Below are 117,252 nucleotides of genomic sequence, written 5' to 3' on the forward strand. Positions count from 1 at the left end.
ATTGATATCTTTGCTGGCGACGGTGGCTGGTACCGCCAACATCTGTTTTTAAGCGTGTCCGAATCAAATTACAGTATTTATCACTTTAAAATTTTATCTTAATGTCTATTATCTTAATATTACACATAGTTTCGGGTCTATTCATATATTATTTGTTAGTTTGATTATAATATAAATACGGCTTACCTTATGATGGTAAAATAAAGAATTTGTATATAAGTTTTTAATTTTATAACAATAGAATCAAAGATATAATAAACAAATATCACATATGTATCGTACCCAGCAAATTATATGAATAATGAATGAAGGATCTCTGATATCAATTATATCGCATACAATCTAGATAATCATGATACGAACATGGAAAAAATATGGCAATTCGCAGACGTGATTCATTATAGTATAAAAGCGAGATATATTATTTTTAGAATTTATTTGTGCCAGTGTGCCCCGAAGGAATTATAGTAAATACATACATACATAAATACAGCTTTGTGGCATATACTTCTCCGTCTTAAACGGCCGGAAAAGTTAAATATTTAATTTAGAAGTAAAGCAATCTCCTTTAAAGTATTCGTTACAATTCCAAAGGAGTTCATCTTCTGTAGTTGATTTCAGGGGACATTCAAGACGATCGGATTATGAATTTGAATTGCATTGCAATTTAAAAACCGTACATTTGTATAAAGTATTTATCAGTAATTATGTTAAAAGTTTTTTTCAGTTTCATTAATAATTTAAAGAAACTTGCCAAACGTGACAGTCCATTTTTTTAATGAATAAAACATGATCTTTGGGACTTCAGTAGCAGTGTATGTTACTGAAGCATTAATAAGGGTAACAAAGTGAAAGAACATGTAATCCATTTTATTGAGACAGTACAGTAATTTACTCCATAGAGTGTGGAAGGACAACTGACTTGGTGGTAATGGTTATTGAATATATTAATTGAATAAAAAAAAATTTATACTTTTATTTACACCTAATAATAATTTATTTATTAAAATGATTACTGTCGAACTATAATAACGTACCTAATAGTATTGGCAACAACAAAAAGCACTGCGACCTTAAATCCCACCACGGTCGGCACGACCTCTAACAAATTATGGAAATATGGATGGATTTTTTTAAATATTTAATAAATTACGATGTTTTCTAGTTTGGAATAAAGACAACACAATATACATTTGATAAATATTACATATTTTATAAATAATTCTAATATAATAACTGACCTTAAAATATTACTAATTTGTATGTTTAAGATAAAAATAAATTTTCCATTATGGAAGGGTTAAAAAAAATTATAACATTCCAATAGTAATTACGGTATATCTTCCACTTATACGTAACTGCCGTATATGTACGTAACAAGCACAGCTCATAATAGCGATAACATTCGGAGGCTGGCAGTGCCAGCGTCTGGTGGGACCCGCTCTATTGTAATCATGTTTTTCCGATACATAAGTACTCATGGAAAATAACTTCGCGATTAGTGTTTACTTTGTATATTTCAATGTACAGTAATCAGTGCTCGGCACTTTTAATCCGTGTGGGATGTTTTGTAAAAATAAATTCATTTATTTATATGTGAAATCTACAAAGTTCTCGATATTTTACAAAATCTCTGTCAGCTATTATTAATTTACAGTCCCGAAAAAACCCCAAAGAATAATACAATTTCGATATATTAGTTTAACACACTTTAGACATAATTAAGCCTATATAAAATTACTAACCAAAGTTTTGGGATTTTATTTTAATTAAACAAGACAGTTTAGCTGTATTTCAAAGTACGTCTCAGAAAGTGAGGGCCTGCTTCTGTTTAATCGAATAAAATTATCATTTATTCATGTACTCCCTGTACACTTATCAGTAAAAATATAATTCTTCTCACATTTACTATCAGATCTCAGATCAACAAACGAGAAGTCATGGCCATAATCTTGGTCTCTACTTAAATCGTATTATTCATGAATTGTATTATTATAGCAAAAACCCGTAAAATTGGCTAATTACTCAAATAATCCGTGAATGCATGTAACAGTTGTGAATATCTTGTCGCATACGGTAAAGGGTTTCTTAAATAAATTATTGACATAATCCCTCCCCTTTGTAAGCAACTGCAACCACTGCTCCATGTTCAAGCAGTAGTGTCTGTAGAAGGTTTAAGGGGGCATACGTATCACACACGTTGTTTAATATCTACGAATAATTTTAGTCGCCGATGTTATTACAAATTATCATTTCCAAACACGCGTAATGAAATCCCAGGCCAAATTACGGAAACACCGAGATGATAGATAAATAGTGAGCTGTTTCAAATCTGTTCATGGGTTAGATAAGGAACTCATTACCATATGGTGTTATTAACAATTTGCATCGATTATGATAACGCTCTTTCCGTTATCCAACCATGGTGACTATTGATTGATACTAGCGTTAAATCTGACATAAGTAAACAAATTCCCTATTCACAGTGCATACTTGACAAAAAATACGTGAATTTTACCGCGTCCATGTGTCGGGTTGTCTCTCTCCCTAAAATATGGCGAGGAGGCCGATGGATGGCCATGCGTCATACTCGTGAACGGATGCTACTCGTGGTGACTGGTCGTACTTGAATTCGTGTATGCGGTGATATTGATTGTTTCTACTACGTATTTGCGTGTTGTTCCCACTAGTATGTAAGTGCGTGCTCCTATTTCACCATGCCTCCGGCTTATAGAGGACAAATCATTGTTTTTAATTTATTTTATTTATTACTCAAGATGTCTTATGAAACATGGTGTAACGGTTGCAGCTCCTTACAAACGTGTAAAAGAAAAAACTTGGCGATTAAAGAGTGGCGGAGCGATTATTGCCAGTTCTTCTCTTCCGGTCTACACCCTTGATTTGAGAACTGGCAGTAAATGTAAAATAAGAAGCATTTAATGTTACATATTTCTTTTTTTGACGTTCATAAGTGTACATTATGTTAACTACATGAATACACGATTTTTGATTTTCATTTAATTTAAAAAACGTTATCGTGTTGTATTTCGTTTCACAACGGTCCTCGTTTGGAAAAAAATTGCTTTAATTTATAATCAAAGGATTTGCCGTACGTTTTGTAGCAAGTACCCGATACTCATTAATGCGATATTTAAACTCCACACAAAAAGCGAAAATTTATAAAATATCGTATTGTAAAGCGAGATATAACTAGTTACTTGATTTACGTCATATTACACTAAAATATATAACATGAAAGGATTGTTTTGTCACGTCAATCCGTTTCCAATGTAACACAAGACTTTAGTGGTAATATTTCTTGGGTTAATGTTGAGCAGTGCCCGGGACGAGCTTGTCTGAAATCGGAACCCTATTACTCGGGGTCTAGGACTGGGGTCGACTTAATTTAGTCGAATTTAACCTTACTTACTTTAGTAAGACACAAGTTTGCGACAATTTTTTTTTGTCTAATTGAGTTCATTGCTCAACATTGGCGACGTAAATTGCAACTTTCACAATAGCTATAAAATAACATATATGTATTTATATAAAATTATTATTAGTTAACAAAATGCTTTGTTGAGTTGAGTCACTTTGAAATTAAATAAAACGGAACATTCTTTGACTATTTTATATTTATCGTTCGTTTATAAATAACTGAAGTATTATGTGTATAAATGAGCTTGTTGCACTCAAAGTTTTCTATTGGTTGTAATGCTCAATAAGGCTAGCATCTTTTTCTACTAAATTGAGAATTTCTTTTTCAAGTGTAGTAAATAAATAGCGGATCTACTAAACATGTAATGTATTACTTGATCACTTCGTCTTAGCTATATCTTATAGGGTGTACAAAATAAAAGATAAAATAATTTGCGCATATCTTTTTAATACGAGCATTTTACAACAATATTGAAACGAAATCATCATTTTGAGATCTGCTGCCAACATACACTACGGGCGCTCAACAAATAAACAAAAACCGCGCACACTAACACTATATAAACAAGTCGCATAAGTACATACAGGCTCCCAATTATACATATACTAAAGCTATATCACTTTTCACTCGTTCGCGGAACGTTCATTCACTCGTTGATCTGTTTTGTTCGTTTGTTTATTGTCTTTAATAGATCACTTCGTACACTGTCGCCTTTTTGTCGCCGGAACCCGTTACGATATATTTGTCGTCAGATGAAATGTCACAGCTTAGCACCGATGATGATTCTTTTGACTGTAACAACAAAATCATATTATTATTATGGTTATAGAATCTTTATAAACTAAAAAAATACGTAGAAACATTTGTGTATAGTTAATTTGTTTGCGCCGACTATTAACAAGATATAAGAATACAAAAACATCAATTATTCATAAATATAAGTAATTTAATACGCACAAATCTATAATTTATGGTCAGTCAGAAAGCAAGCCAACCGTCTCTTAATGGTGCCAACTGTGTTGACAGTTGTAAATGACGTAGGCATGCTATTAAATAGTTATTTAAGTTAAATTTTCTTCTATTTTTTCATAAAATCCTCCTAACTCAGAAAGAAAAGAGACAGCCATCTCTTTTTATCACCGCGTAAACACAATTTGGCAGTAAAAATTATTTTCGTTTATATATTAAAGTACTTGAATAATTAAAACTAAAGTTATCATGTAATCAATTAAGTAATAAAAAATAAGTTCAATAACCGTCTGTAATCGACCTTATTGTCAACATTGTTTTATACTTGACGCGTTTCACCCAGTTACAATGTAAAGGAATAAAAATGTGATAGTGAAATCTTATAGAGCTTGAGAATTTTTTTTAACTTTGAGAAAGTAATATCATCATTTAAAAAAAATTTTAAGTGATACATCTTTCGAATTTTTTATTTTTTTTTATTTTATTTAACTACATATTTGAATGGTTTTTGAATCGTATATTTGTTTGGAAACTAACTAAAAAATTAATCAACGATTATGTTATGTGATTATTTAATTCAGATGTAGTATATTTCACTATTAGTTTTATTATTTTAAAATAGCTGTAATAAGAATTGTATTACATACTATAATATTTCTTTTTTTTTTAAATAACAATATTAAGTAAAAACTATCGTTTCCATAAAGTGTGTACGCCACGCACTAAAATTATTGTACCTACTTATATTAGTTTAGCTAATGTTCAATAAGTTATTATGTCCTATTTTTAATATATAATTAAAATTACCTGGAAGATACTAGCGCCATATGGAGTACGCCACGCGTTGAGCAGATTGTCTTTGCCCGTAGAGACGAACCACTTCCCGCAAGACGCGAACCGCAGCGAAAGCACGCACGACTCGTGCAAGTGGAGCTGGTATTTGTCTGGCTTCACCGCGTGGAGGACCTCCACGTTGCTGTTCTCCATGCCCACGGCCAGCCATTCGCCTGAAGAGAATCCTTATTATGAAATTGTTACACTACGAGGCACCTATACCTTCATAAATATGTGGATATCTCAAAAAGTACCGATTGGATTTAAGTGAAACTTAGACTTTTATTAAATTTATTTAATTTTAATGTGTTTTTTAATTTGCAAGAAATTCACGGACAAACATACACTTGAAATTTAGCAAGCATACTTGCAAGGCTAAATAGCTCTCAAATAACCTATTTTTCTAAATTGGTCAGTAATATATCTATATATTCACGCTTTCACTATATTTTTTTAAACTATGTTCTTAACTCTGGTTAATATTTTATCAAAACAAATAAAAGCTAGAGAAAACTTTTTTTCTTTTAGGTAACAGTTTGAAATCCTAGAATGTCAAAAAAAACTCTTTGTGCTTAGAGGTGTCAAACTCTAGTTCATGAATTAAAAGAACTTACCGGTAGGACAGTATCCTAATGAGAATATCTGTGAACTGAAGTCGTGTTGTTGTAATTGCCGACCTTCTCTTAGGTCCCACGATCTGAAAATATTTGCGCTATTAACATTACGGTAATGTGCGTGTGTGTGTATGTGGGGGGGGGGGGTTTAGTTAATTTTATGATTAAATATACTGAACTTACATATATAATATTTTAGCATTGTCTGCTTGAACATTTAAATCACTGCTTTATGTTATGCGTTAAGTAAATATTTAACATTAAATAGCATATTAATAAAAAAAAAGCTGGCAAGGGCCGGCAACGCACTCCTGGGCCCATGGACATTAAGAGTATCACGTGAAGGCAGGCAGGTTAGTATATACCCCGTTCTATGTGCTATTATTATAGTGCTATTTATAATGAAATAATAAATAGTAGGTATTTACCTGACGGTGTTATCGAGTCCTCCAGTCCACAATTTAGTACCATCCGCAGATATATCTATACATGACGCGCCATCTGTGTGTCCTTGGAATTGCCGGACCAGAGTCTGATTGTGGAGGTCCCAAACCGCTATGTTACCGTCAGAACAACAACTGAAGCATACCTGAAATGGAGAAATATCTAATGAGATCTTGTCTTTAGCAGAACTCCGAAAAAGTTATGTGTCACACATTCTACCACTTGGTATAGTACACATACATATGTGTGCTAAATTTTGAGTCTTTGTATGCACATATCTGCGAAACTAAAAGTCTTATTTAGATGTTTTTGCTTTTTTATAATCCTATATAATTTATGAGGTATATTCCAACTTAGGACACAGTCTAAATAGTATTATTAATAATTATTTTTTGGGATATCCACGCAACACGTTTTCAGTGAAATTATATTTATTTTTACAAATTAGAGTCAATATATTATGTAGCTTATGAATTCGACTTTTCCCGATTAGTATTAACTAAAAAAATTTATAAAATTAAGACAAATTTAAAAAGTTTGGCAGCATTTACTCGCTGTGTTGCGATACATAATAGTTGAGCTAGAACTGGCTTTAGGGTCACTATCTACCAGGCGCCTACTTACTTTAATTAGCTTAGCACTTAAACCCTACGACCCAAGAGTCTCTACTTAAGAGAGAACAAAGTCAAAGTTGGAGGAAAGAATTATATATAATATAATACTAATTAAGCGAGCTGAAGTCATACTCAGAAGAACTACTAAATCTGTACTACATATATTAAATTCTTAACCGTAAATTGGGCAAATGTGTTGATAATATAAAGGATAATAAATAATGCTTACTTTAGAATCGGGACTGATGGCCAAAGCGTAACAGGCAGGGGCTGAAGAGGTCAGTTCAGCTTTAATCCGTGGCGTTGGAGACGCGAGGTCCCATATTGATAGGTTGGAGGCTTCGCCCCCCACTATTAAGGTTCGCCCATCTGGTAATAGCTTCACTGATCTTATGTAGTTATCCCGTTGCTGAAAAGAATTGCAAGAGTTAAAAAATATATAGTATAGAGATATTTTATAAATATTCTAATGAATTTTCGATTCTGAGTACGTTTTATTAAATATATAATATATCAATGGTGTATAATAATATACCAATTAGAGATTTTATTGATGTTCCGAGTTTGGACGAACGAAAAATAGTTTATTATTTGATGTTATACCTAATGCATTTTGTATTTATTTAAAAATATAATTTAGTGTACGTTGTTTAGTGCACGTACGTACGGGTTTCATGGAGGTGTTTTGATATTAATAAATGATACAGGTAACGGTCTAAACTGGCGACAGTTACCGACTCACCAAGCAATCCAGTTGGCTGACGGGGGCTTTACTGGGCTGGCTGATGTCCCACACTTTGACGCAGCCCTTGCCCCCCGTGTACACGTACTTTGTGGGGGAAGACACGGTTACAGCGCACACGACTTCACCGTGAGCTAAGGCCGACACTTGTCGTGCGTGGCGGGGGATCCCCGGGCCCATTAGGGCATCGGGGGGGAAAGGTACGGGCTGCATTTGACCCTCCGCTGATACGTGGAATGAGTATGCCCTGAAAATAATAGTTGATATTTAGGGTAAATTAAATTACTGCCAACAAAGCATTATGTTGAGTTGAAAGTTAATTTTTTTGTAGTTTATAGTTAATTGTAAAAGATTTTATAGTTTGTATAAAGAAATCAAACAGAAAACTCTTCAAAACTCTTTACAGATCTTTACAAAGTACTTACGGTTTTCCTCCAGGTATTGGGGCGAGCGCGGCGGGTCCTATTGGCGGTCGTAGGGGCTCATAGGCCAACGCCGCTCGTGCTGAATACCCCGCCAGGCCGTATGCGTCATGGGCCCCGTTCCCCAAATAGGGATATTGCAGCGCTGGCGGCTTCACCGCCGCTTTTAAGGGTGCTGCGACCCCGCTAGCCCCAGACGTCGGCGTCACAGGCTTCGATATGGGCGTACTTGGTTTTTCATCTAACTTTTTTGCTGACGGTGTTGATGCGTTGCTAGACGTTCCGGATCTGAAAAGAAGAAAGAAGAATTTGATAATTGTTGCTTATTCGACTTAAAATGAGAATTTTAAAGGAATCTTTATTCATTTGCCTTAAGGTGTGTAAAACCCACTTGAACGCTTTGGTTTCAGGAGAAAAATCAGCAATCATATCGGACTCTGTGTCCCATACTAGTTTTTTGTATGCAATTCTGATGTTGTTATCTCAATATCAATAACACTTTAAACTCGGCTCGCTATTCGGATTCCCAGACTGGCGCTGGAGTCATACTCGTATATTTTTTATCTATGCTTATTTTTCGCACTTCAGAAACATCTACATTTAATGATTTTGTAAATACAGGTCACTAAATATATATTATTATTTATATTCGATTTCACAAAGCCTCAATCTTCAATTAATGTAAGAGGTGTAAAACAGACGGGCCGATTATATTGAGATTACATTAACTTTGGGGCGCGTAATGCCATGTAATGTATGTATGCAAAGTGTCGTCAATTATTCAATATACTTCGTGCGGCAATTCTTTTCGCAATAATTATTTATAACTAATTATATTTATTATTAACATTTGAAGAATATATACGATTGTTTTAGCAAAACCAAATAATAATGTATATGTTTTAATGATATTTTCTAAAAGCAAGTAGGTGATCATCCGATCTTCTGAACTTTAGGCGATTATAATGAAATTTTTTTTGTATGTATATTTCAGTTGTCTTATTAACCTTATTAAAGTTGACTAAAAAACAGTTTTAAAGTGGTTATAAAATTAAAAAAACAAACTCTAATTCACAAAAAATTAATCCGTCAGTCAACCATTTTAACTAAATATCATGTTTCTTTTTACAACAACGTTAACACAATTTGACAGAAAGAGACGAAAGATCTGTGCAATTATAAAATGGGCAAGTGATAGTCATAACGTGAAATACAATGAATATTCTATACCTTAAATTTACATACATCTAAAGGTCTGATCAGATTAATCACAGGTAATTGGGGTGAATCTAAACTGTGTTCACTGAGCGTAACCAGTTTGAGAAAGGATATTATCATTGCTTACCGAACCGTATATATTTGAATGTATGTCGCTTAATATTTCGTCTTGAAACCCCAGAGGCATATAGATATGTAAATACTAGGCGTAATTGTTACGAGTCGTGTATAGAAAAATGTCAAGCTTCTTGCTAAGCATGCCGAGAAAATAGTTTCATAGCTCTTGAAATTACGCAGTTATAATGACAGGCCTAAATGGCACAGATATCTGATACAAAAAGAAATATCAAAAATAAAAAACAATGATTACCGAAGCAACAATCGCCATAACCGAAAATTCCTTTTTCAAAATTTAGTTTCATCAATCAATCAATCTGTGAAAAATTCCCGCCAAAAATGACATTTGAAACAAGCAGTTCTGTTTAAACGAATTATTTTTATTAACTTTCGTTTTCTACAAATCCACCAGGCGTTAAATGGTTTAAATATTACAATCTAATCTCTCTACTTATTAGTATGGTTTCTTAAATCGCCTTAACCGTGCAAAAGCTCGACAATTAGTGACCATAATACGTACATGGAATCATTTACCTTGTAAGGCTTCCTTTAAACGGATAAAGTCATTAGGAATTTATCGTGCCAGGCATAAGTTAAGCGACCCCAATTCCAGCTAACCGAATGTGAGATACATGCTTGATATATTTTACTGCTAGCCTGGCTAACATAATATTGTCGCTATACTTAACTCCCGGTTTTGATATCCAAACCGTCAGCTACTAGTCGTTTTTAAAGAAATTTGCGCTTTCAAAGAAAAATTGCAAAAATTACGACATATAGCAATTTCAAAGTAATTGTTAAGAGAAAGCATTTACTTGTCCAAACATCAAATAGACGCAACAATATATGGCTTAGGGCGATTACGGGAATTCAAACAAATTACTATCTTAATTATAAAGAGAAAAGTTTTGTTACATTATTCTTAAGTAGGTATCATATGTATTTCTAAGATGTTTTAACTTTTAATTCTAGCGAAGTCAGCGCTGGTTGTTTGAAATATGAGGCAATTATGATTAGATTGGCTATACTTATAATGCTACTGTACTGGATACAAAGGATGAAAACTGGATACAAGAAATGAAATGATGATTCTCGATTGTTCTTCTCTGTGACGAGTTTATGTGGTTCAGAAGCGATATACTTAAAAACAATAAGTAGTAAAAACTAAAATTATAAAAAACACATAATTTATGATGTGGTGTACTTAAATAAAAAAATATTCTTACCTAGGGCTGTGAGGTGGATGTTCCTTTTTTGGTTGCAATTTGTCCAGGCCGTTTTCTCTTGGTGATGGCGCACCGTTATGCGGTGATGTTGGCTCTTCACTAGCGTCGTCTACTACTAATTCCTGGAATTAGAGAAACGTGGATATTTACTCTAATATTTTCGCAATACTTTTAAAATGGTTATACTTTTAAAAACGACAAGGGTTTATTTTGGATAACCCAAGGTTTGAGACCCGAGCTAACTAACATGCTTAATTGACATAGATTATATGAAAATACCAGAAACTTATTCTGGATTACGTCAATCATGTCAATGACCTATGTACACTTGTGGTCCCTTTCTAAAATTCGGATATTAATTACAGTAATATCAACTTACATGCCCCATGTCCTTCTCTTCCTTCTTCGGCTTTTTGTGGTCAGGCTCCATTGGACTTCGCGTTCTATATTTTTCCCTCTCGCCAGGCGATATTGAATTTCTCTGTAACAAAATATATTACGTTATATTTTTATTAAATATTTTAAACAAATGAGGAGTAACTATAGTAGTTAATGATGCGTTCAAACCTAGCATCTCCTTCCTATGTATGCAATTAACGCTTGTTTGTTTAAAAAATCAAACCAGTATGTGCTAAACACGGTAAAAAAAACCCTTTTGAAATTGTTTGAAATTGAACAGCTCATAAATGAATATTTATTTTAATTAAAAAAACATGGCGTACAGTGCGTAAACATAATACTGCTTATAGCAATCAATCGATCATTGTTCGCAAATAAATCGGTGTGCAGCGAGGCAGAGTACAGTCAATATCAATATCAAAACACGCTGAGGCAGAACAAACTCACCGCATGATTAGCTTCGAGTGGTCAGTCCCCCCTAGTGGGGGGCATTTTGGACGAGCGCGCAAATGCGAACTAATGAAATAATCATATACGTGTCAAACTACCTATTTCGCATAATGAATATTAATTGGCTTTAAGAGTATCTTTGAAATAGTGAACGTTGAATTAATTTACTTTGTTTTAACCATAAGAATATAATAAAAATATATATGGTTTAGGGTTAGGAACGGTTTTGTTTTTGAATGTTGGTAATACAACGAATACTCAAAAACTTCACATATAAATGCTACATTATCCTTGAGTAACATTGGCTAAATTTCGAAAATGTAATAAAAATATTAAATTTGTAAAAAAAATAAATTAAACATGATATAATTTATTCAAAAATGAATCAAAGACTGTAACAGCGGCTAGTTTACGATTATATGACTGTTCACTTATTAGACTAACTTAAATCTATTTATCGTTTGTCTTCACTGATTTAACGTGAAAGCTAATAAAATAGAAAATTTGCTAATTAGTTTTTCCGTTTCAATAGTCTGCATGCGTCGATTACAACACAGTTGGCGCCTTCAAGTGACTTTTGGCTTACTTTATGGGTGACAATAAATTATAGATTTGTGTATTATCTGTTAAATTACATTTACCTTTTTTTGTATTGTAATTAATAGTCTTTACAAATAAAGTAATTATATATAAATGTTTCTGCGTAATAAAATTTTGCAAAAAAGAAAAAGAGATTCTATATTTAATAACATAGAATTACAGAGGTGTAATGCCCACTTTGTATAATATAAGTTCTAATACCCGTCATAAATATTCAAATCCCACGCGGATTTATCAATATACAGTTGAGTGCTTTCCGTGATTTGCAGATGCTATTTCAATGTGAAACCGTGTATGCAACACTGTTCGTAATATTGCCTTTATGTAAATAATCAATAGCGGAACATTGATTACATGTATATACACATACGGAAAAACATTCAAAAGCGATTTAAATATAAATCAACTGCCTGTATTTGGTAGTCAAAGCCTCTATTTGCATATTATATTTTAAGTTTGAATTGATTAGTCATTTAATTACTTATTTTCCAACACAACCTTTTAGCTCTGGGCCTCAGATATCTGTTTTGAATTATTTTTCTAATAAGCGTGGCGTCACACGTACATACACGGCGTCTTTTTTTGGTTTAAGACATGCTCGGTTTCAGCCCGGAGTATTGTCTACGCACGTAGACAGCACATTGGTGCACGCCGGTGATCGAGAGGCGCACGTTGAAAGCACTAGGCCAACAGTGTTGTATGTTTTGTTCAGTAATTTAAAAATACGTGCTCGATAAGCGCAATTAATGTAAATTGAAGTTACGGTAATAAGGTAACAAGAATGCTAGCAGCTGTAAGTAAAATTACAGGCTTTAAACCAATCGCAATACCAAATTGCTTGTAACTGATCTTGAATGAATAATGGACCGGGTTTAATCTGACATCGTCTGGGGTTCGCCTGGAGGGGTAACGGGGCCTAATTTTACGAGGCACTAAGTTAGAGGCTAGTGGCAACCGGCTGTTAATTTGCCACGCCGACCTGTCGCCGCCCGCTGTGACTTACAGCACTGAGGCGTAAACTTTATGTCCGAAATGTCTCGTTTTATTGTGATAGCATTCGAATTAGTATAGGCTGTAGAAGACACTGGATGTGTCGCAAATTTAATATAATTATATATTTCTGATGGGACATACTTGCTACTAGTGTTAAATTACTTTTATAGATTAAAGGGGCAGGAGGCTCACCTAATGTTAAGTGATACCCCAAGAATACTCAATGCCAGTGAGCTCACGAGTGCGTTGCCGGCCTTTTAAGATTTGGTAAGCTATTTTAATATTGCAATGTGATTAGTCTTCGCACCGACCGAGTAGACATCTTTGTAAATAAAGAGCAATTTATTATTTCAAACCTATAAGTATTTTTTACAGACAACATGACATATATGAGTCTGAGTGAGCAAAAGGTATGTAGGAGCCAAGGATGTGCAATTTGCTTACTTAGGGTTTCTTTATATTAACCAAATCATGGGAGTTAGGCTTCGAGAGTAGGTATAGCCAGACGCAGGCACTCTATTCAACTATTACAATGCATTCGTTCGTTACACAGCAATTAACATTTCAATATTTCGCTTATATTCCATTGTTGTAAGAAAAAATAAAATTATTTAAAACACCCAGAAGACTCAGGAACCGTACAGAATGTTTGATTGCAGTTGACAACATTGTTTAGATAAAAGCTTTTACGATTCAAATCAATTGATCAGATAAGCTTTAAATTGGAGGATCATTAATGTCGATACTTGATACTTGACCATAAAGATTTGTAGTGACAAAAGACGAATAAAGGTAGGCGTTGGATGTTGTGTAGACGGAACCTAATTTTACGACCACCCAATCCACATTGCTATCGAATTTCAAGAGCTATTTCGAGAGACCTACGGAACGAGCTATAACGTGACGTGTCCAATTCGATTGGTTGGATTTTATGTTGCTCGTTTGAGCTGCTCGCGTGAGAGCAGGCCATTTGTGGTTAGTCATTAATAAATTGAATTTGCGGTCCGCAGTTTGAATTAGTCAGGAATGATATATGTACGTATTAGTCCCAATATTTTCCGTAATTATTTAACGCATTATCGGTCACGCTATTAACGTCATTATCGAGTGCTTAACCTATTTGATGAAGGTTTTCCAAGAAAACGAATCAAGAACAATAATGTGTACCAAATCTCTATACAGAACGATATGGATGAAGCTCTCATATTGGAACGGAAAAGTAAATAGAGCTAATCTGTACTTTATCCCATTACGTGGGTCGACCACAAGAAAAAGGCAATTGAGTTGGGTTCGAGAGGATCGGGAGGACGGGAGGGGCGGACGCTAAACAAGTATGAGACTGTACAAGATCCGACAAGAGGACTTATCGGCTACCGTTTGCAGAGGTCGCGCACATGTGTCGGCGCGCGGGTGGCGGGGCGGGCGAGGGGGGCTCCCTGACGTAACGTATAAAGTGGCAACACACAGGCACGCTGTTAACGCCGCCCGGGCTTATTGTCTGCGGTCACGCGACGAGCCGTTTAGCCGCGCGCCCCGGCGCTGCCGCCGCCCGGTTAACCGGAAGGGGGGCGGTTAACCGGACGCTCGGGGGCGGAAACGGGGGAAATAGATAAATAGACCGCCCGCCGCTCGGAAATGTACGGATTGAGTTCTGACTATATTTCAGGGATAATAGTTTTGAAAAGTTGTGTGATTTACACGCGACATTTTCAACTTTTATCGCGGCCACCGGTTTTATATAAATACGGCCTTTTTATGACACTTTGGTAATCTTATCCGTGTATTCGAAAGTTTCTCTACTTTTTTCGTTTGATGTACATGAACCATGAATAGCATTGATATTAAAAATTACTTACGCGTGTAAAAAGGAGGCTTTTATGAAAATTCATTCATGCATAAAGACTTGCGTTATTAAACCGGTTGCTACCTTAACGTTTGTAAAATAATTAAACGATGGGCAATCACTCGAAAACGGGCACCCGCGTTAATCGGAAACATGGCCCAGGCTACAAAAAATTAATCGGCACCGATCGCGTAAACCACGGGGAGCATCGCGACTTTAAAATTAACTTCGGCGGTTCATCGTATACATAAATAATGGAGGTATTTCTGAATACGCATTAAACTCCTATAAAGAATACATTAGCATAAATTTATGGTAGCGAGTCGAGGTATCGAGCGCGTTTTTACGTGACTCGTAAAGTTTATAGTCGCGAGTGGTGGATTGCGTTTACTGCGCTATCGCTTTATGGCCGACCCCAAATAACTAAATTGTTATAATTACTCTTAATTCATTTCCGACACACAAATACACAGTATTTACGATATTCTTAACCTTAATTGATAATGATCTTTAAGCATTGATAAATAGAAAACTAAGACATTGAAAAAGTTTGATCCAGACCCAGTGTACCTTTAACACTGGCAGCACCGAGACAATCTACCAGGCGCCAACTTTAATCTTTAATTAGCTTAGCACTGCCAAAGGGAACAAAAAAGCCAAAGGTTTTTAGGCCTGGGCCACAGATTTGTATCTGTTTCAAGATCATTTGTCAATCTAATAAGCAAGTAGGTACGTGATCAGCCTTCTATGCCTGACGCACTCCGTCAACTTTTTGGGTCTGAAGCCAGCCGGTTTCCTTTACCAAGCGAATGTTAAGAAGAAATAAAGTCCATTGGTGCACAGCAACTGAACCTACGATCTCAGATATGAGAGTCGCTAAAGCCACAAGGCCAACAAACACAAATTGTTGTTTATTTGTTATGTTTAATAGTGCAAGGATAACCGCTAAAACTCCGAACATTTTGCAACCTTGACTCAATAAATATTTACAAAACGTTGGCAATATTTAAAGACACGCAATGACACACACGAAACTAGGTAATTTAGGTGTGAAAGTTGTTTCAATAAAGTATGTAAATGTCGATAAGCAATCTCATCTTACCCTTTGCTCAATTACAGGAGTAATTAGCACGATTAACACGAGCGAGGGTGGCGGAAGGGGCAGAGGGACGGAGGGACGATCGCTTTCACGCACGCAAACAAATGTCACGTGGCAGGCTGCGCCTTAATTAAAACGATAATTGAGTTGACTTGTGAAACTCATCCGCCATTTCGGAATTCCAAGAGAAATTTCATACTCTCGAAACTAAAGCCCTTGAGTGTCAACGACTTTAATTTTGTGTTAGCAACTTTGCGGTCGCGGGGCAAATTTTAATATGCTCTTTGTGGAATTACTTAAATAAATTAACTCGAGTTGCGTTGGGTGACAACTCGCTTGGAAAATTGTTATAAATCATGTTGGAGCCATTCGTTTAACGGAATGGTGATTTCTTGGCTAATAGCTGACTTCACGTACATTAACGACCGACAAATAGTGTTTTGTTGTACCAATTGCAATCCCGGGTTAATATATTTCAAATATGTGTTTAATTTACCTCTGCCAATACTTCTTACTAACAGCCAGCTTCGGAAGGCTGGACCTTTCGAAGCCTGAACATTTTAAGTTAATTTTTATATTTGTAACTCAGTGATAATAAATACAAAATAGTATAAATAGCAAACGCGTATTTATAATATTAGTACAAATATGGGAACGTTCCATATTCAAACCTGAAACCATCATAGAAAATTTTGTAAAGAAACTTTCGTACTAAAAATACAGTCTAAATATAAGTGCGGAGTGTTGACAAATTCAAGCGTCTTAAATAGTGATCTCAGACGAGGGGAGGCTAAATCCCTCCGAGAGTGCAATATGTGAGGCTCCGAACTTAATACCGGGGATAAGCAATTCGTTACACCTCTGCAAGTGATTCACCGCTAGCTAGAATTAATTTGTTGGTAACGGTGTATGGTATTACACTTTTTGCCCTATAGAAGGGAACTTTCTTACCGCAATCAGGTTTTATATTTTCCGTAAGTTTAAGAAACTAATCTAAAAACTTTATGATTTTAAACAAAGTAACCTAACATTCTTATTGTACATATTATAATCTTTTAATAAAATATGCATTACCATCAACGTGCAATTAAAAGATAAATACATAAGGTACCTTATAAAGGTATTATACCAAAAATAGCTCCAACGAAAGGTCGGATTGAGGGCTTGAAGAGCGATTATTTGAAACGAGCCGTGCCCGGCAATAAAACATTAAACACGTAACACGTTTATGCGCAACGACAACCCTAGCGAGTTCCACCACTTCGTTAATCCGGGGCGAGGGCAGCCCTAAATTAGGGTCGAGACAAGCCTTAAGCCCCCGGTCGCGACGGGGGATTTATATTGTTATTGCTCCGCGTCCGGAATTATACGAGGGTTGAGGGACTAATGAAAGGGGAAATTTAATTCCTAATGATTCTCGTCTTAGCCCGTAACGAGAAAACTCGGAAAACTGACTTTTTTTCATCAAATCTTTTTAATTGAAAGCGAAAATTTATTCATGAAACATTCTCAATGCTCGAACACGTAGCATATGTAAATTTGAGATAAGCGCGGAGGGCGTAGTGCAAGGTGTACTGGCGTCGTATGGGAACAGGCCACGACCGCATTGTTAAACACACCGACTACAGCTATATCCAACGCATACATGCACCGCTTAACAGACACCTCACGACGCCAACTTCATACTGTTTATGTTCATAGATAAAATACGCATAATTACAGACGTAACATCTGCAAATGTTTGAGTAAGAATAAGAAAAACGAAGCCTTCTCTGTGGATAGAAATAAAGTATTTTCGGTCGTCACACATCCATCATGTATGGATAGTTAACTGTTGGAATTTCGTACTGTTAAATGATATTTAACAAAATATTAATGTATTTATTATGTATCCTGAGCGGTGCCTAATTATTACTATTTCCAAAACGCATTAATTCGTTCTCTACAACATAGCATATATATTTGACTGTAAACTTTATATATGTAAGAAACATACAGACATTGACAGATATAACGTTTCGTTTACGTTCGTTTTTAAGTCTTTTCTTCATATCAGTTGTCAATCTAAAGTAGACGATGAGCATCCTGTGCCGTGTGCTGTGACACACATCGACTCCTAGGGTCTAAGGCAAGCTAATTCCCTCACGATGTTTTTAAATGCTCAAATCGAAAAAGAAGAATGGCGCACGGACACGACAAGAATCAAACCGACAACCTCAGATATTAGAGTCGCAGGTTAAATCCACTAAGCCAACTTTACTCACCTGCTCACTGTTTAATATCTCAACAAAAACTCAGTACAAATGTCAAGTGAAGCAGTAAACAGTGGATAATTAGAGGATATAACCTCCATATAAGCTCCCGTGTTCCGTGCAAGTTGCAAGACCCTCCCATTACGGCGACTAATTGTGATAAATTATGAAGACGCCCGCCCGTCTAACTGCTAATTATATGCACCGATTTCAATTATCTTGATGTGCTCTGCTGAATTCAACTCCATTTTCAATTATGTTTTTCGTCTGCATAGTCGAATATATTCGAAGCATAATGTGACGAATACCAAATAAGATGTTAAACATATATTTAAAATGTTATAATGGTCTGTAATAAAATGTTTTCAATAGGAATATGATATGATTCAGCTATATCAGTTTGACATTACTCACTTTGTGTTTTTCTGGGAATGTCCATGATTGTGGTCTGTTGACGAATTTATAGATAGAGTAGCTGTACTCTGCGGTTCCAACCGCATTAATTTGGTCGTAGCACGATCCTATAGCTTTTCTTGGTAAATAGACTTTATATATTTTATAAACTTTATATATCTTTGTTCTTTTTCAATAGTTACCGCAGCGTACGCGATCTAGTTTTCACACATTGGGTTACACAATCCTAATTTAATTAAGAACCCAATATTTTTTGAAAATTATATAGTCTATGTATATCGGCGACGAAATTCTTTATACCGTTAAAATTGTAGAAGAATTTATCAAATCAGTTCTGCCGTTTTGAGCCTATTCAATGCAAACAAACAATCATCTTTATTTATTAGTATAGAATACGTTTTATATCTTATGAAATCACACACAAAGATGATATCTCAAAACCACGTTTAGTAATGGCCGACAGCATTAACAATTCAAATTTCGAATAGTACAGGTATATTGTAGAATTCGCTCAAAGGGTAATATTAACAGTGCATAGTGCATATGGTTTGCGGTATGCGGGAGGGCCACACGCGTCGCAGACCTACGGCATTAAGCGTGTTCCTGCACGTCACTCTTGCGGTTGCTCGCCACTCTACTGTATTAATCAATATATCGTATAGCGTCGAATGTTATTGGAAAAATATATGTAACCACAAAAGATTTCTTAAGCACTTGCAGTCGCTGTAAAGAGACTGATAATTAAATGAAGCATTTAGCTTTATTGGAAAATAGCTAAGATTTAAAAAGTGGTAACCATGGTTACCATACTTTAATGGTTTTAGAATAAATAACAGACTAGAGAGTCGTTCACTTAAATAAAATTACTTATTCTAAAAATATATTATGATTTTTTACTTTAAATAAACCGAGCCGATCTCAACAATTACATTTCATTTAAAATATTCGAATTTAATTCCTGTGCGCTTTTAATATTGATACTCACTTCCATTTATGAAATTACCAAACTCGTAGCAAATATAAATTTAAATATATCCGATATCTCATACATAGCGCGTATTATGTATTTTAATAGCGGGATTTCTATTATCGATATCAACAGCAAAACAATGAATTTACAATCTATACAAAATATTGTTCTGCTTTGATTATGAGCACAACGTTTTATTGTATTGCAAAACTAGAGCTTGCTCGCGGCGTTCCACGCTTCAAAGGGTTCCTTGTTTGCATTTCAAAGTATCGATATTATTGGTACTAATATAAAATATATTTATCATGGTCTAACTAATTGTATTTTTGTAACTCTTTAGTTTATAAGGAATTTAAAGTTTGTACGGTGGCTTAGCCCCAAGCCCCCTTAGTGTTTTTTTTCTTGTTTTCTAACTTTTATTTATGAATTTACAAAAACATTATTCTAACATTACTGAGCCAATACTATAATGTCGTAATTATAATAATTTAAAATACATAATATACGCAAATATAGCAATTTTAGTGTTCAGTTTAGTTTTAGTTTAAGGCAAACGCATGTATAAAAGATCTACTATATAAACAGAAATAACATGTATACCTCCAGTTTTATACTGTACCTTTGTGTATCAGACCCTGTTAAGTAAAGCCCAGGTGAACTTTTATAATAAACTTTGCTTATCAAAAAGTCTTAACTCCGTCTGATGCACGTATAAGCCGTATATTATAGCCGAGCAAGAACTTCCTGCATAAGAATGTAATATTCAATATTCTCACGTAGCTAGAACAGGGGGGCATTGTTATAATGCGGCGGTGGAGGATTCGATCAAGCCTGCATAAATCGATGCGATACGCCAAGATTCGAACAAAGCCGCAAGTTGAGAATACGTACCTGCCCCATTGTACATGCAATATTGCAGTGCGGTGCTCAACAGAGTGCTCTCAGAACATTCTTGAGATTTGAATAAGAAACGATTGCAAATTGTAACTTGGAATGCTATGAAACGTGACAGAATTCCTTATGACTTACGTAGTACTTTCAGTTGTTAAAGTTTAGTGTTATATTAGTAATGTAACCTAAACCTAACCGTCGGTACAAAATAAAAGTCGTGCAATCTGTTTCACTTAAGGGTATCTTAATAATTACAAGTGGCCATTCCTTCCAATTAAGGAAAGTCTCGGGCGATAAATTGCGAGGGGTTGTCGCGAGCACTTTGAATGCTACCGAGCTACGAGTGTACGGAGCGTAAACATGTCGACCTCGCGCCTCTCGAAAAACTTTTTATAAAATCTCGTTTTAACGCCTTAATAAAGTGCTCGGTCCATGCTACTAAAAAGTAAAAACACCCGCCACCGCCGTTAATTACAGACGTAGGTACTTCAAACAACAGAGCTATACGGAAGAACAAACGAAAATTTATTCTGACCGGGGTTTTTCTGGCATCTATTAAATAAAGAAGTCGTGTAGAATGCTAAGCAAGGTTGAGCGGCCCTCGCCCTACGAGTTTTCCACTTGAAGTGGAGTATGCGGGGTGTGGGGTCGGGGTGACAAGGGTGCTATTCAGAATGGCTTAGATAAGGTAAGGAGGATGAAGAGGCAAGATGCGCGGCGTAATGAACCGCCTCTGAATACCGGCACCGTTTTTGTGTGGTTCTGGTGCTAAATTGAATATTAGGCGCGATTTGACAGGGAATGAGCGGGTGCCGGAAATAAATCCGCGGTTATTATGTTACCCAAATGAAATTGCGGAGCCTACAGAGGGGCGATGCTCAATTTCGTGCCGGTGTGAATTGCGAGTCGTAGTACCATTTATTTCGTGGAAATTTGAGCAGCTTTCTCGCCGCCCCGAAATGCGTAATTAGTGGAATTTAATATGCAAGTGTAGGCTCGTTAGTTGTGCTGGAAAACAACTAAGAATTTGTTGAACACGCCTTTGACTTTAACGATGTTTAAAAATGCCGCGGGCGAAGTTCTCTCGAACGTACTCTGTTGATATTATGAAAAGCCGGCTGAAGAAATATAAAACAAGTCTGATGTTTTTGTAGCGGCAACATAGTAGCGTCTTCGTGATTTCGCAACAAAAACATTCCGGACAAAATGAACGAGGCAAGAATACGAAATGAAACTTGAGACGCCGGTTTGCGGTGCCGTGAAAGACGGTTATAAGCTTTATTACATTTCCTTTGTGCGGAATCGTTTGTATTTGTTCACCTATAACTCCGTAATCGTATATTTAAAGTTGCTCGGCTTTTGTAAGTAAACTTCATAAACCAACACGTAATAAGGCCGGAGTGCACATCTCACACGGAAAGTTCGCAAGATAAAGTTACCCACTTGAGTTCATTGCATGAGTTCCTAACTTCTCATATTGTATTCCTCATTAAAGTTGCCTCTGCATAAACTGTACCGTGTTCTAGGAGTGCTTTATCAATTGAGCCTATTGATGGCTGAGCAAGTAATACTAAAGAAGGACACAGCAGAAATAGAGCGCTCCAACTATAAGGCCAACCTTAGGATTAGAAGATGCAGAGTAAATAGGAGAAGATATGCCGATCTCCTACCTCCTATCTAGTGTAAACTGCATTGTAAGTTTCAAGCTCAACAATAATGCCAGACAGCCTTTGTAACGCGGTTTTGTAGGAACGACTCCAGGTGGTTTGAGTCCCACATGCCCCTGCAACTTACGGTGACAGGGGCAATGACTATTCCACCTCGGATATAAAAAAAATAAAATGGGTTGATGGGAAAACTGTCAGCCTAATCTACCTTAAATTGGATGTCAAAATAAGTGGTAGCGAAGGTCGTCAGAAGTAGGTTAGGCAACAAAGACAATGTTATGAAAGGGGCGCTATATCGATTCGTATGCATTTCGCTTGCAGAGTGCGGGCGGCACATCTGTGCGGTGTGCCGCTGCTCAGTCGAGCACGAGGGGGGGGCCACCCTCAACCACGATAGCCGACATTCGCAACACCTCGCAAACGACGCACTCGCTCGTGAGCTCACTTCATACTAGGGCTACCTCTAATCTAAATTGAAAGTACGGTCAAATGCTCTGCACGCTAAAAACTACGCTTCAAGTAAACTCACTGAACGGTGGATAATTTCTCGCTCATTTAACATTCATCACTCGGCTCAAAATTGTATAGAATTATAACGAAGATTATATGCGATATATGTGTAACATAGATTCGAGAATGTAATTGACTTCTAACAACTCATTGTCACCAATAATTAATTTAAGCTAAAATTAACACTACTTATCCTGAGCTTGATATAAGGCTGATTAATTATCAAAAACCATTATCTGATACCTAATGCACAATGTTAAGAAAAAAATACTAGTAAGATCTAAAATTGTAAGGGCCTGATTCACAATGTCCGGATAAGTGCCAAATAAGCTATTTATTACTTATTCGTAGGATAAATAGTATTTTTGCGTTTCACGACTGTCAGATAGCGCTATACGTCACGAAATTCGAAGTATCTTATTTGGAACTTTTATCTTTCGAATAATTTATGTGTTGCATAGCTATTTGACACTTTATCCATACATTGTGAAACAGGCCCTAAGTGTCATATATTTTACAGTAGATAACTTGAAACATGTAGATAAAGCATTAAATATTATGCGGTGAATAAATTAGTTAAAATAGTGCAAATAATCATGCATTGATCCATATGGTTGATGAAGCTTTTTAAGTCTAGTAATAGATTTTTAAGCTTGTAAACGTAAATTTAAATTACAGGCAACCCTTGACGGGTGCGTCACTTGCACCACCCACTTGTTTCGGAGGCCGTGTTATGAAATCAACGTGTTCGAGCGCAACACTCCTCGGCTCTCACAGTCCCAAATGGAAAATGGAAAATGTGGTACACGGCTGTTCGAGAATTTTTCAAAGCGAAATTTTGTCGTGAATTTTTAACAAGTCAAAGTTAGGAATTTTAGTACTCACATGTCTCTCCTCTGCCGAACTGATACCTGTAAACAAACAACTTTATGAAATTTTTTACTAACTTTTATTAACTGTCATATCATATTTTTCCGAGGAACGTTATACATGATCTGGGCCCGTTGTTTTAATTCCTATTACATATGCGATTGTTTTTGAAACGCTCTTCTTTATTGGACCGCCTTGTCTTACATATTTTTTTGTCTATAAAATTCTCAATCTCGTTGGCGGTTGATCAGAAATGTAAAACAAAGTTCTAAATGGACAAGCGACTCAACCCGCAGTTTTTACAACTTTATGTAATCAAAAGTGCTATAATGAATATATGAATTTCAAAGACACAAAATGACCGAGAGTATTTACAGTCAAAGATGCTATCATAAGATAATATTATAACAGAAATGAGAGAATTGGTTGGAAAAAATAAATTACCAATGAGATAATCTATATACCGATGAATTATTCAGAGGAAATGTTGAATAAATAAAAGGTGTCAACGCGCCAACTTCCCTCTCGACAGTAGGTAAACGTCAATTGTCAAGTGTGGAATAGACACTACAGTTCCCCTAGTTCACGCTTATAACCGTTTTTTATCACGATCGGTGCTTCACTATTGTTAGGGTTCAAGGAGAATAGTGTCTTGCAACGTGCTAGACGTTCCATTATACTCTTATGATTGTAGATGATTTTTATTAGAAACACAAACTAAATAAAAATACCGTCTGTGAAATATTTTTTCGTGGTAGCGTTTAGGTTTAGCGATTTGAGTACCAACTAATAAAAATCTTTTTAAATAAAGGCACATAAATAAATAATTTAATTTTCAATATCGTATTGTTGCCAAGATTTCCAATTACTATATTTTCCCTTTTAAATAGATGTATTCAAATTAAATTCAGAATTTCAATTACAAAACGTATATTTCGGTTATACTCTATTCGGTTATAGACTAGATACTATAGACAATATTACCTTATCTACGGCACAATGTAGTTCACTTTGAATTATGAAACCCGTACACAAACATTCCATACTCTGTGGTATGTTCTAATAATTTAATAGTGAGCACTATGGATGACAGAGTAATTATACAGCATAAATTGCGGCGTGGATTGCTTTGATTAAGCTTTAATTACGCACAAGATACGTATCTACGTGATTATAATAGCAAATTGGCTACATAAGGGACATGAATAATCTATAAATTCAACTACCTTAAACAGATTTTATGAAACATAGTATTAAAGAGATAAATTACCGTCTTCAAATAAAACTATCGTGTAATAAATAATGGTATATTATTTTTTATACATAACAGGATAGACGTTTGGCGGCAATCCGACCTGATTGTTAAGCAAGAAGCGCTCTATTGGCGAGTACACCTGTCTAGAAGATGCCTATTTAGCCGCCGCTTGCTAGAACTCTTTAGCAAAGAATTTCATTATATAATCTTTAGAAGTCTTATTTTAACTTGGTTATAATTATAATACCTTTACGGAGTGCATTACTGTGTTGCCTCTTTATATGTAAATTCTATCAGAGATGTAGTAATAGTATTTAACCTTGTTACATAATATCATACACACAAGTACATATCCTTGATCCTCTAATAATCATTAGTTCCATATTCTATATCTGAGTCGCAAAGGCATTAACCACTACAGTTAATATTCATCAATTTGTCGAGCAATTACTGGGTCTAAGCCGTGATTATAGTTAGTGCATGTACATTAATATATTGCGAACTAGTGCAACGCTCGACTACAATTAATTTAAATGTAATAGCCTCAATTATTGGCCAGCTAACCGCCTGTATTCGCCATCCACGCGAACATACTCGTTATATGTAGAGGTAACATTATTAGCCACATACAAGTTGGCACAAACTTTTATTTCAACATTTCTTTACTGTTGTAAAGCCAATAACTAATACTCAAATTCAAAATAACTTTTTTCATACAGACAAGTACACTTATCAATAGAAAAGATGTTAAATTAAGTCGTTAACGGCGTAGAGCGGGCAAAAGGACTGGCAAGGAACTCTCCGTCACTCTTTTAATCGCCAAGTTTTGAGTCATACAACTAGTTTGAACTGGAGAAAATCAATTAAAGGATCATTTAAATATTCGTGAGGTTTATAAAACGCTTATTACATATAAAGCTACACTTGTTAGTTCATAACAATATCCATGAAACAGGTAAACAACATACGCTATTAGAACTATTTGTTGAGGTCGCGCGGCTTGTTTGACATTTAAATAGCACCATTTATAGAGCGAATTATTTAACTTCGAGTTGGTCCGCGTCAACCTACACTCAAGTCACCCGCAAAATTACGTTACTAATTGACTAAAACACGCGACTGTAACACCAGTAAGGAATAATTAATTGGGCGCGGGTGAGGGGTGAGGGGGGCCATCTGCGCGGTAACTCTTACATCAGTACACCGATAATGGCACAAATTAGCCAGGGAAGTGGCAACCGGAGGAGCGTGGGGTGGAAGGGAGGAGGGGGCGCTAAGCCGGAACATCCCGGAGCGCAGATTACCGCTTGCTTTTGTAATTAACCAGAGCGACGGGCGGCTTCCAAACCCATTTCTATGTTACATTTTCATTTGTGGCGCTCTCCCGATGCGCGGATTAACCGCTCCGCGATTGAACCCTGCTGTATGAATATCTGATGTGATCGATATCATATCGAAAAGGTCGTGTTTGCTCGGACAAAGTATTCGTGTGAACAACTCCAGCGGCTGGGCAAACAAATGTAAGCAATTCAAAGAACTGACTTATTTACACTCGAAGCAATATCGGACGAGGTATAGCCTTCATCTATCCGAAAATATGCAAACAGTGAGTTCGAAATGCCTTTCGGAAGTGGTAAATATTGAAACAGAAGTGGGATTGGAAACGTCTGCCGCACAGAGGGCGGAGGGGCTAATAGTCCCCAGAGACGGCGGGAGCAAACACGTCGAGCACGCAAACACACGACACCTTTTAAAATATTCATCTTATTGAGAGAGCTGTTATGATTCCCACTTTCCACTCTTATTTGTTATCCTCACTTTTAATTTATTCCATCGTATTTAACATTACTTTAGTATGGATTTCTTTATTTACCACGACAAGATCGTAAAACAGTTTTTTAGTGGTACAGAACTAATGACTATATTTTGACATGATATAATAATATATATTAAACATGGAAGTAATAAAAAAAAATTGTATAATGAAGAACTAAAACTAAGACTTACCGTTTCCTTTATCGTCTGGTCGGTGTATATCTGGTGGTTTTGCTAACACTGAGAGGGGATGATGTGGAGGTACCCCTAGGCCGAGTAGCCCCGCAGGGGGCAAAGCACCTTGCCCTAGGAGTGGCAAAGGCGGAGCTCCATGAGCTGGAAGATGGGCAGCATGCATTTGTTGTAGTAATCTTGGCAGATCAGGTCGTTGTTGCTAAAACAACATAACATTATTAATAATAAGCCAACTGTATTCATTCCCCTACAATAAACTTTTCTTTCGTCAAAAAGTCGTGTTTTACTAATAATAATGCGGTATGAAACACTTTTAAGAACATAAAAAATACAGGAACAAAACAAGTTCAATTTGTGCTATAGTGTCGACGATAAAGTGAATTGGTGTGCCACCGCAGTGTCGTGCATTTTTAAAATTGAACTGGGCCAAATTAAAAACTCCTCCACGGACCCCTGGGGACGCTGCGATATTTTAAAATTTAAATGAGAGCTTCGCCGGCGGCGACGACTCGGTTAAAATTGATTACTCTTTCTCTATTATTCCCCTTTTTCCACTTTCCTCGTTTTCCAGCGTTTCCCGTTTCCATCTAGTCTCGTTTAACTTTATTATTGTATGCTGTGGCTAGTTATTTTCAATACGCATGATCGCCTACTGTAGTTCACAATAGATATTTAAAAATCTAATTTTCGTGATTTTCAAAAAGCGAATCTCAATCGTTTGATGAAGATGGTAAACTTCAGCGGAGATTTGTTTATTAATTGTAAATAGATAAGTACGACCGTTTATGACCATTTATCTTCCACCAGCTTGTTTAAACTTTAACGTTAAGAGCAAACATGAATGTGAATAAAGATAATGTTAAGTACACTTTAATAAATAATGACAGGTATCATTGCAAGTTTGCAGTAGGTAGGTCGTATAAAACTGGGTGCGAAACCAAGGGATTCTAAACAAAGGCGAGGCGCGTTGAAACGGCTGCCGTGACACGACCCCGAGCTATTGAGATTCACACCTCACCCCCGTCTCCCCGTGCCCCCATACCACCCCGCTTGTTATTATGAATGACAATATCGCACCGCTACCGTACCGCAATATTTTTTCCAGAGTGCATTTACTTAAGAAGTGATTAAATACCAGCGTCGCTCCCCCGAGATCTCTCGTTTCCCCTAACGACTTTTCCAACGATACTTATCTGCCAGACTTTGGTGTTTATATTATCAGCTAAATTAAAGTTTGCTGAAGTTTGGGTTATGCCAGCTTGTGGAGATTACAGATTATTTTATAAAGGAAAATTAATTTGAGTCCCCAAAAAATGGGGATCATTTATTAGATTGAAGACGAAATAAATTCCTTATAAACTTTGTATCGTATTACTCGTGTATTATAAACGTTATGTATATGAGAAACATGTCGGAAGCAAGCTATGAATACATGAGTGTGTATTCGAAACTGGAAAACTTTTGTCACGAGGAATATTCTTTTTCGGGGTTTTTACGGCACATTTACCTTCGTGTACACGCCACGGATTACTTTATAAATGGATAGTGGGCGGAATTGGGATTTTCGTATTCCACTCGGCTGGTTTTACGTAATACATTCAAGAAGCAAATAACTACAAATTGTTGTACAATCGCTAAATGGAGCTATAATGAATACGTGGCCTAATGAAGCAACGAGACGGTTTAAGATAAATTATATCTTAATTCTCTTTGTAATTACAGCGTCGAAGTCACAAATAAGTGGGCGCATAATCTTAACATTAACCTACAATTAGCTGTTACACTTTAATGAGTGCAATCAAGAGGAAACTTTCCACTCCAGCCTCACTTAGTTATTAATTAAGAGCTGTTAAGTGGTCGTTTTAAATCGAATGTAAATTCTAAACATATTTCAAATTATGTTAGCGTTTACATAACTTACATGTTGTTATTGATATTGTTAATGGTTTGTTTGTTCATCGTGGGATTGTGTTCACAGATTTATTAGTATTTATATTCTGCTTCTATTTAGCGTGTAAGCATTTATTTTATTAATTCACTGTTAATAGTATTTTGCCATATCGACAATGCTCATTGTCACCAAAAGGAATGCAGCTAGAGCTTAACGCAGAAATTTTGCATTTCATTTGCCATTCATACTGATTTACAGAAATAATTGAATCCATAATACAATTTGATAAATAATGTATGAGCCAGCGGAGTGTAATATCGAAGTTGACGAAATTATAGGACGTGGCTTGTCCTCGGAGGTTTCGTTTCGGTGTAAGCTACAAATAGGGTAGGATCGAGACAGGGTGGGTGGAGGGTGATCACGCACCATTAGTCGGAGCCCCGGGGCTCCGCACGCGACGCCGACACTTGTTATAACATCAGCTTTCAACATAATTGCTTCTACCCGTACCGTATGTTAATATCGACAAACATTGGAGAAAGCATTTCAATATACGTTAATGTAGTCGTGATGATGTTATCACGACTGTACCGAAACATATCACAGATATGAAAGCCGTACCGTAAAACTGATTACATAATTGAAGGCGACGGAACGGAACTAAAAAACAGTTGAAGCGCAGTTAATGCGAACCGAGATCGGGATGTTGAATTCAAAGAGGCAAGAAACGTCGAAGGCTCGCAATGCAATATTTATCGCCGCCCGCGAACGTGCCTCGGAAAAAATGACAAATTCATGTCCCACCCTCCGTGCTCCGTGTCCCGATTTATTCCCGTAATTTTTATCAGAGGGTGTGAGACCCGACGTAAACTAGATAGAAATGTTTTCACGACTCGCTTGTTTATAAAGCCATCGACGGGAAATAGATACGCTCTATTTGCACGGCCGCCTGTTTATTCATATCTTTCGAGATAATGTTGCATACCTAACGTGTCAATTGCAAATAAAGAATTGATTAGTTTTGTTTGTAGTATTTTTCTTTATTTTACTCATTACGAAAGGTAGACTTTAAAATATGTATGTTCTAATTTTAAAAAAGATCTAAAATATTACATTGTCTTTCACCGAGACTGACTAATAAGTAATAGGGCAAGCAAGCAAGCATATATATGGGATTTTCTTAATGAATTAATATTTTACGTTGCTACGTTTGTACATGGGTTTAAATCTATTAAAAAAGGAAACTAAATCAAGACAGATACGAGCAAATGATGTACTATGCCTGTGTTTTTTACATTTTAAGATATCTAATAACAACGATGACGACATTCCTCATACGACAAAGTATGCAAAAAAGTTTTTGTCATTTACGAGCGAAGATCATTTGAAGAAATTAATAAGAAATTTAGTAAAGCATGAAATTTTGAAGAGTGATTTAAATGGGTAGGCAAACAGTTCTCCAATTTGAGTATTCCCTCTTCACAAATCGGCGGGACGGAATGGTCGCAAATCAGAGGGGGCGCTCTAGAGCCCCTTTGATCCCTAGCTGACCCGAAAATAAAAAAGGTTCGTAAAAAAGGACCGACATACGGAAAGTGGCGCCGCTTTTTTATTTAAATTAGAGTGTTTTATAGGGGAGCGTTATTGGGTTCTGCCAGTTTCTCAAAGGGAATCGCGTTATTAAGCTTAATGTGTGTATTGTGAAAGCTTACGAAGTCTTGATGCATTCTTTTAAGTTTATTTTTACCACATAAATATATACAGATAAGAAAATAAGTCTACAACCTAGTGTTTACGATGTTCCGTTATAATAATAATTTATTTGCAATAATATGGTAAAAGTTATGGTGGTACAATCGAAAGTTCGCATTTTCTCGCCAAACGTAATGGCAAATTTCTCTTGCATCATAATATCAATTAGTCGCATTCTCAAAATAAATTTGTAAATTACCAAATATTAATTTTAATATTTCACGAAAATCATTACATAAAAACTCTACTAGGAAAATCTTCTAATGTTATATAAAGATATATAAATTAATAAAATCTATTTTCTATCAGCTTAACCAACCTCCTGAATAAAAACATATATAAATATTGCCCACAAAAGAAGTATTAATACATACTTGGTTACGTTTATGGAAACAAAAGTTAAAACATCACCACAAGATGGCAGATATGCAAATTTATTGCCATTAAATTCTCGTATAAGCCGCAGCCGTGGGGAGTGCAATAAGTAATTAAGGTGTATTATTAACAGGAGACAAGTTCTCGACATACAAATAATTCATGAGTTGACTCGCGGCCAAAAACAAATCACATTTGAGTGAATATTGATAAGGCATATTTTAATAATTATTGCGGAATTTTTTAATCTATCTACCCTCATTTAAATAAATTCGAAACAATTAGAAAGTAAGTGTTGGTTGCGGAATTCCGTTGGATTTTTAACTACAATTGTACTATTTGTAACTACACTTTTAAACTTATTAGGGCATTTCAGAATGCCTTGTCAAATATAGCATTTTTTTCATTCATTGTTTCCTCATATAATATATTTACCTTCACCGTTTGAGCGAATGTTAAATGCGGACACAGACAGAAAGTCCATTGGTGCACAACCGGGTTTCGAACCTCAATAAGTCAGACGCTATAGCCACTAGGCCAACAATGTTCCCTCACATATAACATTAATTTAAATTAGATATTTATATCTATTACATTATATTAAGAGCGTCACAATGTGAGTATACTAATCGAGTTGGCTACTCTCCAAGTTTGAGATTCATAAGAGTCTATCGTCCATACACTGATGAGCGACGGAGTTTCACCACTTTATTTTCGTGCTCATTATGTTGGAAACGATTTATTTTGATCACAGCTTTTACTTTTTGCTTATAATAAGCTCCGCTAATGACTTGACCTAACGAAATACCAAAGTGGCTGTATAATAAATGTTTGCTAAGGAGTATGATAGACTTAAAGTAGTTAGGTGAAGTACCCACGATCTCCCTGAAGGTATTAGGCCAACAACCTCAGTGCACGAATAGATTTTTCACTGAACACTTTGATTGTACACTAACAAGCTTATAAGGAAACTAAGTGTAACTATAAACACAACGATCAAGGACAAAACTAAGCAAGAAACCGGGTAAGTAGATCGAATGCTGATTATATATTATATAAAATATTTATGTTGTACATATTATATACGATAAAAATAAATAAAAGGTTTCCGTTACTATTCAGTCAGTTAAGAGTGTTTTAAACTAGCCCTCGTTATTCTCTTAAAATTCAAAGAAATCGCTTCTATAATAATAACATCATAAAAATAATTGGTGAATGTTATCGTTTTATGAAGACCTCACGACTGCAAAAATTGTTAATTGAATATAATCAAATTTGCCACGATAGCATTATTAGTGTGAATTGTTAATATTAACGTGTTAATATAAATCATTAATAGCCAGTCTAAAATTTACATGTTTAACATGTTCACGTGAGCTTAAACTCACTAATTATAGTAGTGACGTGACAAATTACGGACCAACGCGTATATAAAGAGAATGTAAATACGACTGACCAAAAAAGTAAAGTATTTATAAACTGTCTGATTATTGACGACCATTTCAAATTAAATTAATGGATATACAGTCTTATTGTTTGTTTAAGCATATTTGATAAGACATTTTTTGCGGCGAACTACTGTATGCAACCAGCTGCCGACTGAATTATTTCCGAACCAATTACTGACTCAAAGAAATGACCTTAGAATTAAACGCAACTCGCGAAATTTTGTAAATTTCCTAACAACAATAATCAACGAAATTTTTAACCGAAATGAAATAAACATAGTCATAGCATTTTATAAATTCACTAAATTTGGATCGCGGCCAAATGGAGCTGTGCGGCTTAGATCGTTTAATTAACGATCGAGCTTTCGACCTGTTGAAAAGCCTTAAACTTACACGAACATGTTTCGACACAAATTCCACATGTTTCACACAATTAAATCTAGTCGTTTCTATTGAGGCGATTAGTAATTGTTAACGTAATATCATTTGTTAATTTTAGATGCTATACAAAATACATATACTACATATATTAATAAAAAACGTTACCCATATCCCATATTAAATATCTATCGCAATAGAGCGAGGAAATGCCGCCAGCATTAAAGGTGGACCAAACTTTTTAAAATGCCTGTTTATTATTATTATTTTCATGTAGCTAAATAATACTGTGAATACTGTATATTTTTTGGAAATAACTACGAAAGTTGACAAAATGTTTACAACAATGATTGATGATTTCACAATAACGATTTTGTTTCGTTACGTAATATGTGGGTTTGATATACATATATAAAAAGGAATACGTATGAAGAGGATTTTCGTTATAAATAAACCAAGCGACTGGGAAGAGGCTAATGTCAGGTCCTGCCGTCACGTAAAAAACTCTAAACTGTCAAAAGTGAATTACTGGGCTTTATTTTGAAAAGCACAGATTATCAAACAAGCATAATTGTCTAAAAACGAAGACAAGAAAATTTATGGTATTAACAATATTTTGGACAATTGCCACCATTAGTGGGTGTAACTACATTTCGCTTTAACATTAGACTGCTGTACAAGACACGTGTTACAACTCCAATTGAAATATAGCCGTGGAATTAGTTTAAATTTCTAAATCAAATATCTATTAAAATTCCGTTATGCTTCTTGATGTACCGTTGTTATTTTTTATAAATGGTTTACTAATGTTTTCAAACACTGTGAATGAATGAAGTGGTCAGGAAATGTCAATTGGCAGTACTTATCATCGATTTCGTCATCATTAGTTTTTTCTAATAGGCCTTCTGTGCCTATAACACACCACCGACTCTTTGGTCTTGGGCATGCCGGTTTTCTCGCCAGGCTTTCTTCACCGTAAGAGTCAGTGTTAAATGCGCACATGGATAGAGGGTCCATTGGTGCACAGGCAGGAATGGAACCCATGATATTTTAAGGATTTAAGTCACACGCTAAAGCAAAAATACATCTTCAATGTTATATGTTTTATATTTCAAAAGCAATCTTCACTTACCCCAATAATTGCATTGAGTTCCGTCATCGTGACCTGCTTCGCCCTTTCTACAGCTGAGGCCACTTGCTGTTGGTGATCTTGTGAGAGAAACGGCAGTATTTGCGCAATTATTGCATTTAACCTCTTTGCTATTTCCGTCTGAAAGAAAAATACACGTCAAACAAGTCGCATAAAGTTAGCCGCAAAGTACATAAACACATTAAAGCTAATACAGAAATCTAATCGCTCCGTGAATGAATAATTAATGTGTATCGGACAAAGTCGTGACACTAAAACCCGGTTCATAAGAAGCGCATTAAAATTCAGCCTTTTCTATGAATGAAATTAACATTCAGTTTGAACGGTGATCAATTATTAGACCGCTAACAGCTTAACATTATACATACGAATAGTTAATGTTTTCACATTCCAACGCGGTTTGAATTCAATTCTGACAATTATAATTTCAGTCGATAAGTCGAATGGAGAGCAACAAATAAAATTAACATGATAAACAATATGCAATGCGGTCAAATAAAATGATAAATCGCTGTGTTCCCGCTATTTATTGGCTTTGTTCGTATTTTACGTTTAAATGCACATTAATTTTATTCACAGATTTGCAGTGAATCGAGAATGAATTAACATAATAAGCTTTTTGAATATCGGACATTTATATCGGTGACTTCATATTGGTTTCATGAAAGTTTTCACTGTTTGTTTTTAATGCTCGGTCCAATTGTTTCATCGGCGCGGGCGCTAAAATCACTCGACGCAATTATGTTGTTATTGACGTCTGATGTCACATTAATGTGGCATATTTGTAATGTTACGCAACATGAGTGAAAACAAACAGATAAAAGCGAGATGGAAGCAAAAGTAGCGCAAGGTTAATAATTTAAATCCATACATCTCCCTTTGTGCAGCTGTGAACGAGAATAAAAAGAGACCAACAAAAAGGCCGCAAATACGTACTTTCGCCAGTTCTCCACAAAAGATATAGTAAGGTTTGTCATTAAGGAGTTCATCCCCGCGCGAGAAATAAAAGAGGTACGTGGGCTTAGTGGTGGCCGGGTGGAGTGGGGGTGTGAGGAAGGGGGGAGCACTAATGGCTCCGACACTCATCCGCTAATGCCGCGGGTGACTCCTCTTTTTGCGCGATTTTCACGTGGTTTACTCGGTCGAGCTTTTAATCTGGAGTTGCATCTTGCAGAGACGCCCCATTTGTTCTCCTACCTATTTCTGCACTTTGTTACATGACGTGAGCAGAGTTCTATCTCTAAACTTTTAATATCGCGTGACTGCATCGCTGGAAATGTATGTGCTTGATGTTTTAAAGTTAAATTCAAGAAATTACATCGTTTAATTCAGATAACGCAATGTATGTATAAGGTTGTATAGCATTAACGTTTTGCAATATTCAAAGTTTGTCGTAGCTAGCTCGGAAATCTCCATGAATATTTGAAACACAAACGGCGGAGATAGCAGGCGAGTCATTTGGGCACAATGTCAACTGCGGCATTGCGCGTGGAGTGGATGCATAAGGCGGGGCGTGACCCAAATGCGGGTCGCCCGGGCCCCGCTCATCACCCGCAACTTATTGTCTCTCAGAGTGCTCACGCTTCATACACTACATTGTAACAGGTATGCGGATTTCACACGTAAGACTTATTACGCAAGAAACTGGCTGACGAGTGACTTAATTACACTTTAATCGATGTATGATGAATTAATAATACCGATAAATACGGTACACTAAGATAGCAATAAAACATTGCACGTGAGAGAGATAGATTTAAGTAGGTGGCCGGTAATAACTTGCCTCCCCGAGCACTCTGCCCGATAAACTTTTACCACGATTGTGTTCGCGAAATAAAGCAAACTGACAGGGCGCGGGTGCGGTTTCGACCTTCATTAATGGTTGCTAGCGCTTTTATGAATTATTTATGCACGCCGCGTTCAGCTTATCTTGCCCGCAACTCGCTAAGTTTCCACTTTATTAAACAAAACAGCCGATCGACGCTCTATTGTATTGTCGTTCTCGTGGCGCGCCAATAAATAATTCCCTCGGCGAAATGGCAGTCGATAAATGGGCTATTACAGAGGCCAACATTATCATCGATTCGTATCGCATTCGCAAGCAATAATTGTTTAAACATATCCCGCCGCGGAACATTAGCGGCCTGTGCACTTTCCCACTCTTCGATAAATTATTGTTCGCACGTGTACCGTTCATTCGAAAATGTATTTATCAGCCGTGCGCTATTGAACCTTTCCCCGCAATCTTAACGATCTACTAGAGAGCGCATCGTTAATTATCATTATAAACAAATGGGTATAATTACATTGGCAAGTAGATACAAGTGGAATGGAGTGGGCGAGTGCGGGAGACATCGTTATCTTGATATCGAGTTGAGAGTAGAACTTGTACGCGGCGCCGACGTCGCGTAATCAGATTGTAATTGCTATCAAGTTGCGCTTCGTCGAACACCGTCTGTCAATATAGATCTCTTTCCTGTTTAATAAATCAAGATTCGACATAGAACATTTATTAAACGGACCAGACAATTGCTATGAGCTGCCTGGATTTGTTTCTGAGAAACGCAGACGCGGTCATTTCGGGTTTCGTCCAATATTTGAATATCGAACAGTTGTAAAATTAAGATTAGTCAGTGAATTACGTTGTTAAATAAACACGCAATGTTGGTTTTGACAGCTTTCGTGTAGGTAATATGAAACGACTTTGATGCTAGGTGGAGTTTGTTGACTCGTATGTTTCTCGACAAACAAAAGCCGGCTTCCTAGCTACCCCTATTTGTTTAGGTCCGCGCCAAACGTTTGCAGCCCTTTATCCTGCCTCCCACTAAAGCGTGAAGCCTTTTTGACTCGGTACTTTTATAAGAGCACTTGCGAGCGCGTGTGAATTGTCCAACAGATTTCCATTACGATAAGTGTCGACTGTCGCCTAACCATCCAGCTATTAGCACAATCAAAAAAATAATCGCTAACTAGCTTATTTATTTATTTCGTAATCCTACAGCTAACATAAATTATATACAAACAAATACACTGAAAACATAGCCAAAAATACATAAATACAGATGATAAATCATACATTTTACTACAAAAAGGTTCAAAGATTTAAAGGGAACATACAAACAAGAAGTATTCAATACATTAATCTAATTGTGATTCAATTCATTTAACTAAGCCTAATTTGGTTGTGGTGTATGATGGTGTAAAAGTATGTGGGGTGTGCTCATGATGTAGGTGATTTTGCGCTATGGATATTCTTAATACACTTTTTAACCACATTCCGCGATAACCTAAACAAGTCAAAGCTTAAATAGTGGTCATTGTATGTCCGGGCTGCGCGATAGAAAACTGAGTTTTTTGCATAGTTAGTGTTGATGTGTGGAACATGAAACAAAGCACGATACCGAGTCTATTATTTATTGATCAAATGATAATAAACACGTGTTATGATATTTATGGATTTACACTATGTTCCACAATTAGTAGAATCAAAACGGCTAGGCTTAATATGCGTCTAAATTTCTCAGTGAGAGAAGGTTGACCTTGTGTAATTAATTGGTACTACATGTGGTAAAATTAACAGCTATAAAGTTCCTCGTCGAACAATGGTAAGGATCGTGTTACGCAAGTGTTCAAAACAAGTTTCTTAGTTCACATGACTTGCTCAATTTACTAATAGCTTAAGACAGTTGTTTCTTCGGATGAATCAATCAATACTTATTGTATCTAATGACTGTGCGTTTCTCTTTACGGTACCCGTTGTAACAATACATGTATATTTACTAGCAATTATGCATGCTGCGTTTAAAACATAATCTGAAGGCATTAGAATCAAAATAGCGGGGATTATGGGCGTTATATATTGCGCCTGTTAAATGAATAGTTAAATATGAAATATTTTTTTTAAATTCTATGTAATTTATACTAAACGTGTATATATTTATATGTTTTATTATTTCATCAATTCAACCAGTTAAAGAGTTACCTTTTTAGCAATAGGCTTTTATCTATAGATATTTCTAAAACATTTTTCCACACACACATACCTATTTTGTATGTATATAAGCGTAATAAGTAAAAAATTATTTATCAAAGCTTACTCCTAATACTTAAAAGATAACTTTTATGTGATAAAAAACGAATTACAATAGATAAGATAGGCCAAAATAAAGTAACATCAATTAAATTATAAGTATTTTTGACATTGATAAAGGAAATTAGTTTTTCAGATTAAGTTAATAAAGTAATTAAATATCATTGATTATCTACCGTATTACGTAATAGTTTTGTTAAAAGAAAGATAATTGTGGACCCATTAAATGTACCAATGAAACGTAGTAAACATAAGAATAAAAAAATACGCACAGTGTTTCTTTAGAAAATATCTTCAATTTAATGAAGAAACAAGCCGAGAGCTTACAACACGAGCAAATAATACAAACAGATATAGCCCAAGAGCTAGGCACGTCGAAACAGGGTGTTTATTTACGGAGCCGTTCGCTGTTTACAAGCTCGTTGCTGCAACGCAAACGTAGCTCCGTCCATTGAAACACGATGTAACGAAGGTAAGCGATATATTTTAAACCAAACGTTTTAATACGGAGTTTAGTACGAAACCATATGTTCCATTTTGAGTGGAAGAAGCATTATTTTTCTAGAACTGTCAGTAATATTTATATTTAAATCTTACGTATAGGCACAGTGGATTTACGAAATTCGAATTTCGAATAAAAATTAAACAAGGGCAGGGGTGAAATATTAAATAGTATACATCATAACATTTGTACGGGATTGGAGGGTCCGAGTTTGCAAGTTTACTCGGCTTGTTTGCGCAAGCTGTTTGCCCTCCCGCTTATTGTGTGCCTGGGCCCAACTACCCTGGACAGGCACACTGTTTGCACAAGATAAATTATTCTCCTCTCCGCTCAAAAATATTTTATGCCACTATAAGTTTTGATTGCGCAACTGCTACCAGTTTGGGCTTGTATGGCATTGCCATGTTAATTTTCATTGAAATATCGATAATTAAATTTAATTAAACATTTTTAAACAGTCAATTATTTTAGAAAATTAATTATATATGTAACAAGCAATTGCTTTGTGTTTTATTATATCACTCAAAAATTGAGAATAAAAAATCCTAATATGCCTTAATGGCTAAATCGTTTATGAATAAATTGTATAATTAATGTGAATAATTAGTAACATTAATTATCACACCTATTCCAATTAATTAGTATTACAAAGTTGTTTTCGTCTATAATTGAGCTATAGAGATATTTTATGTTAATTTCAAAAGGTCAGCGTCAAAAACGTTCATAGTTTTGAGTTGTTGATTCAAATATGATAATTTAATTTGCATACGATGATATCTTAGTTGAGAAATATTTTAATTAATATCAAAAAGTTGAATAATTAAAATCTGTGAAGTTTACGAAAGATTATGTAAAGATTCTATAGTTGTAAAATTACGTTTATTAAGTAGAAAAACCAGTCCACAATGCGTTTTGTTGCTCAAATATGAGTAATTTGTATACATTTAATTTTTATCATTAAGTATTGCAATTTACAATTGTTGAATATTGTATGGGTCTGCGGGTCTGTGGTTCGCGGACCGCAGGCCGCAAGCCGCAGCGCTGCGGTCTTTCCGTCCGTGGTCTGCCCGACCCTCGTCCTGCTATACCCGACTTGTCTTTTACTACTGTTGTGTTATTAACTACGTACGATATTAAATTTATACTAACACTTTTCCATATTATCTTCTAATTCTCTGCATTATATATCGATCATAAATATATATATATATATATCATATTGACTTTACTTTTGAAATTAATTAATAAAATAATTCGAAATTCAAAATTCTTTTCGATTTTACTTTTAAATTTTTGTTTTGCGTAGATAATACTTTTTGTAAATTTAGAAAAAAAAATCGTTCAAAAATCAATATGACATTCGAAATTTAAAAACTGCCATAGGTTACTAAGGTAATTATAACAAATTTCACGGACAATCCTGCAGCAGTAATGACATGTTATTAATGAAATGGACACCGTGTTAACACACATTCTGCTTAATTAGCAATTATATCAAATGAAATATGCAGTTATTGCTTGGTCGTGCGACACGTCACATCGCGTGGCAATTGTCGCATGTTCGCACTTCGATATAAAAAATAAATATACTTCCATTTACTGTGTCAATTTGAAATGCGAATTAAATAATTATACTGCAACGTTCAAGAGACGAGTGTAATCTATTGTAATGTGTCTATTAGCTGAAGTGAAGTTTAAATACTAGAATATAACTTCATAAATTTAATTCTGATCACGATCTGGGATTTTTATGAGACTCGTGGACATATAATATTTTAGATATAAAACGGACGTGCACCTGTTTCTAAGTAGTTATTAGAGACGTATTTAATGTTTCGTAGCCAAGTAATCCTATAAAATATGATAAGGTTGAATAGACTCTTGTTGGAATAAATATCTCGGCTTTGATGAAATCAAAAGCAAAATCTCATTCCTATACTCCGTTACAATGATAATTCTATTTTTGAATAATTCATCTTAGAGTTAATCTGCTATTGTAATTTGTAGTGAATTGTAGCGTAGCTCTCAGAGGGAAGCATCAATAGCGGGCAGCCACCCTCTATTTGTTCACCCCACTTTGAATTGTTTCACTATTTGTATAGTACGCGGTCTCCACACAACTGTTTAACTGTTTTCATGATATGTAAGCGAGATTTAATTCTCCTGCTATTTTGTTCGGCGTATTGAAGTAATTATGAGGTGATTTTAAAATGGGTTTTGGAGTTTATATAGAAATATAAAGTATATACAATCAATTATTTATTTTAGTGCTTTAGACAGTATCGCTTAGTCAGTTAAACAATCTACACAAAAAATATACCTTATATCAGTTACTGCCAACGTGGGGCCTATATAGGTGGTTATTCGAAAATTTATTAAAATTATTTGGAATTTGAATTTCAGGCTTACATTATGTATTATAAATTTACTTACTATGTTTCGTTACCTATGATTTAAGATTCCTTATTATTTTTTTTTAATAGTAAGTAGCTCTAGCCAATTTGTCCTATCCCCTAAAACGTATGCATCCACTTATGCATGCCCCACCCGTACAAGCGTAAAACAATGTCAGTGGTTGTTAATGTAAGTTGACATTCTTACGAAACGACAATTGCATTTTTACGTATCACTTTGAATGGTAAATGAGTGAGTCATGAGCGTGTGGCTCGAGTTGAATAGAAATCGTCTGTTTTAAATGAAGAGTCAAGGAGCGAACAAGGCCTCCATTATTCATGAGGGCTCGCCTCGACCGAGTGTCGGCAACGCAAACTGTTTCTAAATCAATATCCGTGTCTCAATCAGTGCAATTAAGGCAGCCCTCGCGTAGGGCCCTTGTAATTAGTTTCACACTACACCACTATAATTGATACGTATAGATATACGTTGCTTTTAGTGTTCCATTTTTAAATTTTTAAAATGCGGTATGAATCGACATCGTTCTAAAAACTTGAATTCGCGATGTTATGTAAAGCTAACAAAATGTACGATTAAATAAATGTATTCATGTTAAACTTTAATTAGAGATATAAAAATTTTAGTTAGCTTTTCAAAATGCTGCATTGACTTTTAAATTAAATTTAGATAGGGTGGAGTACATTCAACCTAATGTAGCATTGAATTTAATAAATCTCAAGGGACGAATGGTCCTTATTTTTCACACAGCGATCCCTGTATCATTATAGTCTGTATTCGAAAACACAATTAGACTTAATACAAAGGTGATTGTCGGGGGTCGCTTGTGAGGGGTTAGTAAATCCTTTAATTTGGCTCCCCGATCAAATAAAGAAGGGGGAACGCGTTTAGTGGTTTTATTGCAAGCGCCATCTGTCGAGCGCGCACTAGATGGAGAGATAATTTCGCTTTTACTGGAGGGGGCGCGGTCGAGCGTTCAGTTGTCGAGTTCATTTAAACAATTCACAGTATCAGCTTCCAGATAACACACCCTTCCCTCATTACTTTGATACAACCGTTATAATTTGATAACCCCTTGTGACGATTTTAAACAACAATTAAGATTCTTTGATATGTCAATGTTGTTGGATGTTTCATACTTTATGGGCGTAGTAATAACTTAATAAAAGGTGGTCAGAAATTCAAATAAAGAATGCAGATCCATAGACTAATAATCTAAGATTCGAATTTCAAAACCATGCGTAGTAGAGCTGAAAGATGACCCTTATTAAAACAGACTAAATAAAACAGAGCGTCAGTATTTATTAGATCTATTTTACAGTGAGGTTAAAAACAAACAGGATTAGGGGGCTCCCTGGCTGTTTCATTATAAATGGCTAAGCGGATCAGGCACGTGCAATGTTTTTATCAGGAGCTGCGGGCACCCTAATGCACAAGTAAACAACTCCACCCCACCTATGAATAATTTGTGAACCAACTGGTATCGACATACCGTCAAAATAAACTTAGTATATAAATATATAACTATAGAGACTTTTTTTTAAATATATACAATTTATTATGGTCTAGTCCAATTTTAGAATAATACTATAATAATTAAAAAGATAGTATATGTAATATATAAAGATGAAAAAAACACCTCTTATAGTATGTATTAAGTAGAAGACACCTACTGTTTTATCCACATACCACTGTTCAGCACTTAAGACGTTTTACTAGACGTTCATAATAATTTACTATTCTTCATTGATTTAGGACAGTTAAAAGCATGCAATACTAGCAATCAGACGAGTCTAAACTCTATCTTTTAAACTTCGATATTTAACGCCTTGTCTAAGAAACGGCACGTACAGAAACACCCATAAATCGTTTTAAGAACCCCAGACAGACTGCAAAAAGCACCTTCATTTAAAAGGAAATATTAACACGAGAATTTCGTTTTTCGCATGAACGATATTTCATGAGTTTGTGGAATGGGTGATATGTGTATTGAAGCGTGGCGCAGGGGTGTCAACGCTCGTAAAACACGACATAGTATTTCATCGACATTCGACACCCCCGGTATTTGTTCTGTATAACCCTATTGTTCCCTCTCGACACTTCATGAAATCACTGCGGCGTTATTAATTTATAACTCTTCAACTATTGACTCTAGTTCGGTGCATTGCTATTAAAAAGAGATTGCTAATAAACAAATCATATTCCCTTTTAGTATGCAATTTTATATTGGTTTTTTCTATGTAGATTATAGCCACTAATTTATTGAATTGTTTTAATAATAATTTATATACACTTACAACATCACTTTTAAAATAAGACGTGTAAGGGAGATGTAAAGCGTGGATAATCACGAGGAAGAACAAGTGTCCGAGTGGATGCAGTCACACGAAACAATCAATTCACACCGTAAGTAGGTGTAATTCGGCACGGAGCACGGCCCCGCGACTAACAAAAGAAAATCTAAGCAATTAGTCGTCGCCAGAAAGAGCGGAAAACACGCGTTAGACGCGGTCACGCCGACCAGTCACGACGCAATCAAACACGACAAAATCAACCTTAGCGACGTCAATTATGACGGCCTTGAGACTTCATTTACAATTATTTAAAAAAGTTCTATAGAGCCATATGCTGTCTACGCCTTAAGATATTTTGCGTTGCCATATTTCTGGACAGGCTATATTGGTATGTAGACAAAAGATGGACCAGCGATGCCATCTTGGAGGAGTCCTCCAAAAGAAGCGGTGGACTGACATCGTAAAGGTGTTTGGGTAGGTAATGGATGAAGGAAGCAAACAACAGATGGAAATGGAAAGTTCAGGACCTCTTTAAACGGGGTCTAGACTCCAGACCACGAATTAATGGAAATTAAAAGTAGACTAAGTGTATAATAATAAAACCTGTATTATTATGATTAGTACTTTAGCTCAGGATTGAATGAAACAATCCTGACACGGTCGGGCCTAAGCTAAGTGAACAGTTTTTATGATCTTGTAGAAATTTGCGGGTAGAAATTCTTGTCGTAATTAATCTTACTGTTTCTTGAATAAAATGGGTTTCGTGTAAAATTATACGGATTATTATCAATAATACTTTAAGAGTCTACATCCTTTATTTTATTTGAACAGCCACAATTGTTTGAACAAAAATAATTGCTGATATATTGACCCAAACCTGTTTAGCGATACCGAACCATACCCGTGGAAAAAAGCTTTTCAATACTAATCAGTGATTGCAATCGGACCATGTCAAAAAAAGGAACCCGCATCAGTACCGAGGGTTCCGATTCTCGCTCGGCTGAGCGTGTTAAGTGCTAATGTAATAATCCATTACAATAAAGCGGGCTGTACGCTAAATAGCGCTTTCGAGCGGAGCCGACATCTGCCCGCTGAACAATACAACCCCATTTAATCACCCTACTTGCCAGTCCTAAACAAATATTCAAGCCGGATAGCCAGACGCGAAATATACCAAAAATTCTAAATTTATAAATAATATAAGAGTAAGGTGTAACAGAGATTAAATCGATTGCATTCTAAATTCGAAATCTAATCGGCCACACCTAGACGATTTCTAATACTAAATAAACGTGGGAAAAACAAACCACATAATGAACGAAAAAGTGTTTCTTATTAAGAGGCGAGCGTCGTAAATTGATTTTGTTTCCGTTTAGAGGACGTGTTGCGAGGCTATTATTAAAAGTGGGGTTCGAGCGTAGCGAAGGGGTCGGCGAGCGTAAAATCAACAGATTACAGAGCCCAGGCCCTAGCAGCTAAAGAACCCCGGTGCATAAAAGTAATAACTCGTTGCCCTCGCTTTTGTGTCTGCGGTAAGGGTTGTCAGTGCAAATATTAGTAATTTATTAAACGGTTTATTCTTGATGAAATTTTAATGGGGAGAATATTAAATAACCAATTTTGTTTACCGTTATTTCACTGACAGTTATGTTTGATTTTCTTAAGGTGACGTGTTATGTCTGCTCACCTATAGATTTATTAATAAAATATATAAAAGATCTGACGTTACTGGTAGCCCTACACATAATCCACATTTTGTAAACTCCACTAAGCATCCCCAACGATGATATACGTGTATTATCTCCGCGCCACTCGCACACATTAGGGGATGGCAGACGTTCCCTTGTCCCTATAATATCCCGATAACAATACATTGAAATAAACGCCGTCACAACATCATAGAAACTTTACAATTATAACGAAAATGTTTTTCTGGCTTTTTTGCTCACACAAGGAAACAAAGGAGGTTGTAAATTAAAAAGCAAAATGTCAACAAAACGCGGCCGTGCTTTGTGGGTGTCCGCCCCTGCCCGAAGCGCCCACTCAAACAACGCTCGCAGATACCGAGAGCAATAACATTTTTTTTAAATTACTTCGAATTTTTTCCATTTTTAAATTCTTCTAAGCGATCTGTAGTATGTTTTCAAAGATTACTGTTGGAATGTGAAGTTGTTAAAATAGTACCTAGATGTATTATTTCATTCATAGAGCTTGTAAACTAATAATAAAATCGGATTATTAAATCACATTATCTAACATAAAACAGTATTCACTACAGAAAATAATTGATTAATTACATGCTTAATGATAAATAAACATACCTGTTTATGCATTTCCACATTGAGCCCATATGACATTTCATAGTACTGAAACATAAACACAGATTATAAATATCAATTAAAGCGGTTGAACAATGTGACACAGAAAGCATTTGGCAGTGATTAGCTTCCTCAAATCATTGGAGTCGAGTGACTAAACATCCGCAGTACATTTTGGCGGTTCGCCAGAAGTGTTTCCGACATATAAAAACTCTCGCGAAAATTTCCTCCAGAGCGTATTAAAATAAATTGCAGCCGATTTGGCAACACTTAATCGTGATTCATATCGGGCGGAACGAGCGCGGGAATTAGGGACTGCCAAATATCTATTCGCTTCTAGCTGAATAATGTTGCCACTTTACTTTTTTGTACGCCATTTTTAAATTTTATTATTATATCACTCAATGGCTAATTGTCAAAATATTTATTCAGAGGTATATGACTATTTTGACAAAGTATATTATGTACTGCTTTAGTGTTTATACTGTTCAATAAATAAATGATTCACATCTTTTAGCTATTATAAATTATCTATTTGAGTACATTTACATTTTATCGCTATCTGTAAAAATAGTAATAGTTGAGGAGTGTGGGTGTCATTCATAATAAACAGGGCACTTGTCACGCGAGCATACAATATTATTCATGTCAGCTATTATCTCTAAATAACAGGGGGACTTAATATAATGGACTGTCCAATCGCATGGAAACAGTACGCTCGATATGCGGGCGAACAATAGATAAATATCATTGATTGTTTACTATGATTACGTACACTTTAATTTCAGTATACAATTTCAAGCTATTGTCCATAAACCTTGTAATTAAAACAACCTTCATTTCAACATTAATTGAATGAAATATATAATAGTTTACCAGTTCCAAATTTAAAAATTAATTACTCACCATAACATAATGCCTTTGTATTTCAATTTTCTCACTGGCCAGTTTTTCACATTCTAATTTTAAGCTGAAACAAAGAATAATAATTTGTGGTTTTAATTAAATTGACATCCGTCAAAAAGGCAGACTAATTATTAAACTTAATACTCGGACAATACAAGATCCTGTTTTAGTGTCAAAGTAATCATTTCAATTGATAACAGATATTTTGACTCGTTATATAGGCTTTATCGTTTCTGGTAACTTGTAGTGTTATCTGTTAACGTTCATTCAAATTGACCCTCGAATGATAAACTTCATTCAATTACAGTAGGAGCGTAACAAAGATTACAATAACCTTATTATTCTTTACCGAATGGGTACATTATATATTTTATATGGTAATATTTAGGGAGATTTAGAAAGCATACTTAGCACCAACTTAATATCTAAAAAGATACTAGTAAATAATAAGGAAAAATATTCGCAATAAGGTACGTTTCACGAGATAGAATAAACCTGTATTTGTTAACAAAAGGTCGTAAAGGGATTTGAATGTAAAAGGACTATTTAGCGTTCACAAAGAAAGGATAAGGATACTCAAAGGATCTCCCGGATGAATTTTTACGGGAATTTTTTACGTACTTGATATTTAAGCTGTGTTCTTCGATAAGGAGTTTTAGTAATCTCTTCAAGTTATCCCAAGTATCTTAAATATTTTTTTGATTTACTTAGAATATTAAAATGATATGTAATCGACTATATTAAATATTTTTATTAGTGGTGTCGCACTTAAGTAAGTTGAGAAATTGTATAGTTTCAGGTTTTAGATCTAAAATTGTACCTTACATCCGAATTTGTTTTAATACATTAAAAAAAGAAAAAAAAGAAAAAGATGTTCGAAGTCCCGTAACATCCTAATGGGGCGTGGAGCAGACACGTTTTTGCGTCTACATTAATCATGTAAGACAAGTAGGTGATTTTAAATGCGCCTACCGACAACAATCATAGTCTCACCGGCATCGAATCCAGGACCTTAAGATGCCACGTGGTTTCTTGTTATAGTATATTACTTACTTGTGATATTGAGCTTGTAGAAAGTTGAATTCTTCTTTTATTCTGTCACACGATTCACCCACCGTGAACTTAATTGGTTGTCCCGGCTGCGGCGGTCCCTGCTGACATAAGAACTTTATTATTAGTAAAAACCATAATTAAATAAAAACTATTAGTAGTTACTAGTACTGTTAAAATGCAAGGTCATAGATAATACTTAAATACTAAAACCGAACAACAACATGTCTCATTAACTTAGTTCAAACACTATCTATACACGTAGGCATTACAAAATGTAATGACATATTGAAAGAAAACATGTGACATCCTTTAAAGAAGGTTTTAAATCCCCAATTGTATTATTAAGGACGTAAAACAATTTAAAGATCAATCATAAGACTAAAAACAATAACTTTAATGTCAGCCTGAAAAAGTTCCTATCACGAAGCTAAAATTACACGCATCCCAAATTACCATAATACAAATTATCCTTTAATGACCATAATTCGGTGTGAGGCTCGATTAATAAAAAACGACCGCTCGCCTCTTAACACACAAATAAAACACGAACATGCACCAAAAAAAAACAAACTCCATAATAAGAAGCCGGAAAATAAAAATAAAGCGAACACGGTCGCCGGGAGGCCAGCAAAAAATAAATAACAGTCGCTCGCCGGCGCGAGGAACAAACGGACTTTAAAAATAATAAAAGGAACGTAAATAAAAGTGTAAAAGGAACTAGTGTGTAGACGTTGTAAATGGAACTGCGGACAATCGGGCCCGGGAAAAATGTGGACGGAATTTTGTGAATGCAACCGGAGCGCCTTCTCAAGCCGTAATGGGCGATCGCACTTAATAATGTAATATCGCGGATAACCGCAAGAAACCCGAGCTTTTTATGTTTCAACATCTATTTAACTTTATTGACTGTACAACGAATATTGTAAACGCAATTCTTAATCGTATTACTGTAATAAAAAAGCTTTTAAGGGAGTGTTGAGTATTGAAATACATAAACGTTTAAACAGAACAAAACATTATCGGTAGCTGTTTCACAGAACTCGACCACACAGTGCGTGCATGCTGTTCGGATGTTGCATACTAAGGCGTCTTATAAGTTGTATTACTGTAATAATAATACAAGAACATTGAAATTATTAAACGATAAATGTATAGTAAAGCGCGGTAGCAAAGTTTTTGTAGAGAATTTACTTAAATAAGAATCCTCAAAGAAAATTTAGTTGAAAAAAGGTGGATTGAATATAAATAAAGGCACTTGTAAGCTAACCATGAATTGCTAAGAAAACATAAATTTCGTATAAACACCAATAAATTTATTTTAAACACAGCCTTTGTTTAGGCTAAAGACAAGAAGCAGATGTATTGCATATTGGCTGATAATAAAAGTTGTTTTAATTATTTTATTCGTGGCGGGTGTCTTGGTGAATCAGTGTTTACATTCGCGCTAATTTTAACCGAAACTTTGTATTGCTGGATAAATACACTGTTGCCTGCGACTTCGTGTAGTATATGAAACTGTTATTTTCAAAGAAAATTATATATCTGATAGCCTTCTATAATATTTTAAAAAGAAACACTCAAGATCTATATTTATATATATTTATCTATATTTTTTCTCGTGTCTCAGACTGTAACAAAATTCCTTCGTATCGCATGACCAATATTTATACAACGTTTCTGGCTATATTGAGTACGACCGTGGTAAACAATTTTTTATACTACTTAAGGTCGGCCCACACAATTTTTTTTATGCACAAACTTTACTTCCATTTTTAATGGCGATATTAGTCTGTAATCTTTTATGACAAAACAACGTTGCCAGGTCAGCTGGTATTCAAATAGTCTCCAATATCAATACGAAAGTATGTTTAAATTATAATGAATAGCGATGTAAAGTTCGCACAGTTTATTTTCGAACCCCATTGAATCGAACACAAAAAACTAATCCACGACTATAATAGAGTAAACGTTTATAAAAAGGCTCTATAAATTATCACCGAAAAGGTCAAATTAAAATACAATGAAGAGTTTTTGAGTCTTGGAGGGCCGGATGAAAGGCCCGAACATAAAAACAGAATGCATTTGAACGGATATAAAAAGAAATACCAAATTATTGAATACGTCTGTCTGCCCACGTCTACCTGTTCACTCCAATCTTTTGTTGGAATCTCAATTTCTTATTAATTCAATGAGCGAACCGTTTGCATAATTTGTTGAATTTTTTGTTTGGACTTTTTTCTTAGAATATTCGTATTAGGATATATTTTACGCAGACTTACTCGTTTTCTTAAAAGATTGAACATATGGAATGTACCATCACTTTTATTGGTTCTGTGTGTGTAATACAATCACACACACAGATAATCTGTTTTATAAACGTCGATTTCGCGTTTCAAACCACGAAAAGGATGTCAGTAACTATTCATTGAAATATTCGCTAGCTTATTTCTTCTTCTTCTTCATTTATTAAAACGTGAAATTAATAAACACAATTCTGTGCTCACAAAATTGAAATACACGAACATAAGGCTTCCATACTAAACAGATTATTCAAACCATGTGTGCTATAAAGGATGAAATTACCATTATGAAATTATTATTTTTTATAGAACAGGGGCAAACGGGCAGGATGCTCACCTGATGTTAAGTGATAATTATTTCTATGAAATTAATCACCACGCTAATATGCTATTGGAAAATAAGGAACAATATTGTAAAACCAGACATTTGCGGTCAATTAATGAACTTACATAATTTCCACGTATGACCGCATGATTTTTTACCTTTGTGATATTTTATTCGACTCTACAACTATCTTAAGGTGTACAAAAAAAGCAGATAAACGTGTTATTATGATATGTTTAAAATTATAAAGCAATAACCAAAAAAAATCAAAGGAAAATTGTTCACAGAAAGTGAAGTGATCTATGATAACAATTTGATGAAGTCTAGATTATGACGAAGCGTTGTTAGCGTACTCCAAATACCGTGTTTGCTTTCTGATAAGGCTTATCACGACACGAATGTGGAGAATTATTTTAGAGGAATATTTACTTTTAGGCGTCCTTATCAAACGTTCATCACCCATTTCACTGTTATATCCGCAAATTTGAATTAAAACAGAATTTGTGTCGTCATAAAATAATTGATAGCCTACCATTTTTAATCTACATTATCATACATATCTTATTGAAATACGTTGAAAAGTTTAAGCGCGAAAGCACAACTTTAAGCGTTACCAAAAGCTAAAATCGATAAAAGTAAACAATATTTAAGTTATTAGCATATCGAGTTGTGACGACGCAAATATCACTTGTTCATAGCGGTAATTCCGTCAATCAAATATTTGCTGAGTGCTAGGACGCGACACGGATTTTGAGCAAACATACAAATAGGCATTTACATTAACACCTCCCTCCTCCCGCCCCTCAGTCATAAACCACTGTCGTAAAATAAGTAAAAGTGCGCTATTCGAAACACGGTCAACAATCGGAAAATCTCACTGAACACGGCCATAAATTTTACTGCCTTTGCTAGTTTTGTACTTCACGGCAAATTTCTATATTCAAATTTGACAATGAACACTTTTTAAAAAAAAGATTGTCTATGCACGTTTTATAGAAATGTCAAACTTGTATCTCTCTCTGTCAGATCCATTATGGCAATTTAACTTAAAAAAGTTGTCTTTGAAAAAGCCATTTGAATTGCATTAGTATTTTCTACGACTTATAAAATCGTTAGTCGTTTGCGTTTTCCGTCCTAGTAAGTTGTTGACACAATTTCTTAGAAATCCTTTACCTATTTTATTCTAGGTATTCTAAATAGCAATTAACATCTTTGTACGTAGTTTACGCTGTTAATTATGTGCATATTTTATTCAATAGTAATTTTTCATCTTCTAAACATGAATCAAACTCATTTTACGTAAACTATTCATACTAAATATTCTCAAAGGCAATGCTAGGTCATGTAGACATTAGTGCACTAATGGACTTCATAAACAAGGAGGCTTTCTCACGGTTTTCACTCTGATTAATATAATTTGCTACATAATAGTCTGTACAGTATGACTGATTTGCATTTATTGTAATTTTTATACTAAATATTTTAAAACGAGTTCTTAATTTAAAAATTGTTGTGAAATAAAATAAAAAGTTTAATTTCCATAATATTATGAAGAAATTTATTATGTTTTAGATGAATTGCAGCTATCGCACATTTTGGATATTTCTTCATATTCGCGGGCACACCTAGGCAAAACCATGTTTTAGCGGATTTTAAAATACTGCGGCTAAAACCCGTCGGTAAACGGTCGACAGATGTTCCACAATTGCGGTATATATGTGATTGGCTAATATCTACTTTTTCCCTATATAAATAAGGTTGAATTCAGCCTAAATAGCTTAATATGAAACTCGAAATGTGGTTATCTGACATGTTTGCGGTAACATCTCTTATTTACGGGGAAACAACGCGGTTTTAACTTATAAAATTAAATTTTTCATGTGAAGTTAGAGTTTTTTGGACTCGTACATTTCTTTCAAGCAATTTGATGGTTAATCTAGCGTGTCGTTCACATTGAGTTTGGGGACGCGAAGGGGACACGGTTCAGCGGGGGGTGCTTAGTGACGTTTTTGTTACGTCGTATTGTTTGGCTTTATTGCCGAACCGTGATTCTTATCAATTCTTTGAACTATCAATTGTAATATTATGTGAACTCAACAAAATGGTAAAGCCATGAATACTTATAACAAACAACAAATTACGAACTTATCTACCTAAATTTCCATGAGGCGCTTTAATTACTGTCGTCGATTAAAAATTTAATGAGAAATCTCATTATTTTTATAATACAAAATTATTGTTTAAAGTATTACCGGATGCCTGGCAGCCGCCACGGCAGCAGCGGCGGCGGCAGCGTTCATTGCGCCCGCGCTAGGATACATCCCCACGTCAAGCACACACGGTCATCGTCTACAGGACACTCCAAAAACGAAACACCCACACACTTCCACTGAACACAAAAATCACTGCAAGAGAGCGCACTCCGCGCGGTCAGTCACACGCGATTAATTATAAATAGTTGCGAGACACAACCTCCTCTTCCGAAAACTTTGAACGGACTGGCGCGCCGGGGGGATTTGGCGGGGTCCGGAGGATTTCCACACCCCGCGTTCTTACCCCTCTATCACCCCTGGCCTCAGTATGCATGCCGTTGCCATAATAAAATATAATAATATAATTTCTTGAACTGACATTTTTAGATTTAAACTATACATTTTAAATATCTTGACAAGGCTTAAGCACTGCCAAAAATAAAATAAAGCATATGTGCTTATAATAATCTCAAGAACGTGATGATAAAATCTCTTCATGACTGTCTGATCATGACATGATAATCAAGATTACAATACATAAGCTGCCTCTAATCTTGAAATATGTCATTGTACTACTAATATAATAAGAATAATTTTAACTGTATCCTGAAATCTTAAATTACTACTTACGGGTATGTAGATAGAAACTGCTTATTAGGAAATACCGTAAAAGCATATGTAAATTGTAAAACAAGAATAATATTTATATACAATATTATCTTGTGTCCATAAATTAAGGATGTTAAATGAGGAAAAAGGTTCTTATCAAACAATAAAACCATTTAAATAATGGCTACAGTCAATTAAAGCGTCACACAAATGTTTTATTACACAAATAATTTTCAAGGCGCAATATGACAGCTCTGAAATGTGTTTTAAAAGAATCGAGTGTCGCGCGCTTTTTTAAACAACGCTTAGGAAGTTTGATTTTAAAAAACTTCAAATATAAGGTATAAAATGCCAAGTGAGGAGTTCCATCTATTTACGTTTTATAAATAGTGTATATAAACACGCAGACGAATTCGAGCTATATGTTTGCACTTTAAGATTCAAATACATAGTTTATATATAAAATTCCCTAAAACTGGTGTCATCAGTTATCAGGCAACACTAAAATACTGAAAAGTGACTAGTTATAGAAAAAAATTAATACAAAGTTTTTAAAAGTTTCTCAATTCTAAATAGTAAAATTAATAGAACAATTCTAAAGACTAAAATTAATAGAAAAAATATCCTCTAACCATAGAGCTGATAAGCTCTATGGTCTTAATGTGCATGGCGAAAAATGATACGTTTGTATTTGAGCTTATAATCCTTTATTTTACTCTTAGCTTACAATAATGTCTCGCCCACAGACGTGTGACACAATTCAGTAACAATAGCAGCGGACGGACGTTTTATTCCCTCGTTTACTGTCACTTAAAATAGTATTGGTTTATTCGCAAGATATGTATTTAGTACGAAAGTACAAAGGAATGTTGAAATAATAGATAAGGCACGCCATTAACGACTACTTACCCTATCGAATACGTATTCGAATAGTTTACCTACTCATAAAAATACCATTTATTAATACATAAAAATAACGAAACACACAAAATAATAATAATAATTAAACAAGAAAAATAACAAAAAATGTGTTGTGTGTTAATTGTGTTGTGCCTCACTGGCTCAGCTTTGGTGATTCTGCCAGAGACTTATAGGTTTAGATACAAATATGTATATGAATACACAATAACAACTCACTCATTATTACAATTTTTTTTAAAAACGTTTTTAATTACAACTTAAAATTTTATTTATCTCTTAAAATTTAATTATTATTTTGAAATAACAGTTTGTGACATACAAAATACGCCACTTTAGTTATGTAAAAAGCAGTTTCCATTGACATTATTCTGTCCCCATTAAAACCAAAAAGTATTTAATTGCAACAATACAAACACGTCCATATTAAATTTTTAATGACAACTGCTTTAATGTTGCCACACCTTAACTTCTAATCCATCCTTTTTTAAATAAAACCCTAATGCTCATTATCGGCTTAAGTTTTACGAAGTCAGGTAAAAAATAAAATTTAATAATTAATGCTGACAATTAGTCGTCTGTGAAAAAAACAATTCAAACCGTGTTTCCCAGAAGGCTCGGATTCATTCTTATATTTTTTGCTTGAAATAGCGTGCACAAAATTATTATGTTTTCTCGGTGTCGCAATCATGTGTGAATATTTTATACGGCGTATTGGTTATTTTTTTATATGTACAATGTCTTCAATTAAGCTGTATAATAAGTAGGTTTAGTAACAATAGATAAATTTCTCTTTGAATATCGTCAATGATGTCAGCTATTGTATTTGATAATTATTCAGTTTAAGTTTAGTTTAAATTGCGACATCGTATGAATAATGTTCATAACATAATTAAACGCGTAATAAGGAAAATTTGTATTTTTCATAGAACCTCTCGTATATAACCAGCTATATACATTTTAAAGCGATTTGCATAGCTACAGTATTAGCTATGCTTTCGATTTAACTTTTAACCCCGTCTGGGACTCAAAGTGGTATCCGGTAACTCCGTATTGTTCGTGAGGGAATGCCATTTTAATGACCACGCCATAGTTCGACGTGCGTCATAGTTTAAGAACCTACCCAACTATTCTTAGAGTTCATTCTCACTATTACATAAGCTCAACAAACAGCTCTTTAATCTAATTGACTTTTACACAACACGCCTCGATTGATTTACGATTAGTCTTGTCTAAAGCCTACGTAAGTAATTTGCTGCCGATATATTTAAAGATAATAACGTTATAATAGCGATTTAACGTGTTATTAAGCTATTCTGTATGCGATTTTGATGTTATCATTAATTAAGAATTGTGTTGCGAGAGTATTCTATCGCTTAAGACTTGACTTATTTAAATTCGGAACGTAGGACCTTTTATAACAATGGCTACGCATTGTGTATTCAGAGTCTGCTGTCAGTTGTCCGATGTGAGCTGTAGGTATCATTAGTTTTTTAGACGAAGCGCTCGTTGAATTGCGATCGCGACTACCGAGTACCGGACAAGCATACTTATCGGGCACAATACGCCCACGCAGATACCTATCTCTCGCGCCTTCTTCGCCATACTTCTATTTCCTTTTGGACTGGTTTTTACCTGACGCTCGGCGACGAATAAAGTAGCCACATTTCTGTCTAGATAACTGTGTAGCTCGATACTACCTACGTAATTGGATTCACATCGCATTTAATCTTATTATTCTTTAAAGCGTCAGTAATAGGTACATGAATGATCGTGTCTTTATAGGATTTGAATCATGTTGTGTACGGTAGATAAGTCGATGGTATCGGCGTTGCGAGGAGCAGGAAGCGCGACCCGCGACCCGCGACGTGCCATTAGCGCTGCGCATTCAATAATAATGAACGAGCCGCACCAAAATATCCCCTGTTTACACCCACTCGCTCGCTCGATCCGCCGCACCGACCGACCGCATTTTATTTTTTCGCTGTCGCACATTTCGCCGTCATAGCTATTTCCACTCGAGGTATTATACTCTTGTACGTGTGTGAGTTAGTCCACGTGGACCGCACCGTCGACGACGAACTGAATCTGCGCAATGCGGCCCTCCGATTGGCTTAAAGTTCGAGATCGCTTATTAAGGGCGGAGTTACACGCGTATCTGACTCTTTATTGGCGAACATGGTGTGAGCAAATGCTGCTATTGGTCTAGGTGATTTTTATAAGCGCGGCAGTCCACGTGGACTCGTTTATCTATTCAGACGCCGGCGGCGCGGTCGCGGGGGGAGACCGGGGGGTATACGGGCAATCAGTAAAGGCGGGAGGAATACGGCCATATTTATAAGAGCTGCGGGGATGCAATCACGAAGCGGCGCGGGGTGGTAGGAGGCCGGGGGGAGGCGGCGGCCATTTTGAGGGCAGCTCTTTTTATTCGTTTTTCGCGCGGGGTGCGTCGTCGACGGGAGCGCGGCGTGCGCTAATTGCGGGGGTAATGAGGGCGCTCCGCTCAGTTCGCTCACTCTATTAAACTGGCTCGCTATCGACTACCTTATTGATTTGTCCTTAATCGAGCCGCGGCTGGTGGACTTGGCCAAGCATTGAGACACGGCTCGCTGTAATGTAAACAAAGCGGCTCGCCCGCGTGCGACATCGCACAAATTGAATTGCAATGATTGGGTGTGGTGCGGTGACCGAGCGACGCCACTACAAGTTCACTACACTCAACACTAGGTAAACTGCAGCCGAGGCCTACTTACATAAACATCGCTGCGCATAAAGTTATAAGCTGTACTTATCATCTTAAATACATAGTTATCTACGTATATAAGTATATCCGTCGAACCCATCGCAATGTTGATAGGTCGAGCTTACGTATTCGCAATTCACACTCCGGGTGATTTTATAGGCAACTGTCGTCCAATAAATCTTCGTAGAAAACCTAGTAAGCTCGTGACGCCTCACTGGCTGATCATTATGTATATTTCTGCTATACTGATGAATAACTGACTATACAAAAACTTGGCTTCAATTCACTATTCCATCTGCTTACTAAGGCTAAAGAAAGAATGCTTATGTTTTATTCAAAAGAATAATACATTTTTTACAAGTAAGAATGGAAAAATTAATGTTGACTTTCGACATAGTACCTATATTTTTTTATTTTCTTAAAACTATAAATTATTTGAACTGTAAAACTAAGAAAAAGTTTTATTTTGGTTGAACGACATGATCTAATATGAAAGGAGCAAAATTGGATTTATATTATCCCGCTGTGCGTGAAAGCTGAACAATGGGGTGGCAGGACACTCTTGTTTTGTTATAGATAATATTCTTTCGAAATAAATACAATGGAGACTTTATTTTTGCCTGCTATTAACACTACAATATTCTTTTTCTAAATTATGGTTTTTAGTTAAATAATGCTATCATTTAAGCAAGCAAATCACAATCTAATGTATACACTATAAATTTGATAACCGCATTATATTTTATCTATTTAAAATTAATTTAAATTCCATTAAGGAAGTATTTTTCTAAATTAAATCTATATTAAGAATTTAATGATTCCGTTGCTATTAGGTGTTATACAGAAGTAGATTATTTAATCAATCGCTTAAAGTCGTTTTCAGAGTTAGTCAGTTTTATCCGTATCTAGAATCTCAATTTTGACCATCTTAATATATGAGATCGGATCTAAAGATATATTATACAAGAGTCTAGGCAACACATGTGTCAATTGTAGCGTTTGACATCCAATGGTCTTTGTTCATTCCTCAGCATATTTACCCAACTGTTTCAATTTAATCGAATAAAAAGCGATATTTTACAATCTGACTATATCTAATCGCTACCAAATATTATATTACGATAAATATAAAATAAAATGTACCTACATCGTTTTCAATGGGAATATTTTATTATTGAAATATTTGGTGACACCAAATAAATGCTTATTACCATGATTTAGGTGGTAGGTATTATTCTGTAAAATAATTTTAAAAAAATATATTTATTTAAATATTAAAGTTTAAAATAATAATCATTTTCGCGTTCTAAATTTAATTTTTGTCGGATAACATTTATATCATTCTATAGCATAGAAGTATTAAAAATTTATATTTTCATAAATTTTTCAAGCTTTTGTAATTTAAGTTATTTTAAATAAATGTACTTACCTGCATAGTGTAATTTAAATAATCTGTTATACATTTTTAAGTTATCATATTTTATGAACATACCAACATAATATATAGAAGGTATCATGTATATTTGAGTATTAAGACCACCGTTACTCCCAGTGAAGCATGGCGCTGACGTAATTGTCTATTTCTCTCAATTAACTGCCTCTATTACTTTTGCTACAAGCACCTACTTGTATTAAGCATAATAGTACATAATCGTGAGACATTTATAATAATATAAGTAGGTACATACTTAAAACTTGACTAATTGAACGAACGGAATATTATTATTACGGAAAACTGAGGTGATAGATATTTGACAAGAAAAGCACAGTTGCGATTTAAAAAAACGTTCGGAAACGCTTAGAATCCCAAACGAGTCTTATGACTACTGAATGTTGATGACATAATCCTATCGTTTATTATTTGGGCCACAAAATTACGATCAACACATCTTATAATAATATAGTAAATATAAAAACGGTGCTATTCCTATAATATATGGTCACCACCAGCAAAGTTAAATAATATTACAAAAAGTAATAAAAACAACTAATAAAAATAATTTAAAATATTGTGATTATTGAGTTAGAAAGAAATTCCTCTATTAAAATAAACAAATGAATTCTAGAAACGATATAAAAATACTTTAATACGTAGTGGTTATATCGTAACAATTGAAGCCTAATTTTCAGTTGAACAAACATAATAGGCGAGTCAAGTGTTTCTGTATTGAATAGGCAGCGGGAAGATTACCGACAATGGAGCGAGACGATATGAAATTTCATTAACGAGGGTTCAGCACTTCACAAGACGGGCAAACAGCGCGCGTGAACCCACGAATAATTCACACGCGAGCCCTACAAATAACACCCCTACCCCCTCGGCCACAGTGTTGCCACACTTACAGATATAAAAGTAGCTTTACTATTACCACATGAAACGAAAAAACAGTAGATTGTGTATAATTAAGAGAATCTTAGATCTTATTAAATATTGCTTATAATATGGATTGGGACTATTATCAAGGATTTAATCAACACTTAATTAAAATTGTTACTTTCCCGGCTTGTAAAGGCTAAACTTTAAATATTTTTGATATAATATAGCAGAGAGTAACATAACTCATGGATATAGGCATAGTCAATGTCAATCTAATGGTGAAATCGCTTTAAAATCTAATAATTTATAAGTTTACTAGTCACAAAAAAAATTATCTTTAGATATATATCATTGAATATTGTAATCGACCCAAAAATATCTTTATTACAATTTTTAAATACAGTATTTGTTGCGAAAGTGATAAGTTTTATCCGTAAACTTGCTTTCGTAATGCACTAAATCGCATCCTTAATGGGCGACGGGTCGTATTTTTACAGACTGAAGGCACGTAGCGACATCTCTTGGCACGGAATGACATTAACATGCTTTCGTATGAAAAAATGCAACTCGCATATTTCACAATAGCCTTTGCATACGTACTCAGTCATTTATTACGCTTTTAGATCTAAAGTTAAGTTCACAGCTCTACCTAAACTACCTAAAATCAGGCATTCAATAAATTATAGATTAAAATTTTACAGAACGGTGGTCCATTGCAGTTTGGAATGAAGTACTTAATGTTTGTTAATAAGTTGGGAAATATAAACCAGTTTGAAATAGAATTATTAAGCCAATCAATTAAAATAAGGCAAAACCGGGGAATTTGAGGAAGGAAATACATTTAAATTGTATAATTACATAATATTTAAATTACAAAAACAAATGTTTAAAAATATCTTATGATATTCTGGCATCACTACTTAAGGTCGATTTGTTATTTAAAAAGAACTATAAGATTACTTTCTTCTTTATTTATTCTTATTTGTATTTATTTTGTTATGTTCCACGGAATGCTGCAGTCTTTTACTTAGTTAATTATAAAGTCTTTAGGTAAATAATATTTTTAAAGGTAAGATTGTGAGAGGAATTTTAGCACTAAATATCTCCCTTATATTAAAATCCAATACATTTTAGACACAAAGTGAGCTGTAGCTTACTCACTAAGTTATACGTAAGTTCTGAGTTTTTATACCTTGCTCAATGTGTATAAGAAAACCGCATAGAAAATACTGTTTACAGAACAAAGTGGAGGCGTGATCCGTCCATACGATGCCCTGAGTAATGGTTCAACAGTGTTGAGTTTCTGCAAAACTGCTTTCTGTAACGACTGATTTAAACGGCTAATAAAACGCTTTGAGCCAACAACCATACATCATATTTCTTTATGGAGTAAATTTGCACGACGAACAAAGTGTTCATATTAATTTCAGGTTTATGTGTAATTCAAAAACTAATTTGTTTTTTATTAAGAAAACTTAGTAGTAATATTTTAAACTATAAAAGCGATATTGAAACATTTATTTATTTATTTATTTCACTACATTTTACAACAAATAAAACAAGTTGTTATGTGTATAATTGACGAGTTATCAAAAATAACAAACAAAACGCTAGATACAGGTCTGGATTTCTGGTTCCTGGAGGTGAAAAGCCTTCTAGACCTGACTCACGTTGTCAGATTTCTTCATATCCGACTACTATCAGGTCGAAGTTACCTGCCTAAGATACGCGAGTCGCACGCTGAAGCCACTAGTTCACAGCTCATAAATAATACAAAGACATTATAATCTTAAATCTAAAATATATTTAAGTTTATTTTAATTTTATATATCAACATAAGGTAAACTTTTTGTACACAAGGAAGGAAATAATTAACTCGAATTTGTAGATGACAAGGTGACTCATAAACGTTATATCACTATTTGCGGTGAACATAGTTGTTTTGCGTGTCAATTAGTGGCTTACGTTTGTTAAATGGGCCCAGAGCGGAAATGTACGGAGATTATGCTAAGACTAATAGTTTATATTTGTGATAATTACAAAATAGTTTTGGTTAAATTCTGGGTTATGTTTTAATTCTACGTAAAAGGACTAAGATTCTTAGTTAAAAGATATGTGTTTTGATCCGTTAGTTCCGAAAAAAAGAAATTTCTCAGGTTCCTTAAATCAGTCATTGGGAATTATTTCATACCTACCTAAGTTATAACGTTTATTAGATATAATCAACGTGCCACTTAAGATACACTACTTACATGAACGATTAAAAAATTTTTCTTAACTTAATTTTTTCAAAGGCCGGCAACGCACTCGAGGCTTCTGGCATTCCTTCAGCGGCGGTATCGCATAACATCAGATGAGCCTCATGCCTGTTTGCCCCTTGTCCTATAAAAAAACTGAACAATATAATTTAATACAGAATACTTAACCATTTCTTCACAGTACCTTTGGCACAGCCTTACTTCATAATTATCAAGTTTCGTCTTAAAGAAACTTGGGTATTCCCATTGGATTACTATTTTTACATAGCCAGTGACACGTGGGGGTCACGCGGGGGCGCTGGGTGTAATTCCAAGCACGTGACCGCACGATCTCTCTTTCCCGCCGGATTTGCGTTACAGTAAAATAAAAAGGGCGATTTGGCGCCCTCCATCGCCGCCGTCCGATTAGCGGCGCCCGGGGAAATTAAAAGTATTTTATTCGAGCATTTATTCCCTTTTTGTTTGTTGAATTATGTGCGGCGCGGCGTGTCAAACGCCTTCCATACTTGTATGACAGATGAGTGCAATATTGATAGCCGCATAACACGTTTTTGTTTCATTGTTCGTTGGTTTTTTTTCAAACGAGGTCTGTTATTAAACTAATGAAATGATTTGCTTTTTTAATTTCTTTGCACTGAGAGTTATTTCAGTAATTTATTAATGGAGCGGACATGTAAAATAAGATATCACTCAACCAATACGCATTACTAAGGAGGAGATATGGATGCATTGTTAGGTATTCAGCAACTGCCGCCGACCTTTTTACCAGTTATCAAATTCAAGACTTCAGGGTTAGGCCATGTGTAGAGGCGAAGATTTTTGTCTGCCTTCTTTCAACAGGTGTTAGAAAATGTAAATAAATTGTTCACCAATCTTAAGCATTTACGAGTATCAAACAAGAAACTGGTAAATGTTTTTTTTAATCACTATACGGGTAGGTTTAAAGTCGGTGGGTATTATTACAAATCCCCTATCAGGCCTGGTGGCCAGTATGAAATAAATTAATTCGTACCATTGAAAGGCATAAAAGTATTTGAGTGTAACAACCCCTAAGCATCGCCACCCTCTCTCAAGGGATGTTAGCGCTGATTTTTCTCATTTATGCCAACGGTTCATTCGATACAGAAATTGGGGAGGATTATTAAAGCAATTTTACTCTGCATCGTAATTACTATATCTGATTTGTCTAAAGTAACATTACGCAATTATGATTGGCTCGAACGGCGAAGGAAATTATCGTGAGGAAACTGGCTTGCCTTAGACTGGCTGGGTATCAAAAATTTTTTTTTATAGAACAGGCAAACGGGCAGGAGGCTAACCTGATGTTAAGTGATACCGCCGCCCATAGACACTCCCGATGCTAGAGGGCTCGCGAGTGCGTTGCCGGCCTTTTAAGAATTTGTACGCTCTTTTCTTGAAGGACCTTAAGGTCAAATAATTTATAAATCTGAGGCTCATACCTAAAAACGTAGCGCCACTATTTTTTTTTAAATAACGCTGATGATATAAATTTAAACGTCAGTCGCAATAAACTATAAACTACAATTAGGTAACGAATATAAGTCAAATTAACGTATAGCTATATTAATGTACATTTATTAATAAGACCGATCAATAACGTAAATCAAACGCCATAATCAGAAAACCGTACAAAATTTCATGATGTTTTTCGATTAATGGCTATTCAAATTAACATAAACTTACCAATACACCTACGTTATAAAAGATATTGCTTGTTATACGAAACTAAAACTACGAATTAATTATTCATATTATGTCCCTCTTAGTAGGCGCAAACTTTTTAGTAAACAACTTTTAACTATAGATAAGAACCCCTCAAACTATGAACCTAAAAACCTGTAAATCTAAGATCAAAGCGATGGATTAAGATCGCAATCCAACCCCATCGTTATTAAATGTTACAATTCCATAACAATAGACTATCGTACTTATTCAAGGAGGGCTTAATAAGCAAATCTACCTGTCTAAGCCAAGGATAAGTTGCCCTTTCGGTTCGCGTCACGTAACAAGGGGGGACTCCTAATATTTCCGCCCTTTGTCGACAAACGATCCCTTTATTGAATCAGGGATACCTATAATCATAAAGCTGCTTTTTGAATGACAATTTGTTTCGCGCTTTATTAGTGCGTTGCATTTTTATCCCCCTTAAATGTTATTATTACTTATTACGAGCTTTCCCTATGGTATGGTATACGTTTATTTATAGAATAGATTTTTGGTATTTTTGACACATATTAATTGTTACTTAGGGTAAATTTTGTAATGCAATACAGTATTCCTTGTTCGCATTAGTCTATACCATTAAATATTATAAAAATAACTCTGTCTTAAGATAACAAATGATATGATTAAACGTAGATATTAGATTTAAGTATAATTTAATACTAATTTGTACAATGAATGTAAGGTCGCTCATAGGCAACGGCCGTCAAGAGGAATTAGAACATGGTGTGCAAAACAAAAAGTGGTATATTCTTGGCCTCTCTGATATTAGAAAAGAGGGAACACACATTATTGAATACGAAGACTACATCTTTTTATACACCGAAAAGAAAGTGGAAGAAATGGTGTAGGATTTATGGTTAAAATGGTGTTGAAATCAAATATTGTAGATTTAGAGGTTCTCTGTCATACACAATTGTACTTGGAGATTTTAACGCACAAATAGGCCGAGCTACTCCAGATGGAAAGTTGGTTATGGGTTTATGGGGACACGGTAAGAGAAGCGAGCGATGCAAACGACTTATTGACTTTTGTTTAGAAAAACAAAAAAAATAGACTTTTTTTATTATTAAAAGACCCTATCATCATACCGTCGAAAATATAGATATAATTAATACCACCCACCCAACAGACAACCGTATGGTTCGGGCAACAGTGAAAATTTCAGCAAAAATTAAAAGTAGAAAACAATTTAAAGGCAGACAATCAGGACTGAACCCACTAGAACAAGAAACACTTAAGAATATTTTTTCGGTTCAACACACTGAAATATCTAAGAATATCCAAGAACAATATAATAATATTATACATCGAATTAAAACCAGTGTCGAAAAGATACCAACACTACCAGGGATAAAGAGGAATAACAATATTATAACTGAAAAAAATAAGAGATATGTTAAATGAATATGCCGCGCCTGGCCCGCGATAGACGCGAGTGGAACCGGAAGGAGGAGGCCTATGTCCAACAGTGGACAATCCAAAACTTAACTGAATGACGTTTTATCATCCCTAAATTTTAAAGTTTTTTGGAAATAAAGGCTATTATTATTATTATTATTATAATTTAATACATTCTACATAAGCAATTACAAAGCGACAGTCAAATAAAGGAAATCTAATTCCTAAAACCATTCGTTCCTTATGAAAGCACATATCGTATATAAAGAAGCTCACATTTCTTGAATAGCTTTGTTCAGCTGGTCAAACTCGGGAGCGAGCAAATAAAAAGCAAAATATTGCGAGAGCAAAATATTACGAGCATATAAAGTGCGGCTGCATGCACTTCTCGTATGAAAACCTCGTGCCTCAGCACAACAGTTGACTCGAACAGACATACACACGCACACCGCATATCTACACTCGGCTTACTACAATAACGGCAGGAGGCGAGCAGGGGTGAGGCGTCCGGGGAGCCGTGACGAGACTATGCAGTTTGCATCGCTCCTCCAACCTTCAGCAACTTGCGACCCTGTTCTTGGGAATCGTTTTAAATTCAACAGCCGCAGAACACTCCACGGACGACAATACACCCTATATCGAGCGTAATACGAACGAAATTATCGTTGACAACACTGTTTAAGTCATTTCGAAAACGACTATCTCAGGTACACACACAATATTTGAGACCCTAGAGCGTTGTTGGAAAGTTGAGAATCGTATGCGTGTTTTATTGTTGAAGCCGATCCGGGTGTGAGTGCGGAGGTGAGAAATACATTAGCGGTACCGTTTTCTATTGGTCGTTGCTTCTGTGTTGATATGAAGCAGTCCACGTGGACTGATCCCGAGTTGCTTGTCTCTTTTTTTTCTGCGAGTTGCGCACTATCCATCCCATTCTAATCTACAACGAAACGTGGAATGTCATGTCCGGAGTTGTTCTGAGAGTCGTGAGCGTGCATCGTGCCCCAACTATGTTCTTATGGAATAAAGAAACAGGGCTTATGCGATTAACCTTCGAATTCATATTGAATATCCTTCCGTTACAGTTCAATTTTCCATATCAACATGATTGTTTTACGTTTGTATTAACATAACATATTGATAAACATTTTTAAGTCAATTAAGGTTGTAAGCTAAAAGCAGTTGTTGCTACATTTAAATTACCGCCTGGCATTCACATAACGCAGTTTTTTCGTGTCGACACGATTTTATTATTTAATTTTATGGTAAGTATAGTTTATATATACTAAAATAGATATGAATATAAAATAAACAGGTTCCTTAAATTATGCTTTTGTTTATAATATTTCAAATATAAAAGTTTAGAAAATTTTGTAATTTGGTACAAAACTTTTACTTAATTCTACTAGGTTAGTCAATATTAACGTAGTTACTTGTTAATTTTATGAAGCCGATCTCGGTATTTAGTTCAGTATCCAATCACTACTATATGTACAACACTTACTTGATAATACGAAAGTAAGTTTACAAAAGGTACAATTTTTACCAAAAATCATTAAATAATTGTATTAACTACTAGAATTTATCACTTTAACCATCTCGAACACCTTCAAGTGTTCGAGATGGTTAAAGTGATAAAAAAAATATCGAAACCTAGATTTAAAAAAAATCTTAACCAAACCAAAATTATTTTCTTTAGGTAACGAGAGACATCTGTTGGTACATAACTTCTAGTCAGTTTAAGCTAGCGCTATCTAATGTAGTTCTTTGCAAACATGACAATCAAAATGTATCTAGATGGCGCGGCAAAATGTTATTACTCAGCTTCGTAATACACATTTGTCCGATTTCTCGTCATTTAAAAAAATACAGGTGTTTAATGAATTACTTTACTCTGACAAATATATTATATATATATTTATCTTATTTTGTATGTCTTGATTGTGTCGTCAAATTAAGACTTATTCTCTTAGTCACTGTTTGTTTGACAGTGACTAATGACTAGTGACAGTAAAATTTAATGTCTTAATACATATTATTAAATTATTCGTTGACAGAAGACAAAACTAGAGTCCGATAATCCAATACGATTAATCATTTATGGCCAGATAATATAAATAAAGTTTAAGGGCGGACCAATACTCAATACTACAGATATCTAATGTACTAATGGTAGTCACAACCCTCAACCTAGTCTAGTCAGTGTTTACAAAGTTATCCAAAAAGAAGGCCAATTTTATAGAATACTTAACATCTGACAGTTTTAGTTACATAGCGATGACGCGTTAAAATCATTGATTAAAGGGAATTACTTGAAATGGACATCAAAAATATACGAATCGAGTTCAAGTCTTATAAATATTATAATGATTTTTTGTGTGTGTGATGTATAGTGAAATACTCCCTCTCCAGTAATCATTGTGTTCGATTATTTTTGTGAACTTACGATTTTTGGATACATATCTACAAACCGAAGATAGAGTATATAACCATACCATAGTCCGTCTACGGCCTACGCTATAAACGAAAAACGGTTTACCGACGCAACAATGACTTTTACTCTTGTAATGACGTTTAGTAATCAGTTATATTTAGTGCAGAAATTGCTTATTATATTACGAACGGTTAATAAAGCATGAAACTAAATCGTAATTTTTTTATTTTTATATTTATATTTATAAAGATATAATCAGAAATGAAAAATGCACTCTTTCAGTTCGAACTCGAAATAAGAAACTATGACGCCGTTTCAGAGTTACAATTTACATAATAATAGTAATAATAATTGCTATGTACTAAAACTGTCAGATGTTAAGTATTCTTTAGATTTTGACGTAGTGTCAAGTGTTATCTACTATCTATTAAAAACTATTGTATTTACATTTTACATTTAAATTTTAACTTCAATTTTAGCGATTGAGGCTTGAGGATGTCTTTTTAAAAGACGGCGCAGTCTGAGTTCTGTTTGAATTGTGATAATAATATAATTTAAATAATATGAACCCGTCAGTTGTTTTACTATTCTCTGGTAAAAGAAAATGTGGTAAAGATTTTATTACTGACCATTTACAAGAGAAGTAAGTTATTTTAAATCTTTATAAATAATAATTTGATTATTTCATATGTATGTATACACATTATTTATGGCATACAAAAATATGTACACTTTCATTGTAATTTAAAACATAATTTCTTGTTATTTTTCAGATTAGGTGATAAATGTGAAATAATAAAGATTTCTTTACCAATCAAAAGTTACTGGGCGAAGGAAATGAATTTAAATTTGAATGAGCTACTGAGCAATGGTGCACTAAAGGAAAATTATAGACTTGAAATGATCAACTGGAGTGATAAGATGAGGGCAAAAGATTATGGCTGTTTTTGTAAAGTTGCTTGTCAAAACGGTATGTATTATAATTGTGAACTCAAAACAACATGTACTAAACATAAATAATATAAAATCTTAAGGAAATATATATAAATATGTATAAATAAACATGTAAAAAATAAAAGGTTGACAAGGCATAAGACAAACTAAGTTATAGAGTCTTTTTGTGGTCTTGCAAATTAAAATAATAAAATATATTTGTACTTGAATATTCACTCATTGGGTTATTTGAATTAAATTAAACATATTAGAGAAAATAAATAACTTACAACACTTGCCTGATTTCTGTACAAAATGCATAATTAAAAGTAAAATATGCATTATTTTGGAATATTATTATTAATTACATGTTTCTCTTATATTTTTTTAGCTAAAGGAAAACCAATATGGATAGTAAGTGATGTGAGACGTGGAACAGACATTCAGTGGTTTAAAGAAAACTATGGCAATAAAATCAAAACTATTAGGTTAATTGCTGATGAAGATACAAGAAAAGAAAGAGGCTACAAATTTAAAAGTGGGGTTGATGATGTGGCATCTGAATGTGGCTTAGATAATTATCGTGGTTGGGATTTAGTTATTGACAATGGCAGGGATAGAGATTTATTAGAAAAACAGTTAGAGAAAATAATATCATTAATTTCAGTATAGCTTTATTTATAGACATATATACTTATTCTATTTTATATTTTAAGGAAAACACATGGCATATATATATAACTTCTAAATTTTTAATATGGAGTGCTTTTTTTCTTAGATATCTATGGAATAATAGACTCTTACTTTCAACTTGCTATTTATTGCAGTATACATCCTACTTAAATTTTTTGTCATAATTTAATATTAGCTGCAATAGAATGGAAATGACATGTCAAGGATTGCATAACTAAATTGATTTCTTATTGTAGTAATTTAACTTAATTTATATAAACAATGAAACATCATACTTATGTTGAAAAAAATGACATACTTCAGTTGTGCATAAATAGACCAATAGACCAATAGATAAACAGAATTTAGTTAAGTATTTTATTAAATGAGCATAAAGATGCATCACATGATGTTATGTGATTCATGATTAGGTCTGATGTTGTAAAATCTCAAAATGTGTACCTGAAAATTTTCACCTCCGTCACTACGTAGGCTAAGCTTATTTTATATATCTAATTTATTCAGTATTATTATCTAACAATCTTTTGGTTTTGGCGGGTATTATTTAATAATTTATATTAGTCTATGAGACTGTTTTGCTACATGTTTTTAAAAAATATATACATAAAATTTTTCCTCATAGTTTTATTAAAAAATTTAAAATATTAGATTATTTTTAAAAAGATCTTCCGCGCCATTTATCTTAAATATAAGGTTATTTACTGGTTGTTACATATAAAGTATACATGTTATATGGCTCTTATTAGAGATATTAGTTTTTTCATTTTTAGATTAAAGACAAGAATTTACAGGAAGAATTACAAATGGAAAGGAAAAAAGAAAATCAAAGGAAGTAAATGACAATGATATGAATATTGTCTGACGACAGGTAGGTAGATAGGAACAGGACCTGCAGATAAACATCAAACATGAAAAATAGGTGGATGTCATAAAGTAGTTAAAGGGTAGATAAAAGGCATCAGTCGTTAGGTTAGAACTTAGCTAGACCACTCGAAGCTGGGAATCTTTAATATGTTTATTTTAGAGTGGGATATCGCCGGGGGCCTGTTTTTGGAAGCGTAGTTATACTGTAAAAACTAAAAAGCAAGTTTCGTGACAATTGTCATTTATTGTCCTCTTGCGTGTCCAAACCCGAACGGACTACAGATTCAAACGGCAGGCGGTGGACAAGTGTCAAATGATTAAATATTGAATGTTCTTACGGAACCATGAAATTTAATAGTTGGAATTTAAAGTTATAATTAGTATACAGGGAGTTTACAACTCCTACCTAAGTTCATCACTATATTTTAGTTTTAGGTTTTTGTTCAGTTTGCCGATATATTTTCGATAGCAAAATAGTGAGGTATTTTTTTAAATGTTTATTATTTATGTATTTAGGTATTTTTTAATAATAACTCATCTACGACATCTATATAAACGAGTAAAAGGATCTGAGAACTACACAATGTGAATGTGAAGGGCTACCGACAAACATACGAAAGTTGAGTACTGGGGTAGGGGACATAAATTCGGCGTTCAGAACTGCCTAAAGTTTAATTTATTCTATATTTTTGAAATTTGATGTTTTTCGTAATTGAGACAGTTTAAGAACTAGTAACTAAGTAATATGAATTGTATGTATGTGATGTTGATGGCGGCACAACCTATCATTTAGGGACTGATGTATGAAAATCCGCAACGGAGCAAGCGGCGCCAGCAGGCGGGGCGGGCGGAATCACACGATTGTTGCCAGATATCGCACTTGCGGATAGAGACGGTAGTATTACTCGCACACATGACCGCCGTCCATGATCTACATTTGAAGTATTCGTTTACTTGTGTGTGATTAGAGTTTCGCAGAAGCGCGCAGAGCGAGGTCGCCTACCTAAGGCCCGTCCTCGCATTTGTAGGTCTATGGGCGGAGGGTATCGATGCAGGTGCGCGCGCATGACCTGCGCCCCTCGCGTTCGATTTTCCCATCCGAGTAGCGGTGGCGGCGCGTTGCATAACTTCGCAGCGGCACTCCGCGCGCGACCTTACCCCGAGCGCCACCGCGAGCGCGACCACGCGCACACACGCGCAACGCGCTTCGTCGCGCCCTTTACGTAACGCGCGGCCGTCGCGCGCTATCCAAACTCGGCGTCGCAAACGGATAAGGTTTGGAGTGATAAGTGTGCTTCGTTTTGGCTTTCGTCGCTTCTGGCTTTATTTCGTAAGGAGCTGGAGCGTGGCGGGCCGGCGGTGGGCCGGTAGGTGTCGCAGTGCGTTGCCTTTGTCCCTCGCTGGTGGCGGCGTCGGTGGTGCTCGCGTGCTGAATAATTGACGCGGAGGCTGGCCCGTGGCCGCTATCGACCTCTGTCGCGTGACTCGCGCGTATTACCCGCGACTGAGGCAAGGACGCCGCGCTGGCTGCGGCAATACGCCAGCGGCAGGCGATCCGCCGCGGTAGACCCCACCGACACCGTCACCACTCTTTATTATCTATTCTATCGATTGCTATTGTAATTACTTACGTTTACGTCATTACAGATACCTTAATACCAAAGGTAAAGGTGAGATCCTCGCAGCTGGTTTGCTAATGATGTGTCAGCACTAAATCGATCCAACCTATGCCTTGCTTTGTATTGTATTTTATTATCGCTTGTTTTTATCTTTATGTAGAACTTATAAGCTCTTTCTTCTCGACTCTTTTTATTATTAGGTCATAAAACATATATGGAATGTTGGAAACCTATGTTTCATTTTATATTGAAGATTAAAGGAAAGCAATTTTCAATCAGTTTAAAATTAAATGATGAATTAGTACAAAGAAAGGCTTCCAACAATCCTCAGTATTGGTTTAAAGTTACGTAAAACTAGCAAAAATATCTGTAGTTGTATCTCATTACATAACCATTTAGAATATAGTTCGGTACTACTTCAATTCATGAAAAACCATGACATATGTAATACATTAATTAAAATCAAATTGGTTACGTAGAGTAAATTTTACTCTACAAAGTTTGACTAATGAGAACAGTTATTAAGAATTAATAATTATAACGTTTCATTAACAATCAACCCTTAACATATCATTTGTCACTTCTAAAATAAAACAAATGATGTGTTGAAATAATAATATGTAGTAGTAAATTTTTATTGGACATAAAGTTAATCTTTAATATATAAGTATATTATATATATATTTATTAAAAGCCGCGCTGATTTATAATTTGCTTCGATGTTGATCTCCTGGGTAAAGACCTCGTGTTTATTTTTATCTCGTGTTAATAGCTTTTCATCTAATACATTTTAGAATAAACTTATTTCTTAGCTCAATAGACATCAGAAAGTAAATTATACATATCATATTGTATCCCTATGTCTCTTAGATGGAGCAGATGTCATCCAAATTGATCCTCCTTTGCGCTTGATCTTGAACCTCGCGGTATAAGTTGCTTCAAGTCTTTTCAAATCTCTATGCCTTATCTGCCACTGTACGTTACCAGGTTTTCTCAGGCCACTTTTTTTTCCTTTTCTCAGGCCAGTAGATGCCTAGAATTGGGTTAAGACTGCTGTCGACCGAGGCTTGAGTTCGTGTCGGTGAGAGATGTCATAAAAATCAAAACCCAAAAATATCTTTATTCATATAGGTAAACATGTACCTACACTTATGAACGTCAAAAAAAACAAATTCAATTAATTGTAAATTTACATTTACAACCAGTTCGCAAGTCAAGGGCGTAGAGCGGGTAAGAAGAATTGGCAAGAAACTTTCCGCCACTCTTTGGCGGAAAGTTTCACTATCTGGATTAGGATCATTTAAGTATTCGTCACATTTATAAAAGGTTTTATTAATTAATTTACTTTTAACGAGGTATTTGAATTTATTTAGTGATAATTCTCTAATTTCGCTTGGGACTTTGTTGTAAAAACGAATACAATTTCCATATTCGGAGTGGTTTATCTTCTGGAGCCTGGTTGGTCGCACACTTAAATTAGTTCTATTACGCGTATTACATATTTCAATCATACAAGATGTTGGTTAATCTCCAATAAATTTCCCTGCATTTGTTGTGGTTTGTGCGATGCGTGGTCCCGTCGATAACAACCAGTAAAAGGAGCGGCGAGAAGAAACAGCCTTGTCGAATGCTCACCTGCACCTCAATATCGTCTTAAGATCCATCCTGAGTCACTCATCAAGAATAATTCCTAAAGGTGCCTTTAGTAGGTTTATCTATTATCGGGACACAAAAGTTGGAAAGCTATATTGCTTGAACTAAGTTTATCGAAAGCTTTTCCAAAGTCAACAAACGTAAGATACAACTTCCTTTGCCATTTTATTGCCTGTTCAAGGTTTGATGAGTATTGATTTCTATACACGAGCTAATAGAGAGGAAGCCAGCAGGTTATGTGAACCAATTGCTACACTGGCTTACGCTAACTTTTCTTGTGCACAGTAATAGGTCTCTCTTCCTTTACTCTGAACCTCGCAGGTCTCTTCTTTCTTTTGTTTTATCCAAGAATAAGCTATGTGCGGTTAAAAAAGTTTTTACTCATGTATATAAAAAAAATAGAATTGACAGTAATTGTGGTATTGTCATCCGAGTCGGAAAGAACGCAGTTAGTGGCATGTAAATGTAAGTAGCTACTAATGCCACTTTTCCTCTGTTCTATGAATATTTACGTCTTGCTCTCTCGTTATGCAAATACTGAATATTTATTCAGGTCCACGACCTCTTACATACAGCAGATCTCTTAATAGTATGTCATTTAAGACAATCGAATATATTGGCTTTATTTATCCAGTATACATGTATGTAGTATTGAAAGAATACTTTTATGATCGTATAAAAAAATACTTAAGAAACTAGGCCCAAAGTTGGTAAATATCTCAGCCTACATTGGAAGGTTCCATTATAATCCATTGAAAGAAAGATGTAGACGCAGGTTAAGATGCCGCTTGGCTAGTTAATGTTCGTTCACTCTTATTAAAAATCGCCATAAATGCACCATAGTATAATAATATCTTGCTTTCGGAACTTCTTTAGTTACTTGAGATTTTCATTAAAAGTCATAGAAAAGTATGATTATACTAGCTTGATAATACATATTATTATTGTAAACATGACTAGGCAGAACACAGTAACTTCCATGAAGAGAGAAACTATTGTAGATGTGGATGAGAGAAACTATTATTACGACAAATTCGTTTTATTCCAATGCATGTTTTCTTAGTGTCTTGAACTAAATTGTATTAAATTATCAAATTAAATTATATAAATATACTGTATATTTATATAATTTAATTTTCAGAGTAATTTAGTAAGGAATGTGAACCATAATATTAAATTGTCTACAACATAGACTCAATATTGTATATCGGTCTGGATATTACGTAAAATCAATACAATATATTCACATGTCATATAAATGTACGAAATCGCATTTTATATTTAGAATTACGCAGTGCACTTGCCCATTCAGTGTCTTCTACAGCAGTATAACATGTAATATTTCATATACCAGAATGCCATTTTACTGCTAGGTCGGAGCATAAATGTCGCTATATATAAAGTTGAACTGGCATGAAGTGTGGTACTTGGCTCGCCTTGACGAGTCGAGCAAAGCTTTGAAACGCTAAGGTGAATAAGAGGGCGGGTTTTCTGTCAGCTGATAATATTCAGATCGTCTTTGTCGAAAATCAATCGAAGAGGTTCTTAGGTTTAGAAAGGTAGCTTTAGTCTCTGCTTTTGAATAGCTGATATTTGTCTTTGGTTTTTAATAGATGTTTTTGGCGCTAGTTCGACATTGATCGCTACGAGATGTGCTACGGCGTAGACAGAGGCGGTTAGTTTGAAGATGATTATAATACGTATGGATTAAATAGTTAAATAAATCAAATATGTCGTACCCATATAAAAGTTACGATTTAACCTTTTAGAAGATAATCCTATATAAATATTACGGTTTGTATATTTTGCAGGGATTTTTATGTGTATCAACATGCGCTCGTATTGTAGTTGACAGTTTATTTAAGTATTTTACCCACATCTAAAAGCTGTCCAGGCCTCTATGTCCCTTTTCCTGCCATTTATATTTGCAAACAAATTTCAATAAGTAGCGGAATGTTCTAAATTTAGTTAGGCTAACATTCGTGAGTTTTGTGAAAATCACTTTGACAATAGTGCATACATTCGTAGCATGATAAATTGATTTATAATACGTTCACGTTTTTATACTTTGTTGACCCAGATTGATTTCTTGACAAATTCCTTTATACATGGAATACAGACTAACCGGAGACGACTGTTATTTCTAAATTTTTCGTCAGTTTTAGTGCTGTAATAGTTCCTTAACTAACTTGTATATTTGTTCCGACCGTGTCATTATGTCATAAATCGTAAAATGTATTATTACTATTGGTTTACGTTCATTAAATTAAAGGTAATGAACGATTAAATGTGTGATTTTTTTTACTTAAAAGGCAAAACGCTTTAAACACTTAACATATGTAAGAGATGTGTCTAATGGCGTAATATATATAATTATATATATTACAATCGTCGTCGATTAAAATATAATTTAATCGACAGGATTTGAAAATAGAGCCTAACCACATATATTATATTTTAATTTTTTTATTTTTAGGAGTTTTCTCTGAAATAAATAGGTTTAACTTATTTAGACCATTTCACCGCTAACATGCCTGTAAAAGTTATAACTGTAATTAACATTTGTGCTTTCCCGATTCAACCGAAAACTGCGCTGTTATTCATAAATTAACTTCGTGACTATATAAACTCAGGGTGGCAACAATCCTGAATCACATTTATTTTTAGGTAAGTAGCTGAACCCTCTGTACCTGTCACACGACGTCACATTGTGGGTCTAAGGTATGGTTTCCTTAGTATGCTATTGAGTCTATGTTGTGCACCGTGTCGTTGTTTGCCTCGAAAAACCATAGTGTACATCTTCAGCTCGAATGTCACAGAAGACATAACTTAGGGTCCTTCAAGAAAAGAGCGTACCAATTCTTAAAAGACCGGCAACGCACTCGCGAGCCCTCTGGCATTGAGAGTGTCCATGGGCGGCGGTATCACTTAACATCAGGTGAGCTTCCTGCCTGTTTGCCCCCTGTTCAATAAAAAAAAAAAGGACGCTTCACTTTGCATGTTTTATTACAAATATTCGTACGCATAAAGTACACTTACAAGAATTAAGGTCAAATATTGAATGCTTTTCGTGGAATAAGCCGTGGCGTGTTTACAGGACAATTATAGAACTTTTAGCATTAAGTTTAGTTTTTTTTAATATAGTTGCAAATAACGACTGTCACGCAACATTCAAGTGGTTTACCAGTGTTAGCCTATCTTTTGACCTTGCTTTTCTTTTCCTTCTTCTTTAGGGCCTTTGGTAATAATTATTTGCAGTATTCATTAAAACGTTATTGTGCCGCATTCGTTCAATGGTCGCAGCAAAAACTAAATAAAGGGTAGGTACATACTATACAGTCCGAGTAATGTCCCCCCCCCCAAACAACATGGTTTAAATAACAATAAGAACCTGGTTATTATGTATTATATCTAGATGATTATGGAAACGATAAAATAAACATATACTTTCTTGTATTGTTAACGTAAGCTTTTTTGTGTTTTAATTCATTCGCGTTACAAAAAAATATATAAATAAACCAAAATAAAGCTTTTCAACCATATAAGAACTGAAGATGCCAACACTATATAAGCATTAAATGTAATCCCTTTACGTATGGATAATCCCTTGGTGCTAGTTATAATACTTTTAAACCACGCGACGTGATCATAATAAATGAAGAGGAAGAAACAATTGATATAATACAATCGGTGGATAATTGATAGTTAGAAGTCTTAATTTTCATTTCTACATTTACTCTGCGGCGAAGATACGCCTATATAATATGTTTTTTGTTAGTTAATTTTCAAATTAACTTTTTCCATACAATCATTTATCGATACCACCGCGGAACTTACATAAATAATGAATCTGATAAGAAATCTTAATAACCTAGAAAAGAGTAAGTTTATGAGTTAGATACTTAATTATGCCGTATAAACTGTCACATCGAGTTAATTACATGTAAATTTTATTTGCTTCATTTTCTTCCATACTCATAAATAATTAAAATAATTTGAAAGAACGTATAATCTCGTTCCCAGGCAAAGAAATTACCTATTACGTATAATACGCAACTATTCGAACTAAGATAACCGAAATCAGAGAAGATACTCCTGACATACTTATGATATGAAAAAAGATATATTTTTATTTTCACAAACAAACAATTTCTAAAACAAAAAGATCGGGGAGCTAGAATAGCGGAGAGTTTTTTGCCAATTCGTTTCGTTCTACGCCGTGGTCTTGATATTTGGTAGTAAAAATAAATAACAATGGCCGAATAATTCTATGAATTTTTTTTAATTATTTCAAATGGATGACATGGCTAGGCCCGTTAGTCCTCAGTAGAAAGTAAAAACGACCCTGAACGTCTCCGCAATGCGGGTGTGGTGCTAGTACCCGAAATGTTTATTTAGGTATTGCTTTCTGCCGAGTATCAGAGCAAGAAAGAAGTCCCACGTATCAAACGAATGTCGCTAATACTGATACGCAACTCCCACAGATAAAATAGCACGTTGACTATGCAGAGGTCATTACAAAGACGGATATTTTACATATCACGTTTATTGCCTCACAAAAACAACGATGATATTAGTGTTAGTTACATTTGTAGCTCAAGAACAGCTACATCATTTTTTATGATTTTATGTTGCTTCGTAATGGGATAATTTTACAATAAAATGCATTAATAAAAAACAATTACTATTAAAAACATCAGTTTAGCCCTGATTAACAAATTGTATAATAAAACGCAACAACAGCTCATATAATGTTGTCTATATTTTTTTAAACATTGCATAACGTTGCAATTGATGTTGACCGGCGGATATCTTTGATTTCTTTTGTTATTATTATCTTAATAAAAATGTAAAGTCAATTAAATTGATGTCATCCATTTGCTACAATTATAATGGTAGGACTTAGAGTCAGCATTTAGCGCTGGCTATAACGTAGTACAATTTGACGGGAGTGAAAATCCGCGCTACTGAATGACTGACTGTCTCAACTCTGAATCTTATCCTAACAATATGCTTCTTTCAAATTTCCAATCATAATATATACCATACAGACTCGTCAGTATGTGTTATTACAGCTACTTATACTTTACCAAATACATAATGCTATTAAAATAACTAAGAAAGACAAGATAAGCTGTATTCTCATCGCTAAGTTGACAAGCCTCTCTATAATGCTTAAGCATCGTAAAATATGTGTCAGTAACTCGAGAGAGCTTCTGCATTTTTCTAACTTTATCTTAAACCGAAGTATTCAAGACGTAAGTAAAACCAAAGCTTCCTTATTTATAATCATATGTTTCTGTAGTTAGTAATTACACGATATGCTATTTATTTTTACGTTATCTTGATAAGTGGTATCATAACATCATTAGTATTCAACTAGTCAACTATGTTGTTTACATCTTCTAATAATAGATTACTTTAAATTGAAAACTAAAATACTATGTGCTTTTGCGATAACGGTTTTGCGCCAGTTTTAAATTTATTGCTTCCCTTTCATTATTCATTACCTGACTCAATAAAATATTTTTACAACAGAATTTAAACTTGGATTACAGTTGGATATCTGAGCGATATTGTTAATCAATATTATAAGACAAATTCAAACACCAAATATAAGACCTTGTAGCAGAACATTCTAAATGCTCGCAGCGTTTACTCGTAGTAATACGCTGCGTCAGTCAGGCTTCTGTGGCTCAGACAGGTTGCTCAAATCTACTATATTATGTTTCTTATAACGGAGTTTCAATTGGGTTTATGGTAGGTTTAGGCTATGTGTAGCCATCCCACTAGCATTATGGTGTCTACGATTTCGTAGCGTGGGAAGGAAATTTTTCTTTATGATTATATTATTCCGAAATTTCAGTCAATAAGTTTTTTTTAACAGTCGCTAATAAATCATGTTATTAGTAGCCCGTAGGCTATTTAGTTTAGAATAATAACCAAAAGCTTAAATAGAAATAATTTAACCCTTTTAGGTAGTAACTACAAAAACATTGTTCTTTGTTTAATGTAGGTCAGTATGTCGAATGAGTTATTCGACAATTAAAATAATGGATTCATACTCAGGGGTATGTAAAAGCAAAAGCGAAAGCTTAAAACCGAGTTATTCTCTATCACCTTGTCAAGACTAGATTTTTTCAAAAGTTTCTTTGTATCTAATATCAGACATTACATATGTATATAATTTTTTTTAAATTGTTCTTTAAACTCGCTAAATAAAATAACGTAATTAAAAAATATATATATAATGCTTCTACGCCAACTACGGCTGGCTGCCTTCATGATAAATGTGTCTTCTGTTTTTACAGTACACTAAAAATAAAAACATGCAGAAATTTGTCCACTTTATCACTGGTTTTGGCGGCTTTTCTGAGAAAGTAAAGTCATAATATGTATTGAGATCAAAGGCTGGTCGAGTACATGCTCAGACGGCTACCAAAGGGTGCATAATTAAAGAATGCAGATTCCGTAAATTCCGCTGTTTTTCCGATCGGAACATTGCGGTGAAGAAACTAGGTCAACCATATGGGCAGGTGTACACAGGGAATTGTGATTAGTATCTCCTTCGATATCACATGTATTGTGTGACACCGATGAGTTTCAATGAGCCTTTGATGGCTTTAGGTCAGTGAGTGCATTGGCAGAATTGAATATTGTTGGATTTCATTTCTCTATCTGTATTTATTAGGTATTTAACATTAGGACACGACCCACTGAAGGCTTCTTCTAAAATCATCTACTTGTCTCTCATCTTTGCTATTTTGCAATCTTACCCCGCTATCTCTTTTGTTTCATCTTCCCAGGTTTTTCGGTGGGAGTCCTCTCCTCTTTTCCCACTGGGCAACTCCAAGTCAGGATCTTATTGACCCATCTATCATTCAAAATTCGCGAATTGGTTGAAAATGAAAACATTTTGTGTTAATATGTATTTTGATTGAGGCCCTATACCATCACGTTATGTCCAAATATATACTGATAGAGCACAGGTAGTACGATATAATTCTCTCATTTTTAAGATTTTAATGCTAATTATTCGAAGTGATTATACAGATTATACAAACTCTCATTCACGTTAGCGCCGAACGCTTGTCAAAAACTACCAAACGGGGTTCTTTTCATACATTATTCATAAGTTATAATTAATGTTGAAAATTGGCTGTAAGGTGATTAATTTTCATGTCTATAAAATTAGGCACGTAAACTTGTACATGTTTCATTCCGTGTGAATTTTATAAACACTCAAATTATACTTTTTGTTATTTTCGTGATTTAGCTATAATTCTATTACTACTAATATTATGTACATAAACAAATTACTTATATGTTTTGTAAGTAATTGTGATTATTACTCTTATATTTCACTAATAAAGCAAGGACGTAAAAGTAGTCCATCGGGCTGGGTAATTAATAATATAAAATCTTATGGGAATATTAGGTAAACAACAATCTGCGTCCCCCTTGTAAAATATTAATGGAAGGTCATCTTACCCTGGCCTGGCCATCGTGACCTCGTAAGATAGCTCTGAAAGCGAATTTTGTTTTTACGACCCTGACATTTTGTTTTTGACTGATATTGAGTATTATTAAAACTTATAAATGATGTTATGGAACTAAATAAAGGGTTTGTTTCTGCTGAAATAGTTTTACATTACATTTATAATTACATAGTAATATCTCTTATTTATTAATATTCCCTGTCATAAAAAACATGATATTATTATTCTTAAACCTAAATCAATTTAATTATATTTTCTTCACCAAAGTACTTTTTCGTCTCTTTCTATTATATTGCGTAGATGCTGTGAGGAAAAGATGACACTCTAATAAACAGTATAAGTATGATTGAGGTATAAAGTTTGTCTTTTTATATAATTTATTGTATTTGCCAGTTTGTTATAGTTACAGGTTTCAAAATCGAATTTAGATACACACAAATTAAAATATTGATATAAGCTAAACATAAAATTATATTTTGGAAATTGTAAGGGCCCAAATAAGGTCTACGTAGTCACATGATTCAAACGTTACTTAGCTATAGACATCCTAAAAAAACATTTATAATTCTCGCATTTCTAATTATTTATATTTAATGCAAGGTGAAATAAGATTATATAGTTAACAGAAAAATATTTGTCATTTAAGCAAGCAATACTAATTTAATTGGTTAATTTGATATTAAGATAACAATTATTGTCGAACGAATTGTAATATTGACGAATCAGGGAAGTTGTAACTTGAATATATCTTGAAATAAGATTCTAATTACATTTTTGTAAAGCTTAGTAGATCTAACCTTTGGTTATCATTAAGATACACTAACACAGTTTGTTTTTAAATCCATTTAAAATTTATTTTTTTACAGTAGTTAATATTTCTATGTACAGCTAAGTTTCTTCTTGTGTTGGCATTACTTTATTTGTTATTATTTTAAACTGATCTAGAACAATATATGTTATAAGAGCAATTTAGAACACTATCAATAGAGCGTATAACTTTTGTCATTTGACCCCCGTCAATCGAAAATCCAGCAAAAATGTTTATCGCTCTGACCTTTCCGGAAAAGGGTACTTTATCACTACTTTCCCGGCATTTATGAAGTACCCATTATTACAAAATATGGCTATAAATTTAGTAATTAATTCATGAATTAAAGGCATTATTTCAACAAAATACTTACCGTAATGACAGTATTGATTATGTAAAATTTGTTCAAAAATCTGCCAGTTTTGTGTTTGTCTTTAAAAAACAATGAATCAGTCACGCTACAACTTTTTAACATATTTATGTACCTGTTTTACGATCATTTCTCAATGTAGGCAAGTAGTCAGACACAGGTGACTGATCATCACTTTATAAGTTTAAGGCAAGCCGGTTTCCTCACGATGTTTTCCTTCACCGTTCGAGCGAATATAAAATGAGCATATATAAAGTCAATTGGTACATGGGCGGGGATAAAAAATACAATCTCAGGGATGAGAGTCGCACGCTAAAGGCCACCATTGTTCTGTGTTTTAAACATTAATATAAATATAATTTAACTTGGTACCATGGTACGTGTACACTGGGCATGTACATAGGAAATCATCTTGCCTATAAAACTAAGAAAGCCTGAGTGATCATTGAATGTACAGCCTTGGCTCGTACAGTACGTAAATACAATTTTATATCAAAGTAGAACTCGTTAGTCATTAAAACTAAATCAGTCTAATTCCTCTTTTTTAACACTCACTCCTCTTTCTGACAAATTAAGTTTACACAGTAAATAAAGGTAATAGAGATAAAACACTGCGTTTATACAAATTTATTTTTTTATCTAAAATGGTATTTTACGATTATATCCGGAATTAATATAAATGCTACTTTTAAAATTATAGTTAAAAATATGTGGGTATAGAAAGATTTCATTTTTAATTAATTTAATACAATTTTCAATAGTGAATTAATGTAGATAATCCGTATATGAGTAGGCGATAAATCCACTTCAAACAGAATTGACTAGAAATTATATAATCAGCTTACATAACAACAGACTAACACCGCAGTGAAGTAAAATAATTAGACTACATATTCTCTCTGCCTAGCAAAGTAATTTAATTCTATGTTTCCGATTTTTAGTTTACGAATCTCTGCGAAAGAACAATTATTTTGGACTAAATACAGATTTAATTCTGTGTAGGATTTACTTGTCTCATTGCTTGATGTTGAACACAATGCTAAATGTGTATTAAATGCAAGCCTAAATGTGTATTAAATGCTGCATGATGATAATTATTTAATAGTTCATTTGAAAATATAAAAATAATGTTGTTTTAAGTATCTAAACCCATCCTGGATTTCAATCCCTTGGTAATAGGATCTAAATAGGGGTGGAAATTACGTTTAAAAGGGTAAATGAAGGTAAAATCGTTTGTAAGATATCAGTTTCAAAGCCTGAAGGTTATTTTTGCCACAAGCTGTAATCCATATCTACTGTTGTCTCTGATTAAATTCATGTAAAAAAAATGTTACCAGAGTAATCGACTTAAGATATTATTCGTCATTGGGTTTTTATAACCAGCTGTTTATTCGCGATACATATTAAATAGGGGTTTACGGGTAACCAAACGACGAACACGTGCACGTGCACGAACTTGAATGACATTCAAAATCTGTAAGCATCTGGAATAAGCACGAAATTTAAATCGCCCCAAAGTTAAATTGTAGACATGTAAGTAAACAAAAATAGTATTAATAAAACAGTACATGTTTTTAAATTATGTTTAAATACTTTCAATAGTTACAGAATCTTGCGATTAAAATGAAGTACTTGTAAAATTAGGGCATTATACCTGTCTTTGTATTGTCTCAAGACGACCAAGACTCAAGAAGAAGTGATTAAGGTGAAGCACTCTTTTGTCGTATCAGATGTTACAAAGGTTATGTCCGTAACAATATGAACTTGGAAAGCTCTAAGCTCTGTTGGAAATTTAATATGACTGTATCTTCTTTTCAATAGAATATAATCGCGAAACAAGGTTAAGAGGGCTATTGGTTGAATTCCTAAACTGAACCAGCGTTTGCCCATAATTGACACTCATGGAAATCATTAATGATTATTTAATCACATGACACATACGCAAAACACCCAGGCGCCTACATCGTAGAAACATTTTGGAAGAGTGTTTTACAGTTGTTTAAATAGCGTGTATTATTGTGATTTTGAAAATTGCTATAATGTAAAACAGAGATTTCTTTTATCTGGGTGTTACGCACCTAATAATAATAATACTGAATACTGAAATACAAAAATGTTAATACTGCGTAATATTAACTAGCCGCAGTGATTTTCACAACCCGTGGGTTATTTTAAGTTTAGGTATTTTCAGCGAGCGTATATTCAAAATACGTTGTACTAAATTACCATTCCCTTAATTCGTCTACTAAAGATACTATCAATGGAGTAAATTTCATATCGATTGGGTGAAGGGGTCAGAAAAGGCTGTAGTGTTGACCGGGTCGTAGCAATCGATCGCTTTGCCAGCCTGTGCGATCGCATGGATGCCTTGTGGTTACGTTCTAGTTACAGACATCAAATGCCAACCGCTTTTGTGTACGAACGTCAAACTTGAAACTAGACCCCCAATGAGTTTCCAACACATACATATATGTTTAATACTGCAAGGGCTCTATAAAAAAATCTAAATGCTTTCACATATTTTTCATTGCTCAGACAATGGGATTGTAAAACCTAAGTATCTATCGCATTGTATTATAATTTTAAAACTATTTTAATTTTTCTTCTTGCGTTCACCTAGTAATTATCAGTTAATATCATTAGCTAAACGATGTAGCCGTAAGTCAAGATGATCAAAAAGTTTCCTTTAGAAAGATAAAACAACAGTTTTGAAAATAAAGTGTGATCCAAGCAGAGTTACTAGATATTTCACTATGAGAAGACTCTTTGTTGGATTTGAATAACGAAGTTATTAACGAGTTCAAAAAGTAATCCTTACCTCGGCCTAATTGCTATATAAAACATAATCAACTAAAATAAACTGAATCAATTTCGCCTTTACAACTAAGGATCAAGCGTTAAATTAATGAATTCCCTTTCATTAGATAGAACAAAACATTTCAGAAAAGCTTTTATACCATTGTCTGCGTACTAATTATAGAATTGCGGGTTTTTAGTACCTGCAGATAACGTTTAAAAACTAAATTGGCACAAGGTTTTAATAAAGTATTTTTCATAGCCGTCAATGGATCGACCGTGCTCAAGTAGCGACGGCAATTTCGTATTCAGCCTAGATTTAAGTTGAGTCATAAAATATTTTGGCAACGACCGAATGTTATGTGTAAGCTTTTGATAAATTGAAGAATATTTGAAATATTACAGTTATATTTCGATAATATATTGCTACGTTCTTAATGACTAAATTAGTTTTTTTTCCTGTAGATATAGCTCTAATAACACATATTTTTCTTTGTCAGTAAGGCAGTCGCTGTCATAGGTATTGGTATTGCCATGGGTATAAGGGGTAAACAAATTATTATCTGAAGTCATCGATAAATATACTAGTATCTAGAAAATACGGGTGTAGGCTTAAATAAATGTATTTTGTTACCTGTGTATGAGTAATATAAGTTTTTAAGATACCTGGCAATTAGAACCGTTCGATAATTAAAACTTTAACATTACAATGAATAATGCAAGGTACAAAAATAAATATATTTTTATTAGATGTTGGTAGATAGTATTATTTATTGCACGCACCAAGTAATTAATGAAAATAAATAATGTCAGTCTGTCATTTCAAAATGGCGACGTTAGTATCAATTTGAGCGACCGGCGAAGAAATGTGTTATATCACTTATCACTTACATGTGACATTGCAAATCAATAAACCTAGAAAAACTTAATTTTACTTTTTATAGCAGTATATTTATGAGTTTAAAACTTTTAAAACAATAGGTTGCCGAAATAAAAAGACTTAAAAAAGACCTCGCATTTTTAGAAAAATTACAGTAAGTATAAGACTTTAGAGGTGTTTAAAATCAAGAGATGATCTTGGGAAATTTTTTACATTCTTTTGTGAACTAAATGCCACTTGTAAGTAGAGGCCGTGAGAGGCTTTCCGCTGCATATTGAAAGATTTTATCGTTGTTATTCTTTGAGACGAACATATGAACCTCCATAATCATACTTCTATTAATTCCTAGTTCTCTTTTGAGTTTCTGTGTGACATATACATACATAGCTAATTTATTAATTTTCAATAGGTATAATTGCGATATAAAACCGTACCTTATGTATAGGAGATAAGATAACCGAGCTACTGAGCTAGGGCAGGTAAGATTTTTACGTTATTATTGAGGAAGTCATGCAGATACGACTTCTGTGTGTCAAAAACAGTTCTTATAATATTTATTTATTTATTTATTAATCCTTTATTGCCTTATACAAAAACACACATAACAAAAAAAAAAAAAAAAAAAAAAAAAAAAAAAAAAAAAAAAAATAAAAAATAAAAAAAAAAAATAAAAAATAAAAAAAACAGTAACAAAAGATATAAGGCAAAGGGCGGCCTTATCGCTTACAAGCGATTTCTTCCAGGCAACCCTAATGAGAAACACAACGTTAAAGAAAAACCATCAGAGGGTAGAGTACAAAAAAAATCAATTAACAAAAGCAACAAAAAAACAAAAAAACTAAAAACTTAAACTTAGAACATGCGTTACTATAACTAATTGAATATAATAAAACAAAATCAAAGAAAAAATAGCAATAATAATAAATAAAAATAATTATAGACAAAAATTTAAAAGCAAATAAAAAGGTTAACCTATAAAAATAAATATATATAAGCAGAACTAATTACGAGGTAGAAAGAAAATGATCAAAAAGAAGCTTTTTAAATACATTTAAAGATTGCGCTCGTCTAATATCGATTGGTAGGGAATTCCATAGCAGGATACTCTGCACAGTAAAGGAGGAGTGATAGAATTCAGTTTTATGCGTAGGAGTTTCAAGAATTAGGTTGTCTAAGGAACGTAAGTCAAAACTGCCGCCGGAGAGGAAAATAAAATTTTGCTTTAAGTAACTAGGGGTTTTGGGATTAAAAAGAATATTAAAGAGAAGTTGTAAAATGCGCATCTTACGCCGCAATCGAATGGGTAGCCAATTGAGCTTTCTTCGGAACTCCGAAATATGGTCAAATTTACGGAGTCCAAAAATGAATCTGATGCAAACATTTTGTAAGCGCTCTAACTTATCAAGCTGCAACTCAGTTAAATCAGGATAACATACATCAGCATAATCAAGAATAGAAAGTAAAAGAGAGTGAGCAAGAGAAATTTTAGTTGAGATAGGCAAAAAATTGCGTAACCTATTAAGTGCGTGGGAAGAAGAAAAAATCCTCCTGCTCAGTTCATTTATTTGGGGCTGCCAAGACAGGGTTTTATCCAAAGTAATGCCCAAATTCCTAACAGTGGAGCAAAACGGAACAACCGTACTATCTATAGTAATCTGGGGTAAAGTTGACCAATTTATTCTCATTATATACGATGCACTTCCGATGATAATAGACTGGCTCTTATAAGGGTTTATCTGAAGACCATACGATTTACTCCATTTCACAACTTTGTCTAAATCAAAGTTTGCCGTCAGAATAGCAGCCGGCAATTCATCAAAAGTAGACTGGTTGTAAATTAATAATAATAATAATAATAAAGCCCATTTAATTTCCAATAATGACAAAACATTATTTTATTTATCTTGTTGTATATCCTTTATCTTAGCTAAATTCAGTACCGTCGATCGGAACTCCTTCGCGGGTAAAGGCCTCCTCCAGCTTTGTCCATGGCTTTCATTCTCCATACGCTTCCTGTTACCGCTTCTATTTCTTCTATCTACCTTTTCTCTCTTCTTGATATGTTGTTCTTCTTCGCCTTGGAATTAGATAATTAATTCAGATTCGAGACGCTAATTGTGACTCTTGACTATATGTCAGTCTGGTACGTTTATTCCATACAGAAGTCACAGTGTACCAGTGCGCTTGCGGGTGCGTGGTTGACTTATGTAAGCTGACTTTTTACTCAGATAATACTGGCTTTAATTTTTAATTATCGAACATAAGAATTTTTATCTTGGAAGTAGTTTACCTTGAGATTTTATTCATTCATAGTTTGTGATTGTTAATAATATACTATACAATTGTATTTTAAAATATATAATTAAAGAAAAATTAAAATAAAGAACGCCTCACTGTTAGAAATGGTAGGTATCAACACTGAATATTTGTAAATGTATCCTTTGTTCTAAAATTAACTTCGTTCTAATATTAGTTTGGATTAGTGTAATAAATTTTATTACATCAAATAAATAACAATCAAACAGAAATTCATTCAAATATCATAGACATTAATGATCCTGAACTCTTGGCATCGAAACGTCTCGAAGCAGAAAATGTATAAAGAGCTCATAGATCTATTGTTTTCCGAAACGAGATTCTTTAAGCTTGCTTGTTTGCCTAATAAAAGACTCTGTCTGCGCAAGACTCGAATCTGCTTTATTGAATGCCACATCGTTCAGAAATTCTCATCACTTTCACGTGAATCCTTGACCTATATTTTCTCTTACAATTGCCGCCCTGAGTCATTTTATCTTGCTTCTGTTCTATATGCCCTTTGCTTTAAAGGTTTTTTACAAGTATTTATAATTCTAGTATATTTTCGAATATAAATATAATTAATTATCTTATTTTGGCTTTTACCCAAGCTTTTTTATTCATTTATTTAATGTACAAATAGGTTTATATAGTTGTGTACATTTCTGAATTCCTTACTCTACATCTTACAGACTTTTATATAGATAGCTAGGTACAATGTAATTCAGCCAAAGACGCCACTCCGTCTGCAGAATATTAGATAACCAACGCGATACGATGTGGAATAGATAGGTTAAAGGCGAGGTCATTGCTCTAAGACTGGTAGACTGGTTGGTTTTAAAAAGAGCTAAAATGATAGCTATTTCTCTACACACAATATTACTGACTTAAAATATTAAATTGTTTTAATCCCAGAAATAAACTGCACCCGCAAACAGGAATTAACTTTTTTATTCACTAATTAAGCTCTATAGCATAGATAAATACTAAAGAATATTATATAAAAACGGTTTGAAGCTCGCTCAAGAGTAAATCGTCAACGTTAATTTTTAACAGTAAAATAAAGAATCTTTCTACTAAAGAATTTCACGCATGCGCCGTTTGTTTTGCCAATTGCAGGTTTTGCGGACAATCTGCATGTTATGTCGTGCCTACTTCGATCGCACCCTTGATTTAGCTTTTGTGATTCTTTATTTAACAAGATATAATGCAATACAAAGCATATTTAACTAATACAAATGATAACTTTTTTGTTACGACTATTGCAATACGTTTATATATTTAGATATCAATGTAATATTAGATCTGTGTAGTTGGGTAACTTAATATAAAAGAATAATAACTTGTGTAATAAATATTAATAATGATATTATTTAGACAGTAACACGTTTCAAGTGCTTTACAACAGTCATGATTTAGGAGAGTTAGGAGCAGGACCTATATGGTATACCAGTTGATTATTATATGTTAATAACACTAAAGACGTTTTAAGATATGTTTTGTTATCAATATTAAAGATATAAATCATTTATTTGTATACACAATACAAACAGAATTTTATTAAGTGCAAGGGGAAAATCTAAAATGTTACATGTTTAACATTCTCGTGTTTAATACTAAAACCAATTTTGCTTGGAGACGTTACGACATTATTAACGGCAATTTTCATTCACTTTTTTTTAATAAATTATTTAATTCTGCTATTTATTTATTTGTTCAAGTACATAACATCATTTAATGCTTCACATATAATTTATGTTTTACAGTATAAATCCCAATATTCAAAATACAATTACGGTCAACATTAATTTTACAAAAAATATACATAAGTACTACACTATCAACAACAAATTTTAGTTTTCACTAGAAATTACTACTATTTAAAAATAGTTACTCGCTTATCAATGCGTATTATGCGTTTAACAACGCTTTTTTGTTAAATTGATTTGCCAACTGGCCAGTTCTAAACATTTTCAGTGTTACCCACGTATTCGCAAAGAATTCAAATGAGAGGTGTATGTATATATAAACTATTTTTATTCTTACTCGTACAAAAGCGAAATATATTCAGTACCCTCTACTGGTTAATTATAGCGAGTAAAATAAATAAAACTAGATATTTATAAAAGCGTAAAAAGCTTTTTGAAAGTCCTGAATGAGTTCTTGATTTAAATTAATTTTGAGCCAGCGTTGTATAAATGAAAGATAACATTTCTAAGCTTAGCCTGTATAAATGATCTAAAAATTATATATGAACTCCATTAACCCCGGTACATTGAGACCGATTCTACATCTGTGCATTCAAATATTGCAGATTATATCCTTATTATATAATGAGTGCATTTTAAAAACGTTATAACAGCTTCAGGTTATTAAAACATGTTTTTTATAAGTTTATGTGTTTCCGATACATTTTCGAATTAATTCAAACAATCAATATAATGCGATTGTAAAATAAAAATACCCGCATGTTTTCTTTAACATTTACATACAATATCTTATTTACTGAGTTTCAGTTTAAATCCATAATATTACCACTGTCATGTATTTGAAAATGTACAACCAAAACATGTTTCTCGGAAAGCGGAAAATGGCATCAGTGTCAGTTTTCAACCCTGAATGAAACGATACGAGAATGGAAATAGACTCGCTTCATTGGAAAAGTCATTTTCTAATAGCGAGACTTGAATTCTAATGAGAATTGAGTTTTATAAACATGAACTCTAAAGAAGCTATTACTATAAGATTCAGGCATTCGTCATACTTCAGTATTTCCTTTCATACAATAAAACGATGTATTATTTTACTTGTAAACAGGTTTTCGATTGTCGACGGTAATCCTGGGTGGGACCGAATAATATAAAAATATTTTCCTAACCAAAATATAATGACTGAGCATGTCTGTCATATCCCTTTGAAATTGATAGTGCACTTGTGTCTACACACTCTCTTATTATTTCCTGTAACATTTACATCGAAATTAAATAAGAAAAAAATTCTTCTATATCACAGCTTTTTATGTATCTTTGTTAGGCGTTCTTCAGACGCTTATACTGATACTCAGGGGCCCCATGGCTCTGAAACGGTTATACAATTATGAAACTAAGAGTAAAATACGTCCAATGTACAGAATTCAAAATATCGGTACCTACGACGTAAGATACGATATAGCTTTATATATTTAGCATAACATTTCATGTTCATAGAATCCCGACATCCAATAAAATGCAGTCTTCGTTGTGTAGCAGTAATTTGATTTAAATTCAGTAAAATTTATAACACGCAATTGCAGCATATAAATTCTTGTAAATAGCATTAATATATATTACATGACAATGTTTCTTATTTAATATAAATAATAATTCTAGAAGTAAAACCTCTCATTTTCTTGCCCACTTTACCTTGCGAACTAGTAGTAGGAAAATATAAATTTAGAATTAATTTATCTTTTACTACATGAATAAAGCTATTTTAACTTTGACTGATATTTTTTCTAAATTAATATTCGCTTGTACATAATACATGAGAATTTTTCGCTCATTTAAATAATTCTCATATTCTCCAAATTTTTAAACTATAATTTAAAAATATTTATATACAATTACAAACTAAAAATATATCTAATAACTAACCTTAAAATTTAATTATTAAAAAATATTATTAAAAGGAGTCCCTTTAGGCAAGGTTCCGAAGATACTAGCAGCGTTCCCCCTTTGAATAGCTAGACTAATTATTAATAATAATACAATTTATTGAAGTGTTGATTAGTGTATTTATGTAGTAGCAGCAGTTGGAGGTAAAAACACAAGTCAAACCCCTTTCTTATTTTTATATCTAATAACACTCATTCAGTAAAGTAATTAATCGATTAATAAACTTATAACAGTTCTGAAAAAAAGATTACGCGAATTAAAATTAACATATTCAATATTCATACTTTTCGCAGTGACATAATGTAATTTGTTATAGCTCGTGGAACAGGGACTTGTAAAAGAATAACTCAAGAATCCATATAAATTGCTCATTGACTTTATTACATATAAATAAATTTTTTATGGTACACAAGCAATTCATGTTAATCGCCATCCATTGCCGGTCTTTTAGGATGTAGGCTTTGAAGCCACAAAGTTTAGTCGGGCATATACTCCAGTAATGTAATTAAATTTTCAAATAAATGAAATCATTACTATAATATTTGTCATCCAACAAAGCTTTAGTTTTTACTTTATTTAGTATAAATGTTTCCATTTTTTCATAATTATAGATGCTAATTGCTATTGCGATGGTCAACGTTTTTCTTGAACAAAGGTTTCTATTGTATGCAAATGTCATTTGCTTTAAAGGTTAATAAGTAATATAATAATAAAATAACATTTATTAGTATAACGTTAATATTGAACAAATAATTCGGGTTCAGGTTTATTTTTATGAAAGTATTGATTTATCATTAGTCACTGAATATATTTTCGAAATACTGAGTAATTTCCACTTCACCGAAAGCTTTCTTGTTTGTCCAGTATATGCTTAGGTCATTTGAAAGTCCATTTTCAAGATGACGTAATTCTCTAACGTCCAGATTCAATGTAGGAAATATAATAGATATTTTAAAAGAGTACCGAGAGTTTTATACGCCGTTTTTTTTCTCGGTCGGTAATACAAATTTAATGACGTGGGAAATTAGTGATACCTGTATCTTATATTCCATAACAAAATATTTTATGAATCGTAATTGCTGTCGTATTTGCTCTATTCCATTATCACAAATTTCGTATTGTATTGTACCTACATGCGTAGAGCCTCAGTGAGAAAGAAATGAATCTTTTGGAAGCCGGGCCTAGAATGAATGTTTATAATATACTTATCTACTTTTACTTTTTATAAAATATCTGAAGGCAATCGACTGCCAATATCGGGGGAGGCTGCTAACGTTCCAGATTCTTGGTGCCTTCAAGTACACTTATTTATAGACATTTATAGACAAAACGACGAAATTTACAGCCAACCATACTTTTTACTTACTTGTTACTTTAATGTTAGTACCTGAATGGCCGAGCTTTGCTCGGTATTTTTATTTTTTTATAAATTGTGTTTTTGGAAATTATATATAAGTACGAATTACATACTAATAAAATGATGAAATATGAACAATATAGATTATATATGCTGGAATAGCTTTAGTGTTGTTGTGTCGTTAAAGCAATTTAAAAAAATATTATTATTATTCGCCGATAGATGTCAGGAAGATTTATTTTTCAGTTTAATTTGGAACCACTCAAACACCACCTTTTTGTTATTTTCTATCATTTATTCCTAGCTAGATCGATTTATCGCCCCCAAAACCCCGTATACTAAATTTAATGAAAATCGTTGGAGCCGATCCCGAGATTCGTATATATATACAAGAATTGCTCGTTTAAAGATATAAGATTTAGTAGTATAGTACTTAAGTAGTTAAGTTAACTTTAATTGTAATTGTTTTGACAGCTAGGCGGTGAGACGCAGATGCACGCACGCCGACGCTGCAGTGAGGAGCGCGCGCGCATTGCTCGCGACGCGGCCACCACCCGGCGCGCCCTCTGAACCACAACGCGCCTAGGATTATTATACGGTTAGATATTATATTGTGTTTAGCATAAAAAGCCAAGTTTGTTGATAATGAGGAATATTAAGGGCCTGTTTCACAATGTATGGATAAAGTGCCAAACAGCTATGCAACACATAAATTATTCGAAAGATAAAAGTTCCAAATAAGATACTTCGAATTTCATGACGTATAGCGCTATCTGACAGTCGTGAAATGCAAAAATACTATTTATCATACCAATAAGTAACAAATAGCTTATTTGGAACTTATCCGGACATTGTGAAACAGGCCCTGAGAACTATACTCATTATATTTATTATAATGTAATTTTTACACCAGTAAAACAAATTAGAATTTCCTTTCAATTTAAGCCCAAGGCTTATTATTTTTTATAAAGATACATTAAGTCAAAAATATAACTAGTATGTGTAGTTATAACAACAAGGGTTTAAACAAATATTTAATTACAACAATAACTACGTCAATGGTTGTAGCAATACTTCGGGCTACGCCGTAGGGGGTACTTGTAATTTATTTGTTATTATTATTATTAATAGAGTAATTTGAAATAGTACTTTTAATCATTCAATTCAATTTCTATATTATCTTTTATTAATGAAGTATAAATTTAAATAGTGTATATACATATGTTCACAGTATATGCACATAGGGTATATATAACTTATGATAATTACGGCTTATCTATGTATAGGTCGGACATGAAAAATCTCGCTCGTTTGCTGGCTGTCCCTATCAGCGATTACGTGGTAACTTTCATCTCACTGGCAGCCGCGACCACACTGCTCTCGTGGACGACAGGTAGATTTTTTTATATGTATGAGTATTTATCTCGGCTAATAATGAATTTATTTCCAAAACGCGTCATTCTTAACGGCAATATCCGAAATAGGATTGAAATAAGGAACAAATTAGTTCTTCATAAATTCAAATTCGTGTGTAGTAAGGAGATCTCTCTAATAATTTATCTTAGAATAAGACTACTTAAGTAATAAAAAAAATAGTTTATTTGGTCTCTCACGAAAAGTATACAGTTAAGAAACAAATACGGACGAGGTATATTTGTGTGTGAATACTGAAAAAAATACATGGAACGTATGATACAATTATACCTACTATAAATACGTATATATATATTTCATAAAATTACTGTTGCGGTGCAGAAGGGCGTTCGGCCCGCAGGTGGCTGGCGGAGGATCGCGGGCGCAGGGAGAGGTGTCGCTCGCGCTTCCCCTACCATACACACCCGCCCATTCACTGTTAGCAGGTAACTGCTTCTTCTTGCAGAACAGTTGGCAAATAGGCTAAAGCATTAAATAATATTGCCACTCATGGGATCAAGCTTGCGATTCTAAATTAGACGGCATGGCTCTCTCGATCGCCAATTTAGAATAAGTTCGTTCCCTTCTTCATAAATTTATTGGTTCCAAAATAAATTTACAGGTACTTGCGTAATAGCAATAACAGTAACAATAAATGATTGGTATATATTTACTCGTATATAAAAACATACTGGAAAATTTCTTAAACTCAGTGTTCGTGGAAAAATGGCATTTATAACAACATAGCTTAGCAGACCATTTTAGAATCGTTCATAAGGTATATGCCATTCATGTTGTATTTAGCAGTTGTGTTGAAAATTGGCACTTAATGTCATTAAGAACGTAACCCGAGTATAATGGATCTTATAATGGAAATGACTTATTAGGAAATCCTTTTTACGATTGTACTCATAAAATAAATTGCAACAGCGCCACGTGTTCGACTCATTGTCCTAACAATGTCTCACAAATCTAATTAATATATACATGGAAGTATATATATGTTTTGGAACGTATGAGAATTTACACTTTATTTACTTGAAGTTATTGAAGCTAATGGATTTGTTTACTTTCACCACATCTTTTGCGCTTCTGTGCTACAGTTTGGGCAAGCTTATTTTTCCGTATTCTTTATAAGTAAAGTTATTTTAAATTAGTTAATATAAATTTTACTTTCAGTAGGCAGTTCACTCAGTGGGAGTTCGATAGACAATGTCCGAAGACTTGGACTCGATCAGCGAGGAAGAACAAAGTTTGTTCCGACCTTTCACTAGAGAGTCATTGGCCGTTATCGAAGCCCGCATAGCTGAGGAGCATGCCAAGCAAAAAGAACTCGAAAAGAAACGCGCTGAAGGCGAGGTAAACTCTGTTCCCTTACCGCGTATCGCTATGAGTGTGCTAACATGTCTAGTGCCGCCAAACAAACATACAATTTGCCATACTTTACAACAGTTACGAATAGGTTATGAAGCACACTCTACTTATCTTTGAAGAATATACGCCTGACAAATTTTTAAACTATTCCAGACCGATTTGGGGCGGACGAAAAAGAAAAAAGAAGTAAGATTGCTTGCTTGCCCCTTTTACCTTTTTACGGCTCGTTTTAGCGGATTTCAGCAAGTTATCGCCTCATTAGAAATTAATTTAAGAATAGTGACATCTATTGGCGTTACGCGATAACTTGCCTTGCATTCTGATCTCGCATATTAACCGCATTAAAAGCATTACGAACACATCGCTTTCGGCAAAATCGTATCTGTTCAAAAGACCGATTTTGGCTGTGACGGCTTAGCGACAGCTAACCTTAGAAGTTAATAGCTTCTTATTACTTTGCAAAGTATCATGAACATTATTATAATACAAATACAAAAAGATGCCATACAGAGAAACCCTAGCCTGAAAAACCCTAAGTCTAGATAATAGCCCCTGCGGACTTAAACGACTAGTTTAATATCTTGTATTAACCATGTGTTCCTCGAGTGAAAATTAGGTTAAAGCACATAAAATGTCACCTACGTAAAGAAACACAACCACTATAGAATCACCCTATCATGCATTGCACACGATTGGCTCATGATTGCCACTTCATTGGCTGCGGTCATGTAGGTCTAACCTGGCTAGTTTAGTGCAACCGACGACCCCCTATTTTGACGCCATCCGACATTGCCATGTATTTTCACTAAACCTTTAACAGCTACCAGCCCTAGATGATATTAAAGAAAGCCACAAGTAATTTCGTTTTAATAATTATAATCTTGTGTATGTGATGACTCAAGCTGGGTATGATAAAATTTTAATTACATTTTGAAAAATCTAAATAATCGCCAAACTTAAATCTTATAAAAAATACCCATTTTGGGTCATCTGGAACGAGTATTATACATTTACCCCACAGTATTAATCAAGACTTGAAAAGATATGTCCAAAGAATTTCAATAAAACCAGAACAATTCGGATTGGTAACACAATAGCGGGGAACGTTATGCAATACGCTTCTAGTTTGGCAAACAAACGCATCATGAATACACAGACAGCAGTATCATAATAAAACAGCTTACAGCGCACAAGACATGCTCAATTATCGTAATAATACTCGTTGCTGTAACTCCCTATCGTTTAAATATTTTAAATGACAACAGTATTATTATTATTACAACGCCTTTCGTAGAAATATTGCATATTGAAATAGAAAGGCGAAAAATCTCCTAATATAAGAGCGTGATCATGCATGGGCGCTGATAATCTGCACTTGATATATTATAGGAATTATGAAATAGCTTGCTTAAGTGATGACGCTCTTATGTCGGAATTTAGACACATTTTGACATGTTTGGTGTAATATAGGTGCGTTACGATGACGAGGACGAAGACGAAGGTCCTCAACCGGACGCGACCCTCGAGCAGGGTCTACCCCTGCCCGTACGGATGCAGGGATCCTTCCCCCCTGAACTATCCTCCACGCCTCTCGAAGACATCGATCCGTTCTACCAAAATCAAACCGTAAGCAGTTTAATATTTTATTATTATCCTCCATCCACGTGATGTGAATAGTTTCAAATATAGACAAATCAATAAATAGTCTAAGTCTCGAATGTCTATGATGCAACGTATTATTAAAGGTCATGAACCAATTTCAATAATGACAATAAATCGTTTATTTGCTGAGGAAGTGGTATATTCAGATTAACAGCGCAGTCAGATCTTTTAAAAATAGGCAAATGTCTAATTAATTACCAGAATATCATAAATAAGAACAATTAAATTCTATTGTTGTCAAAACTTATGATCTAAATACTAACCCACGCTATAAAATCAATTGCCTTTAAAAATTTCAATGTAATAGGACACTCTTCATTAGTTATAACTCCAGCCGTAGTGACCTTGTGTATTATTGATGTAGCTGCATCTGCGTTTTTGTCCCTGAATCAGCCCTTCAGAAAGTAAATCAACTGTATATATTTACTAATTTCTCTCCATGTAAGTTTTCAATATCTCTTTCCAGACATTCGTAGTCATAAGCAAGGGTAGAGATATCTTCAGATTTTCGGCGACAGATGCGTTATGGATGTTGGATCCGTTCAACCCGATAAGGAGGGTCGCTATATACATACTTGTACATCCTCTTTTCTCTCTGTTCATCATTACAACGATCCTTGTCAATTGTATCTTAATGATAATGCCGACGACGCCAACCGTCGAAAGTACTGAGTGAGTACCGTTTTTTATTTTGATTATTTTTTACTCTATAAGACTATACCATCTAATCATATTTCGTAGAATGCACGATAGCTTCAAAATTATTAGCGTTCAGTTTAGTACGTAACATAAATACTATTTAGATAATCAGAAGTATAATCAATAGATTTTTCGCGTTTAGATCGACTACTATGTGACCATGGCAAAATACTATTTACACCTCATCGGGTTTACGTGCAATACATGAACATTGTACACTATCACTGTCCTATCAATAACTTGACTGCATAACCCTAGACAACGTTTGCGAAATCAATGTTTTTTCCTTAACATGATCATAAAACTTTTGTTTTACAATTTGATTTCAAGTGCACCCAACGGAATGCATTTGTGAGCTCATATTCTGTGATGTAGCACAAATTAAACTGTTTGTTATAATTATGACGTGTAAAAAATTAGCCTACATTATTTAACTGTCAACTTTAATCACATAATCAGGCGTGTTACACTTTAAACATTGGTATGTACTCTTTAATGTTATCTTCATTTAGAACTAGTTGAATGTAGTCAATTGTTACTTCTATATTAATAGAATCTTTCAATTCATATTTGATGTCAACTAGATTTCTTAACTAACGCATAGAATAATTGAATATGAGAAATATTTATGTATTTTTACGAGCGTTCCACAATGGAGGTGAATTTTTCCAGAGTTATCTTTACCGGAATCTACACGTTTGAATCGGCGGTGAAAGTAATGGCCAGGGGTTTCATTCTACAGCCATTCACATACCTTAGAGATGCATGGAATTGGCTTGACTTCGTAGTTATAGCTTTAGCGTGAGTAGTAGACAATTTTATAATAAAAAAATTGTAGAATTATGTAACAACTATTAAAATGTAGATTTTGTTTATTTACTTAAATGTCTCTTGATAGAATTTATGTATAGAAATATCTTTATTAAAATTAGTTTAATTTAAGACAGGATTGTACCAATTGTACCAACGATGCCAAACGATAACATGAAAGTATTTACAGAAAGTAGTTGAGACGGTGACACAATTGTAACTAGTAAATGTTTAGACAAGTAGTTAGTTATATTAACCTAGCCGTTGTGTGGGGTGTGTGTTGCAGTTATGTGACGATGGGCATAGATCTCGGCAACTTGGCCGCTCTTAGAACGTTCAGAGTTCTCCGAGCGCTGAAGACTGTGGCCATCGTACCGGGTAATTCCACTTCTGCTACTATTACTTTAGTAATATATGTTTAGTGTTTTATTAGATTCAGTAGTTGTAGCGGTTTGAAATGAAATATATAAGTCTCAGAAGCTACGTAAGTACTAGAGGTTTGAAGCGTGTACACCTTTCAAATGTTCAAATAACAAGTCCGATTACTCCTCAGGGTTGAAGACTATCGTTGGTGCTGTCATAGAGTCTGTGAAAAATCTTCGCGATGTGATTATTTTGACAATGTTCTCGCTATCTGTATTTGCGTTAATGGGCCTACAAATCTACATGGGAGTGTTAACGCAGAAATGTGTAAAGGTATTCCCCGAAGACGGCAGTTGGGGCAACCTGACTGATGAGAACTGGGAGAGATTTTGTCAAAACGAAAGTAAGATATCTGTTTATAACTGTTATATGTTTACTTTGTGATATATACTTACTCACATATTGTATTTTAGCGAACTGGTATAGTGAAAATGACGACTATCCATTATGCGGGAACTCATCAGGAGCAGGGTATGTTGCATGTTCAGTGTTTATCATTTATAAGTCTAGACTAAAGCAAATTAGTCTGTTATTTAGATATGTTTTGTGTTTTATTTTGACTTAAAAAATAAAAAATCCTCAAGTTTATAATGGGATGTGTGCAGCATATAGGTTGTGTGGTATGTGTGATGGGGAAGAAAAGACTAGACTGAATAAAGAATACAGCTTTAAGAAAAACAAGGTAACAGATGTTACAATGAAATAAATAAGCAAAAGTGGTACATGGTAACGGGAACAGAAATGTGGAGCAAGAAAGTTCTAAACTTACAAGATACAACAAACGAAAAAGAGGAAGACAGCTTAGAACGTGGATTGACCAAAATTAAAGAAACATCAGGTCGTACATGGCAGAGAAGAATGGTGGGATTTCGAGTACGCCTTTGCCACATGCAGTAACACTACAGAAAGATTGAAATAGAAACAAGTTAAACTGTAAAGTATCTGAACGTTAACACCTCAACGTTAAAGTAATTCCCTTATAAATTCATGACTTATATATCAATGAATGTGATTTATTAATAACTCTAAACTCCCTTAAATACTTTAAATGTACCGATGAGTAATTATAACATGGAGAACACATACTTCCAAGATTAATTTTGCTAGCTAAATGATCAGCCGACGATAACGTTCCAATCGATGTTTTGCTTTTTGTATTTCCCCTAATATGAAATAACTTCACGTAGTACGTTTCCCTAAACCAATCTCAATTGTTGTATGTAGTTTGTTTCTTCATAAACCAAACTAATCTAAACTGCGACCATGCCACATAAGGTCGTCTTGTGTTTCGGAGAATTCCAGTTAATTTATTTGAGAATATAAAACGATTTACTTTTGTTTGCAGAACATGTGAACCAGGCTACATATGTTTACAAGGGTACGGACCAAACCCAAACTACGGCTACACGAGTTTCGACACGTTCGGTTGGGCGTTTCTATCAGCTTTCAGATTGATGACGCAAGATTACTGGGAAAATTTATATCAACTGGTTAGTTTATAACATTATTGCCTGGAATATTTTCTTAATTTTGAAGCAGGTCAAGGTTACGAAACTAATTGAATCAGCTAAGCTTAAAACAATTATAACATTCCATCTTTATAGGTCAAAAATGAGTTAAAACTTATATAAGAGAGCAATATTTTTCGCTAAAAACTCGTTAATTTATTCAATATACGTTTCATTGTTTTTCGTTTCATTGATCACCAATAATTTTATCCATCCAAAATGAACTATATTGTTTTCTTTAGTATAGTTAATAGAAAATAATAGTTATATATAACGTTAACAAAATGCATGGTTTCGTGGTATACAAGATTATGCAATTCATTATACGACTAATATATGAATGAAGATCACTCACAACCACAGTAATGTGAAATTCTTCACGTACAGGTTCTAAGGTCGGCTGGTTCATGGCACGTGCTGTTCTTCGTTGTGATCATTTTCCTCGGCTCTTTCTATCTCGTCAACTTGATCTTGGCCATCGTCGCCATGTCATACGACGAGTTGCAGAAGAAAGCAGAGGAGGAGGAACAGGCTGAAGAAGAAGCACTAAGGGTAAGCAAACAAGATTTAATCTAAGTCAAATATTAAATCTGATTGTTATATATATATCTAGGATCTAATGTAATTAAATACTTCAACTTCGTACAAATATAAACGCTATTAGGAAGCGGAACAAAAGGCAGCGGCTCGAGCGGATAAGCAAGAAGCGAGGGAACAACACGCTCGCGAGCAAGCCGCCGCGGCGGAAGCAGCCGCATACGCCGAAGCACATCCTGCCAAGTCTCCCAGTGACTTCTCCTGCCAGAGCTACGAGTTGTTCGTCAACCAGGAGAGGGGCAATCAGGATGACAATACGAGGGAACGCATGTCCCTTCGTAGCGACCCCTTCCAGGATTCGGTGAGCACTCAGCCCACGCACAAGCCTGCCAACGACACCCACCACGACACAGCACGCCGGCAGAGGAAGGTCAGCATGGTGAGTATAAGACCCACGCGTGATATCTCTGCTGACAGTGATTTTTATTCTATGAAACTAATTTGCTAACTGTGGCGTTTTTTACAATATCCAACTATACAAACTTACGTAGTGGTTCAATAAAACCAAACTAAAGCTAAATGTTTTATTATAATATCTTTATAGATTAATATTAAAAATGAAAAGGTATCAGGATAAAAAATATACTTTTAAACGTCGTTATTGATCTCAAAAACATCATTAAGATACGTGAGAATCATTAAGAGATCTGCTTTATTTGTAGTAGTTCTCGATAAAGTTTTTAATTAATATTTCATTAATCTTGATGCTGACCCTTCTTCAATTTTTATATATAATTAAATCATTGTCGGCTGAGTTATTTCTTTTCAACTTGATAATTATCACTCGGCTTCTTTGCACTTACAATAAGTATATGTAAAAAACATTTAAAATTATATTTGCACAAGTTAGTTACAACTTCTTTATCAAGTTGAAGAGATTATGTTTTAATGTGTCTTACGCTGAGCTTTAATTTTGTGTGTGTCCTTTTCGATGTCAATATTTTCTTAAAGTATGCAGATATGATTTTTTCACATAATTTTCGAAAGAAACACTTTTTTTTTACAATAAATTTGTTTTCATATCTGAATGTTTCTCTATTAAATATTTAATTTATTATCTTGCGAAGATTACTACACGGTTATTTTAACTCTATGAACACGTTGGTTTGTTTAACATTTGGTTTCGAGGCATGCTATTAGACGGTCTTTTCTATTCTTTTAAATTACTTTTTGCAATCATTACGCTTGCAGCGACTAACTCTTCTTATTACCTCAAACAGATCACAATAAAGGCATGAAACTGATTATTTATTACATTGTAATTTAAGATTAGATTAACATTATTGTTTCAATTTGTTGAAATTACATTGTAGACATTGTCATAATTCATCTATTCTGACACTTTTTTCATTAGAGCGTTTGCATTATAGTTTATATTAATCTCCAATAATATTTTAAAAAGTATTGCATAATGCAATACTTTATTTATATCAATCACCAGTTAATCAATAACCATCAAGACTTATAATTGTCGCATATTTTTATTAATATTAAATACTATTGGAGAAATAATCTATTGTCATGTTAGATTGTTTCTTTCATTTTGTGAGCGATCGAAGCGGCCGAGCTGAGACTAACATCGAGCAGAGGTAGGTTCGGTCAACATAACTATTTTGTCATTAAAATATCTACTTCAAATATTTAAACATTAATTCCTCAATTCGATGAGAGACGGGCAGAGGCTTTCACAGAAAGAAATTAACAAGTCTTCATGACTATACACCATAGATAGCGAGCTCAGATGGATTAGAAGTATGCGAGAGTGCATGTACGTTTAATCGCAGTCAATACTTCATGTGTTTATAAACAAAGTTACCAGACTAACTATCGCTTTTGGTCAATGCTAACGCTTTTATTTATTCAGTATCGTTATCATATGAATTAATCTGCATCCGTCGTTATATGTTTACTCTATATTGTTCTAGCACCGCCGTAGATCGTTAACATTTTAAACTTCACTGCTTGGATGCTGCTACAATCCCTTTATTCCAATATCGTTCCCTATTATCTATCCTATACATAGTGATCTATGTCTTAAAGTAAAATAGTAGTGATATGATCGGAAATAATTTTAAAAGTGTATTTTGTATGCATTAAAGGTCCCCCATCCTGAACGCATTAATAAATATGGACAGTTGTCGTATGGGCCACTGCGGGAGGGCTCACAGGTTTGTCCTCTTCTACATTGGTGTTTGTGATCCCCTTCCTTCCTTTTGATGTACTAAACTACTATATACCTTTTCTTCTCCTTATATTACTCCAGTTGTCTTAATGTCTAATTGCACCAACTCGTGTCAGTTCGCTAGCATTAGATCATGTATGCATATGTTTTGATGCAATGAGACATCTCCCAGCACTGTTGTAATTATTTTATCCCAAACTTTCGAGTTTCCATTCATGTATTTCTTTTGCCTTCTACTTGTTTATTAGCACATGAAAGATATTTAGGATATATTTCTTGATAGTTCATTTTACGATAAAGCCTCTGCGAGTACCAATCAAGTAGTGATCAGTTTCCATGACATTTTCACTCGATCTGAATTGAGGAACTTGATTTCGTTAATTGATCAAATATTAGTATAACTCGAATCCAAATAAAAGTTTCTAGAAGGAAGAAAGAAGGTTAAAGTAAAAAATTTAACAGTCTCAAAAAGTACTAAGTAGGTTATTAGGGAATTTATTATAAAATAAATATTACTATTTATGTGACTTCAGGCTTCTTTATCACTACCTGGATCACCGTTCAATTTGCGACGCGGTTCCCGAGGATCTCATCAAATGGCGTTGAGACCGAACGGAAGGAATAGGTATCCACCGGGAGCCGATCGGAAACCACTTGTTTTATCAACATACTTGGACGCACAGGAACATCTGCCTTATGCTGATGACTCAAATGCAGTCACGCCCATGTCAGAGGAGAACGGCGCTATTATAATACCAGTCTACTATGCGAACTTGGGTATGTTATCATTATCTAGGTCACCTTTGGTAATTAATTGACAAATGTACAATCTACCTTTTTACATGAAGGATTACGGGCAGCAGCAACTGTCACTGAGGCATTTCTTACGTGTTTTAGGATCAAGACATTCCTCCTATACATCACACCAGTCTAGGCTATCATATACGTCGCACGGCGATCTCTTAGGGGGAAAAGCTCAAACCAAGGAGGCCAAACTTAGAGGGCGATCGGCATCCAGGAACCACAGCATTACTTCCCAACCTCACGCCTACGCGCTGCCCAGACAAGAGTCGTCGCTGGTATCTCGACCATTAAGAGAATATGTATGAGCTTATCATTCTTTTGTTATAAGCGTCGACTAATTATTTGCAAGCGTGACACACTTACATACCTCACAAGTTGTTTCATTATCGTACACTGTCATAATGATGATATATTGCTGCTGAAAGCACTTTCCATTGTTATTAGTAAATAATTCTAGCTTATATTTTAATGATAAGGAGATTTTTTAAAATTTCAGGAAGTAAGTACAACGGAATGTACTGATGAGGCTGGCAAAGTTTTGAAACAATCAAATGATAATCCGTTCATTGAGTCATCACAGCAGCCAAATGTCGTTGATATGAGAGGTATGCATTTTAGAATTTATATTTTACTATTAACGGAAGTGATCATTTTAAGTTTCTGTTTAATAGAAACAACAATTTCTTTGTGTAATTTGAAATATTAAGACGAAGATGTTACAATATGTATTATTATAACCAATATAAAAAGTGGTGAATTTTTACGACACTTAATCGATTATTAATATGTATTTCAGATGTTATGGTACTAAATGAAATAATTGAACAAGCTGGAAGGCAAAGTAGAGCGAGCGAGCAAAATGGTACGTTTCTAATCAATAAATTGTGTGTGTGTATATAAATACTAATTAATTAACAAAGCCATGTATGCATTGGGACCATAAAGGACCAATATCAATTAACTTTCGGCCATAAAATATATTTGTATGATCTAGCTCTATAAAATAGAGACCAATGCCTACATGGCAAACTTAAAGCATTTTAATGTCTGTGTTAACTTAACGTTTGTCTTGTCTATTGTATCAGCTGTCTTGTCCGATGTCTTGTTTTTATTTATACATTACAAATTGTTCGCTTTTAATACACAAATTACTAACACTTTTCACACAGAACATTCGACAATATACACTGCGGTATTTGCTCATTATGCAAAAATGCATAATTGGCAAAAATACATAAACATTGGGTGTCATTTATATTGTTTAGAGGCCTAATGCACCTTCACTGTCCTGTCAAACTACACAAATACCACTTTCTTTTATTTTGCATTCCGTCTCAATTCTTATGCTTACTTACGCTTTTTTATCACTTTTCTTCCCAATATTTTAAAATTAATGCTAAACGTATTATATTTATAGCAACGTCTTTATTTGAATTGCATGAACATAGCAATTATCATTTATTATTTAAACTTATTAAAAAAAATTCACTTGTCACAATGTGTTCAAAAAGCGATAATCTAGTAAAATCTATTTTGTACGATGTAGGAAATGTTTTGATACGCTTCCGCTATTCATGTAAAATCAAAATCTCGATATTCATATTTTTTGACTTGATTTATTATATAAGGGAAATATAAAGGTAAATTAAACATTATAGATCATTAAAGTAAAGTAGTATATAATATAGTGACTCGCTTTGCAGATAATGAGATGTGATCTCGTGTGAGAATTTTCTTTATTTTAAGCACAATCCTAGCACGTAGTTCAAGCCATACCATAATCTTGAACAGTTGAACAACGAGAGATAAATGACAGCCAATAAAATTCAAAAAATATGAATATTGCTGAGTAGTATTGGCTATGTGTATTCGATATTTGGCTACTCAAAATAATGAGCGAATACTAACCATGTTTATTTTTTGTCTCTCTCTTCACACCACACACACTCCGGTAAACGTGACACAACAGTGTCAGTATACTACTTCTCAACAGCTGAAGATGACGATGAAGGGCCCACATTCAAGGAGCGACTCCTGGAGTGGCTCATGAAAGGGATAGACTTCTTCTGTGTGTGGGATTGCTGCTGGTTATGGCTCGAGTTTCAGAAATACGTCGCACTCTTGGTGTTCGATCCGTTTGTAGAACTGTTCATCACGTTGTGTATCGTGGTCAATACTCTGTTTATGGCACTGGACCATCACGACATGGACAAAGATATGGAAAGAGCGTTGAAAAGTGGTAATTATGTAAGTAACGTTACATATCAAGTTGTAGATTTAGATCACCAGAATTTTAAACCAAAATTGTGCATACAGAAGAGAACATCATTATTTAATGTCTTGTTATTGACAGTATGTAAAAATTGGATTATATCGTTTCCAGTTTTTCACGGCTACGTTCGGTATTGAAGCGATGCTAAAATTAATAGCAATGAGTCCCAAATATTACTTTCAAGAAGGATGGAACATATTCGACTTTATCATTGTGGCCTTATCATTATTGGAATTAGGACTGGAAGGGGTTCAGGGTTTGTCAGTATTGCGTTCATTCCGATTGGTAAGTTCTAATCAATATTAATTTATACTAATTATATATCTAACATACGATTTAATTTGAAGATAATGGCGATTACCATTTTAACAGGAAGTATTTTACAGACAATTTCAGGTATTTGTAATAACAGCTGGTGCTTTCACCGCTACCTACTTTCTTCGTTATGTGCTACGTAATGTCTATGTTCTTACATTTCCAAAAATATTTTCAGCTACGTGTATTTAAACTGGCTAAGTCTTGGCCGGCGCTAAACCTTATAATATCCATAATGGGTAGGACTGTGGGAGCTTTAGGGAACTTGACCTTTGTACTTTGCATCATTATATTCATATTTGCCGTGATGGGGATGCAGTTGTTTGGGAAGAACTACACAGGTTCAATTGAAAAACAATTTAGCATCTCTAAGAACATATAAGCCTTAGTTATCAATTCTTATTCAGCTTTACACTATCGACTGTCGAACACAGGGCTTTGATTGAATATTATTTTTAAGGAACATTCAGTTATGCTGTGGCTTTATAACACGGAATGGCTCACAAAGAGCCTAAACGATAAACGTTATAAGGCTATCACGCTTACAATCATAAATATTTAGCTTTGCATTGAGTAAAATAGAAATGACATGCAGCTTCGCTTACGAAGGGTATTGCATCAGGTCTATTACTGATGGGATCTATGTCACTTTAAGGGTAGGAATAACACAAAGTACGATCTGTGGATCGCAAAATAATATCAATCAAAATGCTCTCCCAAAACGTAGTATACGCAATAATAGACAATAGTCAACATATATCCCACTCATGAATCAATATAAATGCACATAATCGGAAAGATATTGTAGCACACATTCCGCTAATATTAGTCAGAGTTCAGACCTATAATCACTCACGAAGGCGCGTGCTGAGTGCTCGTAGGTCTCCAGAGGCCGCAGTAGCATAGGTGATGCGCCGGCAAGCGAGCTTGTGTGACGCCTTGTTTCACAATTTATAATTGCAGCTTCGAGTATTCAAATTGGCAAAGTCATGGCCGACTCTTAATTTACTCATCTCTATAATGGGTAGGACGATGGGTGCCTTGGGCAACCTGACCTTCGTATTGTGCATCATTATTTTCATATTTGCCGTGATGGGTATGCAACTATTCGGGAAAAATTATGTGGGTAAGTGGTGATCGGTGGGAGTGGTGCATGTTCGATGTTATATTGGACGTTGTTGATGCGGCGATTCGGTCCAGTGAATTTATTTCAAGCATCGAACTGTCAGAAAAATTCTCTTTGGGTTATGAAATGATAAGTCGCTCGGGTTGACACGGTAAAATCATCGCGAAATATATTCACTGAAATTGCTAAAGTGTGGAATGTAAATTACATTTTCAAAATTCGAATAGTCCACGCTTTAGGTAGGATCGCCGTCAGATTGTCTAGAGCTCATTGTGTTGATGTGCGTCACACTGTTATGCTCATGTTGTTTGATTGGCAAACGTCGTTGTGAATTGCGACCCCACGTGAGCTAGACTAACTATTGTATGTATCTATTGCTGCCCCTTAGCGATGGCGCCTCACTTGTGAAACGTTTAAGCTAGCTTCCTATCCGTTATAATTCATCTTCTCATTATACATCTTAATGTTCATTTTTCATTAGTGCCTTGTAATAACCTTAAATATATGATACTTATTAAATGTTTGTCCCTTTTAAGTAGAAGGCCTCTATGCACGATTTAATTTAAAGTTATTAATATCTCTATTGTATATATATTTGTTATGTTGTATGTATTTTTTATAAAGGTAACAATATTTTTTTAAATGGCTGTATGCTGAGCAAAAGATATGCAGATTTCTTGTTATAAAATACAATTTTCAGAGGCATGGTACGAAGGTGGCTTGCTATTCATTGCCAAATATTTTAAGTTACGTTCCGATTCTTATGCCTAATATGCAAATTTGGTAGGCGCTTGAATTTTAATTAAGATCTTACTTATAAACCATACAAGCAAACTAAAGTTCTAGTTCTATATTTAATGCAAAATTTATTTATTTTACGTACTTCTATTATGATTCTATCAGTCTAACTCGAATGATTAACATTTTTAAAATCAGTTATAAATTAAACTTTTTTACGTTCAATTAAACATACTGTTTTGATCGATTAAAAATAATAGTACATTATTATTTATAAACTCATTATTGACGAACGATTATCACGTATACAGATTACGTAGACCGTTTTCCTGGTGGAGAGCTCCCAAGGTGGAACTTCACGGATTTCATGCACAGTTTCATGATAGTATTCCGAGTATTATGTGGAGAATGGATAGAGAGTATGTGGGATTGCATGCTGGTTGGAGATGTTTCTTGTATACCTTTCTTCTTGGCAACGGTCGTTATTGGCAATCTTGTGGTATGTTTAATGGTCTAGAAATAAGTATACATAAAGCAATCGAATGCGTTAAACATTTATCTAATTTCAGGTACTTAACCTCTTCTTGGCCCTGTTACTGTCAAATTTTGGTTCGTCAAGTCTATCGACGCCAACAGCCGATCAGGACACGAACAAAATCGCGGAGGCTTTTAATAGAATATCCCGATTTATCGATTGGGTCAAAAAAAACGCAGCCGATTTTTTAAAAATAGTCAAAAGCAAATTGACGAATCAGATTGCTATCCACGCTCCGGGTGAGTTTATAGTAGAAATTTTGAATGTTGTGTGTAATTTCATTGTATTTCAGGATAAATAGTCTATGACATTAATCCGTGTGTTATATGTGTTAAAGTAACAGTCATATAAATCGATGTATACAATAAAGCATGACATGCAATGGTTGTTATTGTAAACACTGTGCGTTGCTTGTGCCCTAGCAGTCAAGTGTAGAGCTGTCCTCTGTAATATTCCCGATACACTCTTACCTCCATACAGTATATTTAGTATATTCGCTTCATATATTATATGTATTAAATCCATAGGTATTATAATAGTAAGTATGTATTATATACTATAATAGCTTTGTTTGTTGTGCATGCTGTGTTTATTACTATTATATTTTTATTGTTAAGTTGTGTTAAATGTTACGTCTAAATAATGTGATAAAAAATTTATATCATAAACTATATAGCTGTAATATACAATTAAACAAAGCAATCGAAATGATAGCTTTTGATAATTTTTGATTAATATGTAATTAAATATATTTAAATATTCAATACATGACACTTGCTTACAACACAATAATAATCACAGGAGTTGTATCAAATTCGGCAATTATTTACAAAATTTTGTCCTGATCTCTATTCTATGCTTGGCTGTTGGCGGCGACAAATGACGCACGGATGTAGGCTTAAAAGCGGCATTATGTGCCCGCTGTGTTTCTTCAGAACGAGTCGACAATGAACTGGAATTGGGTGCCGATATCGAAGACGGGGTTTTATTCAAAGACAAGAAACTAAAAGATCAAGTGGAGGTAGCTATAGGTGACGGAATGGAATTTACGATACCAGGTATGGTAGACTATTTAAATTAAAACGTGCATATGAGCTCATATAAATTGAAACTAAACTCTATTTTGCAGGCGACAATAAATATAAAAAAGGAAATATATTGATGAATAATATTAATGCTATAACGGATAATCATACTGACAATCGAATTAACTGTGAAATAAATCATCATGGTTATCCGATACAGGTCTGTACTTTCTCATTAAACTAATTTGTATTGTGTGTATCCGATTATATTCCAAATATTTCAAATTTCAGGATGATGATACAATTAGTCAAAAATCTTATGGTAGTCATAAAATAAGATCATTTAAAGACGAAAGTCATAAAGGATCTGCGGATACGATAGACGGAGAAGAAAAGAAAGACGCAAGTAAAGAAGAATTAGGTTTAGAAGAAGGTATATAAATTATATCCTCATTTGACTACCGATTTATAATACCGTTAAAATATATGTTTTTTTCATAACCGAATCTTTCTTTATTAGAAATGATTGAAGAAGAGGAGGATGGAAAACTTGATGGCTTAGCAAAAATAGATATAAAGGTGGCCGCAGACGAGGATGTAGTGGACCTCACACCAGCAGACTGTTGTCCAGAACCTTGCTATGCGCGCTTCCCCTTCTTAGCTGGAGATGACGAGTCTCCATTTTGGCAAGGCTGGGCAACCCTTAGACTGAAAACCTTCCGATTAATAGAAAATACCTATTTCGAAACGGCTGTGATAACAATGATTTTACTTAGTAGTTTGGCATTGGTAATTAAGTTTTTCCCCTAATTTTCTTATCATATTAAATATGTTATTATTAACTATATTCCTGTTTTTAGGCGTTAGAAGATGTCCATCTACCACATCGACCAATTCTTCAAGACATCTTATATTACATGGATCGTATATTCACAGTAATATTCTTTATTGAGATGTTAATCAAATGGTTAGCTCTCGGATTTCAGAAGTACTTCACCAACGCCTGGTGCTGGCTCGATTTCATTATTGTCATGGTAAATTATCGACTTTTTAAATATATTTATAAGCATAGTATCTATGAATCGTAACTTTCGATTCGAAAACCAAAGTCTAAAGTACATTTACTTTATGTTCTTTATTCTTATCAAAGGCAAATGTACGTAAGATATAGTTTGTATTATCGTACTAATTTAATGACGGTAGTTGTCACTCGTTAACCACGGAGCGGTGATGGCCGGAGCGGACGACATCCCAGCGTTTCGGTCCATGCGCACTTTGCGAGCTCTACGACCTCTCCGTGCCGTCTCCAGATGGGAGGGCATGCGCGTGAGTACGCGCCTCTTCGACACTCAATACTTCTGTCGCGATGCCCATTTGTTACCTGCTCTAAGCGTGGGCAACGCGACACGTGTCGGCTTTGATTGTTCGATGTTCGTCGCTGTCGAGGTGTAATCTCGCCATGGAAAGCTCTCTATGTCTATTTGATGTGTGCTGTGATCTGCTTCATGTTCTTTACCCATTCCTAACACACCTTTATTAATAATGAATTTAAATCCTTAATTGGTTTGAAGTGCATGGTGTGAAACATATTATACCTTAGCGCTGCAAACTTTGTGTCATTTTCAAAGTTTTTATGAATTAATTACAATAAAAATTTAATACAATGAATGAAAACGACACAATTGCCTTCGATGTATTTAATATTTTAAACACTTTGTAATTTACCCATTCACATTTATACCGCCAATTTGAATCTTCGGGAGATGAAGTTTTGGTCAATTGAGAGCTTTTCAATTAGATAGTGTGATTTCTTCTTGAATTTCTTATCCATCTTGTAATAATTTCTAAAGGATTGTCAGTCTTCTACCTTGAAAGGTTTATTTAAATTCACAGAGTTTACGGTAATAAAGTAGTTTCAGATATTGTATACATTATCATATACAAGTGTTATTTCATCAGGTGTCGCTTATAAACTTCGTTGCGGCGCTTTGTGGCGCTGGAGGCATTCAAGCATTCAAAACGATGAGAACTCTCCGAGCCCTTCGACCACTCAGGGCTATGAGCCGCATGCAGGGCATGAGGGTAGGTACCTCGGAGGCTCCACTTCACATATCCATTACACATCGCGAAACACAATCACCGTACAAAACCACACATCTTTTGTCCCCATTTTCAAGCTCGTTGTACTTCAACTTTTCAATTTTATGGACTGTAGAGTATTGGATCAGAATCATTTCGAAGTTCGTGGCACCCCTGAATGGCTTGTAAAATCATTCGTTCTGTTTGAATTTTCGGGGCCATTTTGAAATTATCATTTTCATTTCGGTCTTTTTGTCGTTCATCATTTGAAGGTAGATTAGAGTTTTAGTTATGGAATGATGCACTTAAGATATCTTGTATCAGTACTTGTTTGAAAACCGGAGCCGCATGTCAGTACAGAATTTGGTGAGTATGCACTGCTTGTATCTTCGTCGTTTGTAATGCATGGCTGTAGATTTTTCTGTTTGTGGCCTTTGTTTGACATTTTGCTGGCTAAGATTTATTCATAATTCTAATTTCAATTAAGTACTTGTTGAATTATCTCAAAGCATACCTAGTAACTTCTGCTAATCACACATTTAGCTGCACTAGTTTGAGAAGATCACAAATTATAGAAAATCGAATAATTTAGTATCACATGAAATATTTTCAATAATCCTATTATTTAATGATTTTTTTCAATACAGGTTGTTGTAAACGCGTTAGTACAAGCCATTCCATCCATCTTCAACGTACTGCTCGTATGTCTTATCTTCTGGCTAATTTTCGCTATTATGGGAGTTCAACTGTTTGCTGGAAAATATTTTAAGGTAACAATTTGCCTACCGTAGGTAATTAGAAATATCGAAACAAAGTTATATTTCTCATACAAACTAAAGTAAAATAATTATCTTTATATAATGTAATTATATCAATACCTAGAACATTGTTTAATAGTTACTCATTGTGGCTACAGATCGGGATTGAATCCCAGTTTAACCAAGATTGCAATCCAGGATTTTTTTATTTTTTCGTTAGCATGTATCCAATTATTTATGCATGATTCAGGTATTATAAAAGAAAGATATAAAGATAGGTTTGTTTCATATTCTATGTCGGGATTATGGGACTTATTTCCACCTTCCTATTTCTAAACAAAATTTTGAATTATATTTTTCAGTGTGTCGACATGAACCATACAACACTGAGCCATGAAATAATTCCCGATCGTAACGCGTGCATTTTGGAAAATTACACATGGGAAAATTCACCGATGAACTTCGATCACGTCGGAAAAGCTTACCTATGTTTGTTCCAAGTGGCCACGTTCAAAGGCTGGATACAAATCATGAATGATGCTATCGACTCGCGAGAGGTATTACAAAATTTCTGCTGTTAGGTATATAATAAGGGTAATAGATGATCTAGTTCGATATTTAATTTAATTAAAAAAAATACGTTTATTTTGGAACATAAGATCATCATGGTATCACTTATTCCACATCATTAAATTCGAACCAGTTGGCATCCCTACTCATCGGCAAAGAAGACAGAGGGTGTAGGAATTTATTCACTATTTATCTTTAATCTTTATTCATATAGGTAAACAAGTAAACTTATGAACGTCAAAATATTTTTTAAATAAATGTAAATTTACAATTACTACCACTTCGCTAGTCATGGGCGTAGAGCGGGCAAGAAGAACTGGCCAGAAACTTTCCGCCACTCTTTTAAATCGCTAAGTTTTGAGTCATACAAATTATTTAAACTGGAGCAAATAAATCCCAAGGATTAGGTTCATTTAAGTAGTCGTCAAATTTATAAAAAAGCTTTATTGATTAATTTACCTATATGTGGTACGAAAACTCTATATCGTTTAGAAGTTTAAGTGAGTAAATTCAAAACATTTGATTAAGATCGGTTTACCAATTTTGTTAAATAGAGAATTTCTATAGAATGATGGATTTAATGCGATTAAATATTTTTATTTGCAGGTCGGCCGCCAACCAATCAGAGAAACTAATATCTACATGTACCTGTACTTCGTGTTCTTTATTATATTTGGGTCTTTCTTCACCCTTAACCTATTTATAGGAGTAATCATTGACAACTTTAACGAACAAAAGAAAAAGGCTGGTGGAAGTCTTGAAATGTTCATGACTGAGGATCAGAAGAAATATTACAATGCTATGAAGAAAATGGGATCCAAGAAACCGTTGAAAGCTATCCCAAGACCAAGAGTAAGTTAACTGATATTTTGACCAAATCTACATTTACATATCTATTACGTATTTTTAAATTAAATATTATTCAGTAAAACGTTTATATATGATGTCCCACAATCCGTCAATGTAGCAAGTAAGCTTCAGATATCTGAAATAGGTTTAGTGGCATCACGGACAATGGCTGGTAAAAAGAGAAAGCTAATAGAATAAATAATGCAATATAATAACTTGATCAAAACTTCTAACTGACGTGATATGTTGATTTCAGTGGCGACCACAAGCGATAGTATTCGAGATTGTGACGGATAAGAAGTTCGACATGATTATCATGTTGTTCATCGGTTTCAATATGTTAACGATGACACTAGATCACTATCAACAAACAGAAACGTTCAGCCAGATCCTGGATTATCTAAATATGATCTTCATCGTTATATTTAGTTCAGAGTGTCTGTTGAAAATATTTGCATTGCGCTATCACTATTTCGTTGAACCTTGGAATCTATTTGATTTCGTCGTTGTCATGTTTTCTATTCTCAGTAAGTATAGAATCATTTTTCATAAATTGGACTTGTTAAGTAAATTCTAAAATTATGTTTGTTTGTGCAGGTCTGGTGTTAAGTGACATTATTGAGAAATATTTTGTATCTCCAACTTTGTTGAGAGTAGTGAGAGTGGCAAAAGTTGGTAGAGTGTTGCGTCTTGTAAAAGGAGCTAAGGGTATTAGAACTCTACTGTTTGCCTTAGCGATGTCACTACCCGCTCTTTTCAATATCTGTTTACTACTTTTCTTGGTCATGTTTATTTTTGCGATATTTGGAATGTCGTTCTTTATGCACGTTAAAAATAAAGGAGGCCTTGATGACGTCTACAACTTCAAGACTTTCGTGCAGAGTATGATTCTACTCTTCCAGGTGAATGCACATTAAAATACATTATAATTATTATAAATAATATGGTTAAAAAGTTGTATATTACTGTGAAGTCAATGTTAAATAACTAAGCAAAAACTTTGAAGTTACGGAAATTATAACTAATAGGTTATTAAATATAAGGCTTATTAGGTTATAATCTATTTTTAGATGTCAACGTCAGCGGGTTGGGATGGCGTTTTAGATGGAATAATCAACGAAGAAGAGTGTGATTTACCAGATAACGAACGAGGGTATCCCGGTAACTGTGGTTCTGCGACCATTGGGATCACGTACTTACTGTCTTATTTGGTCATATCTTTCCTAATCGTTATCAACATGTACATTGCCGTCATTCTCGAGAATTACTCTCAGGTACTTTTTAATTCAGTGAGAAGATCCCTCAAACACTTAAAATAGTTTTATACATAACTTGTTCAATTACAGGCGACCGAAGACGTGCAAGAAGGTTTGACCGACGACGACTACGACATGTACTATGAAATTTGGCAAAGATTCGATCCGGAAGGAACTCAGTACATCCGCTACGAGCAACTGTCAGACTTCCTCGACGTCCTCGAACCGCCACTACAGATTCACAAACCGAATAAATACAAAATCATATCTATGGATATTCCGATCTGTCGCGGCGACATGATGTTCTGCGTGGACATCCTGGACGCCCTGACGAAAGACTTCTTTGCCCGAAAGGGCAACCCTATCGAGGAGCCCGGAGACATCGTGGGTCGGCCGGGCGAGGTCGGCTATGAGCCGGTGTCCTCGACGCTATGGCGACAACGCGAGGAGTACTGCGCGAGGCTGATCCAGCACGCTTGGCGGCGGCATCGGCGCGCGCATTCGCCTGCCGGAGAGGGCGTGGGCGGGGACGGCTCGGGTGGCGAGTGCAGCGCGGGCGGCGCCGAGACGGCCGTGCTGCTAGACTCTTCGGGCGGCAGTGCGCACCGTGTGGTGCTGCAGGGAGGTGGAGAGTCTCCTCGCCCGCCCGAGCCGGCGCCGCCGCCCGCGCCCGTCTGACCCGCGCTCGCGCTCGCGCTGCTGCCCGCGCTCATCGACGACGAGCCCCTGCCGCTGCCCGCACCGCTGCCCGAGCTCTTGAGCCCACCCAAGCGCACTTAATTATTTTTTACGCTAGATATTTACGTAGAAACGGCGGGCGAGCGAGGCGTCGCCTCGGGACGATGGCCGCGCGCGTGGCACGCGAGTGTTCATCCGAGTGTTTCATATTCGTGTGGCCGAAGCTTATGAGATTGTTTTGCGACCGATGTTCGCGTTCGTCGATATCGTTTAGTGTCTCACGTTACTTTCCTGTCCCCGGAGTGGAGCAGTGTTTGAAAGAATCGTTTTAGCGAGCACGCTATTTTTCGTCACTAGTTCTGTAAGTATCGGATGAACTGATGATATTCAAAATGCTTATTTTTATATTGAGAATAACTCACTACCTTTGTATATTTGGAGTCAGATCGAGAACGGCCGGCTTTAACCACTGTGGGACGTCGTTTATCTTCCCCGAAATGGCGTCGGACAGTGTTTAGATTTGGATTAAGTGATTCTTGATACAGCTCAGTCTTAATGCGTCTCGAATCGACTGAAGAATCAATTTGCAGCCGGCGCGTGTGTTGTGAGGAAACCTAAGCTCAAATTGTGATTCTTACTATAAACAGCGAGACAAATTTTGAGATCAGTACATTAATGTTTACACCATTTATTTAAATCATCCGTGATTGGATGTTAGCGAATCGAATATATTACCGATGGGTGTGGCGATGGCTGATATCTGGTGCAATATTAGGTCAATGAAACCTTAAGTCAAACAACTTAAAAGCATTTAACAACTTCTTTAAATCCAGCACACCGTCGCCTCACCTATGCTATAATCTACGCTTAATAAGCAATGGCTACGCCGATTCATATCAATTATGTCCATGATAGTTTAATAGTTCCAATTTAAGCTTCTTATTGTACCAAAACAATGTAACTTTTAACCTTTCGAGTCGAGGTCGGTCGCCTCTAAATTAATTAAAAATGACATTTAGAAAATTTTTGCTACGTTGTCTTTATAAGCTTAGCAAATCAGCAGTGAAATTGGTACCAGAGTTCACTTCCGTCCTAAATCAATCGCATCATAGGAATCGAGCCATTTTACGTAATGCGCACCCTTCACGTAGTTAATGTAATTACCTTCCCCTGGGTTACATTACCTGCGCTTGTGGCGACGGCGCCGCGCGGTTCCCCACGCTGCGGCCTCTGTCGTCACACAAATACTTTCCTTCACGAGACTGCTTCACAATCATTGCCGAAGTATTATTCAAGGAACGATTTAATTGATGGACAATATGGAACCAGTAAAATGCGACGATACAATGATTACAGACGGCACTCTCGTGAATATACAGATTGCCAGCTGGCTGGTATTGCTTTGATGTAATTTATTCTTGCACATCG

At 34.6% G+C, this 117,252-nt stretch overlaps 3 protein-coding genes across 44 annotated transcripts; 2 read left to right on the plus strand and 1 right to left on the minus strand.

Moving 5' to 3' along the window:
* Positions 1–3,866: 3,866 nt before the first annotated feature.
* On the minus strand, positions 3,867–52,643 carry LOC111003534 (protein groucho). Of its 2 annotated transcripts, none has more exons than XM_022274111.2 (16): positions 52,309–52,643; positions 47,432–47,529; positions 46,379–46,442; positions 45,476–45,520; positions 33,839–33,976; positions 26,860–27,061; positions 23,613–23,638; positions 11,019–11,120; positions 10,640–10,761; positions 8,082–8,366; positions 7,657–7,903; positions 7,144–7,323; positions 6,285–6,445; positions 5,857–5,939; positions 5,216–5,415; positions 3,867–4,231 (listed from the first exon to the last, which is right to left on the minus strand). In XM_022274111.2, the coding sequence occupies exons 1-16, from the start codon at positions 52,375–52,377 to the stop codon at positions 4,124–4,126; spliced, it is 2,130 nt and encodes a 709-aa protein (XP_022129803.1). In that variant the 5' UTR covers positions 52,378–52,643; the 3' UTR covers positions 3,867–4,123. The 2 variants fall into 2 exon arrangements, with proteins under 2 accessions (XP_022129803.1, XP_045484256.1); XM_045628300.1 differs by having other exon boundaries at positions 47,432–47,532; positions 52,309–52,642.
* A 12,901-nt stretch (positions 52,644–65,544) lies between these two features.
* Positions 65,545–68,639, plus strand: LOC111003580 (phosphomevalonate kinase). Of its 3 annotated transcripts, none has more exons than XM_045628460.1 (4): positions 65,545–65,562; positions 67,211–67,374; positions 67,505–67,701; positions 68,056–68,639. In XM_045628460.1, the coding sequence occupies exons 2-4, from the start codon at positions 67,295–67,297 to the stop codon at positions 68,334–68,336; spliced, it is 558 nt and encodes a 185-aa protein (XP_045484416.1). In that variant the 5' UTR covers positions 65,545–65,562; positions 67,211–67,294; the 3' UTR covers positions 68,337–68,639. The 3 variants fall into 3 exon arrangements, with proteins under 3 accessions (XP_045484416.1, XP_045484415.1, XP_022129872.1); XM_045628459.1 differs by lacking the exon at positions 65,545–65,562 and adding an exon at positions 66,380–67,136; XM_022274180.2 differs by lacking the exon at positions 65,545–65,562 and having other exon boundaries at positions 67,155–67,374.
* Positions 68,640–70,306: 1,667 nt separating this feature from the next.
* On the plus strand, positions 70,307–115,944 carry LOC111003527 (sodium channel protein para). Of its 39 annotated transcripts, none has more exons than XM_045628138.1 (38): positions 70,307–70,588; positions 92,626–92,749; positions 93,438–93,544; positions 93,907–94,010; positions 94,744–94,923; positions 95,092–95,124; positions 96,409–96,564; positions 97,067–97,272; positions 97,972–98,100; positions 98,396–98,487; positions 98,663–98,875; positions 98,946–99,003; positions 99,878–100,022; positions 100,428–100,592; positions 100,705–101,016; positions 102,737–102,805; positions 103,353–103,596; positions 103,717–103,922; positions 104,120–104,228; positions 104,420–104,485; positions 105,593–105,870; positions 106,007–106,180; positions 107,174–107,336; positions 108,386–108,573; positions 108,644–108,848; positions 109,506–109,667; positions 109,739–109,854; positions 109,926–110,067; positions 110,155–110,423; positions 110,495–110,668; positions 110,838–110,960; positions 112,361–112,483; positions 112,834–113,028; positions 113,648–113,893; positions 114,147–114,417; positions 114,488–114,792; positions 114,961–115,164; positions 115,237–115,944. In XM_045628138.1, the coding sequence occupies exons 5-38, from the start codon at positions 94,777–94,779 to the stop codon at positions 115,822–115,824; spliced, it is 6,276 nt and encodes a 2,091-aa protein (XP_045484094.1). In that variant the 5' UTR covers positions 70,307–70,588; positions 92,626–92,749; positions 93,438–93,544; positions 93,907–94,010; positions 94,744–94,776; the 3' UTR covers positions 115,825–115,944. The 39 variants fall into 39 exon arrangements, with proteins under 39 accessions (XP_045484094.1, XP_045484093.1, XP_045484097.1 ...); XM_045628137.1 differs by lacking the exons at positions 107,174–107,336; positions 110,838–110,960 and adding exons at positions 106,389–106,551; positions 111,594–111,716 and having other exon boundaries at positions 70,308–70,588; XM_045628141.1 differs by lacking the exons at positions 107,174–107,336; positions 110,838–110,960 and adding exons at positions 106,389–106,551; positions 111,594–111,716 and having other exon boundaries at positions 70,308–70,588; positions 105,617–105,870.
* The last annotated feature ends 1,308 nt before the right edge of the window (positions 115,945–117,252 follow it).

This window comes from Pieris rapae, chromosome 5, assembly GCF_905147795.1.
Source record: "Pieris rapae chromosome 5, ilPieRapa1.1, whole genome shotgun sequence".
Lineage (NCBI taxonomy): Eukaryota > Metazoa > Arthropoda > Insecta > Lepidoptera > Pieridae > Pieris > Pieris rapae.

Excerpts from the sequence above, each read along its gene's own strand:
- LOC111003534 (XM_045628300.1), bottom strand. The coding sequence starts at position 52,377 with ATGTATCCTAGCGCGGGCGCAATGAACGCTGCCGCCGCCGCTGCTGCC. Across the intron at positions 27,062-33,838 it reads AACTCAATGCAATTATTGGG|CAACAACGACCTGATCTGCC; the intron begins GTAAGTGAAGAT and ends ATGTTGTTTTAG. Across the intron at positions 5,416-5,856 it reads ATTAGGATACTGTCCTACCG|GCGAATGGCTGGCCGTGGGC; the intron begins GTAAGTTCTTTT and ends GATTCTCTTCAG.
- LOC111003580 (XM_045628460.1), top strand. The coding sequence starts at position 67,295 with ATGAACCCGTCAGTTGTTTTACTATTCTCTGGTAAAAGAAAATGTGGT. Across the intron at positions 67,375-67,504 it reads ACTGACCATTTACAAGAGAA|ATTAGGTGATAAATGTGAAA; the intron begins GTAAGTTATTTT and ends GTTATTTTTCAG. Across the intron at positions 67,702-68,055 it reads TAAAGTTGCTTGTCAAAACG|CTAAAGGAAAACCAATATGG; the intron begins GTATGTATTATA and ends ATATTTTTTTAG.
- LOC111003527 (XM_045628138.1), top strand. The coding sequence starts at position 94,777 with ATGTCCGAAGACTTGGACTCGATCAGCGAGGAAGAACAAAGTTTGTTC. Across the intron at positions 109,668-109,738 it reads AATGGAATTTACGATACCAG|GCGACAATAAATATAAAAAA; the intron begins GTATGGTAGACT and ends TCTATTTTGCAG. Across the intron at positions 114,793-114,960 it reads GTATGATTCTACTCTTCCAG|ATGTCAACGTCAGCGGGTTG; the intron begins GTGAATGCACAT and ends ATCTATTTTTAG.